General features: G+C 33.2%; 10 protein-coding genes, 2 long non-coding RNA genes and 1 pseudogene across 18 annotated transcripts; 5 read left to right on the plus strand and 8 right to left on the minus strand.

The window, feature by feature from the left end:
* Window positions 1-7,739: 7,739 nt before the first annotated feature.
* LOC112722939 (uncharacterized) lies at window positions 7,740-12,718 on the minus strand. 5 transcript variants are annotated; one of them, XR_011867931.1, is made up of 7 exons: window positions 12,402-12,718; window positions 12,243-12,325; window positions 11,665-11,763; window positions 11,002-11,410; window positions 9,651-9,822; window positions 8,419-8,609; window positions 7,740-8,059 (listed from the first exon to the last, which is right to left on the minus strand). It is a non-coding gene; the product is annotated as an uncharacterized lncRNA (long non-coding RNA). The 5 variants fall into 5 exon arrangements; XR_011867930.1 differs by having other exon boundaries at window positions 10,261-11,410; XR_011867928.1 differs by lacking the exon at window positions 11,002-11,410 and adding an exon at window positions 8,988-9,101 and having other exon boundaries at window positions 12,402-12,678.
* A 6,059-nt stretch (window positions 12,719-18,777) lies between these two features.
* Window positions 18,778-20,514, minus strand: LOC112722941 (cytochrome P450 77A1). The gene has a single exon (XM_025774135.3). The coding sequence runs from the start codon at window positions 20,455-20,457 to the stop codon at window positions 18,925-18,927; it is 1,533 nt and encodes a 510-aa protein (XP_025629920.1). The 5' UTR covers window positions 20,458-20,514; the 3' UTR covers window positions 18,778-18,924.
* A 9,362-nt stretch (window positions 20,515-29,876) lies between these two features.
* On the minus strand, window positions 29,877-35,375 carry LOC112722942 (beta-glucosidase 46). 2 transcript variants are annotated; one of them, XM_025774136.3, is made up of 12 exons: window positions 34,839-35,375; window positions 34,451-34,517; window positions 34,316-34,380; window positions 33,463-33,538; window positions 33,303-33,377; window positions 32,190-32,277; window positions 31,835-32,093; window positions 31,582-31,697; window positions 31,232-31,487; window positions 30,790-30,892; window positions 30,588-30,696; window positions 29,877-30,386 (listed from the first exon to the last, which is right to left on the minus strand). In XM_025774136.3, exons 1-12 carry the CDS (start codon window positions 34,974-34,976, stop codon window positions 30,170-30,172), a joined length of 1,569 nt encoding a protein of 522 aa, XP_025629921.1. In that variant the 5' UTR covers window positions 34,977-35,375; the 3' UTR covers window positions 29,877-30,169. The 2 variants fall into 2 exon arrangements, with proteins under 2 accessions (XP_025629921.1, XP_025629922.1); XM_025774137.3 differs by lacking the exon at window positions 34,451-34,517 and having other exon boundaries at window positions 34,839-35,142.
* A 7,294-nt stretch (window positions 35,376-42,669) lies between these two features.
* LOC112722947 (beta-glucosidase 46) lies at window positions 42,670-46,962 on the minus strand. 2 transcript variants are annotated; one of them, XM_025774142.3, is made up of 12 exons: window positions 46,500-46,940; window positions 46,344-46,410; window positions 46,200-46,258; window positions 44,764-44,839; window positions 44,569-44,643; window positions 44,363-44,450; window positions 44,019-44,271; window positions 43,817-43,932; window positions 43,490-43,745; window positions 43,287-43,389; window positions 43,089-43,197; window positions 42,670-42,997 (listed from the first exon to the last, which is right to left on the minus strand). In XM_025774142.3, the coding sequence occupies exons 1-12, from the start codon at window positions 46,680-46,682 to the stop codon at window positions 42,721-42,723; spliced, it is 1,662 nt and encodes a 553-aa protein (XP_025629927.1). In that variant the 5' UTR covers window positions 46,683-46,940; the 3' UTR covers window positions 42,670-42,720. The 2 variants fall into 2 exon arrangements, with proteins under 2 accessions (XP_025629927.1, XP_025629928.1); XM_025774143.3 differs by lacking the exons at window positions 42,670-42,997; window positions 43,089-43,197; window positions 43,287-43,389 and having other exon boundaries at window positions 43,673-43,932; window positions 46,500-46,962.
* Window positions 46,963-47,681: 719 nt separating this feature from the next.
* LOC112722950 (glucose-6-phosphate/phosphate translocator 1, chloroplastic) lies at window positions 47,682-50,276 on the minus strand. The gene is made up of 5 exons (XM_025774144.3): window positions 49,338-50,276; window positions 49,034-49,259; window positions 48,708-48,930; window positions 48,390-48,603; window positions 47,682-48,115 (listed from the first exon to the last, which is right to left on the minus strand). The coding sequence occupies exons 1-5, from the start codon at window positions 49,830-49,832 to the stop codon at window positions 48,104-48,106; spliced, it is 1,170 nt and encodes a 389-aa protein (XP_025629929.1). The 5' UTR covers window positions 49,833-50,276; the 3' UTR covers window positions 47,682-48,103.
* A 1,102-nt stretch (window positions 50,277-51,378) lies between these two features.
* On the plus strand, window positions 51,379-53,848 carry LOC112722945 (uncharacterized). Its single transcript, XM_025774139.3, has 2 exons — window positions 51,379-53,363; window positions 53,479-53,848. The coding sequence occupies exons 1-2, from the start codon at window positions 51,419-51,421 to the stop codon at window positions 53,814-53,816; spliced, it is 2,283 nt and encodes a 760-aa protein (XP_025629924.2). The 5' UTR covers window positions 51,379-51,418; the 3' UTR covers window positions 53,817-53,848.
* Window positions 53,849-54,387: 539 nt separating this feature from the next.
* Window positions 54,388-55,996, plus strand: LOC112721985 (protein-tyrosine-phosphatase MKP1-like). Its single transcript, XM_072206171.1, has 2 exons — window positions 54,388-55,614; window positions 55,679-55,996. The coding sequence occupies exons 1-2, from the start codon at window positions 54,388-54,390 to the stop codon at window positions 55,994-55,996; spliced, it is 1,545 nt and encodes a 514-aa protein (XP_072062272.1).
* A 13,404-nt stretch (window positions 55,997-69,400) lies between these two features.
* Window positions 69,401-71,834, plus strand: LOC112722951 (1-phosphatidylinositol-3-phosphate 5-kinase FAB1B). The gene is made up of 4 exons (XM_025774145.3): window positions 69,401-69,658; window positions 69,882-70,619; window positions 70,699-70,902; window positions 71,193-71,834. The coding sequence occupies exons 1-3, from the start codon at window positions 69,474-69,476 to the stop codon at window positions 70,826-70,828; spliced, it is 1,053 nt and encodes a 350-aa protein (XP_025629930.1). The 5' UTR covers window positions 69,401-69,473; the 3' UTR covers window positions 70,829-70,902; window positions 71,193-71,834.
* Window positions 70,987-72,841, minus strand: LOC140176418 (uncharacterized). Its single transcript, XR_011867932.1, has 2 exons — window positions 71,865-72,841; window positions 70,987-71,716 (listed from the first exon to the last, which is right to left on the minus strand). It is a non-coding gene; the product is annotated as an uncharacterized lncRNA (long non-coding RNA).
* A 144-nt stretch (window positions 72,842-72,985) lies between these two features.
* On the minus strand, window positions 72,986-74,506 carry LOC112722949 (glucose-6-phosphate/phosphate translocator 1, chloroplastic-like; annotated as a pseudogene).
* Window positions 74,507-74,987: 481 nt separating this feature from the next.
* LOC112722944 (uncharacterized) lies at window positions 74,988-78,573 on the plus strand. Its single transcript, XM_025774138.3, has 3 exons — window positions 74,988-75,903; window positions 76,005-77,993; window positions 78,109-78,573. Exons 1-3 carry the CDS (start codon window positions 74,988-74,990, stop codon window positions 78,444-78,446), a joined length of 3,243 nt encoding a protein of 1,080 aa, XP_025629923.1. The 3' UTR covers window positions 78,447-78,573.
* Window positions 78,574-121,926: 43,353 nt separating this feature from the next.
* On the plus strand, window positions 121,927-122,706 carry LOC140176238 (putative receptor-like protein kinase At3g47110). The gene has a single exon (XM_072206172.1). The coding sequence runs from the start codon at window positions 121,927-121,929 to the stop codon at window positions 122,704-122,706; it is 780 nt and encodes a 259-aa protein (XP_072062273.1).
* A 19,245-nt stretch (window positions 122,707-141,951) lies between these two features.
* LOC140176239 (uncharacterized) lies at window positions 141,952-142,650 on the minus strand. The gene has a single exon (XM_072206174.1). The coding sequence runs from the start codon at window positions 142,648-142,650 to the stop codon at window positions 141,952-141,954; it is 699 nt and encodes a 232-aa protein (XP_072062275.1).
* Between the last annotated feature and the right edge of the window lie 1,529 nt (window positions 142,651-144,179).

Raw genomic sequence — 144,179 nt, forward strand, 5'->3', positions numbered from 1 at the left:
AATTTTATATCCAATGAGGATTTGTCCAAGATCTCAGTAATGTCCATCTAACAGGCCCATAAGAGAATGTCGTTGATCGGATTAACACAAGAAAAAAGAAATAGTTTGAATTATGTTGTAATATTATTAAATTTAAACGAGTACTACATGTTGTGAAACAGGGAAATCTCTCCTTTTAATGAACTATGAAGTGTAAAGAAGAATCAGGAATCAATTTTCCTGTACCTTTGGAGGAATGACTTGTAGATGGGATTTGCCTTCTTCTGATATAGCCAAGTTGTCAAATATTACATGCAAGTTCACTAATTTCTTATTAGCATCCCATAAAAGCATCATCAGTTCAACACAATAAGCTATATTGGAATTTGTCTATAGTGGGAAAAGTTAAATTTGGTCCTTAAAGGACCAATATTGAAAATACTAAATTAGGAGTTCAAATGAATTTGTGTAATTTTGCTTTAAATATTGGCTCATTAAGAATTACAAAGCCAACTGAATAATTAGGCATAATTCAATGTACTGTTCAATTTTAAATTTTTTGAAGGCCGTCAATATATACCAACCTTTTTGACAAAAAAAAGATGTCTGACCCAAAAAAAAAGAAAAAAAAAAGGTGGTACTGGTGATGATAAATATAAAAAAAAAAATTGATGATGATAAACAAGAAGCTTCGATCGCTGTTAAACTATGTTCTAAAACTGAACTTAGTTCCTTATTTAAATTGTTACGTTTGTCATTTCTATCTAGTACTTGTGTTTGGTTTTATGGAACAAGAGGGAAGTGAGAAAGTTTGGAACTTTTTGGTAAGGGAAGTGATAAAATTGTGAAAGAATAAGAAAAGAAAAGAATGCGAAATTTTATTGATTATTGATTGATTGAATTGTACTGAAGTGTATTGTAAACTATGAGGGTAAAACTAAATATATATAGAGCATTGTCCTATGAAAGATAAAAGCAAATAAAGATAAGATAGAGATAAAGATAAAGATAACTATAAGATAAGATAAAGACTAAATTATAATTTAATTTGTGTATTTTGTTGGGCTGAATTTGTGGGCCACAAGACTTCTTTATTGTTGTCATGGGCTAATATAGAAGTGTAGTTTAATATGCCCCCGCAAGCTGGTGGATGGAAGATGTCAATAATCCACAGCTTGGATAAGTTCCAATGAAATTGTTGAGGAAGACGCCTCTGACGTAGTGACGCGGAGGAAGATGCGTGCGGCGGAGCTTGAGCTGCCGACGGCAAAAATATAAAAGGAGATGTTGTACTTGAGCAGCGAATCTTCAAAAATGCACGCAGCGGAGCTTGAGCTGCCGGCGGCAAAAATATAAAAGGAGATGCTGTACTTGAGCAGCGATCTTCAAAAAATGCGCGCAGCGGAGCTTGAGCTGCCGGCGGCATAAATATAAAAGGAGATGCTGTACTTGAGCAGCAATCTTCAAAAAATGCGTACGTATGACGCAATAACTTCAAATGGCGCATAGAGCGCGATAAAAAAAAGAGGGCGCGTGGAGCGCAATAAGAGTGCAGATGAAACTGCTAAAACATATGCAGATTAAACTGCTGAAACAAATGCAGATATGACTGCTGAAACAGAATGCAGACGAAATTGTTGGAAGAAAGGAGGCGCAGACGAAATTGCTGATAAAGAACCGGGGTAACCAAAGCTGGGGTAGGATTTTCACTTGGATGCCTTTAACAAAGATTGGTTGGATCTTGAACTGAATTGGAAGATTGATTATTCATTGTGAGAGGAGGTTGAAAAAGATGTAGGGTGATTTCTCACCGAAAGATGATAGCTTATGTATCCTCTTTAAGGAGGATACCAAGGCTCTGATACCATGATAAAATTGTGAAAGAATAAGAAAAGAAAAGAATGCGAAATTTTATTGATTATTGATTGATTGAATTGTACTGAAGTGTATTGTAAACTATGAGGGTAAAACTAAATATATATAGAGCATTGTCCTATGAAAGATAAAAGCAAATAAAGATAAGATAGAGATAAAGATAAAGATAACTATAAGATAAGATAAAGACTAAATTATAATTTAATTTGTGTATTTTGTTGGGCTGAATTTGTGGGCCACAAGACTTCTTTATTGTTGTCATGGGCTAATATAGAAGTGTAGTTTAATAGGAAGAGCTTGAAAACAAAGGGGTGATGAGGGTGTTTGTGAAGGATAATACTCATGATGATATTAAGATTTTTCTGGAGTTGATAAAATGTTAGAAGTTACTAAAATTGCAAGAGTTCAATTATAAAAATGCCATTGATGATGTTGATGACGATGGTACATTGGTACTGCTTCCATAGTTGTTTCTCCCTCTTTCATTTTTTTCTGTTTTTTTGTTATCGGTTAACGCAAAAATACTTATAAAAGACATAAAATAGAGATCATTCAGAAAAAAAAAAATTACAGAACAATCCCATAATTAATGAAACATTTTAAAATTATTCTGGTTTTTAAAGGATTAGAAAATATTTTCACTTAGAACTATTCAAGTTAATGACAGTTGATTCTACAACATCAAAAAATTTTTAATAAGCTTCTTTAACTTCTCAAACTTCTTTTTTTGTTATCTACAATATTTTTTAACCGACAGATCAAGAATTAATTCGTTATAAATTCAAACTTCATTTAAGAATTTATTATTAACTAATAAATTGCTATATATATAAGACAAAATTTAAATTTTTAATATTTTTTTAAGTGAACGAGTGAGTTTACACTCAACTAATCTAAATTATTTTTTTGTCAAGCTCCCTATAATCTTAAACCAAACAGGTCGAAGCATTTCTTGGGCTAGACAGAGATAACAAACAAAATTGGACCCAAACTATTCAAATATCCCTCTTCCTGGTGGACTTTAGTTGACGTGGTAAATTATAATGTTTCTTAGTATATTGTATTCAGGTTTGAAAAAGTTTAGGGACAGCAATTTTATTAAATTCTGGCCAACATGTAATCATCAAAGAAGAGTAAGCTATTGGATGAAATCTCACATTAATCTCACACCATTAAAAACTTCATTAATAGCTATTTGATGGCTATAAATCCCAAATATTGCTGGCCCCTAGCATTCCTCGGTGATAAAAGCGTCAAGTAATGGATGAGGACTCATAAATATTGTGTATGAGAGTGTATACTGCGTATGAGTTTATAATACTTGAGATTAAAAATTGTCGAATTTATTTAAAAAAAAATCTCTCCTCTTATTTTTTTTTTTTTTTTACTAAAGATAGGAGACTCAAACCTGCAACCTCTTAATTGAGTATAGAGAGACTATGCCACTTGAGCTATTACTCATTGGCATCTCTCCTCTTATTGTTTCTCGTATAATCATTTAATATTATATGGATATTATTAACAGGGGCGGAACCACATAATAGTAAAGGGGAACAATGATTCTTTTTAATTTTAATTTTTTATATATAAATTATATGTAAATTTCAGTTTAATTCTTTTTAAAATTTTATTTTAATTTTATTTTATTATATAAATATTTTTAGCTCCCTCTAAAAAAAATAAACAAAATCTATCATATACCGAGTATGTGAATACTAGCTGCATTATTGAAATTAAAATAATGATTTACTTTCAATTTAATATATTTTTTAAGAATAAAATATACATTTTATTTTTAATGTTTGTAATTTTTTTTAAAAATATCTGGTTCATAATGTTTAATTTTATTTACTTTTGTCTTTAATATTTTCAATTTGTATCAAAACTACTCCTAATTATTTTTAATTTTGTTCCTACCATTTTGATATAATTAATGTGCGTCCAGAAATAATTTTAATACAAATGCAAAATATTAAAAATAAAATTAAATATTAAAAATATTTTTTAAAAAATCACAAATATTAATGACATAAAGTATATATATATTTTACCATTCTTTTATATTGTTATGGAAACATAGTAGATGTTTAATTTTTTAAAAATAAAAACTTTTAGGCATCTCGGAGAAAAATGTATTTCTAGAATCAATTTCGCTAAATAACTAACAAAGCTACAGTCAATTGCAGTCAACTAACAAATATTTTTGGGAGGAAACATCAATTTAAATTATCATGAGAAACATCAAACATCCAAAACCTAATGAAAAAAATTCAAAATCTAAAAAAAAATCTAAAACTAAATAATAACAAACATAAAAAATCATTGTAAAATTATTTTAAAAATTCTTAATAAGAAGAACATTCAAGACGTAACAAAAAGAAACATCCAAAACCTAGTAAAAACGAGATATCCAAAAAAATTTTTTAATTTTTTTAGAGATAATGTTAATTTATTATTATCACAAGAAATATCCAAATCCTAATGAAAAACCATCCAAAATCTTTAAAAAAAATCCAAAACTAAATAATAACAAACATCTAAAATCATTGTAACCATTTTAAAAATTTTAAAATAAAAAAAACATACGAAATATAACAAAAAGAAACATCCAATACTTAATAAAAACGATATATCCAAAATCATTTTAAAAATTTAAAAACCTAACAAAACAAAACATCCAAAAAAATTGGAAAAAGAGCATCTAAAAACTAAGCAAAAAAATCTAAAACTATTACAAAAATAATCCAAAACCCAAAAAAAAAAATATCAAAAACATAAAAAGAATCCGAAACTTAGAATAAAAAGCATCCAAAACTTATAAAAAGGATCGTCCAAAACCAAGAAGAGCAATTCAGCTAAAGCATGGCGTCCTTCTTCTTAGCTGGTCGTTCCATCGCGACCCTTGGTGGGCCGGCCAACAACAGCAAACGTGTGGCGGTCTCCTCGAAGACGCGATGTGCGACCTCCTCGGAGACGCGATGTGCGACCTCCTTGGCGTGATGTGCATCGCGACCCTCGGCGGGAAAATAGCAATAGACGTGTGACGGTCTCCTCGGTGTTGTGATGTACGACCTCTTTGGCAGATGTATGACCTTCTTCCGCTTTTGACTGAGTGCGGCATTGTGCCTTTGCGGTGGATGATCGATCTGCGATGGTCAGCGGCTTCGTGGTGGATTATCTGTGGCAGTCAATGGTATGGAAGACGGCTATGTTGGATCGCACAATGGTTAGTCTCGGTCACTGATCGGTGACGGCGTCGCAGTGGTGTGTCCGCGTCCTTCTTCCGCTTCCAAACAAGTGTGCGTTGAACTCGGGAGGCTGAGTTGTGGCGGCCGGTGGCGGAAGGTTGGTCGGTGCTACGTGCAGTGGCGCGGATGGTGCGTCGTCCTTAGCAGTTGCGGCTATAGAAAGAGTAAGAGTGATAAGGCTTTGTGCAGTAATTTTTTTAACCGTGAACGAGAGAAAAAGTGAAATTAGCTATAGGGGTGTTCATGGATCGGATCGTATCCGCAGATCCGCGGTAAATATCCGCATCCGATCCGAAAATTGCGGATACGATCCGATCCGCACTCTTTGCGGATCGGATCGCGGATATCTGCTCTACATCCGCGTATCCGATCCGCATATCCGCAGATCCGCACTATAATAATTAATAAATAAATAAATATATATGTTTGGTATTATATTTACTTGTTTGTATGTTTTAGTTAGTAATTATTATTCATATATTGTATTATTTTATTTTTGTTATTTAGAGAGAGTTTGATTAAAAATATTTTAGGAATAAATAAATTTAAAAGTATGAAAAAATATTTTTATCGAATCCTTTTACATAGAAATATGATTAAAAAGAGAAGGTTTAATTATGCGGATATATCCGATATCCGATCTGATCCGATCCGCAAATGTGTGGATCGGATCGGATCCGGCACTAAAAAGTGCGGATATCATATCCAATCCGATCCGATGAAAATTGTGCGGATCGGATCGAATTTCCGGCCATATCCGATCCAATCCGATCCGCGGACACCCCTAATTAGCTAGGATAATTTTATACATGTAATATTTATAATTATATATTTATTATATTTAATATTATTTGATTATTATAATAATAATTAAAAAGTTTAATTATTCTGTTTTTTATAATTTTATTAAATTTACAATTAGGTTTTTATTTTTTTTCTTTTCAATTGGATTTCTATATTGTTTTTAATTTTGTAATTAGGTTCTTTCATCTTAAAAACATTAAAATTAACGGAATATTACTTCTAAAAAATATATGATCAAATATCTAATTAGATTTTTAATTGTGGGTACTTTTAATTTATAGAAAAATATTCTGTTAACTCTAATATTTTTTACATTGACAATAACCTAATTACAAAACTAAAAGCAGTTTAAGGACTTAGTTAATAAAAAAAATAAAAACCTAATTACAAATTTAATAAAATTATAAGAATTAACAGAATAATTAAACCATTAAAAAATATCAAATAAAATAACTTTAAAATTATTTTGTATTGTATTTCAGACAAATTGTTTTTTATGTTTTATCTTGTGACGTTTTATGAAAAATCACATGCAATCATGCCTTTGCAACTCCTTTCCAAGTTTGATTTAATTTCTTTTTTCCTTTATTAGTTATTGCAGCATACAAATACTACTACTCTAGTCTTTACAATTATTTGGTCTCCAAGGTAACAAGTTGGAGAATGATTAACAGTCTCCTGTCTCCTAGCTATGCTCGTGTCCTTTATTTTTCGTGACATAAGCTTGAGACCATTTTGAATAACATTTGCTTATATGATATAATATATTATTGCTTCATAATATTATACGTGACCAAGTGGATAAAAAATAATAATAAAAAAACTAATACGAAAATTAATTAGTTAATATTTTAATCTAATTATTAATTATATTAATAACTTAAATTGTTTAAATTTAACTAGAATTAATATTTTAACTTTAATAGAATTAGTGTAATTAACTTATTATAATGGATCATATAACTTTTAAAAGTATTAATAAACAAATCTCTCTCTTCTAAATCTTTTTTTCATTGAACACATGAAAAAGAGTAGCCATGATGATAGATATTCAATTAATTACAATGGCTAATATAAAAAGATTGAATCCAAAATTAGGGTTGAAACATAAATCTCAGTAATAAAAAAGAAATAAAAAATAATTAATTTTTTCATGACTTACATTATAATATTTTGTGTAGACCTTGCTCTTTTAAGAATGAAATAGATTGTCTGTGAAAATAAATAAACAAAAAATGCAAAGAAATAAAAAACTGACGATGGAATACCTTTTAATTTTTATATTAAGAAAGTATCGAACATATAGAAACATTAGAAGGTTTAGCGTGTAAAAGTCAGATGTATATTAGGGTGAGCAATAATAGTCCATAACAATAATAAAAATGAAAAATTCAATCTAAGCAAAATGATAATCATTCACTACAAAAAATTATTGGAATAGCGACTGGTTTTGGTAATCGCTAAAACTTTGATCGCTAATTAAAAAATAGCGACCAACTTTAGTTGTTAACCATTAGCGACCGATTTTTGAATCTTCACCAAAGAGTATCGGTCCCTAAATGGTGACCAAATTTTCTGTCGCTAAATCGGTCGCTGAGTAAGTTGGTCGCTAAATGGCGACTAACTTTTCGGTCGCTAAAACGGTCGCCATGAAATCGGTCGCCAATGCCTCATTTGAAAATCTAAAATCGGTCGCTAATTCCTAAACTAAACATCTAAATCAGTCACTAAATCGGTCGTTGTTCCTAATTTTATAATTATAGATTTTTACTAATTTCACATTTACCACTATTAAAACTTAATTTTCATAAACAATTATATTTCCACAAAATATAAAAAGAATCGACCATAGATTAATTTTTCAAATAAATACTAAAGCATTCACAATGTCTACATAGAAATATAGAATTTAAAATATTAAATTTTTCAAAATACATCAGATTTATGATCCACAATCTAGACTAAAATATGGTAAAAATAATTCATGAACAACATAATCATGCTCTATTCAATATCTACTTAGACCAAGCAATTGTCTCTATCTCAACTTGTACACTCTGGTATAACTAACTCGAGCCTCTTTCAAGAGCACCACGACAAAAATTGGTATATTTTTTTACTTTCCTCCCTCATTCTGTCTAATGAATCAACAGCTGCAAGAATGAATGAAATATTCAGAATAAAGTTGATATAGTTCGGCTGTAAATTAACAACAAATTCAGCACACATGAAAAATTTTAGCTAGCATGAAAATCTCTCAGCAAAGGAAATAATTTCTTCTACCCCTTTTATAAATTCACTAGTTAAACCCAGGAGAAGAAGAATAAATACTTTTCAGTTCTATGGATACCAATCTACGCTCTCTGTATATCATCTTTCTATATCATCTTTCTAAAACTCACTTAACCAAGCATAAGACAATATTCAAATGCAAATGGATTCATAAGTATACAAAGAACTATTATTAATAAACAATAAGAAAAAAAATGCAATAGGGAAAATAAGATTTTACCTCTTGAGTCCAAGTTATAATGTGACCCTTCTTAGATAATTTTCTTGCAAATCTTTTATCTTACCATGGCCACTGCAATACTTTGCCAATTATTGCACTCTTTATCTTCTTCTTTATGTCATGTATCTTCTGTATGTGGTAGAGTTTTATGCAGAGCACCTCAGTCTCGGTTCATCTTTCAGTTTCAGCATCTTCACTTGACAAAAAAATATTCTAGATTGAGAATTCTGGTGTCATAGCTTGCCTCAGAGTTAATAGGTTTTTCTTTTTCTGCTGCTCTTCTTTTTTATTTGATTTTTCTTAACAGGACACTTTGCCAAGACTACTTTATTTTTTAAAATAATATATTTGTGGCTTTTCATATTTCATTCATGCTTCTTGTTTGCTTCCATTGGTGGTTGATGTTAATTCTCTCTTGTTTTTTATAATATTGATAAGCATATTGAATGCGAGAGTTTTACAATTTAGTGAATTCATACTTTCCATACTAATATATAGTGATTGGACTTAAATCAAAAGTGTGCTAAGAAACACTAATCCTATGACTAAATGTATTCAATTATATTTACCTTTGACCTTAATTTTTCTTTTTTAATTTCATACAATACATAAGTGGCCTATGAGGTTGCCAATGCTGCACCTCAATTGGGCTGAAGCCTGGGTGAAGCCCATTTCACTAGGAACTGCTCCAATAAAAAATAGGTAAAATAATAAAAGACAAAAGGAGAAAATAAAATTAAGTGCAAGCCACTCTCTTGATGAACATTTACCTATTAGGTTAAACAATATAACAATATATATTAACATAATAGTAAAACTAATATTCTAAAATATTATTAAAATAATGAAAAGTATATTAAATATTTGAAAACAATATAAAAATAAATTGAAAGTCAATAGACAGCCAATGGTTTAACCAATAAATAGATAATAAAAGGTTAAAAAATTTTCCCAAAAAGTGGTACAGCTTGGTAATATTTTTAAGTGACTAAGTTTCATAGAGATGCTAGACAAAAAAAATTAGGCTATTAATTCCAGTGAAATGACTAACAAACATTAGCATGTTACATACTTTCTGTGGAGAAAATTTGTTCATCTTGTCATGCATCAACAAGAAATTACACAAGGTGATATATTGACATAGAAAAATTTGTCATATACGACAGGGTGAGTTTTGGATAACGACCATAGCGTAGTTCATGTTCTCTAACTATAATTACATAAATGCAAACCTGAAAAATGAAGGCGGATCCTATGATGCGCATTCCCCATTTCAATATTACAAACTTAGCGACCCGAGCATGCTTAGTACCATCTTGTTTCGGAAAAATAAAATTTTCTAACAATTCTATCACCTAAAGTAGCTCCAACCAAGATGATGCTCAGTATTACAACAATAGGAACCTGTAAAACCATTATGAGAAATATGTTATGACAAAGAATGTAACATATCACAGATTGACTGTTATTACTGGAATCAAAATGCATTGTTTTATTGATTAGTTAGAATTATAGTAAGGATATTCAAGAGACTTCTCAACTCTCCCAACATTCCCAATTACTCAAATGACTAGATACTCTTCCCTCTACCCTATCTTATCTATTTATACTAATCAAGTAATGAGTAACACTTACTAATGAAAACTAATTCGTATGCTAATGGATCCCTAAAATAGACAAGTCATGCCAAGTCATATAGGATGAGGGAAGAATTCATAATAGTTGTGATAACCAGTAAAGATGGTCCAACATTCAGCAGGCATTATGCAGCATGGAGGATCGACCTTTATTAACCCACATTGCTGCTGATCCATAATGTGAATGCAGTGCCATTAGGCTTACCTTGTGATTCAACTGAGGAAAGAAGGCGGCAATAGTAGAATGAAAAAGTTGGTTGAAGAGTATAGCTAAGATCAAGGAGGAGGAAAGAGTTGGAGATCTGGGAAAAAGGAAGAGGAGGTCAAAGAAGGAAAGTGATGTTGTGGCTTCCATGTAGTATGTACAAGAAAAATACCATTGGTGACTCAATAATTTGACATAGTTTTACTAACTGTAGGAATCAAAATGGTGACATTTAAATAATAAGAGATTAGCAGCTAAACAAAATAGAGAGGAACCAAAATTATACCATAGTTGATACTTCTAGAAGGGCACTAGACCCCTGACGAAGCAAAGAAACATCTAAGATTCTGAAATTAAAGCTTTCCAAAAGGACAGAATTAAAAATCAGAAGAGTTCTGATAAAAAGTTGCACTAGAACCATAAAATTATAAGCATGCCTTCAAGGTTTCTCCTAGCAAAACCACAAACAAGAGAGAGCAGAGCAAAGAAGCAACAGGCCCAAGGAGCAAGAGAGTAGAATAATATTACAACTATTACAACTAGGATTTATCTCTAATTGTTCAATTTGTTCCCAAGGAGTTTAAATTCAAGTCACAATGCTTCAACTCATCTATTACAGGTAGCAATCTCTGTTATTAAAAAATGGGATGCAAGACACAAAATCACTAAATACCAAATACATAAATTACTAAATTAAAACAGAGCTGATGTGTGAGGAGAGAATAGAAAACAGAGAAAAACCTTTAAGATTCTGCTATGTGCAGAGAGATCTCAATCTTCTATTCTTGCCACTAACTAAACTAACTTCTAGATAAATATAGAGCTAACTAACAAAGAGATATATTACAAATGTAAGCTTCATAATAACTCGGTTTTGCAGAAGAAAAAAGAACTAGAAAAACTATCGTAAGCCATTTTTGCAGGCTCGTGTGTTCTTCTAGTGAGAAAATCTAATTAGCAGATTTCTGTGGTTGGAGAAGATTTTAAAATAGATATGGTGAAAAAGCCCTAATAGAATGGATCAGAATTTCGATTAGGGAATAGAGTCGACAAGCCAAATCTTCTTGCAGGTTTCTTCCATTGAAGCTTTTGTCTATCCAATAAGATAGTGTTCAGAAATATATCCATATGTTTAAATAACAGTTCCAGCCTTCATCAACAAAAAGATTAAAGTAAGAAATGATCATTGATATAATTTCATTTTATTTCATAGACATTGTATATTCATGCATTCTCATAAAATTATATATTTCTAAGGTAAAATGAATAGAGCCTCAAGGGAAGGTATAAAAGATTTTGTCACTGTTAATAATACATACTAAATCTTTTTTTTTTCCTTTTGAAATAGTAACATGACTTTGTGAAAGATAGAAATAATGAAACAAATTTTTCCAAGACACTAACCTCTCCAGCACCCAAAAGTAAGAAGGTATGGTCAGCTAAGGTTCCCTTAACTAATTTTGAGGAAGCAAGCAATCTTGCTAATACTACAAATGCTGTACCCTGAAAATAAATCAAAGAAGATTAGTCATTAGTAACCTCAACTTAGAATAAGCAATTGCATTAACATTTACTACTTGAATATCATCATTGAAAACAAGACGAGATAAACTGTATTTTGCAAGCAGATCGAATGCATTATGATTTGCAAAGTCTTCAAACTGAAGAAGAACGAGGAAAATTAGGAAAACATTTGAAAAGAATAAAGAGATTGGAGTGTTGAATCTGATATACTAACGGTCATTGAACTTTTCGACCGAAGATTCACGAATTGGAATGCAAACCATACAATGCTTGATTTAATTCTAAGATCTAAAACGTTTTTCAGAGCCCAATGTCTTAAATAATAGATTTAAACCCTAAATTACGAATTCAGTGAGAAAAAATTTATCCAATCGTAAAAACATAGGGTTGATGTTTAGACATTAGAGTAGCGAAATTGAAACCCCAAAACACTGATGACAAGAATAAAAATCAAATACCTTGTTAGAAGCACTTTTTGTCCATCTTTGCCTTTTCCTTCTCAGCTTGCTACTTCTGTTTCTCCGACCTCTCTCTCTCGTTTCTGCACACACAAAAAATCATTGGAATCGGACTTCGAAGAAGGAGAAGGAGAAAATGAAAGGGAAGGGGATAGATACCTTGACATAGACGTTCTCTTTGGCCTGATCCTCTTCGCTGAGAACCCTATCTTTGTCGCTGTAGAAGCGAGAGAAAGCACCGTGAGATGTTGAGTCCAGAAGACAACGACGACGGCGCTGAAGCTGAAGAAGACGACGATGACGGCTGCGAGTCTACAAGACAATGGCGACGGCATCGAGATTGGAAAAGACGACGACTGTTTGAGGGGGAGAAGTGTAGCTCAGTAACTGTTTGAGAAGGTGATAATGGTGATTGTGAGGGTGAGATAGGGTTAGTGAGGGTAGAGTAATTCAGTAAATATTTTAAATTAGCGACCGATTTAGCAACTGATTAGTTATAACGTTATTATACCGCGGTCACTAAATCGGTCACTATCTTAATTATTAGCAACCAATTTAGCGATCACCAACTTAGCGACCGAGTTAGCGACTAATCTTTTTCAGCTTATTTTTTATTAGTTGCAAAATCGGTTGCTAAATTAAAAAATAGCGACCGATTTTGTGACCAACAATCCTAATCGTTACTTCCTCATTTCAAACTTTCAGTTGCTAATTCGGTCGCTAAGTTAAAAAATAGCGACCGCTTTTAGCGACTAACTTTATGTTACTTCTATAAAAATCTTATCGGTCATTAAATTGGTCACTATTAGTGACCAATTTCTTTGGTCACTAAAATTGGTTATTGATTGTAATTTAGCGACTAATTTGGTGACTAACATTTTTCTGGTTCTTCAAATTCTATATCAATCGCTATTAACAACCAATTTTTCGGTCACTAAAATTGGTCGCTACTCTAAAACAATCTTCTTGTGATTATATTAAAAGAGAGAAAAAAACACTATGAATTTTCTTCTTTTTTTTTTGGTTGAACTAAAAAAAAATTGGAGAAAAAGATCGTTTGTTAAATATTAATAAAAAATTAATAAATCATAAAAAATAAATCACATATTATTTTAGAGAAAATTTTAGTAAAATTCATTATATATATATATTTAAAAATAGTTAAAATTTATCTTATTTAATATTTATTAATTATTATAATAATTAATAAATATTAAATAAAATAAATTTTTTCTGTTTTATTTTTTTGTTTTTCTATATATATATATAGGTGGCTAAGTATGGCCAAAAGATTGATTAACCTTTCAATAGATGACACATGACAAAGAATTTACTCACCATACATTTAAAGAAAATGTTGAGTGTAGTAAGTGCCATAAATTACTGATGGCAAAAAGAAAAATGCAATGCGAAAAATTATTTTTGTCTCTTGAGCCTTATAATAATTAAACCAAAAAAACTCTTGCTATTTTTAATTTAAAAAAGAAATAATGATAATAAAAGAGAGAGATAGTTAAAAAAAAAAAACATATAAGATGATGAATTACTTTTTTTAAAATATATTATATTTGTGAAATATACTAATTTAATTACACATTTTCATTCATTTGAAAATAGTTTTATCTATCCATAATAAATTTAAATGTTACTAAGATTTATTTTTTATATTATTATATTATAATTATTTGAAAATAAAAAATTAGAATATATTAAAAAATTATACCTTCGTAGCTTTTTGTTATCAATTATTTTAATTTTTTTCTTTTTGTTTTGTTTTATAATTTCGTCCACTTTCAATTTTTTTTTCCATTGCTCTTGAAAAATTATTTTAAAAACAAAAACATTAATATCTTAAATGTATAATATATATTCGATTTGTTACTTTATCTAGTCAGTTTAATATTTTTTTTAAAGTATTACCTAAAACTAAAAAAGTAAATACTTACATGTAGTTATTTTCTTATAAAATTAATAGTTGAAAGCCATTACATAATAATTTATTCAAAATTTTAAATATATCAAATTTGGAAAAATTAATACTTACATGTAATTAATAGTTATTTTAGATGATTTGATATATTTAAAATTTTGAATAAATTATTATGTAATGACTTTCAACTATTAATTTTATAGGAAAATAACTACATGTAAGTATTTATTTTTTTAGTTTTAGGTAATACTTTAAAAAAAAATTAAACTGATTAGATAAAAGAAACAAATCGAATATATATTACATATTTAAGATATTAATGTTTTTGTTTTTAAAATAATTTTTCAAGAGCAATAACTACATTGGAAAAAAAATTGAAAATGGACGAAATTATAAAACAAAACAAAAAGAAAAAAATTAAAATAATTGATAACAAAAAGCTACGAAGGTATAATTTTTTAATATATTCTAATCTTTTTATTTTCAAATAATTATAATATAATAATATAAAAAAATCTTAGTGACATTTAAATTTATTATGGATAGATAAAACTATTTTTAAATGAATGAAAATGTGTAATTAAATTAGTATATTTTACAAATATAATATATTTAAAAAAAAGTAATTCATCATCTTATATGTTTTTTTTTTTTTGTGAACTATCTCTCTCTTTTATTATCATCATTTCTTTTTTAAATTAAAAGTAGCAAGAGTTTTTTTTTTTTTGGTTTAATTATTATAAGGCCCAAAAGACAAAAACAGTTTTTTGTATTGTATTTCCTTTTTTACCATCAATAATTTATGGCATTTATTACATTCAACATTCCCTTTAAATGTATGATGAGTAAACTCTTTGCTATATGTCATCTATTGAAAGGCTAGTCAACCTTTTGACCATGCTTAGCCACCTATTGTTAGGCCACCAGAGACTTCACCATATATATATATATATATATATATATTGGTTGTGGCATTGTCCCTTTTATATGTTCTATACTTAAAAGTTTGTGGACTTTACACCACCACCGTACACGGGATAGCTAGGGCAGTGGCCAGTGAGGCATACAGCACGTTGAATAGTCTTGTTTTCTTCTTTTGTTTTATCTCTTCTTTTTTATATATTTAATAGTGAAAACTGGTAAGGACTAAACACTAAGGGCGTAGTAACAATAAATTCACAACTTAATTCACACAACTACTTCCTGTCACTTGCTTTATCATCTTTAACCCCACAGCAGGGTATCTATATGTGATTATATGTATACGTATACCATTATTGGATCTATGGTCGCTTTCTTTATTATTTAATTTTTACTAGCTAGGGGGATAATATACATGAGAGGATAATCACTCGGTTAGTTAGTGTTAATTAATTAGGTACAAGTAAGTCTAAATTCTTTGTTTAGAGTTTAGACTTATTTTGTGAGTTTTTTCATATAATGGTATTTTGTGTAAAAATAAGTATATAACTATAACGCCGTTCATTTATGATGTACCTAGATAATTATTACTAGAGGCATCGATTGATGGGAAAATGTATAACATATAGCTCAGAAAGATATCCATATCTTTGCACATAAGTGCAGTGTACATGAACGAGATCAAGTTGCAGTTCATGAGGTGAATGTGATAATATAAAAAAAAATGGCCAAAATTATTGTTTATCTATATACTATATATACAGATTTTTGTGTGACAGATATATGCTAGCTATTAAAGTATAATATTTTTAAACATTGTTTTCTAAGGAAATTGAACACATCCCCTAGATATTGATTGATAATTTTAAAGCTAGCTAGCAGTAGTCGTTAAAGCTAGCTAGCAGCAGGCAAGTCTTCATAATTTCTCACATGCAACTATCCAACTACCTTTCTGACTATTTTAAATAACTAATACGTATTTTGATAATGTACTGTCTGCTATCTAAAACTCATTATATTTTGCAAGTTCTTAGTATTTTTTCTCATCTTTAATTTCCTTACCTACATACACTGGATTTGTTCGAGTACTCTAACGTACATGTGTACTAATATTTTGTAATATGTATACTCGTCACTTTAAAAGTAAATGGTTTCAAACTATTTATAATTATATTGGCCAAATATAATATTGGTTATGCATTTAATTAATTTAATTGTAAACACCTATTTACGTATGCTTATTTTAATTTAGACGAGATGTTAAAACATCTTTTTTATTTAGATACAATTTTGCCATAAAGCACATTATGTATAAACATCATGCGTTACATATACACAGCTTGAAGAAGGGTCACTTCAAGAGGTGCCTGTAAATAATTATATCATAATGCTTGTTATATTTTTCATTCCAAATACGAACAAGTTTTTATTCGCAATCAATTTTATTCAAATATATATTTATATGTACACCTAAAAATGTCAAATATGTGAAACCCTAAACAACTTGAAAAAAATGCCCTAGCCCCTTAGCTTGTGTACCAAATTCCGCGTAAGGACGATGCTATACAAATTTAATATTTTCTAGAAGGGAACACCAAATTGGGGTTTATATGTCTAGTTAAGAGAGTCTAATAATGCTAATTCTAAAACTTTTTGTGAGTATTAATTTTGAAATTCTCAGTAAAAATTCAGCATCTTTCCATAGATGGTAAAGTTATATTATAACAAAATTCATAGCAAATTCTTGCAAAAAAATCGCAGATAATAAGTTGTTTTTAGTAGTATAAGATAGTGTTTCAAGAGCTTAATATATTTTCAAACAAAAGACATGAGAGACCAATGTTATTCTGCTCAAGCTCATCTAAAAATCGAATTATTTGTAAACTAAAGACTTGCCTACAAACAAGTTCTCTCATAAAGAATGACCCACCCCTATATAATATAAGGTGGAATTAAAATTAAGGGTTTTTATTTTTAACGTATTATTATTATTATTAATGCATTCGATTTATTAAAGATGTTATTTTTAAAAAAATTTATGTTTTTGATGAGTATTTTGATGTCTTATTTATAGTATTATTACAAAGTGTAACAAGATCTTAAAATAATTAACCTATATATGCATGTAGATTCTAATGAATGTTGTCCAACAATAAAATTGATTCGATTACCCATTATATATGGTTATGTGTCATTATTTCAATATTAAGTAATCATATATTATTATGTGTTATCTAGTAGGTCCACAAATGCATTTGGAAATTTTATGGTCCTTGTATGGTTTGATTAAATGCCCACAACAATAGAATGGCATGACATGCTCAAGTATGGAGGTTGCACCATGCACAAATAGAAATATATATATTAAAGAGTCATTAAGTTTATTTATTAATTTAATAATATATTTTTATGGATCCCGCTAGGGAAACAATGAACTATTTGTACAATGTGTACAATGGCTTATTGAGTTGCAAAATAAACATCCCCATATTATCTAGAATAACCATCCGAGTACTAGGATAATAAACATCTTTCCAAAAGATTAAACTAATTTTGGGTTCACCAAGGATCAAACTCTTGACCTTTCGAATCTACCATTCTAACACCATATCATGATACCACTCATCCCAAAAACTTCAGCTGATGGGAAAAAGTAACATTAATGGCTATATCTCTAATACTCCATAAACCTCCATTGTACACATTGTACAAGTATTCCATTGGCTCCTCGTACTTTTTTTATTTGTATTTACACATTAAACATTAATAATTAATTAATAATAAAAAATAAATTTTAATAATTTTCTAATATTTCTCCATAAAAGAAACACACTTGTAAAGGGTAAAATGAGTCGCATCTAGCATGGCTACTGTGAGTTAAATGTCATTCTCACCTTTATCTTGTCCCAAATTAATCTGTATGTAAAGATAGATATGAAATGCATTTTAAAATCATATTGATTAGCATTACAAAAGTTCATATTGCTATATATATATATATAAAATGTCACAAGAGTTAAAAACGTGTATGGATTTGACTCTTTTTTTTTTAAGAAAATAAATAGTATTTTCTCTGATCTTCCGAGAAAGACAGAGTAATTTTGTGGTTAAACATCATTGACTCATTGCTTACAAGAATCCATTTTTTGCTTACAAGAATTCATTTTTTTCAAGAATTGAACGACTAAGAACTTAATGTACTCTATAATATTTTCATGAACGTAGCACCGAATGAATTATATATATATATTTATATATAATAATTCTACATTATATTGTAATATAGATATCTCTATGAATAATGGAATTGATTTAAACTTTTAAAATATCACAAAAAATGAATCTATATACTATTAGATGATGCTTTCTTTTTAATTTGCTCAATTTTATTCTTAATTAGCTACATATCTAATTTTATACATGTAAAATTTCAATCAAAATCATACAGATACACAAAAAATAATAGATAATACATACAAAAATATGTATTTGACAATATTTCATAAATTTTTTATCATATTATTATAAACAAATTTAATTATTTTAATAGTTGAATATTTAGTTTAAAAAATATATAAATAAATACATATAAATATAGATAAATATATAGCAAATAGTTAATTTGGTTATTGACTTTTAACATAATATTTTTTTATCATTTTTATATATTTTTGTGAATATAAAAAATAAACTTTTATTTTATTTAACTTTGTATGAATTATTATTAATATCGAATATAAAAAACATACAAAAAAGGTAAACATAATATAGTAATATAATATTTTTCTATAGATAAATGACTTAATAAAATTATTTAAAAGTTTAATTTAGTTAAATAGCTCTAGGGAGAATCATAGGCCTCAGAGGATTTTTCATGACAATAGTAAAAGCAAAGGTCTCAGTCGGGTCGGGTGGTATATTCGGGGCGGGCACCCACTTAAAAGCATGAACCATTCGAGCAAGCAGCATGTAAATGTGAAGTACTCCAAGAGTCCAAGCGGGGCATATCCTCCTCCCAACTCCAAACGGCATCATCTTCACCCCTTTGGTTCCCGTTATGTCCACATCAACCCCATCCCCGCTCAAGAACCTCTCGGGTCGGAACTCACCCGGATCCGACCACATATTCGGATCCTCCGTCAACCACGCCGTGTAAAATTCTACGCTTGCATCCTTCGGCACCGTGTACCCTCCCAGTTTAGTCTCCTCCGTCGCAGCGTGGGACAACACGAAGTGGCTTGGAGGGTGACGCCGGAAGGTCTCCTTTACCAATGCGCAGAGGTACGGCATCTTCTCTACGTCGCTCTCCATAACGATGCCGTTTTTTCCCACGCAGTCCACAATCTCGCCGTACAGCCTCTCCTGAATCCTCTGGTCTGTCACCAAGTGGAACATGGCCCATTCCACAGCCGTGGCGCTTGTGTCTGTACCCGCGCTGATGATCTCCGAGACTAGCGTGACGAGCTCTTCATCCCCCAGCCTCCCCCGTCCTGGAACCTCCAAAGTGAACAGCGAGTCCACGTAGGCAGCACCAACAGGACTCGCCATCTCAGAACCACCATCCTTCCCACCGCTATTCACGTAATTTCTCCTACTCCTTATCAACGGAACCAACAGCTCCACCTGCTTCTCCCGAAGCTTTTTCGCCTCTCTCACTTGACGGCGGAACAAGGGAGTGAGAAGGGGTAAGAAGTCTGGAAGCTTGGGAAGGGTAATAAGCATAACGTCCTTCAAGATGCTCTCGATGCTTCTGATTCTGTCCTCTGTGATCTTGGCGCCGAAACAGAGGCATATGAGGATGCTGCAAATGGTGAGCCTGCAGTTGCTCATCATTTCAATGAAGCCCTTTTCACGTGCCTCTCGTTGGATCCTGCTCATGTGGGCCTCCATGGCCCATTTCCGGATCCAGCTGCACTGCTTTATCCTCAACGGGGTGATCATCTCCGTCACGAAATTGCGCCGGAGAGAACGCCACACAGGACCGTACTCCGCCGAGTTGATGGCGCATTTCCCCATGCTAAAGATGAGTCGAATTGGGGAGTCCTTCGGCCTGCTGGCGAATAAGGGGCCCCTCTGGACGAGTGCCTCGTGGATGAGTTCGGAGCTGGTGACAATAATCATGGTGCGCTGTCCCATCTGCATGGTGAAGATTGGACCATATTTTTCACGTAAATCGCGGACCACATAGATAAAGTGTCGCCGCTGGAGGATCACTTGAAAGAGGTTTCCCACTATTGGCCACCCTGGTGGTCCGGGAGGCAGATTCTTTACTCCGCCGCCTGTGGTGGAGCAGTAGCACCACCACCAACGGAGGAAAAACAATGTGAGGAAGAGAAGAATAACATCTATTAATGTGAGCTCCATATGTATGTGTGAAGAATGAAGAATTAAAGGAATGGATATATAACATGAGAGATTGGTGATGAGAGTGAATGAGTTAGGTCTAGCAATTAATTACACTAAGTACGGAGTGCAACTTCATCAGAGATGAGCCATTACAAATATTCAAACCATCATGAATGAATCAACTCCCTTCCTTCTTTTTACATTTGTTATTTTTTTTATTATTATTTTTTTTTAAGTTAAAGAAACTCAACACAATAAAGTATAACAAAAGAAAAAAACAACTACTAACAATTTAAAGTAATGGAAAATGTCACATAGTCATCCTTGACCATTACTGATTTTTTACCGTGCAAAATTATTTACTGATCATATTTCAATGAATCTTATTAATTAATACTATCAAATCACAATTGATATAATATTCCACATGAATTTTTAACTATAGTTCAGATAAATATAAAAATATTATATCAATCATATTTTTATATTTCTATACTTAATTATAGATACAGTACTTTTCGAGTACTTTTTATATATTTATTATTAGAATATAATATTATGTATTTTAATTTAAAAAATATATTTATTTTTAATTAAAATTATAAATTATGTTTTATAGTATAAAAAAATTTAATATAATTTTATATTTTATATATATATGACAAAAAAATAAACAAGTTAAAGCAACTTATTTTCTATCATTTTAGGTTGCATTGTTATTATTATTTTGTGCATTGTATAAATAAGAGTATGTTTGAATTAAAGAAAATGACATATATGTAACTAATTAGATATAGAGGTGAATTTTTATTTTCCAGTTGTCTATTTTTTCTTTGTAAAATAGCAAATAACAGCATATCTCATCTATAATATTTTAATTTTTACAAGTGGAGAATTTTTTTAAGTGTACATCAAGACACAAGACACAAATTTCTATAAAAAAAATAATATAAAATAAATACAGCTATTCAAAACTAATAATATCTATATATATATTACAGTCAAATTTTTATTTAAATAAAATATTTATTACACATTTAAACAAGGACAAAAAAAATATTAATTTGTGCTTTTAATAGTCTCATTTTTGGCACTTGGAAAAACAAGATTTATAGAATGAATAATTGTTTGTGTCTTATCTTTTATAATCTCAAACATCTAAAAATTATATAATTTCTTTTATTTTATCCAGAAATATAATAAACTATTGTCAATAATTATGATGGTGAAAATATATACACCTAAATGTACATGCTATTAAATTTTTTAATCCTAATTTAAATCTATAAATAATACTTTTTTATTTAAATAAAATAAAGCTTATCATAGTCACACCTATCTATGTATAATGTTATACGTTAGTAAAATTAGATGAGTACCTTTTAGTATTAGTATTATAAATATAAACATAAACATACATATATACTTGGAAAGAAAGTAAAAATCATATATATCAAATTCAATCTAACATCAACACAAATAATTATTGAAAATAAGATATCGACAAAATACAACAAATAATATTTTGAATATTTTCACTCTATAAAGAGAAATATAAAGTATATTGATATGAATTACGAAGAATTCAACTTCAATTATTTATTCATGCTTTTACAGAAAGAGAACCTCCCAATTTAGGCTGAGAACTATTTTTTTTAAAACAAAAAACAAATCTTAAGTGTATATTCAATTTAGAGTAAAGTATAGTTTTTGTCTCAACGTTTGGAAATGCTATTTGTGTCTTTACTGTTTAAATTGTCTTATTTATATTCTAATGTTTATAAAAATGATTCAATGTCATTTTGTCTCAATTATACTAACGGATTAGATTGTATTTTTTAATTATTCTCACTTGAATGTATTATTAAGTCTCATTTGGATGTGTTCCATTTCAATATTGTACCCACTATTTGTATTCAGGTTCAATTATATCCCTACAAAAAAGTGAATTATGTAAATGTTGCAGGAAAGAGATTTTCAGAATTCCAATTAAAGCTCATAATATGTAATTGACGGAAGGATAACATTGAATCACTTTTACAAACGTTAGGATACAAATAAAACGATTTAAATGTTAGAGACACAAATATAACTTATCCAAACGTTGATGACAACAACTATACTTTACTCTTCAATTTATAAATAAATTTCATGTATAAAAATATACATAAAATTCATCAATAAATATTTTTACCCTATTTTAATTTACTAAACTTATTGTAAGTAATTTTTTTTCTTTGAGGAAGGGCCAAAGTTAAAAAAATAAAGGGGGCAACATAGAAAATTAAAAAGAAAAAGTTTAGGGACCAGAAATTTTATTAAATTTTAGCCAGCATATAACCACCAAAGAAAAATGAGCTATTGAATGAAATCTCACACTAATCTAACACTATTAAAATCATCATTAATAGCTATTTAATGATTATAAATCACAAAAATTGTTGTCCGCTAGCACTCCTCAGTTAAAAATACTATGAACTTATGGTGAAAAGTGCATTTTTTTGGGAGATCATCGCCCTCCTTTTCTTTATCGTATCCAAGTCCACTTGTCAGTCAATTCAGTTAATTTATCTTAATTTCTAGTGATATTAGAATTTCATCGAATTACATAATTTATATTGCATGGTTTATCCTAGCTAATAGCAATAAATAAAAAACTCTGTTCCATAACACTGATATGTCTGTCCCTGCATTTCCTTGAACCAACGGGTGTCCAAGTAAATTTATAGTAGCAACAATCATTAACAAATTAAATTCGATGATTTGTCGTTGGATTAGTGGTAGTCACACTTACGAACAATGATGTTACTGCAGCACCACATTTCTCTAGCTGTTGCTCTTGATTCTTTTGCAGTTTTTAATAATCATTATTTTTCTTAGTCATAATAATATCTCGCTTAACAAAATTTTGATAAGAATTGAACCCTGGAAACACGAAAGAAATGATAATAGCTAAGCAGCAATTATCAATAGAACAGATTAGTTGATGGAAGTTAATTGAACTTTTTTTATGTGAAAAGGAGTCACTGGGAGAGTGCGTCCTTAACGAAATCTACATTGATTTGTGGTTGGATTAATGGTTTTCAATATTTCCATTTTATTTATGATTTCTTTTCTGTTTGATCAATGGATTGATATTGCTCACACTATATTTCCATCAAAGCACAGATTAGATAAAAAGTTCTTCAATAAATGAGCACGAAACTGAAGTTACGCTACTTACTGGTACTTTTAAATATTAAAATGTAAATCAATTTGAATTTGTCAAAGGAAATAACTCATTCGTCCGCTTATCTAAATTTTAGATATTGAGTTTGGACTTATGTATCTACTATCTAGTAGTTCATTAGTCTTTGACTTACTAAATTAGAGATATCATTAAAAAAATCAGGACTGCTATACATACAAGTTTTTTTGGCTTACAAATTATAGAAGTTGCTTCAAGTCCAAGAAAAAAACATGCACACTACTCTTTTAAAATCAAGCGTCTAACGCACGCGCCTTAATCACCCTTCTACGACACGTTCACTCTTTCCCTTCTTTCTCAATCAAAATGCAAACCGTCAAGATTCAAGGGACATTCGAAACAAACTACGATTCTGCAGAAACGTTTCAACTTCTCGCGAAGAGTAGAAGAAATCAAGAAGAAAAGATACAAATTTCCATAAAAAATCACCAGAAAAAATGAAAAAACATTATTCAAGGTACTGTTTTACTGTTCTTCTAAGTTTTTCTTTTAGATTGTCTCTGCTATGTGCCTCATCTATAACCAGCAAAACATTAAAAGATTTCAAGAAGAAATATTTGGGTGTATTTCTTAAATCTTTTGGGTGTATTTCTGTAGCCGTTTGGGTATATTTCTGTAATTCTTTCTGTAACCGGGTATATTTTTGTAATCTTTTGGGTGTATTTCTGTAATCGTTTGGGTGTATTTATGTAATTGTTTGGGTGTATTTCTGAAGTTCCATTATCTTCAAAACGATTTCAAAGCTTGATTTCAGAAATCATGAAAATCGAAAAAAAAATAAAGCAAAGAGAGAACGCACGAAGGATATCCAACAAATTTGGCAAGAAACTCGAAAAAAGAAACGAAATCTTTTAAAAAATAGAAGTTATATATTTGCGCATTAATTGATTTAATTGATTTAAAAGTCTGTTAATGAGGTTTCGTTCTCTTCAAACTTGTAAAACTTGTAAACGTAAAACACTTGTATATAGAGATTTTCTCTAAAAAAATATAACACTTTAGTTTTTTATTCTTTAATATTTGATTTTGATCGATTTTCTTTTATCAAAAATGTTTGAAAGTTTAATTTAGAAATCATAAGTAGTCATAATTTGTTTCTTTTCGTTTTTGTTTATTCATTAGTTATTACTAGAATAAATATATATTAAACATAATAAATATATAATTATAGATATTACATATATAAAGTCACCAAAAAGGATATTACATATATAAAATTATAAATATTAAATTAAATAAAATAATTTTAAATTATTATTTCCTAAACGTTATTATTTTTTATCGTTAATTGATTCTTATATTGAGTTTAAACACTTGTCTCTAAAAAATAGTATATAAGAGAGAACGATAATAACGAGTTTTGGATAATCCTATATACATAATATATGTTTCTGAACATGCTATTACTAGTTAGAAACCATTTAGATAAAGATGCTTAAAACATCTTTTTTTAAAGATGTTTTTAATAATTAAAATTTAACATATATAATCAATTGAATCATGTTATTTTTGCAAAATTAGGCTAAACAAATTGATTTAACCAAAAAAAAGGTTAATCAAATTTTGAATTGGTCTAAATTAATATTATTTTTTTATAAAAAATGACTACAATACCCTTATTATAGAAAATGATTAAAATACTCTTATTATATATATATATATATATATATATATATATATATATATATATATATATATTAATTTTAAAAATTCTAAATCCTAACCCTACGATAGAAAAATAAAGGACTAAAATTTAGGATTCTCAAAATTAATATATATAATAGAAGTATTTTAGTCATTTTCTATAATAGGGTATTATAGTCATTTTTTATAAAAATAATATTAATTTAGACCAGTTCAAAATTTGATTCACCATTTTTTTGTCAGATCAATTTGTCTAGCCTAATTTTGACAAAAATAACACGATTTAATCGATTATATATGTTAAATTTTGATTATTAAAAAACATCTTTTATAAAAAGACGTTTTCAGCGTCTTTATCTAAGTAGCTCCCTTACTAATTAGTACGTTACTAATAAACAGAGAGATTTATCAATTAGCTCAGTTGGTGTTTAATCAAGTTTAAAGTTTTTTCTAAGTTTTTTTTACCATCTATATGCATGCGAACAAGATTTAGGTTTAATTATTCTGCTACTCTCTATAATTTTATCAAATTTACAATATATATATATATTAAATCTCTATACTAGGTCTTTTTTCATAAAAAATATTAAAATTAATAAAAATTTTTTTTTAAAAAATATATAATCAAAGATTTAATTAAAATCTTGTACCTTAGTACACTGAACACCAACCCAATCTCAATGAAGACGGAAAGCGCATGTGAACATAGAAATTGTCTGTCTTCTAATTATCACTTCGAAGCAATATCACATAAACAAAGACGATATCATCAGAAAAAGGACCTCTGAAGGAGGCGGAGGAAATGAAAGCCTCACAGCCGGCCACGACCTAGCTAACTCTGGCGATGCGAATTCAGAGATTGTGAGCTATCAAATCGTCTTCAATCTATCTGGAATCACTCACTCACTGATGCCACCTCAAAACCTATATTCTCAGAAGGGTTTTAATTATGGATATTTTTAATTTGTAAAAAAATATCCTGTTAATTCTAATATTTTTTACATTAACAAGAACTAAATTACAAAATAAAAAATAATGTAAAAACTCAACAAAATAAAAGTATAGAACTCTAATTATAAATTTGATGAAATTCCAGAAACTAACAAATAATTAAACCAAAAATTTAATACAGTTGTGCACGGCTATTACATCAAGAGCACGAAGGACTAAGAGTCAATTTACATTGACTTTTAAAAAAAAATTATTTATTTTTTAGTTATAATTTAAAAAAAATATTATGAGATTATTAGAATTTATTATTTTTGACCATCACTTAACCATCAACTCAATTTCTTTAGTTTAGTTTCTTTGATTTAGTATATAATCCAATAACTTACTTTATCTCATACTTTTAAATATTAATGGTTAACTGATGACAAAAAATAATAAATGTTGATGATCTTCTAATATTCTTCTTTTTTTAATAGACAAAAGCTATTTCAATTTTCAAATTAAAATAATTTTTTAAAAAAAATTCAAATATTAAAAACGTTTTTTATTTTTATTTTTTAAAAATAAAATATTATTAGTTTTAAAAGAAACAAATAACTCTTTTTTTAATAAAGATATTTTTTAAAATATGTATTTAAATAAATTTAAATTGAATAAAAATATTTAAATTTTAATAATAATGTCATGCAATTTTAAATTTTTTATTATATATAAATTTGGTACTGATTTTTGGAAGATAAAAACTTATAAAAAAAAAAGAAAAAATCTAATGAATTAAATTAGGCTTTACTCAGTACTAACAAATCAAGACCTTCTGAGACCTATGACTATGAGAGTATGAATAGATAGAGGATCCACTATAGTTGAAGAGGATCTTAAAAAGAGTAGATTACACTGAAAAAAAAAAAAGGGAAGCATTAAGAGTAGATGTGTACAATAAATAAAACATTGAATCATGACATGTCGATATCATTCATTGGCGTGCGATAAAACTAACCAGTATTATTGTGTTGGATGGTTGTATGGCAGGGTCGTATATCTTATACAAAATAGAGAGTACTATCTTATTGGCAGCTGTGTTTGTTTTTCTTTTACTGCATATATATAATAATAATAATAATATAACAAAAATAGTGGAAATACAAAAATAGGTTTATTTGTTATGAATTTATGATGTTCTAGAAAGAAGTAGGTTGTATCATTTAATTAAGAAAAATGCTAAGTAGTTCCATTTTTTATGATCAGAACTCTGAAGCCTAAGTGGGTTAACTGGACTCATAAATATATTTGTTAAGCTAAGTCAACCATATAACAAGTTCACATTTTGCATTTTGCTCTATTTATTTTTATGAAGTATCGTTATTTGTTTTCTTGTTATATATGTTTAATATTTAAATTTATAATAATATATATAAAAAAAAAAGTTATTACGTGTATACTAAAATTATTTATCAAAATCAGTCATCAGTATAAAATATATGTTAAAATATAAATATATATTAAAAATAAATTAAATTACACATGTATTTATTTATAAATATATTATTGGCTAATTTTAGTAGCTAATTTTAATGTATAAATAGTATTTTTGATAAAGAAATTTATAATTTATGGCAACTAACGACTGACAAAAGTGAGACCCTAGTATTTGAAATCAGGGATAGCACTCACTCCTCACTGGCTACTCATTTAAAAATGTTACTAAGTCCAACTTCCCATGGTGAATTACAGCAATAAATAGCATTAGATTATGGTCTGACCAATCTAGCAATGCCTCATCACGACTGTCAGCCAATGTCTACACGGTTTCAGACCGTGCAATAAATGATTCCCTCATTGAGCTACCCCCATCCACTGACTCTAACTTCAACATATTTTTACTCCCAAAAGGCCAAAACAGTGGAAAAGAATAAGAGTGCTTTACCAAAATATAAAAATGTTTAAGACTAAAAAGGGTAAAGAGTGCCCACAGATTGGGATTTTAAGGCTTTGTTTTGTTTTTTATTTTTAATTTTAATGTGAGAAAAGAAGTGAAAATAAAAAATATATAAATATGTTACATATACACAAAAAATAGTATTTTTATTATTTTTTATAAATCTTGAAAATAAAAAAATAAAAAATAAAAATAAAATGAAAATACCTAGCAGACTATATGAATTTCTTGGCTAAGAAGCCAAGCAAAAAACTATTAAACCCATTATATCAACTATAAATTTATGGTGGAAATTCAAATCGGTCGATTCCACATAAAGTTAATAGTTGAGAGTGTTAGATAAAAATTTAGTCAAATCAGTCAAATTATCTAATGGTTCTCAGTTATCAATTTCACGTGAAGTCAACTGCACTTGAATTTCCACCTAAATTTATACCCACGTAATTTGTGCATGACATATATATTTAAAGAAACAGAATTCATTCATACCCATTATATCAAGATTTAATTATTCTGTTGTTTCTTATAGTTTTACGAAATTTTTAATTGGATTCCTTTTATAGTTGTCAAACTTTTATTTTAGTTTCCATTTTTCTAAATTTTTTCTTGTTAAAATAAATGTTATATTATTGTTACACGGGAACTAAATTATATATTTACCCATAAATGTTAAACTTGAGTTTAGCTTTCAAAATGGTTTCTAAAACATTTCGTATGATTGTATGAATTAATCTGGTTCCTAAAAAATTCATTGTCACAATTTATTAACGTGAGTCGATCAATGGTCGTTTCGTTTTCTTCTTATTAACGACAAGCTTACCTTCACACTGCAATTTTAGAGAGACGTGAAAGCGAAAGTCTATGAAATCACTTCGGTAACTGTATAATCAGCATTGAAAACCATTTTATATTGAATGGTTTGGTATTTTGATGATTCCTATTTTATTAAAAGTAACTTCTGTACTTATTATCGCTTTTATTGTAGATATTAATAATATTTGTGAACTTATTTCTGGATCTCTACTTTATGAAACAATATTATTTCAGGTGCCTTTATTATTTCTACTTTAGTAAAAAATTAACAAAATAATTAACTTAACACAGATATCTTTTCGATAACAAATTAAGTCATAATTTTTTATAGGCTAATCCCTAAGATTTATTCTGTCAAAAAAGGGAAAAAAAATAAAAAAAGAAATATAAGAAGAGGATCACTTGGGTTGAGTGCATGTCATCATAATTCAATGAAAATATTTAATAATAAAAAAAATTAATTAAAAATAATTAAAATAAACTTATTTAATATTTATTAATTATCATTAAAATTAATAAATATTAAATAAAATAAATTTTAGCTTTTTGTTTTTCTCCTCCATAACATTACCGATAATTCATAATCAATCCAGCCATATCATAAGGACCCATGTCATAAGAAATATCATAAATAGATCATTATTATTAGATTTAGAATACACTACTAGTACTATGGACCCATTTGCCCTAGGTCCACCGAACTATCTAAGCATAGAGCGAATGAATAACATGTTTCTGAACACGTGCCGCCCATTAGTGGTAAGGGAGTTGAATATAGCATGAATATGATCATAATTCAATTTTTATTTTATTATTTTACTACACAAAAGATAATAATTAACCATATAGATAAATGTTTAAATTTGATTTGATTCAAGATTTTAAATTCATTAACCATCACCACATACATATTTTACGATTGGTTGAATTAGATATCCAAGTGATGCTTATATAATCTTTGTTCTCTATCAGATAAAATAAACTGTAACAATAATTAAATAAGTGCTGACTTATAAAATTCTAGTACGATTAAACCTTTGGCCTTATGTTGATTTACCTCAAGATCTAAGGCATGTATGTGGTGGTGTTCTCACTTGAATAAACCCTGACAAGAACAAGATGGCTGGCCTTATTACTTTTCACAACTCAAAAGCCTTGCTTGTGTTATTATTGTACTTCCATTCCAACTGATGCATTTCAATGAATTGCTTATACCAAGTTGTTGATAATCTTGGAGTCCTCCTCAAGGAATTATGATCCACATGATGAAGTCCATATCTTATTGTATATCCATATATCCACTCAAAGTTGTCTAGCAACGACCACGCAAAGTATCCCCTCACATCTGCTCCTTTCCTAAAGCACACAGTTCGTTAGAAACTTACTTGTAGTTATTTTTATTTAAAATTAATAGTTAAAAATTATTAAATATTAATTTAGTCAAACATGTCAAATTATTTATTTTTCTGTGTACTTGCTTTGAACTTATCATAACATGCAATATTGCAATGTGACTACACAAAAATGGAATCCTTGTCTTCTTATTTTTATTCTTACCTTATTGTTTCTAACATGGCCTCAAAATGATTCCTCATGCACCTTATTCTATTATAATCGTTAAGTTGTTCCTCCATGGTGGAATTTGAATCTTCTTGTACGGGATACCCTATGAAATGTTTGGATTGTATATCTATATCAGATCGAAATGTTCGGAAACTCTACTAATTAACTTTGAACGGTGTTGGTGCTTAATGCTTACCATTTTCAGTGATGAACATTGGAATATTGTTGTATCTGTTTCTGACATATGTAATGGCCTTCTCCATGCCTTCCGGGTAAATATTGAGCCAACTAAATGGTGTCTGCATGAGATTATATTAGAAGCTTTGGAATTGATAAACCCATAAGGGGCCTGTGATTTACCAAAATGCTTTTAAATTTTAAGAAATTTTCAATGCAAAATTTCTGAAAATGTGAAAACATTCCATAAATCATATTACTAGAATTTAATTTTGATGAATTGTGAGTATAAAACAGGTTTACACGTGTCTTCAATTACGTTACACATCAGCAAAAATAACTACTTTTTATATTGATTGCGTGTCCAAAAGAATAAATATAATTGAACGACTCATAGTTAGTGCATCAAAATTAAACTCAAAATTGCAACTTTGAGGGTACTTAATAACACCACTACTTACAGGTTCTCCAATTGAGACACCATTTTTGTCTCCACTTTTTTGGTATGAACCTTCTGTTCTGGAGGTGCCTACTCCCGGTTTACACTTGGAATATATACAATCTTTGATATAGTGGGCTGTGTAGTAATTGAGGCCAACGAAATCCAATCCTTTCTTGAGTTTCTCCATTTCCTTGCTCGAAAACTTGGGTAACACGCTTCCAAGAACATCCTCCATTTCTGTTGGGTACTTTCCAAATATCACTGGGTCCAGGAACCTAAATTATAATTTATGATAAAGAAGGTACAAATATGAGATTTCTATATATCCTTACTTAAAAAAAATTCTGTGATAGGAGAATTGTGTTATACCAATTGAAGGAGAATGATCTTGCTCTTTCGGTGGCCAATTTGTCTGCTGTGGAATTGCTGATTGGTTCATACCATTCATGTTGAAGGACTATGCCAATCATTCCTTTTTGCTCACTCTGAGATTTTCAATAATCAAAAGACAGTTAAAATGTGAAGAAGTTTTTGTTATCTGTTAGAGTAATGATAAGTATTTCTTGTCTTTCAAGAAATGCTACTAAGGCTGTTATTGTAAGAACTGTGTCAAATTTATTACTTGATATTTGCTTCTGTAGATACCAACAGCAGCAGCATGTGAAAGGATAATGTTATGTGCTGCTATGAATGGTTCCCTTTCTGAGTCCCCTCCTTTGCATGGTAACATTGCCAATGAGCCAGAGCAACGGGACGGCGGATATATGCCGGAACGGTAACCAAGTGGGGCTAGGTAGTTTGGCTCATTGAAGGTGACCCAATACTTGACTCTGTCACCAAAGCTTCTAAAACATAGGTCTGCATAGAATGCAAAATCTTCTCTGCATTCTCATCAGATATTAAAATATGGTTAATGTTGAAGTTAAGAAATGAAACATGTCTAGGCAAATTGGAAGATTGATTGATGTGTTGCTTACTTTGATTGAGGACTTAGCCAGCCTCCATATCTGTCCTCCAGCTCTTGAGGACTATCATAGTGAGATAGTACTACAAAGGGTTGGATCCCTGTTTTTTGAGAAAAGAAAATGCATGTCTAATTACACAAACTATATTAGATTGAAATAGAGACAGTAATGTAATTTCTTTATCAAGAGAGTATAAAGAACTAACTTTTAAATAACTAATCTTTTTTTATTATAATTTTATTTTTTAACATCCTTTTTCGAGAATTTAAGGTTTAGAATTAGAATTTAAAAATAAATTTTTTTAATATTTAAATTGTATTATAGTATTATAGAAATTATTTAACACGCCTTCCACATATTGACCAAGATGTTGCCATGTGTTCAACACGTGTCTCCCGGCACGTGTTCAACACGCTTCTCATATATTGTAACATGCACTCGCGTGTTCATGTTGATTTTCCACCTACAAAATCTATCCACCTATAATTACACCAAATAATTTCATTTTTATCAAAAATACTAATATTTTTTTCGTATAAAAAGAAAATCAGCCTATTGGTTATTATTAGGAAAAGGAATTCTTTGAGTGAAGAGTTAGGTGGAGAACTAAATTTTTAATGGAATATACACTGTACATGATATTTTTATTCTTAATTTATAAAATATAATTCATTTGTATATTAATTGTTAGTTCATATTATAACTATATTTATAATTTATAAATTTTTTTAATAAAAAAATTATAATCTTAATTAGTTTTGATTATTGCTTTTTTTGTTTAATGTAAGTAAATAGTTAAAAGTCTAATAAATTAAGAATAATTTATTTAAAAAAATATTTTGACAAACTAACCCAACGAATTTTATTGGCTTTTTTTAAGCACTTACTTTTTTTAACTAATAGATTTTTCAAAAAAGAGTCCAACCGAACCTAAAACAAACTGAACCACAAATTTCCGTCAAATAGCCCGACCCACTTTCATTCCTTAATTGTCATGATGTTTTTATTTTTTTTAAATATTTATAAAACAAACAATATTATTTTTTATTCAATTTAACTCTTCACCGTATCATTAAAATGTAACAATTTCTCAAGTAAGAGTCAAAACACTGAGAATTAAATTACCTTTCAGAAGCAGAGCATCAATTAGTGTGTTATAGAAGTTGATACCAGCTCTATTGACCTTTCCAAACCTTCCCTCTGTTCACAGGAGTCTATGTTAGTAGAGCTGTGTGGGAAAATTTGTTGAGATTCAGATTTTGGTAGTGTAGGAGAGGATAAATACTTGGTAGAATTCTTGACCAAGATAAAGAAAGCTTGTAGCTGTTCACTTTCAAAGCCTCCATTAAATCTATATCCTCCTATTAATCCACATTCAAATTATGGAAATTAATAGCCTTTTCCTCCTCACATTCATAGATATATTTAATATTTTAATATATATTTTATAGAAAAAATCATACAAATAAAATAATTTCAACTTAAAATTATCTAGATGTTTTAAATCAGGATTGGTTACACACTGTCATGAATATTTTTAAATAAATCGAATCAAATTGATTCAATCTATACTATTTATATATAAATCGATCATCTATATGTTGTACCAATAATAAATATACTAATAATAAATCAAATCAACTTAATTCAGTTTACTATATATATTTTATACATTCTATACATTACATGTAAATAAACCGAGTCAATTTAATTCGATTTATATAAAATATTCATTTGTGTAATTTTAAAATTTACTCAATTTTATTAGTGTAAATTATCCTATTCTATACATATAACTAATTTGACGATGAATTTTTAGGACGGTTAATCCTGATGGTTAAGATGATGCAATAGGGCATACCGGTTATGCTGTTGTGTGGGACCTGGAGATGAAGAGTTGCAGGAAAGAAAGAACACAAACGTGATAAAGGTTGTTTTAATTAGTGTACGTGGATGTCATGCATCAGCTAAGCAAGCTGAGAATTTAACTATTAATTAACATTCACACGCGGAGCGCATGGGTTTCGTTGTAGGATATTTTAATATTTTAAATTAGCTAAAAATATAAAAAATATTACATAAGTAGGTATCTATATTGATGTTGATATTAACATATGATATTGGTGATAGAAGCTTACCAGATAGCGATGGTAATGATCAACGGCAATATCACCATTACTTCCATCGATTATTACATATCTACCTGCAAGTAGAAACTGATCTCATTCAACAAAAGATATGCAGAGATAAACCAGTCTAATTTGATGATAAACCTGGTCCGTGAGTGAAGTTATCCCAATTACTCTGTCCTTTGCCATCGCTCATGTAAGCACCTTCGTACTGGCAAAGTTTAATAAAAAACACATGACCATTTACGTCTCTCCCCGTTAGCTTAAATTTTTTAGAAAAGTGACTTTATGATATAGTTTCAGAGCTTTAACAACTAAAAAGAAAAATAAATTTAACATAAGACATAAAAAAATTATATAAAAATTTATGAATCTTTTTTTATCAATTTGAATTTTTAGCAGTAGTTTTATTTCGTACTGAAATATTAGTTACAATTTGTATTCTAATTATTAGAAGATCCATAATTAGTTTTTGTAAGTAACAATTAATAACAAGGTATATATATGGAGCTTAAAGGAAATCAAATCAAACCTGGTAAGAAGAAGATCCTATCCCGAAGAGGAAGTTGCTGGGTAGACTGAAGCCATTTGAGAAACATGGCAGAAAAGGAAGCAAATGCAACAGGATGCCACAGTAGAGGATAGTTTTCTTCAATGTAGACAACCCCATTGCATGCTATTATATTGTGTTTGTAAAATGCCAATCATCGATAATATACACCACAGTAGGCTATATAAACTATAAAGCAAGAACGAGTTAGTTTTGTTTCTTTATTATATTTTTCGAGCCACGAGGTTCTTTTCCTAAATTTCAATTCTCTTTTTGTTTTTTAAATAAGGATTATATATCCAATAATCTCTTTACATTTAACATCTCATATTTTGAATCTTAACATAAGGCTGCTAAATCGTTCTAATTTCCTAATTTTCTTTTTCATTTTTATTTATTTTATGCACTATCTCCAAAAGAAGAAGTAAAAAAACAATAAATTTTGTTGAAAATATCTATTTTTTCACTATGATAGACTTTAATGCTACGGTGCTGAAATGATTCTTTTTTTTCAGCACCTGCTGAAATGAGTTCAACACAATATATAAGGTAGTATTTGGTGGAGAGATAGAAATAGAAAGACAGAAACGGAGAGACAGAGACTAAAAGACAGATATTAAAATAAATCTTAGTATTTTGTTTGGTGTAAAGTGAGAGACAGAAATTGAAACAAGAATGGAATTCTAATTTAATTTGTATAAAAGGGTAAAATTAGAATTAATTAATTGAAATAAATGTATTTTAGGTATAAAATGTTATTAAAATTTCAGTCTCCATTTCTAAAAATTTTAGTCCGATCTCCACTTTTTCGAAGTACTGAAATACTGAAATTTTGGGAATAGAGATAGAAATTTTAGTATCAATCTCTCAACTAACAAATATGATACTAAGTCTCAGTCTTTATCTCAGTACTTCAAAACAAACGTTACTTAAAAAACGCGTATTGGTTTTGATATGACAGGAGAAATATCAACTGAGCCGAAGCATCAGTCGGCAAAATATTTGTCGAAGTATACGAAGGTAATTATGCCAAGTAATGTATTAATTTGGGGGTTTAATCCTTTATAAGAATTGGATTAATCTTTTGGTTGCCGTTGGACTTTTTTGTTAGTAAATACATTGGATTGATAATGTAAAGAATTGATCCAATAATAATAATAATAATAATAATAATAATAATAATAATAATAATAATAATAGATCAAAACCAACACGCATCTCTTATATATTGTATCCAACTCATTAAAAAAATCATTTCAGCACCGTAGCATTACTCTTTAATTTTATGGTCTTTTATGTACACTTTTCATAATATAATATGAAAGTATATTGTCTTTATTGGAGAGTTCTCTCCTCCTCCGATCCTTCTCTTTTTCTCTATCATTTTAGTTCTTTCACTCATTCTATTTTTTTTATATATTATTGTTAATAATTAATTACAAATCTAATAATTAAAAGGACAATGTACTTAAATAAATAAAATGAGAGAAACCTTTACCTATATATAACATTTGAAAAGTCTTTACGTGAGTGTGTTGTTTTGATTACTATGTAAACTGTGGGAGCTAGCCACGGTTTCCCATTTCTTCATAAACCGTGGAAAGTTTCAACGGATTTCAGTTGAAAAAGGTTAAGCATAAACTGTGACTGCTCACCACAGATTATAAGAGAAAATAGCTAGCCATAAACCGTGCTTGGTCACCACGGTTTATGAAGAAAGAGCTCTGAACATAAACCCCTCCTGGCTACCATGGTTTACGTTGAGTGAACTCCGTGGATAGTCCTCACGGATATCATTTGTGCCAAACCAAAATTGTTGTAGCTTGGTGTTTGAGAGAGTTTGAGGGAGAAGTTTAAAGGTTTAGGGTTTCATTTGGGTGGTGGAGCCATGGAGGATGAAGCTCGTATGTACCGGCTAAATGGCATTGCGCACGTGACTGGATACATCGACCAAGAGGTTAGTTGTTGTTGTTATTATTATTATTATTATTGTTATTATTATTATTATTAATTTTATCTTTATTAGTATTGGGAGCTGTTAGTATTATTATTATTATTATTATTATCGTTATTGCTAGTACAATTATTCCTGTTGGTATTGTTATTATTCGTATTGTTTCATTATTGTTATTACTATCGTTAGAGAAAATAGAACAGCAATGTGGGTATCTAATAAATTTTTTAAATTATGTTTGATGTTATTAGTATTAGTCGTATATTGAGGATTTTCTTACCCACATTTTACAGCCTACTAGGGTTATTAGCAGTGTAAGGAGACAACAGAATATGCCTTTACACGACCGGATTATACCATATCTGGAGACCGCCGGGTTGTATCACCTTGCTAGGCTAAACAGTCAGTGGTTCTGGGTTGATGAGCCTCTACTTAGCGCATTTGTTGAGAGGTGGCGTCCTAAAATGCACACCTTTCACATGCCGTTTGGGGAGTGCACCATCACTTTGCAAGACGTGGCATATCAAATGGGTTTGCCCATAGATGGGGAGGCCATTAGTGGGTGCCTGACTGACTTTAAGAATCTAATGGAGAACGGAAGACCAGCATGGGTGTGGTTTCGGGAGTTGTTTGGGGAGTTACCGCCGCATAATAAAGTCAAGCAGATGACGGTGTGCTACACATGGTTCCATGAGAGGTTCCGGGTTCTCCCAGCAGACGCGAGTGAAGAGACGGTGCGTGTATACGCGCGTGCTTATATTCTGATGTTATTGTCATCTCAGCTGTTTGCGGACAAGAACGCAAACCGGGTTCACCTTCGCTGGTTGTCTTATTTGGCATCGCTGGACGATTTAGGTAGATATAGCTAGGGCTCGGCTGCACTAGCCTGGTTGTATAGATGTCTTTGTCGTGGGACAAACAGAAATGTGGTTAACTTGGCCGGGCCACTACAGCTTCTACAGTCTTAGATTTTATGGAGGTTTTTCAGTTTGAGACCTAGTGGTTTTGATGTGTTTGGGTTTTCACTTGCATCCAGGTACGGTTTATTATGTTCGGTCCATAACTTGTTCAATTTCATGTGTTCTTGTTTGTTATGAAATGCTTTCAATGAAAATTGTAAGCGGGCTACTATCTACCGAAAAACGATGCAGTGGATCAAAGAGTCGTGTCTGCACGCCTTTCTTTGGATAGATTGCGTGTCCACGATGTGAGTCGTTTAGTTATTGCTCTTACAAATACTGGTTCATGTTTAACGTTATGGTCTTACCTAACTATAACTTATTCGATCCAGTTTGCGTGGGAGCCTTATTCTTCTCCCAAGGTTGCTGCTGTTGTTCATCCGGAGATACTATTTGATGAGCACCGTAGGCTATGGACGGCGGTCACTAGCCTGATATATTTTGCTGCGATTGAGTGGCATCAGGTGGATAGGGTGGTATCGTAGTTCGGCGGTGTTCAGCATCTCCCTCAGTTTCTCCATCTAACCCATGGTTCGCCTTAGGAGGGACCCCAGCATCAGCATTCAGCGCCCTTCCGCCGCAGACATCCGCACCAGAGGCGCATCAGTGACCGAGGAGGGTGAGGCGTCCTCCTTTGTGTGGCACCAGAGGTCACCTACTTGGTCAGTTCGACGATTATGACAGTGACACCATCGAGGATTCTGATTAGTTATGTGATCTTTTTACATATGGTGGGAACTATGTTTGATTATGTTCGTAGCTTAATTTTTATGGTTTCATATTTCAGACAACGGTTGTATGTTATTTGATATGTATGTGATAATTATATAAGTATGTGATAATTATATATGTTTTAGGATCTACGGCTACGAACTAGATTGTCAGAATTGTTACGCGCATTCATATGCATACCAAAGTGTTTCAATTAAACATCTAAAATAATAAGAGATAAACAGATGAACTTAATACACAAAACAAATTCACGACATTAGCTGACTCAAACAACCTTACATTACTCAAATAAAGACTTGCTAATACAACTTAGACAACAACAATGACACCATCAACGTCATAACAACAAGACCTAACATAACTCAAGTTAAGCGATCCTAGAACAACTTAGACAACAACAAGACCATAAAGGTCATAACATCTAACCATCCCCTGCAGCAGTATGCCTTCGCTGGTCACAGTTCCTGCGCGTATGACCAAGCTGACGGCAGAGCCCATAGCGCTTCGGGTGGTTTTCAACAGACTGATCCATGCTTCCGCGGATCCTGGTTGCCTTCAGACGTCCTTCCCTGGCACGCCTCATGTTAGGATCATGAATGACTGTTGGTCCAGCATATGGGGGCATAGGCCTTCTGGGGCAGGCGGAACAAAATCTTGCTGGTACACGTTGAACACTTCAGTCATGCGATACACCTCGTGAACATATGACGCCCAATTCAGGCGCGAGTGGGCGCAACATGCAATGGCGTGACAACATGGATAATGGAGCGCCTGAAAGTGGCCACAATCGCATGTGTGATCCTTAAGGAAAACTCAATAGCTACCTAGCGAGAAGTTCCCGGTCGGTGTGGTCTCAGCCACCGTGTACTCCGATTGGTGCCTGTCGTATAATGTGACGGTGAAGCACCTGGAGTCTCTTATGTTCCGCTCAATAGCCTTCACTAACGCCTGACAAAAATCATGCCCAGATTCCAGTTGTGCCTCCGCCGTCTGTCCGCGGACCACAAATAGCTCAGCAAGCCTCCCATACGTGGACTTAACCAACGAGGTGATCGGGAGGTTGCGAGTTTCCTTTAACACGGAATTCACACATTCACTAATGTTGGTTGTCATGTGCCCAAACTGTCTACTGCTATCCTCATGTTGGGTCCACTTGTCATACTCCATCCGGTTGGCCTAGTCACACATGGCCGGGTTCTCAGTCCGCATGATGTTAAACCAGTAATAAAATTCTGCTTCAGTTTTTGCATAAGCAGCATTCACCAGCATCCTCCTTGCATCTTTACCTTTGAAGCTAAGGCTGAAATTTGCAGCCACATGACGAATACAGTACGCTCGAAAAGCACGTGGAGGCAGCCAACCATTTTCGGTGGCCTCAAGCGCAGCCTTGATGCCATTATGCCTATCAGAGACAACAAGGATACCCTTCTGCGGCGTCACATGCGATCGTAGGTTGGACAAGAAGAAGGACCATGACTCTGCATTTTCTCCCTCCACAAGGGCGAAGGCTATCGGGAGGATGTTTGAGTTCCCATCCTGCACTTCGCCAACAGTAACATGCCTCCATACTTGCCATACAAGTGGGTACCGTCAATACTCACGAGGGGCTTGCAATGCCGGAAAGCCTCGATGCAGGGTCGAAATGTCCAAAAAAGACGATGAAAGTACACCGTTGACTCATCGACATGATCCCCAAGTCGAACAGGAGACATCTTCAACACAGTGACTGTCCCGGCCATAGTCGACTGTACCCCTAGCATCCAACGTGGCAACTCGGCATACGACTCTTCCCAATCTCCATTTATTTGTGCTACTGCCTTCTGTTTTGCCATCTAAACCTTCCTGTAACTAAGCCTGAACCCGTAATCGGCTTCTGTTGCTTGTTGCAAGACCTTGATCGTAACCGCAGCATCCACCCTAACCAACAGAAAAATTCTCGCACAGATAACGTGGTAATCAAGCTGACGGTGATCACTAGAAATAGAGGTGGCCAAACAAGTGTGCGGACCGTTGTACCTCCTAACCTCCCAAGTGCCCTTTCGTGCACGAAGCGATATGCGAATCAACCAAGTACAACCCTTGCCGAACTCCTTGCATCTTCCATGATACTTCAGATGATCCGATTCCACGACTCTGTACTCAACACCTCGACGGATGCTATAGTCCTTCACACTCAGAACAACCTCATCTTTATTCTGGAATGATTGTCCAATCTGAAATTCTGTAGAAGAACCGCCAATTATAGCACCTCCGTCCGCCTGTTGATCCAGAGCCTCCAAGTTTAGAGTGGAGAAGTGTCGAGGGTACTGCTGTGTGCCAGAACTTGAAGGCCCGTGCTGTCATGTGGATTGGCACCTGTGTCATCATCACTGTCTCCAATGATATCTACAGGTTCCCCTCAGAGTCATCGTCCCGCATTGCATTCTCTACTCTATCAGGTTCCCTGAAGGCTTGAACATCATGTATCATGCTACCACCGGCATCCACCTCAAATGCCTGCTGCCAGACCCCAGGATTCTCCAACGGTACAGAACCCACTGCCTCGGTTCGATCTAAATCAGCCGTGAAGGAAGGGGATGCGACCTGCGGAATAGATGGTCCTGCCACAGGCATCAAACTAGACGCACCGCCTGCGGCAGTCGAGCTATGAACTGGAGCTGATGTCCCAGAACTCTCGACACCAACCTCCAACTTCGCATACAGCTCGTGTATTCTGATCTCTGGAAAACTCCTAACACAATGAAACAGAACCCGAATATCTTCATCAGCCGCTAGCACAAACGTATCATACTTAACATCGATCGAGACAACTGAGATAGGAATCTTGTAGAATAGCTTCTTCACCCACTTGCTACCACATACCCTAAGCTTCTGCAAGATGCTGTTCTTTACATCTGATAAAGTGTTGGATGAACTGATGAATACACTCAACGGTTCTCTGTCAGTGAACTTCACACCATATTTTTTGCTTCTTTTAATTTTTTCAGAGCAATGCACTAAAACAAGAAAGCTCTCTTCCTCACTTGCCATTGTGTGACAATGATGTCTTCAGCAACTTCAAGCTCGCTCATATATATATATATATATATATATAGAAAACCTTCTCCTCATAAATCGTGGCTGCCTAGAGGAGTTTTTGCTCATATTGTTTCGTTCCCAATCTATATATAACTTATATTTTATATTATTAATTTGACAAACCAAAATATCTCATGAGATATTCTTTTATTACAATTAAAATAAATTTTTTCTAAAATTAAGAAACTTCCTCTCTTTCTTCTTCTTTATCTTTCTCTTTTCTTTTTCATTCTTTATTTCTTTCTACCTTTATATGTGCTACAGAAAAATAAAATTAATAAAATAATATAAATCAAATAAATTTATAAAGTTATAAAAAATACATTAAATTTATAATTAAATATAATTAAAAATAATCACACAATATTATTTACATAAAAATATATTATTATTAATATTAATATTAATATTATTATATTATATATTTTTTTAGTTTTTATTTAATTTTAAATTTTTATCGTTTATCTTTTTAAATGATATTTTTATTTCTCTTTTTTAAATATTTATTAAATATAATTTATAAAAAATACTAATATTATGATTAATAATTAGAATCAAGATTCAATTGTTTTAAAAAAAATTAATTTTGAGTTAATTTTATAACTATCAATATAAAATTTTTTATTCTAATATCTAATTATATTTTTATATTTATAAAGAGAAAAAATATTATTTTTAAATAACAAGTATAAAAATTAATTATTTTTATTTATGCAATAGATTTAAGACCTAATTAAATGTAAAAGTATATACATTAAATTCTTTCATAATGAATGTTAAAATTAATTATTAGTAAAAAATAAACTCTTTTACATAAAAATAATAACTAAAAGGTTTATTATTTAATTTTTTTATCTACAAAGATTCTGTTCTTCTTTAGTCGATCGAGACTTTTTGTCTCCCTGCGACCTTTTTATATTATAATAATGATAAAAATAACATCATTTTAAAATATTCATATTCCTATAACATTATTACGGACAAAAACACTATTTATCTTTTAATTCCATCCAAACTATTGATTACTAATATTTAACGGAGTTTATGCCTGAAGAGATGATAGTGCGAGAAGGCCTTGGACACAGGAGCATTTTCCATCAATGAGACAAATAAATTAATCCAAGTGTAAAGTGTTTTCATTCTAGGCACTGGCCTTACGGTTCAAGCTTGGTCTAATAAGCTTTATATTTGACTGGAATTCTTTATCTTTGTGATCATCATCATATGATCCAGGCACAATGCTCTGGGTTTTATGATTTGCAATGAAATTCTTGTACCAAGTTGCAGATGATCTTGGAGTCCTTTTCAGTGTCTCGTAATCAACATGGTATAGTCCAAATCTCACTGACTGTCCATATTTCCATTCGAAGTTGTCTAGCAAAGACCATGCAAAGTAACCTCTTACATCTGCTCCTTCCCTGCTCACATAGTCACATGATACACCAACAAATTCAACAGAGACACACATTTCAATTTGAATTTTAATACATTATGTTGTATAGTCTATACCTTATTGCTGCAGCTAGATTTTCTAAGTGACCTGACATGTAGTTTATTCTGGTAATATCGCTTTTATAATCTTCCTCCAGGGGATTTGAATCATAGGAATAGCCATAGCCTATAAAGCATTGGCTAGTTAGAAATGAGAAAATAATGCTTGGAGATTTAATGGAAGGGCTTGCCTAATGAGGTTAATTTTGATGTTACCATTTTCTGTAATGAACATTGGAGTGTTGTTGTATCTGTCTTTAAGATAGATAAGAGTGTTCTTCATGCCTTGTGGGTAAACAACCAGCCACTCAAATGGAGTCTGCATTAGCAATAGAAGCCTCATAAGTTAGAACCACCTTGTCCTTGGTCAATAATGGTCATGCAAGTTTTTAGATGAGATTGAGGTTTGAGGTGCTTACAAGCTCTCCAAGTGGGACACCATTTCTCTCTGCTGTTCGCTGAAATAAACCTTCTGTTCTGGAGGTTCCGGGGTGTTCTTGGCATGCTGGCGATGAGCAGTCTCGGACATAGTAACTTGAGTAATGATTGATGCCAATGAAATCCACTCCTCTCTTGAGTTTTTCTTTGTCAATGCTTGAAAATTTTGGTAAGATGGGTCCTAGAATCTTTTCCATCTCTCTTGGGTACTTCCCCAATATAACTGGGTCTAAAATCCTGCATTATATATTTATAATGTAGTTTAGTTTAGTCTATATATACATTCTAGCAACTTAAGGAAATTCTACCAATTTGTGGTGAATGCTTGAGCTCTTTTCGTTGCTAATTGATCTGCTGTGGAATTACTGAAAGGCTCAAACCAGTCAATATGCAAGACAATGCCAATTTCCCCCCCTTGCTTACTCTGGATTAGACATTGATAAAACAAAGAAAGTAATGTAAGAATTTATTTAAGAAACTATTCTTGTTCTGAATGTGGGATCAAATTACCTGGTATTTTGTTCTGTAAATATCAACAGCAGCAGCATGTGACAGTATGATATTATGGGCTGCAAGAAAAGGTTCCTTCTCTGAATCTCCATCAGTGCAATTCCCAAAAGGAGCAGAGCAACGACATGGTGGGTATATTCCACTACGGTAACTGAATGGGATCTCAAGATTTGGTTCATTGAAAGTTATCCAGTACTTCACTCTATCTCCAAATGATTTAAAACATATGTCCGCAAATATCTGAAAATCTTCCCTGGCATTATTGTCTCAAACATAAGCATGGCGTTTGTGTTAAGTATTAACAACTAATTAATGAGTCTTATGCAAAGGAATTAGTTGGTTACTGTGACTGGGAACTTAGCCAACTGCCATATCTGTCCTCAAGCTCTTGAGGGAAGTCAAAGTGAGACAATGTTACAAAGGGTTGGATACCTGCGAGTCAACAAATAATTTAGTCAAATATATTAAATTATCTAACAATTTGTAACTATTATTTTGGCAAACAATACTGCATGAGAATAATCACGTTATCACGGAATTGAAATAAAACCTTTGAGTAGCAATGCATCTATAAGTCTGTTGTAGTAGTTGATACCCGCCAAGTTGATTTTTCCAAATCTACCTTCTGCTCATCACAGTCATTGAAAAATCCGTTTCTCAATTATAACGCACTATAAGTAATTAAAATAATTTATTAACGCGCTATAAGTTTATTATTATTTTTTCCCTCAAGTTAAAAGCATACTTGGTAGAATTCTTGCCCATGAAATTGAAAACCGGTAACTATTGACTCCGATAGCTTCCATTAGATCTATATCTTCCTGTTTCCATCGCAAATTCCACATACTCAATACAAGTATAATCAATTGCTTGATTTTTATTTTATTTTTGGCATCCGAAAGTATGTTATTATATACACTTGATAGTACATAGTTATTAAATTTTAATCAAACGCTAATTTAATAAACTGGTCATGTAACTAAAACTTTCTTTTCAGAGACTAAGACTAAATTAGTGCTAAATTATGATAATCAAGGGAAACAGTGCACATGCTTTTGGTGGATAAAAGTAGGTGCCTACCTTTTTCAATTATGCTACGGCTACCCAATTTCAACGTTTAAGAAATATATTAAATTATTAATCATGCAATGTTTAAAACAAGAAATGATTACCTACCCCCTATATTTTTTTAATGAGTAATGCTATATGATCTGTTGTTCTCAATATTTGTTATCTACTTAATAAAATTAATTTATTTTTTATCGGCATTTAGTCGGCAATAATTTATGTATATATTTATAGAATTTTATACATAAAAAATATATATAATTTATATTTATATTTACTAAAATTTATATACATATATTAATACAGTTTGTACTTACATATTTTAAAATTTACACAAACAAATTAATAAATTTTTTAAATATAATTTAATATTTATATTAATTAAATAATAACAAAAAAAATACTAAAAATTGCTCTTTCCAAAAATTTTTGTTTTTTTTTATCCTAACACCCTATACAGAAATCGTTAAATAATCTAAAAGATAGGAATCTCCTAACTTTACAACTCAGAAAGCATATATATTGTTTATGTAGAAATATAAATACAAACTAATTAATTTTTATTTTTGTGAGCACATGGAAGATAAAAGAAAATGAAAAAGTATTTTTCTTAAAAATAACCGGAAAATATTGTTACTTCTTTAGCAAATAATGAGAACTAACAACTAATTGTGCAATACACTAATTCTTTTAATATTTTTATTAGTTTTTGTATACATCTACTTAAATACTTATACACACATAAATTAGTATAATTTATACTCACATTATATACATAAATTGAAAGAAAAAAAAATATATACTCATAAATTATTATTTTTTAAAGAATTTCTTTAAATATTGACTTTGACACACTCTCTCTCTATATAAATTTTACGGTATTTATAAATTGGTTATTGGTGTCTAATTTTTATTTAATTTATTTTTTAACAAATTTTAAATTTTTAAAAATTATTTATCTTTATACTTTATAAATAAAACATTAATTTTTAACCCTTTTTAACAATTTATATGCCGACTTTTAAGCACTATAATAATCACCATATTTGACAGTAAATAAAGATAAGATTTATTAAGAAAAACAATTATAGAAGTAAAGTTTAAAAGATTTACCAGATAGCGATGGTACTGATCAACTGCAACATCACCATTGCTTCCATCAACAATATTACCTGCAATAATCATATTCATATTGACCCCCATAATCCCCTCAACCACGATGATTAAATTAGAGAGTGTTGTTGGATTATTATTGACCGGGTTTGTGAGAGAAGACATCCCAGTTGCTGATTCCTTTGCCATCACTCAAGTAAGCACCTTCGTACTACCAACAATACTCACAATTAATAATTTAATATACACACACTGAAAAAAAAATTTCTTAAAGAGGTATAGATTCGGTAAATTAAAAACCTGGTAGGAAGAGGAAGCAGTGCCAAAGAGAAAGTTGCTTGGAAAAGATGGAGACGGATCTAAGTGTTTTGAGATTGCTTCTATGGGAGTGGAGCCACATAATAGTGATAATGTGAAGAATAAGAAGAGGGGTATCTGTATCTTCACAGACACAGCTCTCTCAATTGTAGAAAACACCACCATTATTGGATCCTCCACCTTAGTTTCTTCTGCAGCTTTTATTATTAGCTTGCAAGCTTAATGGCTTGAATGATAAACTAATTAAGTTGACGATTGTTAATTATATTTATGCAAATAATTGAGGTGCTGTTAGTTGAAAAATGCTCACCGCTCACAATCTGAAAGTGACGGAAGAGCGAACTAGTTCATATATAACGTACACGATAAAAATGCCGAATCGTTTTGTATTTACACGTTAATTTCCTACAATGGTAACTCTACTATTTCTTTTTTTAGCAAGTAATTCTCGTATTATCTTGTTTCAATGATTTTGCAAACTTTTGTTCATTTTTTCTCTTTGGTAGAGAAATTATTTTTAGATTTTAGAGTTACAGGATTAATTATATAATCAATAAACAAATAGTTGTTGTACTGAAAAAAGAGGGGGAAAAAATGCCACGTAGTATTTGGATAAGGATCAGAAAAGTTAATTATTTTTTTTGGTGACTAGAAAAGTTAATTATTTGATGGAGAGAAAGGGACCCTATAGAATTCTGCTAAATGCGAGAATGTATATATGATCCTAAAATGTTGTAGTGGTAACGATGAGTGGACACTATTTGCGTGGGAATTATAGTTATGATGTGAATTAAACTAATACTAATACTAATACTAATACTAATATTGATATCATATTTCCCTTGATGAGTTGGCACTATTCAACCCCAATGACATCATGGAAAAAAATTACTATACTAAAAAATCAATCATTAATATATTTATGTATAAATATATATAATTTAATTTATTTTTAATATATATTTATATTTTAATATATATTTTATATTAATAATTAATTTTGGTAACTGATTTTAATATACACATAATACAATTGTAATTGGAGTTAGGGTACCCTAAATCATGAGGCTGGGGACTAATCAGATAATCACAGCCTCATATTGGTTAGGGTATCTACGACAAGGTGACAAGTCCCCCCATACCCTATAATTATGACAAGCAACATTTTGTGTTTGGGAGGTACTATATTCCTGCCAGCAAATTTCATGAATGATTGAATATATACACAGCAAGCAAACTTTCTATACAGGCACAACTGCAATAATTAGCTTATTAGACCTACTCACAAATAGTTAGTGAGATCTAATCCAACAAATCCTCTTCTTTTTTGGTAAGTGTAACTAATTTTGGGCTATAGAAATCCTCATTAGTGTACTCACATTCCAGAGTTCGTTCTTAGTCCTTATTGAATCAAAGTAAATTCTTCTCAACCTTAGATTACACGAAAGAAACGAAAATTTCGTCTACAATGACAAAGATCAAAACATGATTAGTAACATCAACTGTTCTCACTATCACTGACAGGCTCATAGTTCTCGCTCCATCCTTGAATAAGCATTCACTTAACTTAGCTTCTGAATTAGGCCTCACTGTTTTGCCTGTTCAAAGAAATAACATAAAAGCTCTCAGTTGTTGTGTTACATTTACAAATTAATAGTGTGACCCTAGTTGATCACTCATTAGACATTAAACCATTCCATTTTATCCATTTTACTTGGCCGGCATAGATAAAATTGACAGTGACTATATATGGTTTTCCTGTGTTGTGCAATATGAAAACTTTCTCAATCATGGGTTTGATTTCAGTGTGTCTCTGAATATTCAAGTAGTACATACAAAGACAAACTAAAAATAGAGGAAATAAGAATGCACCTGTGAATAAAAGAAGGTGCCAAGAATTGCAATGGCAGCACCAAGTGCATTGGAGGGATGAATTGGCGTGTGGAAGATAAGAATGGAAGAGACAATTACTGAAATTCTCTTCATTGTGTTCCCTATGCTAAATGTCAAGGGAGATATTTGATCAAGAGACATGTAAGAGACTTGATTATACAAGTGGTAGAACACACTCTGAGCAACTACCCACCTGAAAAAAATTACAGCCCAAATGTCCTCAAGTATTTTTGACAAAGAAAATTGAACAGTTTAATGTTTGATAGTAATAAGAAAAGAGGATTGATTAGTGATTACCAAACAAAATTTGGACCAATCTGAGAGAGGGCAGTTTGCCAGCCAACAGCCCACATCTTAGGACCCTCCACAAGAATGGCAAAAGGTGTGAGAATCAATAGAGACAATATGGAAAGGCAAGCATAATAGTTCATTCCACTAACAGACATGCCCTTCATTCCCTTCTTTGAGAATATGTTCCTAAACACAAATGCCAAGTTTGATATCATAGCCCCCATAAACCCTGCAAAACACAATCAACCAAAAAAGAGTTCTACTTCTACTTAGACTACTACTTGATCTTGATGAGAATTTAATCAACCTTGCTATACAGTAAATGGCCTTACCGATCATATTAAAATTGAGTTCGGTCACAGCAGCAAGAGCACAACCTCCAATAATTGGCACCAGTGATAAGTAAACCGGTATAGGGAACGATTCGCCGAGCAAGAACCTCGATACTAGGACGCTGAAAGCCGGTTCTCCACTCTTGATGATGTGAGTAAATGACACTGCAACTTTGGACATACTCACAGTAGCTGCAACATGCCCAATGGTGTGTGCTACTGCAACCTGCAGGCACAGACACAGAATTAGTATCAAAGCCATAGATGGTAAACAAAAAAGGGTGATACACTAATATTGGCTTACCGGGAACAAGGCCTTCCAGAAATCCATGTTAACTTTAGGGACATGAGCGAGCTTTGTGGCCCAGGAGATGAACATGATAAGAGAGCCTGCGGCGAGGGACAGAGTGGAAGTGAGCCAAGGGTAAGGAAAAGCATTGAGAACCTTCTTGTTGTATATGTTGAAGACAACGTTCAGTGCCCACCATGTAGCAAAATACAAACCAATCTTGAGCTTCTGAGCCGCCTCTGATGTCCCTGCTGCTTGTGGTTGTGACTTATCTGCCTCATAGGCATGACACTCTGCAACCTTCCTTCTAGGTTTAGTTGACAATGTGAGGTTCTGAGTGCATGGAATAATGTAAAGTGGTTTATGGGAAGAGAAAGAGGGTAGTGCAGTGCTTTGTTGAAGATTTTGAATAGAGGGTGGTAGCCTTGGAACAGGAACACGCTTTCTGCAGGAGAATGCAGCAGAGCCGGCGAGGGGTGAGGGTGCTGTGTACTTTAAGGATGATATCATGGTGGTTTCTGATGGTGTAAAACAAAGAAGATGATGAGTTTGTAGATGTTCATATAATCAACAAAGGGTATTTGTATTTGTATATTTGATGAAACCAATGTGATGTGGATTCTTGTGTCTTACGCATTGATTACTACGAGGAAGCCACATGAGCAACGGTTGACAAGTTTGTTAGCAAAGATACTTTGGAAGGTGACAAGATCGAAGAGGAAGAGATTTTAATGGAATATGGAGACGGATCTTCCTAGGAAACGGATTTAGAATAATCAAGTTTGATTTTATTCTAAATTAATCAAAACTCGTGGTGTCTTTTTAAGTGTAAGTTGGGCCAACGAATTAAAGTAGTCTTAGATCGTTAAGCACTGTTGTTAATCACGATTTTAATTCTCCTCGTAATTGACTGATGCTGCGAACCAGGTTCGGCTGCCACTTGGAGTACAAAGGAAGATGGACGAACAATTGAAAGGAATCTCTTCTCTCTCTCCACACACATATATATACAACGCAAAATGTTGCATTGAAGCAGAAGATAAGGTGCAATGAAAATGAAGTCCCTCTTATATCCGACCCTGTTGTCATTGCTGCGTTGGCACGTGGCGGTGGTATCAGCTGCAATGCTGAACATGGCTAGCGATGAATCGGCCTTGGTTGCCATGAGGGACCATTTTAACTCCTTGGATCCCAACAATGTGCTCGCAAGCAACTGGTCTAGTAGTACCTCAGTTTGCAACTGGATTGGCGTCACATGCGGCTCTTCCCACCGCAGAGTAACTGCCTTGAATCTCGCTTACATGGCTCTTGATGCCACCATCCCTCCGCATCTTGGAAACCTGTCATTCCTTTCTCTCTTGCTTCTTCCCAACAATAGCTTCCATGGTACTCTACCTGCTGATCTAGCTGGATTACGCAGACTGACGATCATCAACTTCAGATTCAACAAATTCACAGGAAGCATCCCGTCCTGGTTTGAATTTCTACCCAAACTAGAATACCTGTTACTGAGAGGGAACAGTTTCTCTGGCACAGTCCCACATTTTCTGTTCAACATGACTTCCCTGCAATCGCTTGAACTTTCTGAAAACAAGTTTTGGGGTCCCTTACCTTCCAACATTTTCTTGTCTCATTCTTTGCAATATGTGTATCTTACTCACAACCAAATTTCAGGAGCTATCCCTTCAGCTATCATCAACAGTTCGTTACTGCAGTTTATTGTCCTCGACTACAACAACCTATCCGGACAACTGCCGGAGCTCATCTTCCACCATCTTCCACACTTGAAAGGGCTTTACGTGTATAGTAATGCCTTATCCGGCGAACTTCCACGCAGTTTGTTTGATTGCAAGCAACTGCAATTTTTATCCTTATCCTACAACACCTTCGGTGGAAACATACCATCTGCCATGGGGAATTTAACAAGCCTCAAAGAGATCTATCTTGGCCATAACAATTTTAGAGGTATCGTATGTTATGCCAATATGACTCTCCGAATTGAGTTTGATTAACTTTATCATTATTTATGCAATTTAACATATGTTGTGGCAGGTGCAATACCAAATGAGATTGGTAATCTACGTAGTTTAGAGATTATGAATCTTCCTTTCGCCAATGTGAGTGGCTACATTCCGCCATCAATATTTAATATTTCTACCCTACAAGAAATTGATGTTACTAGAAATCATTTATCAGGCAGCCTCCCAGCAAGCCTAGGCTCCATGCTTCCAAAACTTGTTAGGCTGTACATGGGGATTAATTATCTCAGTGGAAGAATCCCAAGCTCCTTGTACAATGCCACTATGCTTAATACCATAGATTTGGCTTACAATTCATTTTCTGGATACATTCCAGACATTTTTGGCAGCTTAAGAAGTCTCCAGCTGCTCAATCTTGGTGCAAATAATTTCACAAGTGATTCATCCGATTCAGAGCTAAGCATTATAAATTCTTTGACAAATTGTAGATTTCTCAAAAACTTGATATTTTCTGAAAATCCATTGGATTCTATTCTTCCAATATCGGTAGGAAACCTTTCTACTTCTCTGGTTGACTTGAATCTTAAGAGTTGTTCAATGAGAGGCACCATTCCAGCAAGTATTGGCAACTTGAGCAGCTTGATAAACCTTGACCTTGGTGATAATAATTTTGTTGGAACCTTTCCTACTAGCATAGGGAAATTAATAAAGATACAAGGCCTCTTTTTAGATGACAACCAATTGGAAGGATTTGTTCCGAATCAATTGTGTCAACTAACGAGCTTGTATTCATTTACCGTTAAAAGCAACAAGTTATCTGGCCCTATACCTTCTTGCTTAAGCAATCTTTCCTCATTAAGATGGCTTCGGCTTTCTTCAAATAAATTCAACTCAATACCTTCCACCTTGTGGGGGCTGTCCGATTTATTGCTTTTAGACTTATCTTCCAATAATTTAAGTGGATATCTCCCATTAGATAGTGGAAATCTAAAAGCCATAAGTTGGATTTATTTATCAGGAAATCAATTTTCAGGTAGCATCCCAAGAAGCCTCAGCAATCTTATGAATTTGGTTCTTCTTACCTTAGCAAGAAACAAATTTGAAGGGCCCATCCCAGAATCATTTGGTCGTATGGTAAGTTTGGAACAACTTGACTTATCAGAAAATAACTTGTCTGGTGTCATTCCTAAAACATTGGAGGCACTTGTGTATCTGAAATATTTCAATGTTTCTCACAATAAGTTAAAAGGAAAAATCCCGGATGGGGGACCTTTTGCAAACTTCTCAGCTCAGTCGTTCATGGGGAATAAAGGATTATGTGGTGCTCCACGTTTCCATTTTTCGGAATGTAAAATTGAAAAATCCCGAAAATGGAATGCACATATTGTGTTGACATATATTTTATCTGCAGCAATAGTTGCCACCCTTCTTGTGGCATTCCTTTGCATCCTAAAATTCCGGAAGCACAAGGTGGTCAACAATTCAGAGGTGGATCAATCGGGAGCAAGATGGAGAAGAATATCATACTATGAAATTCAGCAAGCAACAGATAGGTTCAATGATGGCAACTTGCTTGGTGTAGGGAGTTTTGGAAGAGTGTATAAAGGAGAACTCTCAGATGGGACGAACGTTGCAGTGAAAGTGTTTAATCTGGGACTAGAAGGAGCATTCAGGAGTTTCGATGCTGAATGTGAGATATTGCGCAGTGTCCGCCATCGAAACTTAACCAAAATCATTAGCAGCTGCAGCAACATGGACTTCAAGGCATTGATCCTAAGCTACATGCCTAATGGGAGTTTAGAGAGGTGGCTACACTCGGAACACCATGGCTTAAGTATGATCCAGAGGCTAAACATAATGATAGATGTTGCAGAAGCAGTGGATTACCTGCATAATGGTGGTTCTGTACCAATTATACACTGTGATTTGAAACCCAGCAACATATTACTAGATGAAGACATGGTTGCCCACGTGACTGATTTTGGCATTGCAAAATTGCTGAGTGGGGATGACTCCATCACTCAAACCATGAATCTAGCCACAATAGGCTATATGGCCCCTGGTGAGTTTCTTATTTAATCTTATGCTTTATGTAATAAACCTTGATAGCAATCAGCTATGAATCTAATAAAATTTGTTTTGTTTTCCACTTTGTTGTTTTTCTTCTTATTCTGCAGAATATGGACTTGAGGGAAGAGTGTCTAGGCAAGGTGATGTGTATAGCTATGGAATTTTACTTATGGAGACCTTCACACAGAAAAAACCCACTGATGAAATGTTTGTGGGAGAGTTTAGCATCAAAGAGTGGGTGAAAATGTCATGCCCTGATTCACTACTTGATATCATTGATGCAAAATTATTGGTGGAAGAAGGAGAAACAGATACTAAACAGGACTGCTTGTTGTCTATAATGACTTTAGCTCTGAATTGCTCAGCTGAGTCTCCGGGTGAAAGGACAAGAATGAAAGACGCTATGAATGCTCTTAAAAAGATTAAAAGATTACTCTTGAACTAAAATATATGCTTAAGTGTTCGGCTCAATTTACATATTTAGAATCATTTTTAGAAGTTCTCGTAACCCCTTTTGGTTAAGATGTAACTTCTCATTTTAACCAAATTACTTCAATTATATGCATTGCGAATTGGGATCGTGTTTCACCCGCACATACCGTAGTTATTTTTTCAAGAAAAAAAAGGAAGGCCTAGGCTAGAGATTTATTTCATATATATATATATATATATATTTGTTTTAAGTAAAGATAAAAAATGATTTTTCTTTTTATTTTTTGAGTAAAGGACAAATAGGTCCCTGACTTTTTTTTTCGCGGACATTTTCATCTTCAAGGATTGGAAAATACATTCATGTCCCTGACTCTTCCAAAACGCGGACAAATTGACCCCTCCGTTAAACTGACTCCGTTAGACTCAACGGAAAACGTTGACATGGCTCCCGTTGCATGTAGCTTTTCAAAACAGGACATATTAGTTCTCTCACACCAAAACGTGTAGCTTTTCAAAACAGGACATATTAGTCCTCCCAACTCAAAACGACGTCATTTCACCCAAACCCCCAATCTTTCACATTTATGAGCCATAATCCTTCCACAGATCAGCCACCTCCAACTCCAACCACCTCATGTGCCCCTGACTCCCTCTTCCACCACCACCTACGCTGCCCCTCCTCTCCTTGCCCTATTTTCCTCCCTCTCTACCTCTGTCATTTTCTTCTTCCTTCGTCCTTTTTCCCTTCCATTCTTCTTCCTCGGCCCCTGCTTCCATCACCGCCGCACAGCCGCGCTTCCGTCAGCCACCATCAACGCCGGCGACCTCCTCCTTCCTCTCGCACTAGCACCGCTTCCAGCAATAACCCATCCGGTGAGGCGGATCCAAATTCTTGCGGCGGAGACACTGTCACCGGCCAGAATCGCAAGTTCTGTCCGCCGTCACTTACGCCGCGATTGCAACAGAGTTCCAAGTCCCGGTCGAGCCTGCCGCCCCTCCAGCCGCTTTTGATAGCCCGGCGGAGCCTCGATGAGTGGCCGCAAGCGAGATCAGATGACATTGGGGAGTGGTTGCCCCCACAGCCGCCGTTGACCCTCGGTGGCGGCATGAGAGGTAATCCTGGTGAAAGATTGAATCTTGATCTCTCCTCAATTCAGATGAACAATAATAGGAATTGCAATAATGGCAGTAATAGTAGTGGTAATAATAATAGTTGTAACAATAATGGTGTTAGTAGACTCTTGAAGAGGGATAGAATTGTATTTTTTGATAAGGAGTGTTCAAAGGTTGCTGAACATGTTTACCTTGGTGGTGATGCTGTTGCTAAGAATAGGGATATATTGAAACAGAATGGGATCACTCATATCTTGAACTGTGTTGGTTTTGTGTGCTCCGAATATTTTAAGGCTGATTTTGTGTATAGAACATTGTGGCTTCAGGATAGTCCTTCAGAGGATATTACTAGTATCTTATATGATGTGTTTGATTACTTTGAGGATGTTAGGAAACAAGGTGGTAGGGTGTTTGTGCACTGTTGTCAAGGTGTGTCTAGGTCTACTTCGTTGGTGATTGCATACCTCATGTGGAGGGAAGAACAGAGCTTTGATGATGCTTTTCAGTTGGTGAAGGCTGTAAGGGGTATTGTCGATCTAAATATGGGGTTTGTTTGCCAGTTGTTGCAGTGCCAGAAGAGGGTGCATGCAGTTCCTCTTAGTCCTACCTCTTTGCTTAGGATGTATAGGATGACTCCACACTCGCCTTATGATCCTTTGCATCTCATCCCCAAAATGTTAACGGATCCTTCGTCTTCCGTATTGGACTCCAGGGGAGCTTTTTTTGTACATATTCCCACTGCAATATTTGTTTGGTGATTAGAGGAAAGTGGGCTGCTATGATGTTGATTATGAAGTTTTCCAAAAAGCTATTGTTGGAGGTTTTGTGCCACCATTTCCATCATCAGAGGATGAACATGAAACCCATCTTCCTGCAAGAGAGAGTAGTTGGAGTGCCTTAAGGCGTAAAGTTTCCTCTTCTCATATGAAGGAGATTGTCACAGCCCATAAGTCATCCCTCCCAAGGGTTTATTCCGATTCCATGTTGTGTATTCATTCAACAAAAACTTCATCTCCATCCTCATCATCTATATCATCATCTTCGCCCTCGTATCATCATCTAATGGGAGTAAGGGAGTGAGAAAGGGAAGAAGACGCGAAAAGAGAGGAAGGAGGAAGTCGCCGGCATTGATGGTGGCTGACAGAGGCGCCGCTATGCGGCAGTGATGGAGGCAGGGGCCAAGGAAGAAGAATGGAAGGGAAAAAGAACGAAGGAAGAAGAAAAGGCAGAGAAATTCGAAACAGGATTGGGGGAGGTTACAAAAATGGCATCGTTTTTGTCTCCAAAAACTTATATGTCCGGTTACGAAATGCTCCAGGCCTCCGTTACGGCCACCTCAGCGCCACCTCTGCCAGCTCATCCTTTTCCGTTCAGTGCAAACGGCTGAATTCAATGGAAGGACATAAATGTCCACGTTTTTCAGGAGTCAGGAACTTGAATGTATTTTCCATTTCTTGAGGACGAAAATGTCCGCAAAAAAAAAAGGTCAGGGACGAAAATGTCCTTTATTCTTATTTTTATTTTGGAGTGCCGTACACAATTTGCTAAAATATAGTGGCTTTTGTTTAAATTTCCTTGGTATAGGAGCCATTATGCTAAAAGAGAAACTGTAGAAGATATCAAATGAATTATCAGCTCCAAGCACAATCAAATGGCAAAAAAAAATAGAAAATATATGACTAAAATTTTTTTCATTTTTATCACATTTTGTTTCGGCACATACTTTTTTTTTTAATTTTTTTTGAGTAGTTGAGACTTAATGGTTAATAAATAAATATTTTTTAGTTTAATTGATAATATTTTTATAAATAGAATAATTTTTGTATTATATAAAAATAACAACTTTAATATATATTTTTTATTTTTTTAATTCTATTTTTATTTTTTTGTTATGGTATCAAAACACTTAGAACTTTGTTAATATCCATTAATAGTGAAAACTCTTTTTTGAAGTAAAAGAGCTCAACACAATAAAATGAAGCAATAAAATAGAAAAAAATTTAACAGCAAGTATAACAATTTAACACATGGTCATTCCCGGCATTACATCAACAACCGTTAGGATCAATTCTAATCCACTCTTTGTAATTCATAAGCGACCTATTGATAATTTCCGTTATTCCTACTTCTTAACTTCTAAAAATTTTGTTATTCTTTTTCATCCATATATGCCAAAACCCAATAACAAAGCTCTCGCAATAGATGACAACACTTTAAATCCTTCTCAAAATCCAAACCGTCCTTACTATATACATCCAAGCCAGAGTCCTACATCAATTCTTATTTTTTCAGTATGGCTTTTGACAGGTTCAATTTCAGCTTCTCCTGCAAATGATCCCCTCTCTTCATCTTGGGAAAGATGCAATAACCTAATACTTTTTTGGTTCTTTCACTCAATATCTCCCTCAATCACACAAAGTGTTATCTATCTTACCTCTCCTTCATCTGTTTGGCAAGATCTCCACAATCGTTTTTCTCAAGTAATACCACAGGAGTTGGTTATCATTCCCATGAGCATTAACGGATTAAGTAAGCAATAGTCAATTAATTATTCTAGTCAGACAATCAAAATTTAGTTTTTAGAAAGCTTTAACATAAACAGTAAAATAGGCAAAAGTAAACAGTGAATACTAAAAAGATGATATGATTAAAAGAGTTAAGATTTTAGAGATGTCGAGACTTAACCAATATTTTTCACTTTCCACATTGATCATGCAAAGATACATCTATGGCAAATCATTAATAATCAAACATCAATCTCTTGATAATTTGATTTCTCTTTAACCTAATTAATCGTTAATTTCTTAGTCAATTATTTAAGAAAGCATAAAGTATCGTTTTTGTCTCCAACGTTTGGGGTAAGTCCTAAACTTGTAAATCGTCCTATTTAAATCCCAATGTTTTAAAATTGGCTCAATGTTGTCCTACCGTTAGAGATCCGTTAACAGAATTGACGGCCGGATAAAATTGAGACGATTTTGAAACGTTAGGGACTTAAATAGGACGAAAACGTTGGGGACAAAAATGATTCATAGAAATAAATTTTAATTTTATCTTTCAATAATATTAATTTTTTACGGTACATAATTATTCAATTATTTTTTAATCACGTCTAAGTAAATTACAGTTAATCACATTACTTTCATTCTAAATAAATTTATTTTTTTTAATAATTTTACTCTTCAAAATTTTTACTCATCATGAAATATTTGTAGAATGACTAGTACATAAACTTGCAAAAAAGAAAAAAAAATGATACACATACAATAAAGTATAAAGTATACCTTTTGTCTCTAATGTATCGAAATTCTTTACCGTTTAATTTAGTTAAAATTTATTTCTAATTTTATTCTTCAATAATATCAAATTTTTGCGGTAGCTAATTATTCAATTATTATTTTATTTTATTTTTAATCACAGTATTTTTTCTAAGTGAATTTATTTTTTATTAAGAGCAAAATAAAAAAATAAACAACAATGCTAGGGAACCAAGAGGGTATCAGCCAAATGCCTCTGGGTGAATCTAAAACCTCTACATGGATGGTGCTTATGCTAGGCATTAGAATGTTTCTTTTCTTTGTAAATTAGATGGTTCTGAATCTATTTTTTGAATTACAAATAAGTCAACATATATTGATGTTTCTTCTGCTAAGTATCAGAATATTTCTTTTTCATACTAAATGGATGTTCTTTTATATATTTTTTGAATGTTTTTGTATGGCAAATGTGAATATCTTTATTTTTTTTAAAATTTCATAGTTTTTTTTAAATCCTTTAAATATAAAATATAACTCAATATTTCTTTTGTTAAGCATTAGGATGTTTTTTTTTTCATATTAAATAAATATTTTTTTTATATTTCTGTAATTGTTCAAGAACAACTCGTGTTCCACCACTCCTTCCTTATCCTTGAAGCTGAACCAAGTGCAAGGTAAAGACCGATTGGATGCGATGAAATCGCGATTTGACCGATTCGAAGACTTGTGCCTATAAAAACCTTCATCTCCTTCGTTCTTTCCTTTCCAAAGTTTGATGAAAGCTTCTTCTTTGAATTCGAATCTGAACCCGAGTTTTTTGACTTGGAACGAACAATGGCCGTTCCTGATTGTGATTATGCTTCTTTCAAGGTGAAGGACCTTCCAGATCTGATTCTGTTTTGTCGATCAGGTGAAATCTACACACTATTTCTCAGTGTGTGCCAGAAAGCCTCCTTAGTTGATGGTATCATAGTGAATACCTTCAATGATTTGGAACCAGAGGCCATGAGAGCTTTACACAAGGGTTCTCATCCTTCTTGTTCTATTTTTCCGGTTGGACCCATCGTTGCTCAACCCAACCAAAATCAAGATGAGAAGATTCATGAATGTGTTGCATGGTTGAACCATCAGCCATCGAAATCTATGTTATATATATGTTTCGAGAGTGGTAGAACACTCTCTCAGGAGCAAGTGAATGAGATAGCATTTGGATTGGAATTGAGTGGACAAAAATTCTTGTGGATATTTTTAGAGGTAGGTAGGTTAATGTGGAAGAAAAGAGTAAGGTTTTTATAAGCTTTGATTAGGTTTACTTAATGAGTTTGAAATTTTTTAAATTTTGAATTTAAAATTTTAAAATTAATTATTAATAATTATAATTAATTGAGTTGTTCACTTTTTGGCTGATTAGACACTTGGTTCCTATACTTTTTCAAAAATAAATTAAATAATTATTTGATGTAAATAAATTAGAATTATTATAGAAAAAATTAAAATTTATTAAAAATTAAAATTATTGAAATTATTAAAAAAAAAGATTTTTTTAACTTTTTAATAAATTTTAAGAGTAAACTACCATTTGTACCTACAAAAGTTGAAAACGCTGACATATCTACCCATAGAAAAAAGAAATTACCATTTGTACCCATAAAACATGAGTTTCGCACAACAAAAATATCCAAACACTAAAAAATTATCTAAAAACCCCAAAATACCCTTATCATTACCACTGCTACCATCATCTCCCATCTCTCTCTTCGCATCACATGAACACTCTCCGATCTAACCTCCATTTCTCTGCCACAAACCACCTCTGCCACAAACCACCTCATTGCCACTCCTTTATCACCATAACCTTCACCTTTGGAGGAATCAAAATCAACCCAGAGAGAAATTTGAAATGGATGACGATGGGTGAGAGTCAAAATTGGATCTTGGTTTCAGCTGAATCTGAAGCTGTTTGAGGGAACAAAACATTGAAAAGGGTGTCATGGAGAAAGCTAATAGAAATAGGGCGAAAAAGAACACAGATCCAAGGTGAGAAGAGAGTGAGGAGAGAGGATCAAATCTGAACAATCAAATACAGAAGTCTCATGTATTTGGATTTCCTTTTTCTGGGAGAAAAGAAAAATGGTAAAAGAGATAGAAAGAGAGAGAGAGAGCTCACCGCGATTTTGGTTCGCAAAGGGGACCGCGGTGGCGGCGGCTGGCGCGGTGGCCCGTCAGGGGCACTGGTTCGGTGATGAGGAGAAGGTAGCCCCGGTAGGTGAGGGTGGTCGGCGGTGAAAAGAGGAGAAGGGGGCACTGTGGCTCTAGGGTTGCTAGCGGCGGCGAAGCAGGGGCGGGGTGGGTGCGAAGGTCCTCTGGTCGGCAAGACCGAGACAGGAAAGTAGAGAAGGAGGGGTGGTCACTGACAAGGGTCTCTGACGCGGTAGGCTCTGGTTTGAAGCCGATGGTGATGGTGGCAAGGAGAAGCTGGTGCGGTGCTCCTGGGATGGCGGAGGTCCGCGATGTTGCTAGCGGAGAAGGGTGAACGATGATGAGGAGGGTGAGACGGTGGTTTGTGGTTGATGCTGGGATTGGGTGGCTGTGAACATTGAGAGAGAGAGGAGGGAGGATGAGGAGGGTGAGACGGTGGTTTGTGGTTGATGCTGGGATTGGGTGGCTGTGAACATTGAGAGAGAGAGGAGGGAGATGATAGTGTGGAGAGAAGGGTAATTTAGGGATTTTAGATAATTTTTTAGGGTTTGGATAATTTTGCCTGTAAAAATAATTTTTTATGGGTACAAATGGTAATTTCTTTTTTTTATGGGTAGATATATCAGCGTTTTCAACTTTCGTGGGTACAAATGGTAGTTTACTCAAAATTTAATCTTTTCTTCAATAATTTAATCTGTATATAAACTATTTCAATTACCCGTGTATTATTATTAATTCAATCAATTATTTCAACTAATTAATTCAATCAATTATTTCTTAATTTATTTTTTTGAATTCAATAAATCAAATAAAATCGATTATACTAATTGATTTGATTAATTCTTAAAAATATTTTTATTTTATTTATTTAAATACATGAGTTATAACTAATTAGTTATTTAATTTTATTAGGATAAATATCAAGTTCTATTCCTAATATAAAATATACAAAATTTTATTCCTTCCATTTTTGTTTTACCACTATAAAAGATCATATATGCTAGAAAAAAAATATCATTTGTTTACCAATTCCTCCTTCATTGGGTAGTTTTTACAACAATTCTTTTTCTTCCTATGAGGCGTCGTCGCAAGAAGGCAACTATGTGGACACAAACCACCACACACTCTCCAACTCCCGTGCTCATCATTCAAAGCAATATATGATATGTTATCCATGAGACATTTATAAACCATGGTGTTATCATGTATGCATAAATAAAAAAATTTCGTATTTAAACTTAAATCATTTATCTGTTTGTGTGGTATATTGTGGTGTAAAATTACTTTTAATTTGTGTTGTACAATGATATTATGGTCTAATTTAAGTTTTTACTTTAGAACTGTGTTATGATTTTATTTCATCATTTTCTCTTAGATATCAAGTTGACGTATTTTTATTTATTATTATTGAAATGGATGTAATATGAAATTCATAAAAAAAAAAAAACTCACACTGAATTTATTTTATTGTAGTCTTCTATCTCTTCTATTTCATTTTGTTTTCTTCTTATTCATTTTATTTTTTTTAAATATCATATAATTTATTATAATTTATACTAATTAATTAATTATAATTCATTATATCAATTAGTTTGATTTATTAATTTATAAATATGCATGATAAAATAGATCATTTGTTACTTATAACGTTAATTCTTCTAAAATCTAAATATGAATAATTATATTTTTACTTTTTGTTATGAACAAAATATTATTAATAATTAACCACTCATACTTTTTAATCAAAGTATTTGGATAATTTTTATATTTACTAATATTAATTGTTGATTATTTTTCGTAAATAAATTGTATTATAATTTTATGTTAGTTCATAATTGATTAACGATTGATGTTCATGAAGCTATGTTACTCTAAATTTTATATTTTAGAAATATTTTATTTAAATGTAATTTTTTAAAATAAAAAATATATAATTTTTAATAATATCATATTTTTACTTTTTTTTTTAATTATTCTAAATGAATATTTTATCGAATACTAATTAAAGTCATCCTTCCATTTGCTTTTACTAATCTATTATCTAACTATTATATAAAATTAAAATCGTATTAATAAATTTAATATTAAAGTTAATTTGGCTTTTTATTTAGAGCGTTTTTCGATTTTTTTAGTCTAATCAACCAAAACTATTCAATTATAAATAGTCACTTCTATCTTATTTTAAATTATTGACTAATTAAAACTACTAAAATTTAATAATAATATTTTGTTTTATATTTTTATATTTAGTCCAATCCATCTAAACTATATAATAATCACTTCAATTTTTATATTTTTATAATGTAATACTACATATAGTAATAGTAAAATAACATAGTAAATTGTCATATTTTAATATTAAATATAAAATTAATACGTAAAAAAATCTACTTAATATACTAAAATTGGATTTTTTTCTTAGAATGAAAGTGAGGTGTCAATTTCTTATGAATTTATTTTTTCTCCAAAATGAAAGTATTATTCTCTCTTCTAAATTTATTTCATAAAAATATCTTTATTATAATTATATTACAATTAATATTTAATGAATAATGTATAATTATATTAATTTAGAAAAATATCTTTATTATAATTATATAAAATCAATATTTAATACATTATCAACTAATGAAAGTGAGATATCAATACATTATTAAACTAATTATCAATCATCAATATTTTTAATTATTCTAATTGTATTAATTGATATAGTTATAATTCTCATTCATGTGCAATAATTTTATTAGTAGATAGTTGATACACACATTAATGATGACTCATTTAATTTGATATCAATTAGTAGATAATAATAATAATAATAATAATAGAAAAGGTATATATGTACATGCATTGTATTTTAAAAAAGTAAAACATATTTTAAAAAAGATTGAAGTATCAATAATAAATTGTGATTGATATCAATATTAATAATTAATTTTTATAATTATTTCTATCTACTAAAAATTACATATAGTATTTTTTATGTGGTATAAAAAAGTTGTGATTCATAACATTTTTGTGAAATTTTATTTCATGGACACAAAATCAATTATTTAACAAATTGAATTTTAATTAATATGTTTTATTTTCTACTCCTATTTTTATTCATTAATTATTTTATTTTTTATATTTACAGTAAATATTGAACGTAAAAAAAATATTGATTGTTATATATTTTATTTATTTAGAATCATAATTAAATTTGATATAATTGTACAAGTATCTACAATTAATAATAACAAGATACTATATTTTAAGTTGTATAATATAATAAAAAAGAACGTAGCAATTTATATCTGCTTTCTATATAGCAATAATATTATATATATTTATATATCTCCTCTTTTAGCTCTTTTCTAAAAATATTGGCATATAATTAATGTAGATAACATATATATTGAGTAAGTATTTCCATTGAATTAATCATAAAGGTTAATAAAATATAATGGCATAATTTTCATCTAATTGTAGCAAGTATCTCTATTAAAAATATTGACTAATTATTACCGTGTATAATTAATGTGTGTGTATATATATATATATAGTAATAGTGAATTTTTACAATTATTTATCATTTAGAGAATTCATAATTCAGACATTGTTCTTTTTTTATTTTTTATTTTTCATACCTAATGGCTGCTAGCTACGATTCTATCAATAGTATTATCTATGGTAGATTATGTGATGAAAAAGTTTGGAAAATAAAGGCAAGAATTATAAGGTTATGGAAAGTCTCATCCAAATTTGACAAGAGCAAGACGGCTTACATAGAAATGGTTCTAATGGATGTTAAAGTTAGTCGATTATTTTTCATGATTCTTTCAAGTGATGTTAGGTTCAATTTATAAATATTTTTTGTTTGTATTTTAAATTTATTTGATAAGTAAACCATTGCAATCAAAGACAGTGCCATTTAATAGTTTTATAAGTGCTAATAGTTTTTATATTTAATTTGTTTTACAGTGTGATAAAATTCATTCTTCAATCAAGAATTATTTGGCAAAGATCTTTGAGAATGAACTTATTGAGGGGAAGGTCTATGTCTTCTCAGATTTTGTAATTGAGGAATCAAGCGAAATTTATATTCCGACTGCACACGTATGTAGAATAATTTTTAAGAAGGAGTCACGTATAATAAATACGATCGATGATCGTAGAATTCCTGACAATCATTTCAATTTTCTTGCTCATGCTGATATATTGAAGTAAACAAATGAACAATCCAACTTATTTGGTACGTAGTTAATTTGTATTAATCTACACAAAACTTTTTTTTATTTTATTTTTTGCAAAAAAAATCATATAATAGCATCATTTTATCGATAACATAAATTTTAATAGTTTATTTATGCAAATATTTAAAATTGTATTGCGACTTTTTTAAAGGTATATCCTTTTATTAATATATTGTTAGTTTTATCGTTTAATATAAAATAAATTGATAATTTTTTTTAATTTATAAGTAATTTATTATGTTATTCATTTATTTGTCCTTAATTTGATGCTTTTAATTTTTTTTAATTAGATGTTATTGGACTCTTGACTGAAAAAAAAGAGCTTATATCATGATCAAAAATAGGAAGAAGTGACCATTACATTGTGGTTGATCTTCATGATTTAGAGTATGTAAAATTTTAATATTTCACAATAAAATTTTGTTTTGTAACAATTATCTATACATATGAAAAATATTTTATCTTTTTTATTATATATTACTACTTATTTCTTTTAATTCTTGCTTTTATTTAGAAATAAGAAAAAATAAGGTGCATACTGTGAGATCAATTTACAATCTAATTATTCAATTATCTACGTGATCACCAAACAATCAAATACGTACTTATTCTCCCATTTGCAAAATTTAACAAAGACATTGATAAGCATATTGGTTTATTTTTTATTTAACATATTTATTTATGTTATATTTGTAATCATATTATATCTATTTTTATGAATATATCTTTTTAGAAAATACTCTTAGTATTAGCATATGGTGTATTAAATAAATATTAGTGGTTTTAAATTATGCAAATGTTTAAAATTGTATTGTGACTTTTTTAAAGGTATATCATTTTATTAATATATCGTTAGTTTTATCGTTTAATATAAAATAAATTGGTAAAAAAATTTTAATTTATAAGTAATTTATTATGTTATTTATTTATTTGTCCTTAATTTAATACTTTTAATTCATTTTTTTTCAATTAGATGTTATTAGACTCTTGACTGAAAAAAAAGAGCTTATATCATGATCAAAAATAAGAAGTGACCATTATATTGTGGTTGATCTTCATGATTTGGAGTATGTGAAATTTTAATATTTCACAATAAGATTTTATTTTGTAACAATTATCTATACATATACAAAATATTTTATCTTTTTCATTATATATTATTACTTATTTCACTTAATTCTTGCTTTTATTTAGAAATGAAAAAAAATAAGGTGCACACTGTGAAATCAATTTACAACTCAATTATTCAATTATCTATGTGATCACCAAACAACCGAATACATATTTATTCTCCAATTTGTAAAATTTAATAAAGGCATTAGTAAGCATATTAGTTTAACTTTTTATTTAACATATTTGTTTATGTTATATTTGTAATCATATTATATCTATTTTTACGAATATATCTTTTTAGAAAATACTCTTAGTATTAGCATATGATGTATTAAATAAATATTAGTAGTTTTAAATTATTTATTATTTATTAGAGAACTTTGTGCATTAGAATTCTCTAATAATTTGTTGTTCATTTTAAGCTCATTTTGATATGTTCTTACTTCACGGTAAAACAACATATAAAAATTTGTTAGTGAAAAGTATTACTAAGTTATTTATGGTCACATTAAGTATACATGTCTGATTTACTGAAAAAGGTAAATTATTAAAACTGATTAATAACTATTTTAGAATTGATATACTTAACACTAAATTAAGAAAAAATGAACAATACATAACATATTACTTTTTTATTAGTTAAATTATTATAATTCAAATTAATTTTAATAAAACAATTTAAAATTATAATTTCAATCTTATCACGTGCATGATACGGGTTATTACACTTGTAAATTATATAATAACCCAATTTACAAGTGTAATATGTTTAATTATTGAGGAAGAAAAATATTTTACACGGGTAATTATTAGAATTATTTATGAAAATGAGCTTTATTACATATAATATGTAATATGTAAGTCGATCTTACCTACATGAACCCAGTTTTAGAAAGGTATATTAATTTATTAAAATTAATATACCTACATGAATGAAGGTATATAATTATCTCAAAGACAATTCTTCAAGACGACTTACATATTATTTTTTATAAAGAACTTATTTTACACGGGTAATTATTAGAATTATTTATATATATGTATATATATTAAAAAAACTATCGTAATATATATATATATATATATATATATATATATATTATTTAACAAAATTAATATATATGTATATATAAATAAAAAAATTATTATAATTTCTGAAAATTATACATAACTCTTTTTTTCTCAAATAAATTTATTCTAGTGTTAAATTAAAATTAAATGCACATGATAATTAGAGTAATAAAATTTATTTTAGAAAAATATCTTTAATTAATATAAAATAATATGTTTTGGATTATTTTAGAAAGGTATATAATGTTTTGGTTAATAAACTTTTATAAAAGCTATTAGCATTTACAAAGATATTAAAAAGATATTGGTTGATTTTGTGCTTCTGTATTAGTTTATATGTCTTCTCAAATTTTTTGATTGAAGAATCAAGTGGAATTTTTCTACATTAGGATTCTCTATTAATTTGTTCTTCATTTTGAGCTGATTTTGATATGTTCTTACTTCAAAACAAAACAACATATAAAACTTTGTTGGTGAATTTAAGTATTACTAGATTATTTATAATCATATTGAGTATATATGTCTGATTTATTGAAAAATATAGATTAAATATCTATTCTATAGTTAATACAATTAACACTACATTAAGAAAAGAAAAACAATGCATACAAGTTATTTTTTTTATTAATTAAATTATTATAATTAAAATTAATTTTAACACAACAGCTTAAAATTATAATTTCAATCTCATCACGTGCATGGCACGGGTTATTACACTTGTATAAAATATAACTGAATATTTATTTTGTTAAGCATTAGGATGTTTTTTTCATATTAAATAAATATTTTTTTTATATTTCTGTAATTGTTCAAGAACAACTCGTGTTCCACCACTCATTCCTTATTCTTGAAGCTGAACCAAGTGCAAGGAAAAGACCGATTGGATGCGATAAAATCGCGATTTGACCGATTCGAAGACTTGTGCCTATAAAAACCTTCCTCTCCTTCGTTCTTTCCTTTCCAAAGTTTGATGAAAGCTTCTTCTCCGAATTCGAATCCGAACCCGAGTTTTTTGACTTGGAACGAACAATGGCCGTTCCTGGTTGTGATTATGCTTCTTTCAAGGTGAATGACCTTCCAGATCTGATTCTGTTTTGTCGATCAGGTGAAATCTACACACTATTTCTCAGTGTGTGCCAGAAAGCCTCCTTGGTTGATGGTATCATAGTGAATACCTTCAATGATTTAGAACCAGAGGCCATGAGAGCTTTACACAAGGGTTCTCATCCTTCTCGTTCTATTTTTTCGGTTGGACCCATCGTTGCTCAACCCAACCAAAACCAAGATGAGAAGATTCATGAATGTGTTGCATGGTTGAACCATCAGCCATCAAAATCTATGTTGTATATATGTTTCGGGAGTGGTGGAACACTCTCTCAGGAGCAAGTGAATGAGATAGCATTTGGATTGGAATTGAGTGGACAAAATTTTTTGTGGACATTTTTAGAGGTAGGTAGGTTAATGTGGAAGAAAAGAGTAAGGTTTTTATAAGTTTTGATTACATTTACTTAATGAGTTTGAAATTTTTAAAATTTTGAATTTAAAATTTTAAAATTAATTATTAATAATTATAATTAATTGAGTTGTTCACTTTTTGGCTGATTAGACACTTGGGCTGCGTTTGTTTCTAAGAATAGAATAGGACAAGACACTGATGGACAGAGACACAAAATTTTGTGTTCTTGTATTCTGTTTGGTGATAAACTAGAACAAATTATGAAAATTTAATTTATTCTCATTTTTTTTCATTCAAAAAATTTGAGATGAAAAATATAACAATAAAAAATTAACAAGAATAATGAAAGAAAAAATAAAAAACAAGTTGTGTCTCTTGTTAGTGTCTCTGTGTCCTTCCTGTCAGGATGGACACAAAATATACTAATTCAGTGTCTCTGGACACATTGTTTCTGTCCATGTCTCCTCTGCCAAACACGATTTTGTGTCTCAGTGTCCCTGTCTCAGTGTTCTGTCTCTATAAACAAATGCAGCCTTGGTTCCTATACTTTTCTAAAAATAAATTAAATAATTATTTGATGTAAATAAATTAGAATTATTATAGAAAAAATTAAAATTTATTAAAAATTAAAATTATTGAAATTATTGAAAAAAAGATTTTTTTAACTTTTTAATAAATTTTAATCTTTTCTTCAATAATTTTGATTTTTTTACGACAAATAATTATTTAATTAATTTTTTAATTTTGTTCTTAACAAAAAATAAATTTACTTAAAAAAATAATGTGATTAAAAATAAAATAAAAGAATAATTGAATAACTATGCATTGTAAAAAATTGATATTATTAAAGAATAAAATTAAAATTTATTTCTATGTATGGTTTTTATCCTTAACGTTTTCGTCCTATTTAAATCCCTAATGTTTTAAAATCGTCTCAATTTTGTCCTCTCGTCAATTCTATTAACGACAACAATGAGCCAATTTTAAAACGTTAGAAACTTAAAAAAGACGATTTAAACGTTAGGGACAATTTTAGAACTTATCCAAACGTTGGGGACAAAAACATACTTTACTCTTTAAAATAAGAATTTTCTCGAGTTGATTGATGTTACCTATCAAATTTAATTTCAAAACTTAAGAACTTTGAGAATAAGTTTTCAAACTTAATTGAAGTAAAACATGTGTCACTGCTGACAGTACTAAGTACTAACATTACTCTTTCCTCCATGCCTTATTCAGCCGGGCCTTATCAACAAATGCAACAGGGTCCGTGTCTGAACTTGCATCAGTCTCCTATGAGTGGAAACAACACTGATAGGGAAGGTTTATCACCTCCATTAGGGGGGAGGAATGATCTTGCAGGAGACATAGGGGATCCATTACAAAAGCAATTCGAATTCCCTATGAACAGGTATTTTCTGTTTCTTGTGTTCATCAAAAGCATTGATATATTTGTTTAGTTAGGCGTGTTCCATGTAGTGTTATATTTTATATATATAGTATTTAGCCAATCATATTCTTCATGTGTCTATGACAAATTAAAAAATAGTGTGTAATAACTATGTGTTTATAGCTAATTAGGACTGCTGCTTTTTGTAATAGATTATATTGTGGCTTGTATGCGGTTTTTTCAGGAGTGATGATGAGGATGAGTATGGTGTATATCAGTTAGACTCCGAGATGAGACATTATCCTCAGGTGAATATCTACTATGGACAGGCTGAGTTCGAAGGAATAAGCAACACTGATGGCTCGCAGAAAGTGCATCCTGATGCAGATAACGGTAATGCAAATCTCACTTCAGAGAACGGATTCGACACACAGGGTTTAGAAAGAAACACAGCAGTTGGGAAGAGTGAGGATGAACCTTATATATATGAAAATGAAGCACCTTCCTCACTATATGTTTCAGAAGATGTTGATGCTGAACCTGTTGATTTTGAAAATAATGGACTTCTCTGGCTCCCTCCTGTACCAGAAGATGCAGAAGACGAGCGAGAAACTTTTTTTATTGATGAAGATGATGAAGATAATGACGGGAATGGGAATGCCATTGATGACTGGGGATATCTGCGCAATTCAAACAGTTTTGGAAGTGGAGAGCATCGCCACAAGGATAGGACAAGTGAGGAGCAGAAGAAGGTCATGAAGAATGCAGTAGATGGACATTTTAGGGCATTGGTGGCTCAGCTGTTACAGGTCGAAAACCTACCTGTTGAAGACAATGATGAAAACGTTTGGATGGAAATAATCACATCTCTCTCGTGGGAAGCTGCTACTTTATTGAAGCCAGATACTAGCAAAAGTGGAGGGATGGACCCAGCTGGTAATGTGAAAGTCAAGTGCATTGCTTGTGGCAGCCGCATTGAAAGGTAAATGCTATAATTTATCTGATTTTCTGCACGTGATTTCTATGTTGTCATACTTATCAGGTTTTCTTTTCTACAATAGGGTTGTTAAAGGAGTTGTTTGTAAGAAGAATGTGGCTCATCGTCGCATGACATCAAAAGTTGATAAACCTTGCTTGTTGATCCTTGGAGGGGCTCTTGAGTACAGGCACTCAAAATGTGCCTTCAATTGATCATCTTTCATCACCAAAGTTGGGTTACTGTGAAGCTTTTCATGTTGAAAATCTGAGCAGTGCTGCTGCTCAAGGTAGTAAAAAACCAATGAAAACATTTATGTTTTTTGACCGCTGCCCAAAGCCATTGGGTTGCACAGTTCTAATCTAATCTAATCTTATTTTATAGAAATTTTATTGTTATTATTTTATTATTATAAAAAAAATGTTCTGGAGACTTTAACTTGTAAATTACAAATCATGTAAAATGTGTGTGCACTAGCAACCACAAGGCATGTGTCTTTCTTAAGGAAAAAATATAACTTAATTGTCATTACTACCAACTACACATTAATATTTTTCTAATTTTGACATCGTTGAACAGATTTTACTTAAAGGTGCTGATGAGGAAGAATTGAAGGAGGTAAAGCATGTGGTTCAGTATGCAGTTTTTGCAGCTTACCATCTGGCTTTGGAGACATCTTTTCTTGCTGATGAAGGAATCTCTTCCCATAAATTCCGCTTAACAGTCTGCCTCTTCCTAATACAACATCAACCATTCAGAGGTCAATCTCAACAGTTCCTGATTTCGTTGCTCCTAGCAGTGAAAAGTCTCAGGGGCTTGAATCCAACACTGGACCATGGAGAACTAAGAGTGTCAGCGGTACTGAATCCTATTTGTCTAATGATGATCCTTGTGAATCTTTGCAATCTGCATCATGTATCAGCCATGCAACTGCCTTTATTCTTCCATTGTTGCTTCTGGAAATGCAATTCCAGGTTCATACAATGAGAAAATTCTTCCTAGCAAATACACAAATGACTCCACACAACCCCTGGAGGAGGAAACTCCTGAAGTGAACAACTCTTTGGGAATCATGAATGATCCTACTGTAAATGGTTATGGACCTGCAGAGAAATTAGATCATGGCATCAATAGATTTTGTAATATCCATTTCATTGTATTTCAGTGGCTGCATTGTCAATAATAAGAACTCTTTAATAATAAGAACTTGAGTTTTCTTAAGTTTCTGATATATAAGAGTTCTCAAATTACCTGTTTTGGAACAAAACACAGACATTTGGTCGTTTGTGGTGGGATGAAATTGTGCCAACTGTTGTGATGCCAACTGTTATGACTGGAGCCGAGCCTCATAATCAGGTATTATTCTTGCATTATGCGACTTCCATTAATTGCAAAAAGACTTGATGGGATTTTTGCTTTTTGGGAAATAAGAGCTTGCATTGCAATCCTTGGAGGTATTCTTGGGTTCTTTACAAGATCTTTCCAAACTTGAAAGCTTAGTTTTTTGTAATTAAGACATTTGCACAATGTTGAACTATCCTCAAATGCTGTCATTGGGTGAGACTGCAAATTCATTAGTTCCACAAAAAAAAAAAAATGGAACTAGAAATTACTCAAACTTAAAAAAACGAAAGGATATTTAATTTTAGGATGTTTTGTATTCTTTGATAGTCATTGAGGTAATACTATAGAGAACTAGAGATAGAGACATATTTTTATAGTACTTTAAAGAAATAATTGTTCTATATGATTGAATATACACACAGCAAGCAAACTTTTTATACAGGCACAACTGCAATAATTAGCTTATTAGACCTACTCACAAATAGTTAGTGAGATCTAATCCAACAAATCCTCTTCTTTTTTGGTAAGTGTAACTAATTTTGGGCTATAGAAATCCTCATTAGTGTACTCACATTCCAGAGTTCGTTCTTAGTCCTTATTGAATCAAAGTAAATTCTTCTCAGCCTTAGATTACACGAAAGAAACGAAAATTTCGTCTACAATGACAAAGATCAAAACATGATTAGTAACATCAACTGTTCTCACTATCACTGACAGGCTCATAGTTCTAGCTCCATCCCTGAATAAGCATTCACTTAACTTAGCTTCTGAATTAGGCCTCACTGTTTTGCCTGTTCAAAGAAATAACATAAAAGCTCTCAGTTGTTGTGTTACATTTACAAATTAATAGTGTGACCCTAGTTGATCACTCATTAGACATTAAACCGTTCCATTTTATCCATTTTACTCCATAGATTAATTGACTATATATGGTTTTCCTGTGTTGTGTGCAATATGAAAAATTTCTCAATCATGGGTTTGATTTCAGTGTGTCTCTGAATATTCAAGTAGTACATAGCAAAGACAAACTAAAAATAGAGGAAATAAGAATGCACCTGTGAATAAAGGAAGGTGCCAAGAATTGCAATCGCAGCAGCAACTGCATTGGTGGGATGAATTGGCGTGTGGAAGAGAAAATTACTGAAATTCTCTTCATTGTGTTCCCTATGCTAAATGTCAAGGGAGATATTTGATCAAGAGACATGCAAGAGACTTGATTACACAAGTGGTAGAACACACTCTGAGCAACTACCCACCTGAAAAAAGTTACAGCCGAAATGTCCTAGTATTTTTGACAAAGAAAATTGATCAGTTTAATGTTTGATAGTAATAAGAAAAGAGGATTGATTAGTGATTACCAAACAAAATTTGGACCAATCTGAGAGAGGGCAGTTTGCCAGCCAACAGCCCACATCTTAGGACCCTCCACAAGAATGGCAAAAGGTATGAGAATCAATAGAGACAATATGGAAAGGCAAGCACAATAGTTCAATCCACTAACAGACATGCCCTTCATTCCCTTCTTTGAGAATATGTTCCTAAACACAAATGCCAAGTTTGATATCATAGCCCCCACAAACCCTGCAAAACACAATCAACCAAAAAAGAGTTCTACTTCTACTTAGACTACTACTTGATCTTGATGAGAATTTAATCAACCTTGCTATACAGTAAATGGCCTTACCGATCATATTATAATTGAGTTCGGTCACAGCAGCAAGAGCACAACCTCCAATAATTGGCACCAGTGATAAGTAAACCGGTATAGGGAACGATTTGCCGAGCAAGAACCTCGATACTAGGACGCTGAAAGCCGGTTCTCCACTCTTGATGTGATGAGTAAATGACACTGCAACTTTAGACATACTCACAGTAGCTGCAACATGTCCAATGGTGTGTGCTACTGCAACCTGCAGACACAGACACAGAATTAGTAACAAAGCCATAGAAGGGAAACAAAAAGTGGATTATAAACTAAAATTTTCTTACAGGGAACAAGGCCTTCCAGAAATCCATGTTAACTTTAGGGACATGAGCGAGCCTTGTGGCCCAGGAGATGAACATGATAAGAGAGCCGGCGGCGAGGGACAGAGAGTGGAAGTGAGCCAGGGGTATGGAAAAGCATTGAGAACCTTCTTGTTGTATATGTTGAAGACGACGTTGAGTGCCCACCATGTAGCGAAATACAAACCAATCTTGAGCTTCTGAGCTGCCTCTGATGTCTCTGCTGCTTGTGGCTGTGACTTATCTGCCTCATAGGCATGACACCCTGCAACCTTCCTTCTAGGTTTAGTTGACAATGTGAGGTTCTGAGTGCATGGAATAATGTAAAGTGGTTTATGGGAAGAGAAAGAGGGTAGTGCAGTGCTTTGTTGAAGATTTTGAATAGAGGGTGGTAGCCTTGGAACAGGAACACGCTTTCTGCAGGAGAATGCAGCAGAGCCGGCGAGGGGTGAGGGTGCTGTGTACTTTAAGGATGATATCATGGTGGTTTCTGATGGTGTAAAACAAAGAAGATGATGAGTTTGTAGATGTTCATATAATCAACAAAGGGTATTTGTATTTGTATATTTGATGAAACCAATGTGATGTGGATTCTTGTGTCTTACGCATTGATTACTGCGCGGAAGCCACATGAGCAACGGTTGACAAGTTTGTTAGCAAAGATACTTTGGAAGGTGACAAGATCGAAGAGGAAGAGATTTTAATGGAATATGGAGACGAATCTTCCTAGGAAACGGATTTAGAATAATCAAGTTTGATTTTATTCTAAATTAATCAAAACTCGTGGTGTCTTTTTAAGTGTAAGTTGGGCCAACGACTTAAAGTAGTCTTAGATCGTTAAGCACTGTTGCTAATCACGATTTTAATTCTCCTGGTAATTGGCTGATGCTGCGAACTCAGGTTCAGCTGCCACTTGGAGTACAAAGGAAGATCGACGAACAATGGAAAGGAATCTCTTCTCTCTCTCTCTCCACACACATATATATACAACGCAAAATGTTGCATTGAAGCAGAAGATAAGGTGCAATGAAAATGAAGTCCCTCTTATATCCGACCCTGTTGTCATTGCTGCATTGGCACGTGGCGGTGGTATCAGCTGCAAGGCTGAACATGGCTAGCGATGAATCGGCCTTGGTTGCCATGAGGGACCATTTTAACTCCTTGGATCCCAACAATGTGCTCGCAAGCAACTGGTCTAGCAGTACCTCTGTTTGCAACTGGATTGGCGTCACCTGCGGCTCTTCCCACCGCAGAGTAACTGCCTTGAATCTCTCATACATGGCTCTTGATGCCACCATCCCTCCGCATCTTGGAAACCTGTCATTCCTTTCTCACCTGCATCTTCCCAACAATAGCTTCCATGGTACTCTACCTGCTGATCTAGCTGGATTACGTAGACTGAGGATCATCAACCTCAGATTCAACAAATTCACAGGAAGCATCCCGTCCTGGTTTGAGTCTCTACCCAAACTAAAATACCTGTTACTGAGAGGGAACAGTTTCTCTGGCACAGTCCCACACTTTCTGTTCAACATGACTTCCCTGCAATATCTTGTACTTTCTGATAACCAGTTTTGGGGTCCCTTACCTTCCAACATTTTCTTGTCTCATTCTTTGCAATATGTGTTTCTTTCTCACAACCAAATTTCAGGAGCTATCCCTTCAGCTATCATCAACAGTTCGTTACTGCAGGTTATTGAACTCAACTACAACAACCTATCCGGACAACTGCCGGAGCGCATCTTCCACCATCTTCCAAACTTGAAAGGGCTTTACGTGACTAATAATTCCTTATCCGGTGAACTTCCACGCAGTTTGTTCGATTGCAAGCAACTGCAATCTTTATCCTTATCCTACAACACCTTCGGTGGAAACATACCATCTGCCATCGAGAATTTGACAAACCTCAAAGAGATCTATCTTGGCTATAACAATTTCAGAGGTATCGTATGTTATCCCAATATGACTCTGCGAATTGAGTTTGATTAACGTTATCATTGTTTATACAATTTAACGTATCACATTGTTCGAATGTTGTGGCAGGTGCAATACCATATGAGATTGGTAATCTACGTAGTTTAGAGATTCTGAGTCTTCCTTTCGCCAATGTGAGTGGCTACATTCCGCCATCAATCTATAATATTTCTACCCTACGGGTAATTAGTGTTACTGGAAATCGTTTATCAGGCAGCCTGCCAGCAAGCCTAGGCTCCATGCTTCCAAAACTTGTTGGGCTGTACATGGGTAGTAATTATCTCAGTGGAAGAATCCCAGGCTCCTTGTGCAATGCCACTATGCTTAATACCATAGATTTGGCTTTCAATTCATTTTCTGGATACATTCCAGACATTTTTGGCAGCTTAAGAAGTCTCCAGCTGCTCAATCTTGGTAAAAATAATTTGACAAGTGATTCATCCGATTCAGAGCTAAGCATTATAAATTCTTTGACAAATTGTAGATTTCTCAAAGAGTTGACATTTTCTGGAAATCCATTGGATTCCATTCTTCCAATATCGGTAGGAAACCTTTCTACTTCTCTGGTTGACTTGAATCTTAGGGGTTGTTCAATGAGAGGCACCATTCCAGCAAGTATTGGCAACTTGAGCAGCTTGATAAAACTTGACCTTGGTACTAATAATTTTGTTGGAACCTTTCCTACTAGCATAGGGAAATTAATAAAGCTACAAGGCTTCTATTTACATGACAACCAACTGGAAGGATTTGTTCCGAATCAATTGTGTCAATTAACGAGCTTGGATTCATTTGCCGTTAAAAGCAACAAGTTCTCTGGCCCTATACCTTCTTGCTTAAGCAATCTTACCTCATTGAGATGGCTTTGGCTTTCTTCAAATGAATTCAACTCAATACCTTCCACCTTGTGGGAGCTGTCCAATTTATTGCTTTTAGACTTATCTTCCAATAATTTAAGTGGATATCTCCCATTAGAGAGTGGAAATCTAAAAGCCATAAGTTGGATGTATTTATCAGGAAATCAATTTTCAGGTAGCATCCCAAGAAGCCTCAGCAATCTTATGAATTTGGCTCTTCTTACCTTAGCAAGAAACAAATTTGAAGGGCCCATCCCAGAATCATTTGGTCGTATGGTAAGTTTGGAACAACTTGATTTATCAGAAAATAACTTGTCTGGTGTCATTCCCAAAACATTGGAGGCACTTGTGTATCTGAAATATTTCAATGTTTCTCACAATAAGTTAAAAGGAAAAATCCCTGATGGGGGACCTTTTGCAAACTTCTCAGCTCAGTCGTTCATGGGGAATAAAGGATTATGTGGTGCTCCACGTTTCCATTTTTCGGAATGTAAAATTGAAAAATCCCGAAAATGGAATGCACATATTGTGTTGACATATATTTTACCTGCGGCAATAGTTGCCACCCTTCTTGTGGCATTCCTTTGCATCCTAAAATTCCGGAAGCACAAGGTGGTCAACAATTCAGAGATGAATCAATCGGGAGCAAGATGGAGAAGAATATCATACTATGAAATTCAGCAAGCAACAGATAGGTTCAATGATGGCAACTTGCTTGGTGTAGGGAGTTTTGGAAGAGTGTATAAAGGAGTACTCTCAGATGGGACAAATGTTGCAGTGAAAGTGTTTAATCTGGGACTAGAAGGAGCATTCAGGAGTTTCGATGCTGAATGTGAGATATTGCGCAGTGTCCGCCATCGAAACTTAACCAAAATCATTAGCAGCTGCAGCAACATGGACTTCAAGGCATTGATCCTAAGCTACATGCCTAATGGGAGTTTAGAGAGGTGGCTACACTCGGAATACCATGGCTTGAGTATGATCCAGAGGCTAAACATAATGATAGATGTTGCAGAAGCAATGAATTACCTGCATAATGGTGGTTCTGTACCAATTATACACTGTGATTTGAAACCCAGCAACATATTACTAGATGAAGACATGGTTGCCCACGTGACTGATTTTGGCATTGCAAAATTGCTGAGTGGGGATGACTCCATCACTCAAACCATGAATCTAGCCACAATAGGCTATATGGCCCCTGGTGAGTTTCTTATTTAATCTTATGCTTTATGTAATAAACCTTGATAGCAATCAGCTATGAATCTAATAAAATTTGTTTTGTTTTCCACTTTGTTGTTTTTCTTCTTATTTTGCAGAATATGGACTTGAGGGAAGAGTGTCTAGGCAAGGTGATGTGTATAGCTATGGAATTTTACTTATGGAGACCTTCACACAGAAAAAACCCACTGACGAAATGTTTGTGGGAGAGTTTAGCATCAAAGAGTGGGTGAAAATGTCATGCCCTGATTCACTACTTGATATCATTGATGCAAAATTATTGGTGGAAGAAGGAGAAACAGTTACTAAACAGGACTGCTTGTTGTCTATAATGACTTTAGCTCTGAATTACTCAGCTGAGTCTCCGGGTAAAAGGACAAGAATGAAAGACGCTATGAATGCTCTTAAGAAGATTAAAAGATTACTCTTGAACTAAAATATATGCTTAAGTGTTAGGCTCAATTTACATATTTAGAATTATTTTTAGAAGTTCTAGTAACCCCTTTTGATTAAGATGTAACTTTTCATTTTAACAAAATTACTTCAATTATGTGCATTGCGAATTGGGATCGTGTTTCACCCGTACATACTGTAGTTATTTTTTCAAGAAAAAAAAGGAAGGCCTAGGCTAGAGATTTATTTCATATATATATTTGTTTTAAGTAAAGATAAAAAATGATTTTTTTATTTTATTTTGGAGTGCCATACACGATTTGCTAAAATATGGTGACTTTTTGTTAAATTTTTTTGGTATAGGAGCCATTATGCTAAAAGAGAAACCGTAGAAGGTATTAAATGAATTATCAGGCAAAGCACAATCAAATGACAAAAAAAATTTCAAAATATATGACCAAAATTTTTTTCATTTTTATCACATTTTGTTTTAGCACATACTTTTTTTTTTTTTTTTGAGTAGTTGAGACTTAATAGTTAATAAATAAATATTTTTTAGTTTAATTGATAATATTTTTATAAATAGAATAATTTTTGTATTATATAAAAATAACAATTTCTAATATCATTGCAAAGACGATTCCTGTGGAGTAAGGAAGACGGTGGGAATGGTATTGCTCTGGTAAGATGGGAAGTGGTGCAAGCTCCTAAGAAGTTAGGTGGTTTGGGTGTTGGGGATGCTCTGATTCAGAACACTGCTTTGTTATTTAAGTGGTGGTAGCGTTTTGCTAAGGAGGAGTGCCCACTGTGGAAGAAGGTAGTGTGTTCGTGCCATAATCTGAACTCAAATACACTGCTCTCAACTCAAATATTACCCACTAGAGGGGCCCGTGAAAGGATATATGCCAAGTAAATGTCACGAACGAACAACTTAGGGATAAGTTGCTCACTGGCTTGTCAATGGAGGTAGGTGATGGGCAGATGACTCGGTTCTGGGAGGATGTGTGGCTCCTTGGTGGGGCTCTTAAAGATCAATTTCCGAGGCTCTTCTCTGTTTCAAACCAAGAGGGTTCTGTTATTGGGGCTTGTGGTTTTTGGGATGAGTTAGAGTGGATTTGGAATTTCTAATGGAGGCGTGAGCTTTTCCAATGGGAATTAGAACTTCTGAACCAATTGCATGAGGTTTTGAAACATGTGAGACTTGTACAAAGTAGAGAGGATAGAGTGGTGTGGAAATATGATGGCCAATGTGTTTTTTCAACTAAATCGTTTGTGCAGGTATGGCAGGAGGAAACGCTACTAGAGGAGATAACCAGTTTCAGCTTTACTAGGAGTATTTGGAAAGGTTTGGTTCCACCAAGAGTGGAGCTATTTGCTTGGTTTGTGCTGATAGACCAAGTGAATACAAAGGAGAGGCTAAGCCGTTTTGGTATCATGACTCAGGAAGATAATATGTGTGTGTTATGTAATAATGATGTGGAAAATGTATATCACTTGTTTCTAGGCTGTACTTTTGCGTGGCAGGTGTGGAATGCTTGGATATTAGCTTTTGGCCGACATTGGTCTTTTCCGGGTTCGATGAAAGAGCACTTTTTAAGCTGGACAGAGGAACCGCGGAGTAAGGCGAATCAAAGGCAGCGGTTGAGGTGTTTCTGTGCGATCCTTTGGAACATCTAGTTGAAAAGAAATAGGAGGATCTTCCAGAATACTAGCAAAGGCGTTGAAGAAATTATAAACATGACCTTCCATAGCGCTAATGAATGAAGTTATGTGGATCTTTTTTGTTGTTGATGGCTTTGCCGGAGATGATTGGTGATCGGTTCGAGTGGCTGTTGCACCGTTTAGTCTTTAGTTTTATTATTTATGTTCCTGGTTGCTCCACCTTGTTGTGTTGAGCTTTGCTTTCAAAAAAAAAAATAAAAATAACAATTTCAATATATATTTTTTATTTTTTTGAATCCTATTTCTATTTTTTTGTTATGGTATCAAAACACTCAGAACTTTGTTAATACCCATTAATAGTGAAATTTTTTTTTGAAGTAAAAGAACTCAAACACAATAAAGTAGAGCAACAGAATAAAAAAAATTTAATAGCAAGTATAACAATTTAACACATGGTCATTTTCAGCATTACATCAACAACCGTTAGGATCAATTCTAATCTATTCTTTGTAACTCATAAACGACCTATTGATAACTTCCGTTATTCCTGCTTCTTAACTTCTAAAAATTTTGTTATTCCTTTTCATCCATATATGCCAAAACCAAGAAAGTTCTCGTAATGGATGACAACACTTTAAATCCTTCTCAAAATCCAAACCGTCCTTATTATATACATCCAAGTCAGAGTCCTACTTCAATTCTTATTTTTTCAGTATGGCTTTTGACAGGTTCAATTTCCGCTCCTCCTGCAAAGTATCCCCTCTCTTCAAAGATGCAAATAACTTAGTACTTTTTTGACTCTTTCACTCAATATCTCCCTCAATCACACGAAGTGTTATCTATCTTACCTCTGTTTTGTCTATTTGGCAAGATCTCCACAATAATTTTTCTCAAGTAATACCACGAGAGTTGGTTATCATTCCCATAAGAATTAACGGATTAAGTAAGCAATAGTCAATTAATTATTCTAGTCAGACAATCAAAATTTAGTTTTTAGAAAGTTTTAACATAAACAGTAAAATAAGCAAAAGTAAACAATAAATACTGAAAAGATGATATGATTAAAAGAGTTAAGATTTTAGAGATGTCGAGACTTAACCAATATTTTTCACCTTCCACCTTGATCATGCAAAGATACATCTATGGAAAATCATTAATAATCAAACATCAATCTCTTGATAATTTGATTTTTCTTTAACCTAATTAATCGCTAATTTCTTAGTCAATTATTTAAGAAAGCGTAAAGTATCGTTTTTGTCCCCAACATTTGGAGTAAGTCTTAAAGTTGTAAACCGTCCTATTTAAATCCCAATGTTTTAAAATTGGCTCAATGTTGTCCTACCGTTAGAGATCCGTTAACAGAATTGACGGCAGAATAAATTGAGACGATTTTGAAACGTTAGGGACTTAAATAGGACGAAAACGTTGGGGACAAAAATGATACATAGAAATAAATTTTAATTTTATCCTTCAATAATATTAATCTTTTACGGTACATAATTATTCAATTACTTTTTAATCACATCTAAGTAAATTACACTTAATCATATTACTTTCATTCTAAATAAATTTATTTTTATAATTTTACTCTTAAAGATTTTTACTCATCATGAAATATTTGTAGAATGACTAGTACATAAACTTGCGAAAAAAAAATGATACACATATAATAAAGTATAAATTGTACCTTTTGTCTATAATGTATCGAAATTCTTTAATGTTTAATTTAGTTAAACTTTATTTTTAATTTTATTTTCAATAATATCAAATTTTTACGGTAGCTAATTATTCAATTATTTTTTTTATTTTATTTTTAATCACATTATTTTTTTCTAAGTAAATTTATTTTTTATTAAGAACAAAATTAAAAAATAAATTAAGTAATTATTTGACGTAAAAAATTAAAATTATTAAAGAAAAGATTAAAATTTATTAAAAATTAAAATTATTGGAATTATTGAAAAAAAGATTTTTTTAAAATTTTTAATAAATTTTAATCTTTTCTTCAATAATTTTGACTTTTTCACAACAAATAATTATTTAATTTATTTTTTAATTTTGTTCTTAACAAAAAATAAATTTACTTAGAAAAAAATAATGTGATTAAGAATAAAATAAAAAAATAATTAAATAATTATGTACCGTAAAAAATTGATATTATTAAAGAATAAAATTAAAATTTATTTTTATGTATCGTTTTTATCCCCAACGTTTTCGTCCTATTTAAATCCCTAATGTTTCAAAATCGTCTCAATTTTGTCCCGCCGTCAATTCTGTTAACGACAACAATGAGCCAATTTTAAAACGTTAGAAGACGATTTAAACATTAGAGCAACTCCAATGAGTGAATTTTGAGGCCCTATTTTCTGATAAAAGCAAAAAAGCACCGTTGGAGGGAAGAATGGTTAAGTTCGTACACGGGTCTCAAGATGAGGAAGTCCCTCTAAACAGGGACTCAAATCAACTAATAATAACTTGACACTTGGGAAGTTATTATAAAAAAATTAATAATATAAAATCTGAAATAATTAAATAATTTATAGTAAATAATAACTAAGTTAGTAATAATTATAATAAATAATCATATTAAATAATTATATTTTTATTTAATTAATAATTTATATTAATTATTTATATCATAATTAATATTAAATATTATTTATATTATTATATTAAATTATAATTACTTAAATTTACTTACATTAAAAAATAAATTTAATTTTTACACTTTACAAAATAATTTTTAGTTGAGTTGGTTATTTTTATTTTTAAAATTTAAAATACTAACGATATTATTAAATTAGCAGTTGTAAACACAACTATAAATTAGTGTAATCCCGAATTATATATTATGTATTATTGTTATATATGAATTTATTTAATATTAATATCTTTTAATAGTGAATTATTTTTAAATTTATAAATTTAAATAATATTATTGAAAAAAATCAATTACATTAATTTTAAGTATTTTAATTAATTAATTAAGTAGGACCACAACAGGGACTAAAGAAGAAAGAGATGCATTGAGTTTCTATTTACTGTTTATGATGCAAAAACTGATGTGGAGTTACTTTTTATGACAGGTGGGCCATAAATAGGAACTGAGACGAGTTCCCTACTAGAAATGGTCTTAGGGACAATTTTAGGACTTACCCAAAGGACAAAAACGATACTTTACTCTTTAAGTTGAAGCCCATTCACTTATTTATATGTTACAGAATTCATAAGAATTTTCTGTAGTTTGATTCGATGTTACCTATCAAATTTAGTTTCAAAACTTAAGAACTTTGAGAATAAGTTTTCAAACTTAATTCAAGTAAAACCTGTGTCACTGCTGACAGTACTAACATTACTCTTTCCTCCATGCCTTATTCAGCCGGGCCTTATCAACAAATGCAACAGGGTCCGTGTCTGAACTTGCATCAGGCTCCTATGAGTGGAAACAACACTGATAGGGAAGGTTTATCACCTCCATTAGGGGGAGGAATGATCTTGCAGGAGACATAGGGGATCCATTACAAAAGCAATTCGAATTCCCTATGAACAGGTATTTTCTGTTTCTTGTGTTCATCAAAAGCATTGATATATTTGTTTAGTTAGGCGTGTTCCATGTAGTGTTATATTTTATATAAATAGTATTTAGCCAATCATATTCTTCATGTGTCTATGACAAATTAAAAAATAGTGTGTAATAACTATGTGTTTATAGCTAATTAGGACTGCTGCTTTTTCTAATAGATTATATTGTGGCTTGTATGCGCTTTTTTCAGGAGTGATGATGAGGATGAGTATGGTGTATATCAGTTGGACTCTGAGATGAGACATTATCCTCAGGTGAATATCCTCGCTTGTTGATCCTTGGAGGGGCTCTTGAGTACCAGCGTGTTGCTAATCTGTTGTCTAGTGTAGATACCTTATACAGCAGGTTTTAATTGCGATCCATTTATTTATTTATTTATTAACTTGCTCATGTTGTGGTGCAAATGCTATTATCACGAGTTCATGTTAATGGATTTACATTCTTTGTATAGGAAATGGACCATCTGAATCTTTGCAATCTGCATCATGTATCAGCCATACAACTGCCTTTTATTCTTCCATTGTCGCTTCTGGAAATGCAATTCCAGGTTCATACAATGAGAAAATTCTTCCTAGCAAATACACAAATGACTCCACACAACCCCTGGAGGAGGAAACTTCTGAAGTGAACAACTCTTTGGGAATCATGAATGATCCTACTGTAAATGGTTATGGACCTGCAGAGAAATTAGATCATGGCATCAATAGATTTTGTAATATCCATTTCATTGTATTTCAGTGGCTGCATTGTCAATAATAAGAACTCTTTAATAATAAAAACTTGAGTGTTCTTAAGTTTCTGATATATAAGAGTTCTCAAATTACCTGTTTTGGAACAAAACACAGACATTTGGTTGTTCGTGGTGGGATGAAATTGTGCCAACTGTTATGACTGGAGCCGAGCCTCATAATCAGGTATTATTCTTGCATTATGCGCCTTCCATTAATTGCAAAAAGACTTGATGGGATTTTTGCTTTTTGCGAAATGGAAAAGTCTAGGGGCCAGCAATTTTATTGAATTTTGGCCAGCATGTAACCAGCAGAGAAAGGTGAGTCATTAGATGAAATCTCACACCAATCTCATACCATTAAATCATCATTGATGGCTATTTGATGGCTACCAATAACAAAAGTTGCTGGTACCCTAGCATTGCTCTTTGGAAATAAGAGCTTGCATTGCAATCCTTGGAGGTATTCTTGGGTTCTTTACAAGATCTTTCCAAACTTGAAAGCTTAGTTTTTTGTAATTAAGACATTTGCACAATGTTGAACTATCCTCAAATGCTGTCATTGGGTGAGACTGCAAATTCATTAGTTCCACAAAAAAAAAAAAAGAACTAGAAATTACTCAAACTTACAAAAAAGAAAGGATATTTAATTTTAGGATGTTTTGTATTCTTTGATAGTCATTGAGGTAATACTATAGAGAACTAGAGATAGAGACATATTTTTATAGTACTTTAAAGAAATAATTGTTTTATATGTTTTTTGGCTGAATTTCTCATAATGAAAAAATTCTATTTATTAAGAAATGATACATAAAAGTGATCAGATATATAATTTTTTGACAATGTTATAATAAAAAAAATTAGTCTTACATTATATATTTTGGCTGAATTTCACATAATGAAAAGTTCTATTTATTAAGAAATGATACATAGAAGTGATCAGATATATAGTTTTTGAGTTATTGAAATGTGGAAGTGCTGCTGAAGTAAGTTCATTACACTGAGTGTTTAAAATTAGCTCTGTTTCATGTTTTAATATTCTACTAATGCTTGCTCAGTTTTGTTCTTACTGTCTAGCATTTGAGGATGCTATGTCTGATATTGCAAAGAAAGATGCGGTTTGAAGGATTTATTGCACATTAAATATCTATAATTGTTGTCTTACATAGATATTGAGGTAGATAAAAGAACTTACTTAATATGAGGTTTAATCACTGCATTATTAGTTTCTAAATATTTACACGTTTCCAATGATATCATTTATGGGTAAGTCAGTTAAAGTGCTATGGTCATGACTCATGAGGTTTGTAGTTAACTTCTATGTTATATGTTTTAGTATTGGTATTGATCTGCTTTAATTTTATTTCCTAGCATGTGACAGCAACTGCAGGAATGAATTTGAGGATTATTTTTTTCAGCGAGAGCTTTTCATGGGAATATATGAAAGGAGTTTTTGAAAGGCCTTTTTCCTATCAGAAGAAAGTATTCCAATTGCTCTTACTGGTAATGGCATTCTTGCAATTTGGTACACACCAATCAAGGTATAAATGCAATTTCAGTATGATGCTCATGTTGTTATGCTTCATGGTGTTGCAAAAATCCTCCATCAGAATGAATTTGAATAAGACATTGCAAAAATCCTGGTGTAGTTCTTTATTTACTCGAAAAATTCGGTCTAAATCATTATATGTTTTCTGTTAACATTTTCAATGTATTATGTAAAATACTTTATTTACAATTAGAGAAAGTTAATCATGTGTTTCGTTAAATAATTTATAGACAAGTTGTTGCCAATATCTCTTATTATACTAACTTTACATGCTGCAAATAAAGTATTTATCATGTATTTTCAAAATAGAATTTTTCATCTATTAACCAAGTTTGAATTTGAATAATGTAAATGAGGTTTTTAAAGAAAAATCAATTGGATGTAATTCTATATGTAAAAGTAAATTACACATATATAATAGCCTTTTTTTTATATAAGTGAAAGTATAGGTTTTAAAAAAAATTATTTGGGCTATTATTAATAGAAGACAAAAAATAGTATTTTATTTTATACAATAAATTTTTATACACAAATAATTTCTCAAAATAAAAATAATACTGTATGTGCTAATTAATTTTAATATTGGATCAATATTTGGTTCACACTACACTAGTTTTGTTTAGAGATATGCATATAGATTGTTCAGACTAGAGAGAGGGTTATTGATTTGGGTTGATGATGATAGATTAGCATGATCATCTCTTCAGTTCAAACCCCGACAAAAGAAACGCAAAGAACGAAAAGAGCTATGTAAATTTGTGTTTGTTTTTGCAAAAGGACACAGAAATATAAACAGTAAATATTTAAAAAGTATTTAAAAGTAAAGATATAGACATTAAAGATTATTTTTGAAATAATTTTTTTTATTTTTATATTTATTCTTTTATGAAAGATAATAATAAACACAAAATTTAAAAAGGTGGTTACAAATTTTTTTATGAGATATTTTTTGTCTATAGATATTTTTTGTTATTTCATTGTTACTCCTCATTTTTTTTAATTGAAACTTCTTCTATATTCTCAGGAAGGTAGTTCTTTTTCTTTTTCTCTTTTTTACACATACTCTCTTTCTTTTTTTTGCAGAATTTTTTATTGTTTGATAATTTCTTTTTTTTTATTGTTCATTTTCTTCTTTATGACATGCTGTATGTTTACTCAATCTAAACTTAATTCACTCTTCTACTTAAGTTATTTTACTTATTCTTAATTTTCTTATTTCAATACTATTTTTATTTTGTTGATTTATAGATTAATTCTTTTTGTAATTTTTTGTACTCCTACGTACTCTTATTTTTTATTAAATTAATTTATACTGATACAAAAAATTTAGAATTATATGACTATTTTAGTCATTTCATATAATATTTTAATTTTATCTTTATATATCCAAACATAATATAAAAAATTACATTGGTATCTTTACATTATATTCAAACATAATATATAAAAAAATAACTTTTAATATATCTATTCTATTATCTCTATCTCACAAAAATAAATACAGTCCCAATATAATTTGGGTTTTGGCCTGTTAATCCTACTAAAATAAACACATAAACTTAATTTAGTTTGATTTTTTTTTTCCACGTGGCGGGGTGGTTACTGCTTTGCATCTTGGCGTGCCTGTGTAAAAGATTATAAAAAGATGGCAGTTTTGTTTTTTGACTTACAATGTTCGTAATAGTATTGAAATAATTTTTTTGTGATCAAGAAGTGCGTTAAATTTTAAGAATTCTTGCAAAGTCAAGCAGATCCAAATGCAGAACTGGTAAAGCTCTCATCCCCAAAGAGCACTTCCGCCTCGGTAAGGTGGTTCGATCCACCATATTTGACGGCATCATGCAGGTACTCTTTCCGTTCCTCTTTGTTTTTATCTCTTTTCATTCCTTGTGTTTTTCATAATTACAGCCTAAATATTTTTACCCTAAAAGTTTAGTTGAAAACAAAACTTAAATTTCTAAATCATTATCATAGTCTAAGAGTACTTAAGAGTACACAAAAATATACAAATAATAAATATAGCTTCTTTAATATCGCTGACAACAACGACAATTATTATTATTGTACAAATAATGGTTGCTAGATCATCCACCAAGGCTAAATATCGGTCTCTTGCCAATACCACTTGTTGTTATGGATTTTAAATCTTTTGCAGTTTTTCCGTGTCAATTGCATTAAGCGATCAGTTTTATTTGTGATAATCAGAATGTCCTCCACATTCTAGTCAATTCTATTTTTTATAAATGCACCAAACATTTAGAAATCAATTGTCACTAAAGTTCAAGCTAAAATTATGAAATTACTTCCAGTTACTTTATCAGGACAATTGGGAGATATCCTTACTAAACCACTTTTAACTCAAGGTGTTCAATTCTGTTTATCATCCTTCAACTTACGGAGGCTTATTAAATGAACTATCAGTCCAAACACAACCAAATAATAAAGAGACCCAAAATAGATGACTAAACATTCTATTCATTCTTATCATATTTTATTTCAGTACATACTTTATTTTTTATTTTTTTGAGTAGTTGAGAGTTTATAGTTAACAGATGAATGTTTATGAAATTAATTGGTAATATTTTTATAAATAAAGTAATTTTTTATTATGTAAAAACAATAATTTTAATATATATTTTTTATTTTTTTAATATTATCTCTATTTTTTTCGGTGAAGACATTATGAAAAAAAAAACATTAATAAGAAAAAAATTACTAAGAGTGATTTCATTTACATCAATCTTGTTAGAAACAAGAGACTAAACTGGAGAAATGATGGTATATTATTGAGTGTATTCAAGTTGTCTATTCAAGTTGTCTCGAATGATACAATATAGAAGGGTATTTATAAGGACTAAGAATCGTAATAATAAAGACGTAATATTCTATAATAAATATTCAGATATACTAAATAATTCTAATTGATCCTAATTGATCCTAATTATATTCTAACATCCTCCCTCAAACTCAAGTGACAATTTGAGTTTGAAACTTATTTAAAATAACGAAATAAAGAGAAAAAAATTGCATAAACTGATAAAACGGGTGCAGACAGAATTGCCAGAAAGAAGCGCAGACGGAACTGCCGCTTGTATGAAGGAAGCGCAGACGGAACTGCCACTAGTATGAAGGAAGCGCTAGTCTGAAGGAAGCGCAGACGGAACTGCCGCTTGTCTGAAGGAAGTGCAGACGAAACTGTCGCTATCTGAAGAAAGTGCAGACGGAACTGCCAGAAAGAAACGCAAACGGAATTGCCACAAGAAAACACAGAAGAAATACAGACGAAACTGCCATGAGAAAACGCAGACGGAACTGCCACGGGAGAACACAGACGGAACTGCTACAAGAGAACGCAAACGGAACTGCCACGAGAGAATGCAGATGGAACTGTCACGAGAAAACGCAGATGAAACTGTCATGAGAGAACGAAAACTATACGATTTCTTCATGAGAATAGGTAAGCAGCGGATGACAATGGTTGATGGTTTCAGTGGCTAAGAGAGGGTTGAATCTTAGCCCCCTTTTTTATGTTGCTGACACTTGCTGAATACAGAGGAGGCTTTTCTGTTTTAGCTCGTCTCTGGACACGAGACTTTTTATTTTGTCTCGTCACTTGGCATGAGAAAATTTTAGTTTTTGCTCCTGTGCAGTAGAAATCAGAAATGGAGTTGGAGAGAAGAAAGATTACACCAAGATATATCCTGGTTCAGCTGCTAAGTGCAGTGCAGCCTACATCCAGTCTCCATCACAAACATGATGGAATTTCACTATAATCAATCTGATTACAACTTGTAAAGTGCTAACCCAACTTACAAGGGGATTCCCACAGAATCATGAAACACAACATAGATGAACAAAAGAACTCTAAGACATCTATGGCTTTTTCTTTTAATTTTGCACTCTCTGCCTTTTTCCACTCTATGGCTTTTTCATTACAAACCTCACTGTTTGCCTTTTTTCCATGAGACTCAAGACATGACAAAATTAAACAGAAAAATATAAAACAGAATACATTGAAGGAGAAGAGAAAACTGTTAGCTCAGGTAGCTCTGAGAACTCTGTGCCTTGCACTCTCAATTTTTCTCCTTGCTCCAAACAGTGGCTGTCCACCCTTATTATAGAAGAGGGGAGCCTCCACTTATTGAAGCCAAAACCGAACCAACTTCTTCCTCCTTCAACAAAACCGGTTCGGCCACATAGAGAGAGAAGAGATAACCATGCATTAACCAACATGCAATTACCTCTAGTCCTTTCTTGGTCATCACCATTCATCAATCCGAGCTCTCCATCCTTGGCTTGCTCTCCAAGATGGAATTCTGGCCTTTGATGCTTCATGATGATGATGACTTCATCTGCTTCAATCTCTGCCTTCAACCATCACTTCGCCACTCTAGCTACTCCCTGTGGTGGTTGAGCAGAATCAAAGACAAGCCATGCTTCAAGAATCTCCCTTGCTGGCCGAGATCTTCTTCTTCCTTTTTGAGCATGCAAAGCTCAAGATAATCTCACCAAATCTGACCACATTTGGTAAGTATCTTAGCCACAGCTCATTTTTATTTTAGTATGTTTTCTTGCCATCATTAGCTTGATGGTCTTGATACATGCAGCTTCTTCCTTCTGTTGGTTGAAGAACATTTCTTCCATTATTTCCTGGACAAGGACCGAAAAAAGAAGAAGAAAGAGATGAGAGAGAATGTGAAGTTAAAGTAAAAGCAATTAAATGAAAGTGAACCAAGTTGATAGATTGCTTTTTACTTCCCTTGCTTTGAGTAGCGTATAGCATTAATCATAATGATTCCCATCAAATCAAAGTCAAGTTCTCTCTCATGTTTCCAATGCTAACATATTAAAATTTGAAATCCATTCTTTAACAAAGAGATGGAATCCGTTGGAGAGCATGAAACCATTTAGTTTTCATTTAACCTTGGTTTCGGACCAGGCTTGGAAACTTTCATCAAAAATAATGTTGGGCTTGGTAGCATTAGAATTTAATCTGGCCCAAATAGTTAACATTTGCTTTCTTGATGAATTTGATTTCGGATCAAGCATAGGAAGCATTCATCAAAATTAAATATGGGCTTGGCTATAAAAACATTGAGCTTGGCCCATCAATAAAAACTCAGCCACTAAATATAACACATGCAGCAAGGCTGATTTTTAATTTGGGCCAGCAACATCTTTATTTTCCGCCCCAATATAAAAACCTGCAACAAAAATTATTTAATCAAATCAAATTATTAATTTTTGCAGTTAATTATTTTTAATAATGTTTAGCCATCATAAATATTAATTAAGAGTTTTCCAAACTCATCAATCTCCCCCTTGATGACAAACATTATTAAAATTGAAATGGAAAAAATTTAGAGATTGAGTAAAGAATACTCCCTTTGATTTGAATTTCTCCCCCTTTCTAAATGTCACATTGCTCCCCCTTGATGTATGCTTATTTTACCATGGGAAGCACTAAACTGTAACATTTTAAATCAAGCTTCAAGTAACAATGTTATTTAGCATGTTTTATGATGCTAAATGCTTGATTTATGAGCAGTTTTAATTGATAATCAAAACTCATTTGATATCATAAACTGATTTACTGCTCAACCTTTTTCATACAAACAAAAATTTATCCAAATATTTTCCAAACATTTCTTGTTAGTATATCAGAGCAAAACAAAATGATGTGAAAAATATTTGAAGTACACATGATCAAAACAAGGCAGTTTTTAATACAATGCACAATTTAAAGGAACTGCCAAAAATAAGTTTTCAATCCAACAAATTTATCAATGATGAATCAACAGCCAAGCATCAAAATCAAACATCATCATAAACCAAATATAGTGAATGCAATAACGCATGCATTCTTTGAACAAGGGTGATCATAAATTTTCAATTTTGAAAATTTCAACCCCTGTTCCCCTGTTTTTCCAGCCCCTGTTTCGTTCCAATTTCAATTTTGGAACTTAAATTTCCTCCCCCTTTGTCATCATGGGGGCACCTGCACAAAACAGAATCAAACATAGCAAAATATTCAAAGCAAAGTAGCAAGAGTATATCACAATATCCTAGAGAGTATTCTAGAGCAGTGAGTATCAAGTCATGCTCATACAAAAAACAGATTGAGCCTAGTGGAGCCAATATCAAACAGAGTAAAGAAACAGTCACTAATCATCAGAAAAATTAAGTTGTTCTTCAGCATCTCCGACACTATCATCTCCTAAATCTTCTTTAAAATGTTCCATCATCAGATTGACCCTGTCTTTGCAATTTTTCCAAGCTTTCTCATTATCAAAGGCTTGCTTACGGGTTTCTTTGGCTGACCGATACATCAAATCTGCCATGTTCGAAAATTCTCCCAAAATCTATTTGATGGACTTGATTGTTTTGGAAGATTCTGGTCTGCCTTCATGGTCACTATCCGATGCAGCAGTTTGTCGCCCTTTGGTTTCCTTAGTTGCTCCTGCTCCTCTAATTGAAGACACCTTGTTTTCTACAGCCTCATTCAACAAATCAACTTTAAAGTACTCAAATATTCTAGTTAGAAACATACCATAAGGCAGGTTAGCCTTTCTGGTGCTTCTAACAGAATCCCACATGTGTCTAATCATAATATAACCGAAGGATATAGGAGTAGAGGTAACCAAAGCAAATAAGATGAGACAGTCAGAAAATGTTACTCGATTGTGTGAGCCGCTTTGGGGAGTCAGAATATGTGTGATGATGCGGTGAAGCAGAGAATTGACCGGTCCTAGAGCTTTATGTGTTGGTATGGTGCCATGCAATCCAGAAAGGTTCTCGCAAATGTGCTTGAGAACAGTCTTGTATGGAACGCCAACTTGTGTGTCCCATTTTTCCACCATGTATGCTCGTGGTCCTTCATCCTTGAAGCCCAGGGCCGCTCCAATAGTCTCAGCATCAAGGGCTATTTGAACCCTTTTGACATAGGAATGAAGGGTGCCGTCAATGAGCCGCATATTGGCATAAAACTCTCGAACAAGACCAGGGTAGACTGGTTTCTGAATGAGAAGCAAAGGTTTCCAGTTGAGTAGTTCAAACAGAGGAGAGACGTTGATGCCCTTGTTGGTGAGATTTTCAAGGCTAACAAGATAAGTTGTGCACAAATGACGCTTCTCCATAACCTCCTTATGAAACTCAAAAGAGGTGCAAGAGTTAAATCTGCTTGGATCAAAGTGGGAGTGAGTCTTGCCATATTTGTCTCTAAATTCCATGGATTCCAAGTTTGGAGGTTCAGTAGTGTCATTGAGTGCAAACCCCTGATTCTTCTGGGAGCTCTTTCCAGGAGTAGTCCGCTTCGGTGATGAGGGTGGAGGTGATGGAATAGGAGAAGTATAAGATTCTTGCTCTTCTTCCTCTTGGGGGTCCTTGTTCTTCTTGTTTCTTCCTCTTCCGGAACTCTTTTGGGCCACTACCTTTCTTCTCATGGTTTCGGTTTGTTTGGTTGGAGGTGAGGGAGAGGATGAGGAAGTAGAATGTATGTGGATATGAGTGTGCGTTTGGGGTGTTGATGGTTTTTGAGAAAGAAGAATTCTTTCACTCTTTCTTGGCACGGTTTTCTTTTTCATGGTAATGGGGAATGGAATATGAAAGGGTGGTGGTGATAACCGAATTGAGAGAGGGAGAGAGACAAGGTGGGTGAACGCATTTAATGGGGTTTGGAAAGAGAATATGGAGAGTAATGACCATTAGTGGACGGTTAATGACCATAATGGGTGGTTATTATCCAAAAAAAATGATTTTCCTTTTAACTTTTGAAATCCAAAACTGAAAAGTTGTTGCCTTAAATCAAGGGATTAGATGGATATAGGGATTTGATTTGACAATAACCACTTCCAAGGAGATTTGATGACACAAGAGGAAGATTCTTATTTGTAGAAATATAACTACCATAACTGTTAAGGTAGGGTCAACGAATTTTGGTGGGGCCCATAAAATTTTGAATTCTGCGCTACCTCCCCCTTGACCACAACTCTTCCATCATGCCATGATTTTTATCTCGTCCAAACCTTTTCTCAAGGTACAGAATCTGTCTTCACAGAGAGGTTTTGTAAAAATATCAGCAATTTGGTCTTCAGATTTTACAAATTGAATATCAATAGTACCCTTTTGCACATGTTCTCTAATGAAATGATATTTAATTTCAATGTGCTTTGTTCTTGAGTGCAAAACAGGATTTTTTGAAATATTTATGGCACTCATATTATCACAAAATAGGGGTATACTATTGATTTTTAATTTGTAGTCTTCCAATTGTATTTTTAACCAAATTAATTGAGTGCAACATGCAGATGCGGAAATGTATTCTGCTTCAGCTGTGGATAAAGCCACTGTGGCTTGTTTCTTGCTTGACCACATATTGAGTGAGCTTCCAAGGAAGCAACACATGCCGGACGTGCTTCTTCTATCCACTCTATCTCCCGCATAATCTGCATCACAAAACCCTACTACACAAAATTCATCAGATTTAGGATACCACAAGCCATAATCACAAGTTCCCTTAATGTATCTAATAATGCGTTTAACAGCCGTAAGATGGGATTCTTTTGGGTGAGATTGAAATCTTGAACATACACCCACACTTTGAACAATATCCGGTCTAGAGGAGGTAAGGTACATGAGTGAACCTATCATTCCTCTATACTTTGTTTCATCCACATCTTGACCATCATCATCCTTTTCAAGTTTTGTGTTGGGATGCATTGGTGTACCCATTGCTTTGGAGTTTTCTAGGCCAAACTTTTTAATAAGTTCTTTTGCATATTTTCCTTGGTAAATAAAAGTACCACTAGGAGTTTGTTTAATTTGGAGGCCAAGAAAGAAAGTAAGCTCTCCCATTAAACTCATTTCAAACTCACTAGTCATGAGTTTTCCAAACTCTTCACACAAGGAAATGTTGGCCGAACCAAATATAATATCATCAACATAAACTTGAACAAGAAGTATATCATCATTAGATGCTTTAATAAATAAAGTAGTGTCGGTGGTACCCCTTTGAAATTTATTTTCCAACAAGAAGACACTAAGCCTTTCATACCAAGCTCTTGGAGCTTGTCTAAGACCATAAAGAGCCTTAGTTAATTTGAAAACATGATTTGGAAACTCTTTATGTTCAAAACCGGGGGGTTGAGCCACATACACTCCTCTATCAATAAAACCATTAAGAAAAGCACATTTAACATCCATTTGAAACATTTTGAAACCTCTATGGGCGGCATAGGCAAGAAGCAAACGAATTGCTTCCATTCTAGCTACCGGAGCAAAAGACTCATCAAAATCTATACCCTCTTCTTGATCGTAACCTTGGGCCACTAATCTAGCCTTGTTACGAACAACTTGTCCATCATCACCAAGTTTATTTTTAAAGACCCACTTAGTACCCGTTACCTTCATACCATCCGAATAGGGTACTAATGTCCAAACCTCATTCTTGTCAAGTTGAGCTGGCTCCTCTTGCATGGCCTTGACCCATGATGGATCTTCAAGAGCTTGTTTGACATTGTTGGGCTCCATTTGTGACAAGAAAGCAAAGTTGCTAGGTTCGGTTTGCCTTTTGGTGGAGGATCTTGTTGTTACGCCATGAGAAGGATCACCGATGATGAAATCATGAGGATAACCTCTCATAGACTTCCATTCTCTAGGCTTTCGGACAGGTGTAGAACTTTGATGAACTTCTGGTGGTCTCACTGTTTCAGTTGCTCGTGCCTGTTCAGGAGACAAAATGGAAGTGTCTCCTCCAATCTGACGAGACCGAATAGGGCTGACAGATTCTTCATTCTGGACAGATTTAGGAATTTCTTTGCTTGTTCCATCTTCACAATCTGAATCAATATCCTTCACAATACTGGGAATTAAGTTAGAATCACAAAAAGTAACATGTATGGATTCCTCTATTGTCCTATGCTCCTTGATATAAACTCTATAGGCCTTGCTTGTTGTGGAATATCCAACAAACATTCCTTCATATGATTTTGGATCAAATTTTCCAAGGTTTTCCTTATTGTTAAGTACAAAACATTTGCATCCAAAAACATGAAAATACTTAAGATTTGGAGGGGTTCCTTTCCATAGCTCATATGGTGTTTTCTTTAACCCTTTTCTAATGATTGTTCTATTCAAAATATAACATGCTGTGTTCACAGCTTCAGCCCATAAGAATTTAGGAATTTCACTCTCACATAACATAGCCCTAGTCATTTCTTGAAGGCTTCTATTCCTTCTTTCAACCACCCCATTTTGTTGGGGGGTTCTAGGACATGAAAAATTATGAGAAATCCCTAAGTCATCACAGAATTTTTCAAAATTTTGATTTTTAAATTCTCTTCCATGATCACTTCTTAAATGGGCAATTTTCAAATCCTTTTCATTTTGAATTTTCTTACAAAGGGTGGAAAAAGCATGAAAAGCATCATTCTTATGAGCAAGGAAAAGTACCCAACCAAATCTAGAGTAATCATCTACCACCACAAGACCATAATGTTTACCTCCTAAACTTTGAGTTCTAGTAGGACCAAAAAGATTAATATGTAACATTTCCAATGGTCTTTTGGTTGAGATTCCATCTTTTGATTTAAAAGAGGATTTTACTTGTTTGCCTAATTGACAAGCGTCACAAGTGAGATCCTTGTCAAACTTGATGTTTGGGATTCCTCTAACCAAATTTCTTTTGACTAGCTTAGAAATTTGATACATGCTCGCATGTCCCAACTTTCTATGCCAAAGCCATTTTTCAGATTCAAAAGATGTGAAGCATGTTACATTTTGTTCCTTTAAATCCTCAAGAGTTAATCCATACACATTGTTGCATCTTTTAGCTTCAAGAAGAACATTCCCAGTTTTTTCACACACAACTAAACAAATAGATTTCTTAAAGATAACTTCAAAACCCAAATCACAAAGTTGACTAACACTAAGCAAATTATGTTTCAAGCCATGTACAAGGAGAACATCATTTATACAAGAAGAAAAGTTTTTACCAACTTTCCCAACAGCCACAATTTTTCCTTTTGCATCATCACCGAAAGTGACAAGTCCTCCATCATAGTCATCAAGCTTTATGAAGAAGGTTGCCTTTCCGGTCATATGCCTAGAGCATCCGCTGTCCATATACCACACATTTTCCTTCCTTTTGGATGCTAGGCACACCTACAAAACAATGCTTAGGTAACCTTAGGTATCCAAATCTTTTTGGATCCTTTTACATTAAACCATCTTCTATGTCCTAAGCCATTGTAATCAAAAACAATTTTATAAACTTTGTCACCAACCATTCTTTCACCGAAAAAGCATTGAATGGGAAAGTGTCCATTCCGATTGCATAGTCTACAAAACCTTGGAGTTGCCTTTTTGTTAAAGTAGGCGGGATCTTGAAATCTTGTGTCATTAGAAGATGAAGCAATATTTTCAAAATGTGAATTTTCAGATTTATGAAACCCCAACCCAGCCTTATCATAAAGAGGTTTTTGACTAGCCAAGATGTGATTTAAACTTTCAGAACTTTGTGTAAATTTGGCCAAGTCTTCCTCAAGTCTTTTAACCTTTTTAAGCAACTCTTCATTTTGTTTAAAACAGTCCACATATGCAAGAACACAATGGTTACTTTCACAGCTCCTAACTTGGGCTCTTAACTGCTTATTTTCTTCAACAAGATCACAAGCAGTTTCGGCCTCTCTCACTTTTTCTTTTAGAAAACTGTTTTCGGCCTTAAGAATGGTAATTTGCTGTTCAAGTTCTTGATTTTCCAGCAGAAAACATCTTATTTTTTCAGAAAGGTGGTCTATCATAAGATGGAGATCTTCAGTGTTAGGGTTATGAAAGACTACCTGATCTATGTGGTCTGCCATGAGACATGTTTGTGACTTGGTCTCGGTTTCTTCATCATCATCATCAGAGTCATTCTCCAAGTCTTCCCATGTGGCCATCAGTCCTTTCTTCTTTCCTCTTTTCGGCTTTTCCTCCTTTTTCAGCTTGGGACAATCAGATTTGAAATGCCCCATTTCCTTGCAATTATAGCAAGTTACCTTGCTAAGGTCTTTCTTTATTCTCCTTGTGCTGCTGCCTTTGCTTCTGAGCTTAGCCATTTTCCTGAATTTTTTTGCAAATAAAACAAACTCATTTTCAGAAGAGTTATCACTAGATTCATCATCCCGAGGGTTAGTCACAGAAGAAAATGCAATTCCTTTCTTTTTGTATCCTTTTTCAAATAGGTATTTTCAAAAGCAAGAAGATTTCCTCTCAAATCATCAAGTGTCATGGAGTCTAGGCTACTGCTCTCAGAAATAATTAAAGCTTTAGTTTCCCACTCTTTTGTGAGACATCTCAACACTCTTCTTACTAGCACAGAATCAGAATGTGTAATTCCCAAAGCATCTAAGCCAACAATGATAGCATTGAACCGTTCGAACAGTTCATCAATGGACTCTCCTTCCTTCATTGCAAACATTTCATATTCTCTATTTAGCATATCTGTCCGAGTCTTCTTGACAATGGTGGTTCCTTCATGGGTGATTTGCAATTTGTCCCAGATTTCCTTTGCCGTTGTGCATCTTGATACCCGTCGGTACTCCTCGAAGCTGATAGCACAATTGAGCAGATTTATTGCCTTGGCATTTAACTCCACCTTCTTCCTATCTTCCTCGGTCCATCTTGCTTCTGGTTTGAGAGAAACAACTCCTTCTGCACTTGTGATAGTTGGAAATCGAGGCCCTTCGAGAATAATCTTCCAAAGTCTGTAATCCACTGCTTGTACGAATATCTTCATCCTCTCCTTCCAATAGGTATAATTTTTCCCATTGAAAAGAGGGGGTCTGTTGCTTGATTGACCTTCAGTTAGATTATAAGACACCACATTTGCGCCACTATTTTCTACCATGAGGATCTTTACTCCAAGCTGCAAAGCTTGATCTCTTTGAGACCAAGCTCTGATACCAATTGATGGTTTCAGTGGCTAAGAGAAGGGGGGTTGAATCTTAGCCCCCTTTTTTATGTTGCTGACACTTGCTGAATACAGAGGAGGCTTTTCTGTTTTAGTTCGTCTCTGGACACGAGACTTTTTGTTTTTGCTCGTCACTTGCCACGAGACTTTTTGTTTTGTCTCGTCACTTGGCACGAGACAATTTTAGTTTTTGCTCCTGTGCAGTAGAAATCAGAAATGGAGTTGGAGAGAAGAAAGATTACACCAAGATATATCCTGGTTCAGCTGCTAAGTGCAGTGCAGCCTACATCCAGTCTCCATCACAAACATGATGGAATTTCACTATAATCAATCTGATTACAACTTGTAAAGTGCTAACCCAACTTACAAGGGAATTCCCACAGAATCATGAAACACAACATAGATGAACAAAGGAACTCTAAGACATCTATGGCTTTTTCTTTTAATTTTGCACTCTCTGCTTTTTTCCGCTCTATGGCTTTTTCATTACAAACCTCACTGTTTGCCTTTTTTCCATGAGACTCAAGACATGACAAAATTAAACAGAAAAATATAAAACAGAATACATTGAAGGAGAAGAGAAAACTGTTAGCTCAGGTAGCTCTGAGAACTCTGTGCCTTGCACTCTCAATTTTTCTCCTTGCTCCAAACAGTGGCTGTCCACCCTTATTATAGAAGAGGGGAGCCTCCACTTATTGAAGCCAAAACCGAACCAACTTCTTCCTCCTTCAACAAAACCGGTTCGGCCACATAGAGAGAGAAGAGATAACCATGCATTAACCAACATGCAATTACCTCTAGTCCTTTCTTGATCATCACCCTTCATCAATCCGAGCTCTCCATCCTTGGCTTGCTCTCCAAGATGGAATTCTAGCCCTTGATGCTTCATGATGATGATGACTTCATCTGCTTCAATCTCTGCCTTCAACCATCACTTCGCCACTCTAGCTGCTCCCTGTGGTGGTTGAGCAGAATCAAAGACAAGCCATGCTTCAAGAATCTCCCTTGCTGGCCGAGATCTTCTTCTTCCTTTTTGAGCATGCAAAGCTCAAGATAACCTCACCAAATCTGACCACATTTGGTAAGTATCTTAGCCACAGCTCATTTTTATTTTAGTATGTTTTCTTGCCATCATTAGCTTGATGGTCTTGATGCATGCAGCTTCTTCCTTCTGTTGGTTGAAGAACATTTCTTCCATTATTTCCTGGACAAGGACCGAAAAAAGAAGAAGAAAGAGATGAGAGAGAATGTGAAGTTAAAGTAAAAGCAATTAAATGAAAGTGAACCAAGTTGATAGATTGCTTTTTACTTCCCTTGCTTTGAGTAGCGTATAGCATTAATCATAATGATTCCCATCAAATCAAAGTCAAGTTCTCTCTCATGTTTCCAATGCTAACATATTAAAATTTGAAATCCATTCTTTAACAAAGAGATGGAATCCGTTGGAGAGCATGAAACCATTTAGTTTTCATTTAACCTTGGTTTCGGACCAGGCTTGGAAACTTTCATAAAAAATAATGTTGGGCTTGGTAGCATTAGAATTTAATCTGGCCCAAATAGTTAACATTTGCTTTCTTGATGAATTTGATTTCGGATCAAGCATAGGAAGCATTCATCAAAATTAAATATGGGCTTGGCTATAAAAACATTGAGCTTGGCCCATCAATAAAAACTCAGCCACTAAATATAACACATGCAGCAAGGCTGATTTTTAATTTGGGCCAGCAACATCTTTATTTTCTGCCCCAATATAAAAACCTGCAACAAAAATTATTTAATCAAATCAAATTATTAATTTTTGCAGTTAATTATTTTTAATAATGTTTAGCCATCATAAATATTAATTAAGAGTTTTCCAAACTCATCAATGGTGTTTAATCATTCGACTCGAAAAAACACAAGACAGAGAAAATAGGCTACTCGGTGAGGTGAAAAAACATCAAATGAGTGACAAAAGGGAAAGAAGAATGGCATAAAAAAATGCAAAAACTACGGTGATTTCACCGCAAAAAAAATAACCTATCATTTTCAAGGAGGATACCATGGTTCTGATACCATGTTAGAAATAAGAGACTAGACTGGAGAAAGGATTTGTGTATTATTGAGTGTAATCAAGTTGTCTCGAATGATACAATATAGAAGGGTATTTATAAGGACTAAGAAAATCGTAATAATAAAGACGTAATATTCTATAATAAATATTCAGATATACTAAATAATTCTAATTGATCCTAATTGATCCTAATTATATTTTAACAAATCTTATTCGTTGGCAGTTATTACTAAAATTTAACTTTTGTAAATTAAAAAAATGTTTGGAATGATTTCATAATTAGAAATTATTTTAATTTAAAATCAGAGCGTTTTTCCAATTTAGGATTTTTAGTGTTATGAAAATTGGAATCGCTAGAGACGATTTTTTTTTTAAAATATATATTTTAGTTTTAAAATTTTGGAATTCAATGGAAGCAACCGTTCAAACAAAAAATTTTAAGTTTATAGGATTGAATTGCTTTTTCATTTATCCCTTCTCTTTTTTTCGTCCAATTTTTATTTTTTATTTTTTTACTAAAAGAAAAGTGGATATATTACAATGTTTATTGAGATCTGATTATAACTGAGATGAGCTCCTCCTTTTATAGAGGTCTCTAGATAACAATGATATCTTGCGGAATCTAAACAAACCTATCATACAATGCCAGTTGGAGGGTAAGGATAAGCCTTATCTCTTTCTGGTCTTTCTTACACATGTGACAGAGGTCACTTTCTTTTAATGCACTCAATAATTATACATAGTGGGGTTACTGCTCTAATAAAGGGACGGTTTGAAATAGTCTTCTGGAAGGGTCCCATCACCATCTGAGAAGGATGATGTGTCATCAGAGGCCAAATTGATAGTTCTAAGATCCATATACGGGTCTTGTAGATAAGTAAATAGGTCTTCAATGTTTCCTTCATTTGGATCTTGAGCATCTTGTAGATACGGGTCATATGGATCTGAGTTTGGTCCTTCAGAGTCATTGGGTATTCCTGCATCAATTCTGGTTGGGCTTGGTGGTAAGGCATATCCTGCATCAATTCTGGTTGGGCTTGGTGGTAAGGCATATACTCTTCCATTTAGATCTTCAGAATTCAGATCTTCTTTAGAATTTCTGTTTGGAATATGGGTAGACGTGCTGGGCTGGTCTCTTGGAGCATAAAAGGAGTATTGTCTAAATTGATTAATTATTCTTGAAGTTATGAATCTGGACTGGAACTCCTAGAGAGTTATTGGCGGAACATCTGTTTGAAACGGGAGTTCTTCAACTACATCTCTCTCTCCATATAGTCCAGGTTGCCAAAGTTGACAAAGGCATTTGGCCAGGGCATTTAGGACTATCTTTTCATCTGTGGGCCATATGGTAGAGTATCCAACAATATCGACCCTGTTCATGGTGTGTGAATCTCCCCCAGTAAAATAATTCCTTTGTAAGGTGACAAAACAACCGAATTTCCGTTTTGCCTTAGAGGATTTATCCCATAGTTGGTGCCGGTCGAGCATCTTATATAACATTCCTCTCTATGCATCAAGTGGGGGCATACATAGAGAATAACCGGACTAGATGAGATTGAACTTGAGTGCGATTACACAGGATATGATATACAGAAAAGAGTGGCACTATGATAGCACATGTATACATGGAAGACAGAGCCCAGATATACCACATCATTTCCTCTGGTATAGGTCCTTGGATTATTGGTATAGTGCAAAATGGGGGTATCTATATTGAAGTACCTTGGATTTGGATGGATTTGGGTTATGATAAGGAGCTGATGTAGCCAGTAAAACAATGTTTGTTTGGCTAGACAATCTATTTGGAACTCTGTCTAGGGTCTTACTTTGAGTGGAAAAGGACCAATCTTTCTTCCGTATAGACTTCTGTGAAGTGGACAATCAGGGAATGGAATGGTGTACGAAGGATTGTATGTGCTCATGGTGCAAATGTAATGGATTGGTTTGGGGAGTGGTTCTTTGGTTGGTCTGGATAGGAAATCAGCAAGTGTGTTTTGGTGTCCTTTTATGTGTCTTACTTCGAATTTATAGCGAGAGAACCAATCTTTCCATCGCAAGAGCTGAGAGTCTGGCAAGATCTTTTTCTTGATTTCCAGCATTGATGGGAAAGAGGTGTTATCCATTTCCACAGTGAAATGATAAGAACTGAGGTAGAAATTGAATTTTTCTATTCCTCTTTTGATAGCAAAAATCTCTTTGTAAGTGGCATGGTAATGTTTTTCAGATTCTTTGAACTGTCCACTAGCATGCGCACAGTAGTGTCTTGTCCCTTCAATTTCTTCAAGTAGCACAGCTCCCCAGAATTCATCACTAGCATCTGTTTGTAATATTCTTTTTCCCGTATTGGGAATCTTTAAAGGAGGGAGATATTGTGCTATTTTCTTCAAGGTCTTGACAGTTGTGGTTTGCTCAAGTCCCCATGGTAGGGCTTTTTTTTTCAGGAGTTTTGACAGCTGGCTAGTGTGTCTGGCCACATCTGGGATAAAGTCCCTGATGTAGTTAACAATTCTCAAGAATTGTTGGACTTATTTGACCGTCATGTTCTCATCAGGGAAATGGATTAATTCTTTGGCAATATGATTTCCTGGTTGAAAGAATCCATCTTCGAAGACCATCCCAAGGAATTCAATCTTTTTCTTGGCAATAGAGCTCTTTTTTATGATAGCATGATTCCCTAATCCTTGATAATTTGAGTGAATTGGGCCAGGAGTGCCTTGTGGGCTTCATTGTCCTTTGAGAACAGTAATATATCATCAATATAAATAAGTGTGGAGTGTAATATAGGCTCAAAGATTTTGGTCATATTGCCTTTTGGAAAAGAGATGTGGCTACTTTGAGTCCAAATGGCATTACTGTCCATTGATATTGGGCTTCAGGGATACAGAATGCTATTTTGTATCTATCCTTAGGATGGAGCCCAATTTACCAAAAACCAGCCTTTAGATCAAACTTGCTGAATATTTTCGCTCCACTTAATCTCTGTGTAATAACTGAGATTCTTGGTAGAGGAAACTTGTCATCTTGTAAGAAGACATTAAGTGGCTTATAATCAATAACAAGCCTCTTCTTTCCTCTATTCTACTCGGCCCTTTTTTCAACATAGAATGCTTGGCACGCCCAGTTAGAATTGGTTGGTTCAATGAGTCCTTGAACAAGAATAGCTGCACATTCAGCTCTTGCCAACTTAAGATCTTCAGGGTTCATCCCTGAATGCGTGGCCTTTGTTGGGTTAATGTCCTCATTCTTTTTGAAAGGGAGTCGAACATAAAATTCTGGATTCTTCCACAAAGGAGCAGGGTGGTTGAATTGATCATGACTGTCACAACAGGCACTAAAAAGTAGCTGCTGGATCTCCTTATATTCTTCTGGAGCTTCTTGGATTTCAAGGATACTTTGTATCCCTGTAAAAGGCAAAAACTGCCCTTTGTAACTTAGGCCAGTGGGTTTGATATACAATCCATGGGTTCGGAAGAATGCATCAAAGCCGAACAGAACATCTTTGTCTGGGAGATAGCTTCCCAGTACCCTGAGCCAAGTAGTCTGGCCTGAAAATATTTTCAAACCAATGGGTTTTTTGGAAATAAGATTGATGGTGAAGATCTCACTGTTAGCTGCTGTGAACCTTTTAGAAAAAGGTGCCCACATTTCTTTTGGTAAGACATGTGGTCTTAGGACAGTGGCACAAGATCAAGTATCCATTAGTGCAACAGCCTTTGTTGGTTTGTCATAGACGGACGTCTTGACTTTTAAATCGAAATGAGGGCGAGGAGTACCATCAATCTATTTCAGTCCTAAGGATCCAAGGTATCCAAGTTCTTCTTCTGGGAAGCTTGATCTTTTAGGAATTCTTGTGATAATAGAGGCAATGGAGGATATAGAAAAGATTGACCTTTTTGGTGGGAGGTCTCCTTCTGAATCAGAGTCTTGAAAAACATATTCGGTTTCTCCATCTTTGCTTTCTTGTTCTTCAAGTACTGATTCAAGATCTTCTTCATCTTCGATGGAAGCTATATCCATTAAAGACTAAAGCATTTTTATCTCCTTTTTTGTCTTATGAGGATATGTTTTAGCAAAGTGTCCTTATTTTCCACAGATGAAGCATTTGTTTGACTTAGTATGGGGTTTCCTCCTTTTGAAATAACGGTATTTTCGCCTCCTTCTTCCCCTTATAAATGCCTTCTGGTGGAATGTTCTAGCTGGCAGTTGCCAATGTGTCTTCTTCTTTGGCTTACATTCACACATGCTTAACTCTTTGTACTTGATCTTCAAATAGGATTTGTTGCATGCTCCTTTGAGTTTGCTTGAATTTTTGTTGAGCTGTTTGAACATTTGTTGTTGTTCACACAATTTATCTAGAGCAGCTAGAGCCAACTGATAGATTTTTTCAATGGTAGTGGTAGCCACTTCTTTACGAAGAGTCATCATCATGTGCTGTAATTCTGGCTGAAGTTCATCTGGCAAGGATGCCATGAAGACTTGTTTAAGCGGCGGGTTATTATTTCCTCCAAGAGGATAATATTTAGCAGCCATTTTCTTGTAATGTCTCTCCAAGTCCTTTCTGTTGAGTGAACATCACTTCATTTCAAAGTATTCTTGAGAATTTCTTTTCTGGATGATTGTAATGTCTCCCAAGAATTCTTGATGGATTATCCCTAGAAACTGTGAAGAGGTACCATTGATGAGCTGGAGTCTTTCATATTCTGAAAGGTTATTCACCCATTCTTGGAGATTGCCAGTCATCTGATTTATAAAATCTGCAAGGACTTGTCTACTTGAAAGGTTTGGATTGGCCATGGTGGTTTCAATCCAAGCACTAAATTCATTCAACCTTTTTCTGTATCTTGCTGGTGGAATATCATCAAAGGTGAACCATTTGTTAGAAGTTTTGACTTCAAAGGACTCTGTGTGAGTATGACTAGCTGAAACTGTTGGTTCATCTCTTTTAGAGGTTATTTCTTTCTCTTCTTCTTCTACTGGGTTGACTATGGCTATTGCTAAAAGGTCTGCTTCATAGTCTTCTTCGGACCATTCATCTGTTTCTTCACTGGTCTCAGTAGTATCCTCAGATACTTCAGTGGTTTCTTCACTGTGTGATTGGTTATCCAAAGTAAGAGTATTAATTGATCGTCCTGGAGTAGGAGACCCTTCTTTGATGCCCTTATCTTTTGTAGGGACATTAAAAGAGGTTTCTTCTCTGAAAAAATTTTCTGGTTTCCAAGGAGGATGAGGCCTGGGTTGAATAGACGGCTGAGATTGAGATGAATAACGTCGCCCTTGGGGAGAGATGGATTTTTTGGTGTTTGCTTGTCTGGCTAAATGGTAGGTGGATTTGAAAATAGAATCATAATCTGGGGTTTCTGGTGGTGAATATGTTAAGGGAAATAAAATAGGCGAATACGAGGGATATGGTTTAGGATACATGGATAATGGGTCTATAGCCAGTACTTGAGGTACAGCTGCTTTGATTTTGTCCATCTCAATTTTTCGAAGTTGGGCCTTGACTTGATCCAGCTCTCTATTTTTCTTGTGGAATTCTGGGCCAAAGTACTTATTGTCAATATAAGTCTTGAGTTCTTGATCAAGTTGAAAAGCTTGAGCGGAGAGCCAATTTTTGAGTTCAGCAACCTGTTCTGCCACGGAACTTAGTTGTGCTAAAAGACCTTCAGTTTTTTCTACGAGAGCATCAAGGGTGTGATCTATTCGGAGTAAGACTTTATTTTGGCTGAATGCGTTGTCTGTGTGCCAATTAAGTACTTTCTCTTGAGGATTTGTTGCTTGATGCCCATGTGGAGTAATTCCTTGAGGAATTACGTAAGGTCTTCTAGTAATTTTCTTTTCATCAGTCTGGGTCACTAAAGGTGGGAATTCTTCCTCATAAAATCTGAGAGTGGCAATGCATGGGATCATATTGACTGGCTGATAAAGATAATCCATAGAGTCTTTTCGGGACAGTCTTGTCTTCCTGAGCATTGGTTTCTTTCTGAGCATTGGAGCTGCTTCAGCATCATCAGGAGGCTCAGGTCTTTTAAAGGAGCAAGGGGCTTGTAGTAACTTCTTCTTCTTTTTCTTGTTCCTCTGTCTTCTAGCATAATCTTTATCATCAGTGTCACTCCATTGATTAGCACAGTCACAGTCAGGATCACACATAGAGGGATCAACATCCTAAATGAAGTGGCCATTTATATGAGAAACATAAACAGGTTTTCCGTTCTCATAAAAGTGCACAGGTGGATCATGTTGATCGTGAGTTGTTTGCACCTGGACAGGAGAGATCATATTAATTCTTCTGAAGGATGGTCCTTGCAGTGAGGTTTGTTTGGTCATTCCAGGTCTCTAAAAAATAGTAGTCACCGTTTCATCACTATTATGAGTAATAGTTAGAGGTGTCGTAGTATGAACATCAACCTGTTCCTTTAGGAAAGCTTTCTCATAATCAGTAATCCATTCCAATGAAATGATAGAAGAAAGTTCATCAGTAGTGATCATTCTTGGAATGTTTACGATTGCTGGTCCTCTTGCATTGTCTGTAAACATGAATAATGCTTCTCCTGTAGTATTTGGAAGATTGAGATCAAGAGCATAGTCTTGAACTCTGTAGAGGACTTGGTGGTGCAAGATGGCTTGTTCAGCATTAGAGTCTTGAATTACTCCAACTAGCTGTATTTGGATCTTTAGCCTTTGACATATTGTTGGATCTGAAAGTCTTATAGTGAAATTATGGGCTATAGTGAGAATGACACTTTCATTGGAGAGTGTAGTTACTAATGCTCCTATCAAGGCGTGTTGGTATTCTTTGAAAGTGGTATCTAAAAGAGCAACTTTGGCTATCACCGGAAGGGATCTTCTTCCATGGAGAGTAAGAATAAGCCTAACTTCCCTTAGATGCAAATGAGTGTAGCCCTGGTTTTGGTAGTTTTGAATGAGTTCTTGTGGGATTTTTAGGGTTATGTATCGTTCAACAATAGTGACTTTTAGACCACACTGTTGTAGATGGGAGGATTGGATGACTTCTTTAGAAGGAGGAGAAGGATTTCTGTGGATGAGATGGCGAATGGAGGTGAGGGTTGATTTTTTTAGAGGATCCAAATTCGGAAAAATATATGCTGATATTTTTACTTTAAGAGTGTATTATAAATGTTTTTAACATAACGAATACGATTTGAAACACTATTATAATGAGAAAAAAAAGTTAAAAATAATATATTGATTTTGTCAATATATATAATCTTGAAGGTTCCTAATATAGTCAATTTAAATAACTACTCTAATTTTAAATTAGAGATAATTTAATTAATTTTTTTAGTTTATAAAATTAAACTAAAAATTTTTAGTATTTAAACTAAATTATTAAATTTTTTTAATAACTAAAATTTTAAATTTTAAATAAAATAATTAATAAAAATAAATTATAAATTATTACTAAAATTTAATTATTATTAATAAAATAATTTTTTAAAAATAAAATTTTAAGTAAAGATAATAAATTATAAATAACTCATTATTTAATTTTCAAAAGATTAGGAGTAGTATATGCATGGATGGATGGGTCCGTTTGGGAAGCTTTAAAAGTAACCTTTGAGTTTTTGACTTATGAAAAATAGTTGTTCATCACCTGGTGATCTCGGGTGCTCGACGGGTCGGGTGATTGCGAGGGGATGAGCGTGCGAGACCCTGGAGTAGCGCAGAGCGGGTTCTTGGTCTCTAACTGGAGACTGGTGGAGTTGGTGGTGTGACGAACGAGAGAGGGGGGTGGCCACCTGCAAGGACACTCCGACGATCAAGTCAGTGTCCGTAAGAAATAATAGCCAGATTAGGAAAGGTGATGTGTACCTTGGGGGAGTGCTGTCCTCTCTCCTTATATACTGTGCTGGGCGGGCCCGACGATGACCTAGCCCACTGGCCAGGACGCATATGAACTGTCCCTGTCCACGTGGGGGGGAGCAGGTCGTTCTGGACTCTGGGTCGGGGCTTCGGGTGTTGCCCCGAGGAAGCCAACCCGACCGATTTGCTGGGTGTGGTGTGCCGGGTTGTGCAGGTGGTGAAGTTAGACGTCGACCGGGTCGAATTTTAGGAACCGGCTTGTTGGGTTTCCCTTGAGGGGTAGTTTGGGCCTGGGTCAGGGGTGGTATTGGAAATGGAGATAGCTTACAATGAAATAATAAAGCAACAACAATAAAGTTTCTGGGCAGCTTCATTGTTGGTTCCCAACAACTCCAACGGCAATACCCATGGCGGCAGAGACTCTGGCAATTGCGAAACCAGAAGCAGGGGCAGAACAGAACAGCATAGAGTAAAAGCAGCAGTAGCTTCTTCTAATAATAGCTCCTTCTCTGACGAGCTTCAATGGTGGCAGAACAGTGACCCTAATGGCGGCACAGGACTCACCAACGACCCTGGCAGCGGCAGAGATCCTTTCTTCCTCTTCTATGTGTGTGTTCTGCGATGATGACGGCTTGGTATTAGCGGCAGTGTCAACCCAGCAGCAGCGACAGCATGGCGGCTCGGCGCTGATAGAAGCACGGCGGTGACGCAGCAGAGGCTCCCTCCTCCACTAATTCTCGCGGGGTTCACAGCGGCGATTCATAGCCCCAGCGATGGTGACTATGACGCGATGAGCAGTTTCTTCCTCTCAGTATCTGGCTCCCTTCGTGCTTGACGGCGTTCGGTGGCAATGAAGGCATGGCGGCGACGCTGTGCAGTGGCGGCGCGACGGCGGGCTGAACGTGGTTGGGTGTGGCACAACTAGTTGTGTGTCTTCTTCCTCCTTTTCTTGCGGATCTCTCTCTCTGTTGCAGCTCCCTCATCCCCGGCGCCCTCTTCCTCTCAGATCTCCTTCTCCCTTGCCAACAGCGGCGGCGGCGGTGGCAGTGACACCCACCGCACCGCCTTCCTCTCTTTCCCCCCTTCTCCCTTTCCTGTGTCTCCCTTCCCATCTCTTCCCTTTATTTCTTCTTTCTTTTTCTGGTTTACTAAAGCTGTTAGGTTGTTTTGGGGAAGGGGTATGGCGGCTAGGGTTAGGAAAATTAGGGTTAGGGTTGTGTTTTGGGGATTTAGGGTTTTAATTTGGGAATTAGGATTTTGTGATAAAATTTGGGGATTGTGAGTTAATCTTTTTTTTTGGTGACTTGATTGTGAGTTAATCTGAAATCTAATTAAATCTCTAAAATTACTCTAAAATATTATTTATTGTATCAAAATACTAATTGATTTGAAATTAAATACTCTAATTGAAATTATAAGGTAATATAATTAATTTTTTTTATTTATAAAAATATTAGTATTAAATTCCGAAATCTCAATTACTTAAACCAAGCCATATAAAATTCTTATTATTTTATATTTGCTAAACTTTATTATTTAAATATAGAAAATAATTCGATAATTATAAAATCAGATAAAACCTTAAATTACTTTAAACTCAATTAATCAAAATTTGCTTTAATTATCTTTAATAAAATAATTTCTGAGGTTAAGGTACGTAATAAATAAATAAATCAAAATTAGCTCTTAATAAGATTTTTCTGAAATTTCTGGGTCTTAAATCCTACCCACCTTATAAAAAATTTTCATCCTCGAAAATTAACTTGGTACATAGAATTACTAGAATAGTTTTGACTACTTTACTTTGCATACTTTAGAAAAGCACGGGTCTTGGCAGATATATGTATATAATTTTCCAAATACAAGAAATTCCGTAAAACTTAGGTGTAAGAAAAAAGTGTGGTCTAGAGCAAAAATTACAAGATGGTCCAAAATATAGATATCATATGGGGCTACTATTTTATCAAAACTTTAAATGCAAGAAGGTGCAAGTGTTCTAGTTAGGTGTTCGCAAAAACAAAGCGGTATCTAGATGGCAAAAGTTTGAAAATAGGCTGATGTAAACAAATAGGATAACGTCTGCGCATAGACCTCGTATCAACTTTAGAATTGCAACTGCCCAACTCCATCAGTCACTTCACAACCCTATAACCCGTCACAAGCCTAACATCCGCAAACCCTTACAAGGAACAAACTACCACACTCCTCATAATGTTGCACACTTACCAATCCACCTTTCACGTTCACGAACAGCATTTTTAAAGTTTTGTTTGCTACCCCCTAAAAGTCATACGTGATTCTAAGGCAATCCTCGAGTTTATTCAAAAGGATACAAGACCTTGGAAAAGGACAAACGACAAGGACGAAATCCACTAGGGCTTGAAAGGATTGTTGAAATCACAAGTAATCAGGGATGTATAAGAATGAAGAGTGTCAAAAAGAAAATTAGTTTGGCAATCTCGAAAATGATTCCCGAATCAACAAAACCCGATAGGAATAACAAAAGGAAAAGTAGTGCAGTAGTTTGAAACAAAATTAAGCCAAGGAATATGAGGTTTACAGAAAAAGAATGTCTAAGACTAAAGACAAAGCTCATAAGACTCGAGTAGAATTAAGAATGCTTTTGAATGAATTGCTTATAAAGAATGAAAAACATTTCAAAAACTATTTCACGTTTTCAAAGAAAAAGTGCTCATCAAACACTTTGTAAAAGAAATAACAAAGGTATATTTGTGGCATTACGTTAATACAATTCCATGTTGAAATAGATTATGTAGAGTTTTAAAACAAAATGAACACCGATTTGGCTAAGAACAAAAATATTTTCTCAAATATTTGAGAAAAATAATTAGGTGCACCACTTAACCAAAAGTAGGCATAAAACTTGGAAGGAAATCAAATTGCCTCTTGTCAAAATAATTTACAAGTTAAAGACAAAATAGGTGAGGTTTGAAAAGGGAAAGTCAGTTGGGTTAAGGCCAAAACAACTTTTCGAAAATTCTAAAAGACATTTAGATATTCAATCAAATAAAGATATACAGTAAAATCGTGGCAAGGTTGTAAGAAAATCAAATGTTTTTTCAAAAATTCTCAAGTTTTATATTCAATCAAGCGTGTATAAAAATTATAGCAAATATGGAAGAAGAAGAAGTTAAACTTTATTTAGAAAAAAACTCTGAGGTAAAAATTCTTGTAAACACACTTTCAGCAAAAGCAGGGTTCCGTGTACGCGAACACCCTTCCGCGTACGCGAGTACGCGAAACAGAAAAGCTGGTCCGTGTCGCGTGCCAACTGCCGCGTATGCGAGCGCGTGAAAAATTCATCTTCGCGTACGTGCGCTAGGGCCGTGTACGCATGATGAGGTGTTTAGAGCTTCACTTAAAGAGGTGTATGCTAAGTCAAAATAACCTTATCAAAATTTAATAAATGGTTTTCAATTACAATCAAGCAAGAAAATTTAATTTGAAACTTCTTCAAAGAGGATTCAAAACTTCTTTAAAAATAGTTCAAAACAAAACTCCGAAAGTATACTTGAAATCACCACCTCACAAAAATATTCAAGAGATTAAGATGCACTTAAAAGGAAATTAACCCACACGAGAAAGGATTTTTAAATCAAGGGATTTCAAACTAAAATTCACTAGGCTTGGAATATCAAACAAGTTTTCAATTGATCCAAAGGAATACAAAACGCGCTAGGAAAGACAACTCAATCAATAGGAAATTCTTAAGAAAGAACCTTTGACTAAAGAAAGACAAATAAGAGGACAAACGGTGCATTTGATGGAAACAAATTCAAGTTGACTCAGATGAGTATGAGATTCACAAGAAAAGGAAAACTAAGACTAATGGTGACATTCACAAAAGTAAAAGAGTAATTAAAAACAGAATCAAATATGACATTCACAGAAATGAAAAGATTAAGGGAATTGGTCCATTCATAAGAAGAAAGACATGAGTCCAACATTTTCAAAAGAACGACAATTGCATAAACAATGCAGTATGCTAAACCAAATTCAAATTAAAAATAAATTAGGTAAAGTTTATTAAACAAAAACCAACTGGAAAGAGACAAAAACCTTTCTTTGAAGAATATCTAAATACATACTCAAGTAAAGATATTCGTAAAAACTGTAATGTAGTTGTTAGAAAATCAAGTTGTATTTCTAAAATAAGTATATTTTCATAAATCAGTAAAAGAACTAGTGAGGTATTGGGAGTAAATAGTTTTTAAACAATATAAAGAATTTTCAAAGTTTCATATAGGGAAGGTTATATCGAATCAAAAACAATTTTATAAAGGCTTCAAGAATAATGGTTGTAAATATAGTCAAGTAGGAAAAAAATTAAATCACATCTTTAAAAGAACTCGGAATAGGAGCTTAAAGGAATATACTGCATCAAAACAAGTTCAAAGTTGCACCAAATAATACATGGATCAAGAAAAGAGTTTAAACAAAGAAGGGCAAACACACCAGGGACGTTAAGCAGATATATGCGGTTAGAATTGAACGAGAAAGCATATGAACAGAAGAATAGGGTTGGGGAAACATCAATTTACTTCCCAAAAGAAATAGCAACTGAGGATTCCATGGTAAACTTATGAGAGAACAAGTCACATAACATCAGTAGAAACAAGACACTTAACCGAGTGACTTCGAGAAATAGTTTCTAACGTTCCCAAAACTCACAATTTGCATTATGTATAACTCGTATATTATCTATGATAACCCATTAGTACTTCCATATACATAATCCACTAATTTTAAGCCGGCCAAACTTAATACCAGGAATTATGCAATGCAAGACTAATGGCATTAATCAATAGACCGTTATGTGCATAAAACTCTAATTCTCGTTATCTGAATGAGATCTATTACATGACAGATGCTTAGAGTATGCAATAAAGCATAGTCAGTCCATTCCTAAGGCTCTAATAAGGATGAACTGCTCTGATACCATAATTGTAACACCCTCACTGTCAGAATGTCACGCTTCTGGCTGCGCCACTCTGATAGCAAGAATATTACGACGACTCTCATATATATAATAATAATTTATGAGCCTTTAACTCAAAACCGTATCGTTCTTTACGAAAAATTGAAAAAAAAATACTTTCAAATAAAAGAAAACACGCATATACATATACAAAACTTCTTACTCAAGTGACTTGTACATATTATTTACACACAAATTATACAACTCTTATCCTTCTTACAAGAATATAATATTAATGGCGAGGGAAGAGTAAATAAACAATAACTAAACTATACATCCATATCGCATATGCTAACTCAAAGATTCTTCATAAGCTTCTTCGTCCGTTTTCTAAAAAAAAGAAGCCTGTAGGGGGGTGAGAACATCGTCTTCGAAAGGGTTCTCAGTAGAGGGTTTAAGAATTGTTATAAGAAGATACGTATAAAGAGAAGAATTGGTTTCAAGGCAGTGATTATCGTTCGTCCTATGGATCTTTTAAAAATTCAACGGCTAATCATCCAAAACTTTTCAAAGAAACAGTATTTATTTTTTTTTCAGAAAATCCAAAACCTTTCTTTTCTTGTAAGAGAATCTTAATCGGTTTCCTAGACTGTATGAACGACCAACCTGTTCCAAGCATAGGTTCATTAAGTCTATACTGAACCAGCTTGATTTTTCATACTTTACTAGTAACTCAATCAGAAACCAATCACAGCTTTCAACCTATCACATAATCAATCTACACAATCATCATCTCATCACCAATAATCTCAAAAGTACCACATCAGAACAAACACAGGCAAAACAGACAAGGAAAGCACAAGTATAGATAGCAGTTGCAGCAAATAGTTCGGGTAGCAGTTAATAACAGTTTAACAATTAGGCAAACCAAATTAAGTTCAAACCCAAACAAAGCATACAAATGCAAATGATGCATGCCTGTCCTATGGCTGATGAGTCTCATTTGTCGGTTATCAAGTCAACCCGACAAGTCCGGTTTGCTAAACCCTTGGACTGTCCCCCGACGCGCATCCCCATGAGTCTATGCATAGCTTTTTCTCATATATATATCAAATCGCTCAATGGGGGTATCATTCTCGGGAATTTATAAGGGCCCGGTCACCCTTACGTCGTAGGATCAACAGTGTATCGAGTCTCAACCTGGAACACGTGGTGGCAAGCCACGGTACTTTACCCAGGGAAACTCGTATCTCAGATAATTCAAATTCATAAGTCACATAAATAATTTAATTATAATTTATAAGTATCCACATCATTCTCAATCGCATCTCATTCATCATCATACATCAATCATACTCAATCGTTATCCTTCATTATCACACCTCCCATTCCGTTCATCAATAGTTACAATTCAATACATAATTCATTCTTTTCTAAATGAATCAAACTTAAAACATACTCATTTTCTTAATAACTCAAAATCAAACCATATAACCTTTGAATCCAAATCTTTTTAAATAATTATCTAAACAAAATCTCTAATTTTTATAAAATTTCGGTAGCATCTCCTCTAAAACTCAGACTCTGCCACCCTTTTTGGGTCCCATCCAGATATCCCTCAAACTCCTTTATATAATCTCTAATACCAAACCAATTACAATATCTCAAACCATGTTCAATTTTCCAAAAATCATTTTTGATAAAATTAACAACCCAAATCCAATGTATCAAATCCTTTTTAATAACTTAAACTCATTTCCATTATCAAAACATTTACAATTCTCAAGAAAATCAATTCGGCAACCACCAATTTATCAAAATCAATCCATAACCTAAATTATTCAATCTTCTCAAACGATCAATCAATCAACCACACAAATAATTATAATCGACCAAAACAATTCAAACCTTTCCATAAGACTTACGAAATCACAAAAATATATATTTCGCATTAATATCGATTTATAACAATTCTCATAAATTAAAATGAGTTTAAGGAAAGCGCCCCTACCTCGATGTCGCAATCGTATTATTTAACGTAACAATTTCCTCTATCCCTAATTCGTTGCAGCAGTAGCCATTCCAACACAACCGGAATGGCAGCGGCATCACCCACAACTCTAGTAGTAGCAACAGCAACTTTGGAAGGAAATTTAATAGAAGTTGAAGCAAATGCAAGGGCAAAATAGAACAGATCATCAAAGGAGCAATAATCAGAATATTGGTTGTAGAACAAAACCAATCTTACCAAAAGAAATACGGGAATGGAGCAGCAGCTCTGGTACTCAGAAGAACACAAATCAGGGACCAGGGCATACATTCTAGTGGCAGCATTAACCAGGGTAATAGTGATGTCGATTCCAATGATACTCCAGTAACAGCGACATTAGTAATCCTCACATCAGTAACCAAGGTTGCAACAAAATAGAGAGTTGAAATTCAATGGAATCGGAAATGGAAATGAATTCAATGGAATTGGAAATAGAGATAGCTTACAATGAAATAATAAAGCAGCAACAATAAGGTTTTCGGGCAGCTCCATCGTTGGTTCCCAACAACCCCAACGGCAATACCCATGGCGGCAGAGACTCTGACAATTGCGAAACCAGAAGCAGGGGCAGAACAGAACAGTATAGAGCAAAAGCAGCAGTAGCTTCTTCTGACAATAGCTGCTTCTCCAACGAGCTTCAATGGTGGTAGAACAATGACCCTGATGGCGGCACAGGACTCACCAACGACCCCTGGCAGCGGTAGAGATCCTTTCTTCCTCTTCTATGTCTGTGTTCTGCAATGATGACGGCTTGGGCAGTAGCGGCAGTGTCAACCCAGCAACAGCGACAGCATGGTGGTTCGGCACCGATAGAAGCACGGCGGTGATACAGCAAAGGCTCCCTCCTCCACTGGCTCTCGCGCGGTTCACAGCAGCGATTCATAGCCCCAGCGACGGTGATTATGACGCGATGAGCAGCTTCTTCCTCGCGGTGTCTGACACCCTTTGTGCTTGACAGCGTTCGGTGGCAATGAAGGCACGGCGGCGACGCTGTGCAGTGGCGGCACGACGGCGGGCTAAACGTGGTTGGGTGTGGCACAACTAGCTGTGCGTCTTCTTCCTCCTCTTCTTGCGGATCTCTCTCTCTCTGTTGCAACTCTCTCATCCCCGGCGCCCTCTTCCTCTCAGATCTTCTTCCCCCCTTCTCCCTTTCCTGCTTCTCCCTTCCCCTCTCTTACCTTTCTTTCTTCTTTCTTTGTCTGGTTTACTAAAGCTGTTAGGTTGTTTTTCGAGAAGGAGTATGACGGCTAGGGTTAGGGAAATTAGGGTTAGGGTTCTGTTTTGGGGATTTAGGGCTTTAATTTGGGAATTAGGATTTTGTGATAAAATTTGGGGATTGTGGGTTAATTTGAAATCTAATTAAATCTCTGAAATTACTCTAAAATATTATTTATTGTATCAAAATACTAATTGATTTGAAATCAAATACTCTAATTGAAATTATAAGGTAATATAATTAATTTTTTTTTATAAAAATATTAGTATTAAATTCTGAAATCTCAATTACTTAAACCAATCCATATAAAATTCTTATTATTTTATATTTGTTAAACTTTATTATTTAAATATAGAAAATAATTCAATAATTATAAAAACAGATAAAATCTTAAATTACTTTAAACTCAATTAATCAAAATTTGCTTTAATTATCTTTAATAAAATAATTTCTGAGGTTAAGGTACGTAATAAATAAATAAATCAAAATTAGCTCTTAGTAAGATTTTTTCTGATATTTTTGGGTCTTACACTTGAGGGCTTGCTTCAGCTTCACTTCATGCATCATCATCTAATATAGCACTGGGTATAGAGTTAGTATCACAAAAAGATACATATATGGACTCCTCAATAGTTCTATGTTCTTTAAGGTAAACTCTATATGCTTTGCTAGTGGTTGAGTACCTTACAAACATTCCTTCAAATGATTTTGGATCAAATTTATCAAGATTTTTTTTGTTGTTAAGTATAAAACATTTGCATCCAAAAATATGAAAATATTTGACATTAAGGGGAGTTCCTTTCCAAAGTTCATATGGGGTTTTCTTCAAGCCTTTTCTAATGATTGTTCTATTTAGGATATAACAAGCTGTATTTACAGCTTCAACCCACAAAAATTTTGGAACATCATTTTCACAAAGCATTGCCCTTGTCATCTCTTGAAGGCTTCTATTCCTTCTTTTAACAACCCCATTTTGTTGAGGGGTTCTAGGGCATGAAAAGTTATGTGCTATTCCAAAATCATCACAAAAGTTTTCAAAATCTTTATTTTCAAATTCTTTTCCATGGTCACTTCTAATGTGGGCAATTTTTAAATCCTTCTCGTTTTGAATCTTTTTACAAAGTGAAGAAAAGGCATGAAAAGCATCATTTTTATGAGCCAAGAAAAGAACCCAGCCATATCTTGAATAGTCATCAACCACTACCAAACCATAGTGTTTACCTCCCAAATTTTGAGTTCTAATGGGACCAAAAAGATCAATATGCAACATTTCTAATGACCTTTTAGTAGAAAATCCATCTTTTGATTTAAAAGAAGATTTTACTTATTTGTCTAATTGACAAGGTTCACAAGTAATATCTTTGTCAAATTTAATGTTTGGAATTCCTCTAACCAAATTCTTCTTAACAAGTTTAGAAATTTGGTACATGCTTGCATGTCCTAATTTCTTGTGCCAAAGCTATTTTTTAGATTCAATAGAAGTAAAACATGTTAGATTTTGATCTTTTAAATTCTCTAGAGTAAGTCCATATACATTGTTGCATCTTTTTACCTCAAACAAAATATCACCCGATTTTTCACAAACAACTAAGCAATCCAATCTTCTAAAAGTAACTAAATATCCAAGATCACAAAGTTGGCTAATGCTTAGAAGATTATGCTTCAAACCATCAACAAGCAAGACATCATTTATAAAAGAAGAAAAGTTCTTACCCACTTTACCTATAGTCACAATTTTTCCCTTTTCATTGTCACCGAAAGTAACAAATTCACCATCATATTCATCAAGCTTGATGAAGAATGTTGACTTTCCAGTCATATGCCTAGAGCATCTACTATCCATATACCACATGTTGTCTTTTCTCTTGGATGCTAGGCAAACCTACAAAAAAGTTTAAGTGACCTTAGGTATCCAAATATTTTTGGATCCTTTTATGTCAAACCATCTTATTTGTCCCAAGCCATTATAGTTACCAACAATTTTATAAATTTTATCTCCAACCATTCTTTCACTTATGAAATATTGAATCGAAAAGTGACCATCCCAATTGCATAATCTACAAAACGTTTTAGGTTGTTGTTTTTTCAGGTTGGTTGGGTTTTGAAATCTAATATCATCTGAAGTGGAATCCATATTAGCAAATGGGAAATTTTCAAAAACAGTTTTTAAATTTTTATGAAAACCCAACCCAACTTTTTCATAAAGAGGTTTTTGATTAGTCAAAAGATTATTTAAATTTTCTGAACTTGAAACAAATTTAGCCAGATCTTCTTTCAATCTTTTCACCTCTTTATGCAACCTTTCATTTTTCTCAAAATAATTTAGATTTGCAATTACAGAATGATAGAATTCACAGCTCTTAATTTTAGCCTTTAACTGGTTATTTTCTTCAACAAGATCAACAGCAGTTTTGGCTTCCCTTAATTTATCTTTGAGAAAACTATTTTCTACTTTTAGAATAGTAACTTGAGATTCAAGATCATAGTTTTTATTTAAGAAGCATCTGATTTTTTCATTGAGATAATCTATCATAAGATGAAGGTCTTCCTTAGAGGGTTCATTAAAAGTTACCTCATCAATGTGGTCGGCCATGAGACAAGTTTGAGATTTAGTCTCCGATTCATCTTCATCTTCAGAGTCATTTTCCAAGTCTTCCCAGGATGCCATGAGTCCCTTCTTCTTTTCCCTTTTTGCCTTGTCCTCCTTTTTCAGCTTTGGACAGTCAAACCTGTAATGCTCAGCTTCTCTGCAGTTGTGGCAAATGACCTTGCTTAAATAATCCCTCTTAGGTTTCCTTGAAGTGCCTCCTTTGTTTCGTTCCTTCTGTTTCATCATTCTCTTAAATTTCTTAGCAAACAAAACAAAGTTATCGTTGGATAAATCATCGCTGGATTCATCATCCAGAGATTCAGTGACAAATTTGAGAGCAACTCATTTCTTTTTAGTATCTTTTTTCAAATAAGTATTTTCAAAAGCAAGTAAGTTTCTTCTCAGATCATCATAGGTCATTTCATCAATGCCACTACTCTCAGCTATTACTATAGCCTTGGTTTCCCACTCTTTAGTGAGAGATCTCAAGATTTTCCTCACAAGCATAGATTCTGAATGTCTGATTCCCATAGCATCCAAGCCAGTGATGATAATGTTGAATTTTTCAAATATTTCATCAATTGTTTTTTCTTCCTTCATTGAGAACATTTCGTATTCTCTGTTTAGCATGTCTATTCTGGATCTTTTGACTTGGATTGTGCCTTCATGAGTAACTTGGAGCTTGTCCCAGATTTCCTTTGCTGTTGTGCATCTTGATACTCGTCGGTATTCCTCGAAGCTAACAGCACAGTTGAGCAAGTTGACAGCTTTAGCGTTGAGCTCTATTTTCTTTTTGTCATCTTCATTCCAATCGGCCTCAGCTTTGGGAACAACCACACCATCAGCTCCTGTTGTGGTTGGAAATTGTGTACCTTCCAGGATTATCTTCCAAAGCCTGTAATCTATAAACTGAACAAAAATTTTCATTCTTTCTTTCCAGTAGTTGTAGTTCTTCCCATTGAAGAATGGGAGTCTGTTGCTTGATTGCCCTTCTGTCAGAGTAAAGGCCACTAGATTTGAACCACTGCTGTCTGCCATCAGAATCTTTCCTCCAAGCTGCAAAGTTTGATCTTTTTGAGACCAAGCCCTGATACCAATTGATGGTAATCAGTGGCTAAGAGAAGGGGGATTGAATCGTAACCACTTTTTGCTGAATATTAATTTTTTTCTTTTAAAGAAACTTCAGGAGATAATTCTATTTTTGTCTCGTGCCGAGTTGAGAGACACTTTTGTTTTGTCTCGTGCCGAGTTGAGAGACACTTTTGTTTTTGTGTCCTGATAACCAGAAACTGAGAAAGGAGTAGGGAAGAAGAAATAACACTAGATATATCCTGGTCCAGCTACTAAGTGCAATGCAGCCTACATCCAGTCTCCATCACAATAATGATGGAATTTCACTATATTTTTACAACATTACAAACACCAATTTTTCCTAGGAACTACCCATTCCTATTTGGGACAAATCCAGAATCTACACCCAATCTGAATTTGACTAGGACTCAAAATCTAGCTTTCAACTGCAAAGTGCTAACCCAACTTGCAAGGGAATTCCCACAGGATCATGAAACACAATAGAAAGATGTAGAAAGAAACTCTGAGACATCTATGGCTTTTTCTCTAATTTTGATCACTGTCTTTTTTCTCTCACTGGCTTTTTCTTACCATGTTTTCCTTTTTCACCATGAGACTCAGACAGAGAAAACTAAGAAAAAGAAACTAAATGAACATCATTGAAGGAGAAGAACTCAGGAAGCTTCAGGGTAGCTATGAGAACTCTGTGCTTTTCACTTACTCTCCTTGATCTCAACCCTTGACCGTTCACCTTTAATATAGAAGGGGAGGCTTCCAAGGTTGAAACCCTAACCTAACAACTTCTTCTCCTACTAAAGAGTAGCAGCGGCTTCATCAGAAGGGGTTGAGAAAACCGAGGCTGATGCATGCAAGCTTACCTCATCACTCTCACCCTTTTTCATCAAGTTTCTTCAATCTGGACCTTTGATCTTTACTTTTGCCCCAAGACTGAATTCAGACCCTTGATGAGCTTCTGACCTTGGACAGCTTCAAGCTTTCTATTTTTTGCTTCTATCTACTTGAGACTCAGAGGCTATCTTCTTTTTTAAAGAACAAAAATGGAAATGAACTTTTATCAAGCTTGATCTTCTTCCTGATAGAGGCAGATTGCTTCTTTTCTTGGCAACAAAAATCTTTCCTTCTGTAGTAATGATCCTCCTTAGCCTTTCTTCTTAATAGCATTTTTCTTCTGATATCTTCTTCTATCTTCTTCTTCTATCTTCTTCTTTCTATATTTCAATGTTTTTCACAATAAGTTAAAAGGAAAAATCCCTGATAGGGGACCTTTTGCAAACTTCTCAGCTCAGTCGTTCATGGGGAATAAAGGATTATGTGGTGCTCCATGTTTCCATTTTTCGGAATGTAAAATTGAAAAATCCCGAAAATGGAATGCACATATTGTGTTGACATATATTTTATCTGCAGCAATAGTTGCCACCCTTCTTGTGGCATTCCTTTGCATCCTAAAATTCCGGAAGCACAAGGTGGTCAACAATTCAGAGGTGGATCAATCGGGAGCAAGATGGAGAAGAATATCATACTATGAAATTCAGCAAGCAACAGATAGGTTCAATGATGGCAACTTGCTTGGTGTAGGGAGTTTTGGAAGAGTGTATAAAGGAGTACTCTCATATGGGACGAACGTTGCAGTGAAAGTGTTTAATCTGGGACTAGAAGGAGCATTCAGGAGTTTCGATGCTGAATGTGAGATATTGCGCAGTGTCCGCCATCGAAACTTAACCAAAATCATTAGCAGCTGCAGCAACATGGACTTCAAGGCATTGATCCTAAGCTACATGCCTAATGGGAGTTTAGAGAGGTGGCTTCACTCGGAACACCATGGCTTGAGTATGATCCAGAGGCTAAACATAATGATAGATGTTGCAGAAGCAATGGATTACCTGCATAATGGTGGTTCTGTACCAATTATACACTGTGATTTGAAACCCAGCAACATATTACTAGATGAAGACATGGTTGCCCACGTGACTGATTTTGGCATTGCAAAATTGCTGAGTGGGGATGACTCCATCACTCAAACCATGAACCTAGCCACAATAGGCTATATGGCCCCTGGTGAGTTTCTTATTTAATGTTATGGATACCTAACTTAATTAGTTAGCAATTAATTAGTTAGCAGTTAGTTAGGCTCTTAGCTCACTTGTATATATATATATATATATATATATATATATATATACCTTACTTGTAATTACTCACTTAGTCAATGAAATCATTCTTTTCTCTCCATTCCCTTTCACATTCAATATGGTATCAGATGTAATTCTTCTTCACACTTCCGCATTATTCTCTCCATTCATTCTTTGATTTTCTCGGGAAAATTTCTCGATTTTCCATTCTTCTTTCTCGCTCTTTTTCGTTTCATCAAGAACATTCTTCCTAAGTCGATACCTCCTCTTTTTCCCTATTCTTCTACTCATCAATCAGAATGTCTGCGATTTCTGTATCCACAGTTCCTCACGGAGATTCCAATACTTATCGAGCTCCGGCACCGGCACCGCCCTCGCCGATTCCTGATGCGTATCTGCTCCAGTCCGGTGATCACCCAGGGCTCGTGCTTGTTTCACAACCCCTACAAGAAGAAAACTACGCTTCTTGGTGTAGATCGATGAGACTTGCGTTGAGTGGAAAACTCAAAATCTGCTTCATCGATGGCTCCCTTTCGAAGCCAGATCCAGTTCTTGACCCTGCACTCGCTGAATCGTGGCAGTGCACGAACGACATCATCACTACGTGGTTTTCGAATGCGATCTCCAAGGATATTGCGGCAAGCGTCATCTATGCTGGATCCGCGGCTTTACTTTGGCAAGATTTGGAGACTCGCTTCTCTCAGAGCAACGCACCTCGCATCTTTGAGCTGAAGAGGTCACTCATGTCTCTGACTCAAGGTTCTCTCTCGGTCTCACAGTATTTTACAAAGTTGAAGATACTTTGGGAAGAACTCAACACCTTCAAGCCATTAGTATCTTGTTCCTGTGGTGGCGTTAAGCCGATTCAAGCCTTTCTTGATCAAGAATATGTGATGTTGTTCCTTATGGTTCTCAATGAGAATTTGGCAAGTTCGAAGCCAGATCCTGTTGTCAGATCCACTGCCTCCGATTGGAAAAGTCTTTTCTCTTGTGTTGCAAGAGGAGAAGCAGAGAGCACTCACCTCTCCAAGCCAACATATGGCCTTTGCTGTTAAACAGTCTCCACGACCTACCTCTCCTTCTGGCCCCAAGGTGAAAGGGAGGAAAGATCGTCCACTCTGTGCTCATTGTGGGTTGTTGGGACATACTGAAGATAAATGTTATTGTCTCCATGGATATCCTCCTGGATATTCCCAAAACAAGCCTGTGAATGCCAAATCCCAAGTGCACCATGTTGCCAAGGTCGCTCATGATCAAGAAAGCCAAGATCCATCTCCAACATCCAGCTTTTCACCTACAGCGGCTCAGTACAACCAATTGATGACTCTCTTGCAAACTCAGCAAGCTCTTCAAGACATTGAACCTGAAATTTGTGCAGGTGAAGTGTTTTCCTCATGTTATTCGAATCAAATGGCAGAGGTTAGTTCTTGGATAGTTGATTCCGGAGCCACCACTCACATCACTAATTCTTTTAAATTTTTGGAAAATGCTAAACCTCTTACAAATCATTTTGTTGCTTTGCCTGACCATACCAAAATTCGTGCCTTAGCTATTGGTAATGTTATTCTTAATTCTTCTTTGATCCTTTACAATGTCATATTCATTCCCTCTTTCCGAGTTAATTTGATTTCTGTTAGTTCTTTGTTGAAATTGTCTAACTGCACAGTTCTCTTTTCTGACTTAGCCTTCATCATACAGGACAGGACCTCCAAGAAGGTGATTGGCAGAGGTGATGAAACTGATGACCTGTTTCTGCTACAATCACCCTTCACAGTTCATACTAGGAGTTCTGTTCAAAGCTGTCGATCAGTAACCAATGTTGATAGTACTATTTGGCATGCTCGTTTAGGTCACACTTCAGAAAAAGTCTTTAACAAATTGAGTCCTCTTTTGTCCAATAAAACTCTCAAATACAATCATTCTACTTGTGAAGTATGTCCCTTAGCTAAACTCAAGCATTTGTCTTTTTAATCCAATAATCATTTTTGTAAGAATTCCTTTGATTTGGTTCACTGTGATATTTGGGGCCCTTATAGAGCTCCAACTTATAATAACATGAGATATTTTCTTACTATTGTGGATGATTATTCTAGATTCACTTGGACATTTTTACTAAAATACAAATCTGATGCTTTTCACACTCTCATCAATTTCTTTAATATGATTGAAACTCAGTTTAATACTAGGGTAAAGCAGGTGAGATCAGACAATGCTAGTGAATTACTGCTCCTTGATTACCTGAATTCCAAGGGCATGCTTCATCAATTCTCCTGTGTGGAGCGGCCAGAACAAAATGCCGTTGTTGAAAGAAAGCACCAGCATCTACTCAATGTAGCCAGAGCATTGTTCTTTCAGTCCAAGGCCCCAATTGCCTTTTGGGGAGATTGTGTCTTGACTGCCACTTTCTCATCAATCGCTTACCAAGTCCAGCACTTCAACACTGCTCTCCATATGAAAGACTCTTCCTTAAGCAACCTGACTATCAGTCTTTGAGAGTCTTCGGCTGCTTGGCTCATGCGTCCTCTCTTCTATCTCAGAGACACAAGTTCTCCCCGAGAGCAGTGTGTGCAATCTTCATTGGCTATCCTTCTGGTTACAAGGGATACAAGTTGTATGACCCAGTGAACAAGAAGATTTTCATCTCCAGAGATGTATCCTTTATCGAAACTAAATTTCCCTTTCGACAATTAACCGATACTTCCAGGCCCATGGTGGACAATTTCCCTGACATAGTTATCTCAGCATCCATCACTGATGCAGTCCCTCTAGCAGCACTTACCAGCCCTCCTTCTGCCCAACCACCATCTCAACCATTTGTGGATATGCTAGTCACTGAACCTACCTTACAACATCAGTCTAATATTCCAAATTCATCAATTAACTTGAGAAAATCATCCAGACAACACAGACCACCACCTTACCTCAAGGATTATCAGTGCAATATTGTCTCTCATGGGACCCTAGATCAGTTTCAACACATCTCACACCATCACTCCCATTTTATAGCTAATGTTGCTGCAATTCCTGAGCCCTCCTTCTTCCATCAAGCTGTGAAATACCCTGAGTGGAGGCAGGCTATGGATGAGGAGCTCCAAGCCATGGAGGCCACTAATACTTGGGCTTTAGTTCCTCTTCCACCAGGAAAACACACCATTGGATGTCGTTGGGTGTACAAAATCAAATGTAAGGTAGATGGCTCAGTAGAGCGCTATAAGGCCCGTTTGGTTGCAAAGGGCTATACGCAGCAGGCAAACATTGACTTTAAGGATACCTTCTCTCTCGTGGCCAAACTCACCACTGTCAGGGTTCTCCTTTCTTTGGCAGCCATCAACAATTGGTTTTTATTGCAACTAGATGTGAACAACGCCTTCTTGAACGGTGATTTGTTCGAAGAAGTTTATATGGACCTGCCTCTTGGTTACAAGTCCGAGAGCTCTGGACTCGTATGCAAGTTGAACAAGTCCATCTATGGTTTGAGACAAGCCTCAAGACAATGGTTCTATAAATTCACTTCAGCGCTGCTCACTCACAAGTTCAAATAGTCTAAGCATGATTACTCACTCTTCTCTTATGGTAGTGGTGACAAGATTGTTTAGTTGCTGGTTTATGTAGATGACATCATACTAGCCAGTCCTTCCAAGGATATGATGCATAAGGTGCAAAAACTGTTAGAGGCCTCCTTCAAATTGAAGATTCTGGGTGATTTGAAGTATTTCTTGGGTTTGGAACTAGCAAGGTCCAGCGATGGAATTGTCCTCAGCCAAAGAAAGTACGCCTTAAGCATCTTGGAGGACACTAATTTTACAGATTCCAAGTCTGTTTCTCTGCCTATGGAGGCTAACCTCAGGCTGAACGACTCCAATGGTGATTTACTTGCAGACTCCTCCATCTACCGGAGACTAATAGGGAGGTTAATGTACCTCACCATATCCCGTCCGGACATTACCTATGCGGTGTCTACCCTTAGTCAATTCTCGTCTAAGCCTAGAACTACTCACATGAATGCACTTCACCATCTCTTGCGATACTTGAAAGGAACCGTGGGTCAAGGGTTATTATTTTCTGCAAAATTAGAAAAGAGGTTAATGGCTTATGCGGATGCAGATTGGGCGGGATGTCCCGACACTACGAGAAGCGTTTTAGGTTACTGTGTGTTCATTGGGGACTCTCTGATTTCCTGGAGATAAAAGAAACAACAAACGGTTTCCCGATCATCTGCTGAATCTAAATACAGAGCTATGGCAGCTGTGGCTGTTGAATTGACTTGGCTGACAAGACTCCTATCTGATTTTCAAATCAAGGCACCATCTTCCATGCTGTTTTGTGACTCTATGTCAGCCATCCACATTGCATAAAATCTCACATTCCACGAGAGGACCAAGCATATTGAGGTAGACTGCCATTTTGTTCGAGAGAAAGTTGTGGCAGGATTCATCAAACTGATCCATGTTCGAACTCAGCATCAGCTTGCCGATGTCTTCACGAAGCCGGTAACTCCAACCCAGTTCCACAATCTCATCTCCAAGTTTGGCGTGATCAACATATACCTGCCAATTTGAGGGGAGATGTTATAGATACCTAACTTAATTAGTTAGCAATTAATTAGTTAGCAGTTAATTAGTTAGCAGTTAGTTAGGCTCTTAGCTCACTTGTATGTATATATATATATATATATATATATATATATACCAATATATAAAGGCAATACCAGAGTTTGGTGTCCAATTTTGGTAGACATCATTTGCCCTCAAATAATTTATTTTACAAACTAAAATTATGGACAAAATAGTAAAAATACATTTTTGTTTTTAATTAAAAATCATTAACCCACAAAAAAGTCAAATAACTACCCACTAAAATGAAAACAGTTTTGTTACTTCTATTAACTTCCCACTAAAATGAAAACAGTTCTATTACTTCTATAAATATAACAACACATCTTCTATTGCCTCCATCCACTGCAGTTTGGATTTTACTTTTTTATATTTTTTTTGCTGTTTGGTTCTTTGGTTCTTTGGTTCTTCTCCTGCCTTCAACACTCTCGCCTCCATCCTCTTCCATTACATTCATCCACTGCAGTTACAAATTTTATTCAGTTACTACTTTTACGCATAACATTCACTTATATCTCTTCTTCTCTTTAGTTTACTTTATCTAATCTATATTTTCAGTCATTTCTCTGCTTTTTTAATTTATTCTCAACTTTTGACGTATGAAAACAGTACTGTATCTCCTTTTATTTTTATCAATTTATTAGATTGATATATAACATTTAAATGTGGCAAGATAATAACTATGTTATACATTTTTTATTGTTTTAATCTTTATGATTATTTTCTTCTCTTTATTTTTCTATCTCATGAGCCATGTAAGTTTTAATTTATTATTTTTCATATATATTATACGTCTAACAACAATATATAGAATCAATACAGAGAATTGACTATGACTTTGGTGTCTAATTTTTTGGACTATATTAATCCTACAATAAACTATTTTGAAAACTAAATTATAAGGACAAAATAGACATAAAATTTGTTTTAAAAAATCCAATAACTTCCTACTAAAATGACAATTTTAAAAAATGTAAGACAGTCTGCAAATTGCTAATAAATAAAAAGAAAATGAACTGGTATGAATATCAATATCTTCACATTCTTCGTCATCTTCATGCTTTGTTTAATTTTATGTTAGTTTTAGTTTATATCGTTTGTTCTATCAATATCTTCATGCTTTGTTTAATTATATGTTAGTTTTAGTTTATATAGTTTGTTCTATCAATGTCTTCGCATTCTTTATCATGTTCATATTTTGTTTAATTTTATATTAATTTTAATTTATATCCTTTTGTTTTGAGTATGTTATCCTTTCAGTAGTTTAGTTTTTACTTTTTTGTATTTTTCTTGCTGTTCTATTATTCTCCTTTCTTCAACACTCTCGCCTTCGTCTTGTTCCATTGCCTTCATTAACTACAGTTGTTAATTTCATTCAGTTTTATAGTTGTTACTACTTTCACATATAACATCCACTTATATCTTTTTTTCTCTTTAGTTTACTTATTTAATCTATATTTTCAATCATTCATCTACCTTTTTAATTTATTCTCAACTTTTGACGTATGAAAATACTACTATGTCTTTTTTTTTATCAATTTAATGTAGAAAGAAATATTTTTTTTTGTCTTATCAATTTGATGCAGAAAGAAAACAGTTTCTTTTTATTTGATATGTGTTTTATGTTTTTTATATGTCCTTACCTATCACTAATTGAATGAAAGAGTTCTATAAATATTTTGTTAACTTATTTTTTTTAAATTACTTTGTAATAATTTTTTTTAAATTTTTTAAAATATTAATTATGTAGAGTATTATGTTCAAAATTTGAATACATATTTACTTTAAAAATAAATTAAATTATTAATTTTGTCTACCACAATATTATTTATTTTGCATATTGGCTAAGTTATATGATTGGCATATATATATATAGGACGCAAGAAAATTCGCACCCATCAAAGATTCGTTAAAAACATTAATATGTTAATTTCCTAAACTATCTAAGCTATTAATTATGTAGAGTACTGGATTTGATATTTAATTATATAGAATACTATGGTTGACATTTATTAATTTCCTAAATTGTATTGCAAAAAAATTAGTTAATTTTATATTATTTGTTTGTCACATAATTAACATATAACAGATAAAAAAAAGCCTACACCTATCAGGAGAATGAAAAATTCTCACACATATTTTGTTTACTTCTTTTTTTTTATTTGTAATCTATTTTACATTGGATAATATTATTTTTATTAATTATTAGTTCGACATATAAGTGATATAACACAACAAATGTAGCAATATACAAACTTTGTTAATTGATTTTTTAAATGATCTGGTGACCTAAGATAAGAATTTTGTTAATTAATTTTGTTAATCTCTTTTTTATTTTTAATCTATTTTATATTAGATAATATTATTTTTTATTAATTATTAGATTTACATATAACATTTAAATGTGGCAAAATAAAAACTATGTTATACATTTTTTATTGTTTCAACCTTTTTATTGTTTCAACCTTTATATATATATATATATATATATATATATATATATATATATATATATATATTCTATTTTTTAAACCATTTTATTTTAATAGATTTTTTAATTAATTAATTTTATTGTATTTTTCTTTTACTTTAAAAACTTTAGGGGTCTAATGATCGTCCGTTTAAACAATTTCAATTATACAATCAAAAAGTAGTTCAAGAGAATAGGTTTGAATTTTGATAATTTATTAAGTCTAATTTTTATACAAAAGGTTAAAAATATTCTGAATTTAAAAAACTATTTAATAATAAAATTGAGTTTGTTCAAAATTGTAGATAGAGAAAAAAAAGTTAAAATTTTTTAACTAATTACAAAAATTCACCACCATCAAAGTCATTAAATTTGAGTATATTAAGTGAGGATTAATAAGAAGCAAACCAGAACAATAAATCTAAAAGTTTTCAAAACTATTTTATGAACAAACAAAATAATAAAAAGATTCGCATTAGATTATGAAAGTTAATCTCATCCTTATAATACAATGGCATTATTTCAAAACATGTAAAATAAAATAGAAAGTGCACTTAAATTAATGTGCACAATAAAATAAATATAAAACTTAGATAGTAGCAGTCAAATATGAATAGCAATGGTTGCCTTTTGTCCCAACGTACTATATTAAATTGCGACTTAAATTTATAATTATTAGTTTAAAAACTTACAATTATGTATTTTTTTTATTATTTTAGTTAAAAGTAATATATGTTGATATTGTTTTTTAGGATTATTGACATCAAATTTTGATAATTTGAAAAAAAAATTAAATGCTTTATATCTTACTTCTTTTAACAAAACTTCAACAACTCATAAAAGTTAACAGAACAGATAGTTATAAATCAAAGTGATAGACAAGATTGAAAGTTGCGATAATAATATTTGGTGATAATTAATTATGGTCGGGTGAAGAGAAGGTGGAAGGAGAAGAAAAAAATGAGAAAGGAGAATAAGGTAATATAATAATGACGATGAGACCATGAAAACAGTATGTGTATAAAGAATAATAATAAGAAAAAAAAAAGTGTTTGATATAATAAAGTGATATAATAAAATATAAATTAATAATTTTGAAAAAATAACAAAATTAAAGATAATTTAAAAAGAAAATTAAAATATTTTTTATCAATTAGAATTATGCATGAAGATAAATAATAGTGTTTTAAATACAAATTTTTATCTCGACTTCAAATTAAATACTATTAAAAATAAATAACTAAACTTAATAACATTTATAAATAGTTAATTTGTAAATAATGTTTTTAAATTTTTATTTTGATTTTGTTACCTATAATAACAACATACTAAATTTGTTTAATATCTTATTTAATTTAAAATTATAAATTTTATACGTTCTAAAAGTTAATTTGATAATTTGGATAAAAATTTTAAATGCTTTATGTCTTACTTCTTTTAGCAAAATTTCAACAACTCATAAAAGTTAATATAATAGATGGTTATAAATCAAAGTGATAGACAAGATTAAAAATTGCGATAATAATACTTGGTAATAATTAATTACGGTCGGGTGAAGAGAAGGTGGAAGAAGAAGGAATAAATGAGAAAGGAAAACAAGGAAATATAATAATGGCAATCAGATAATGATAAGTATGTGTTTAGAGAAAGATAGTAAGAGAAAGAATAATGTTTAATATAGTAAGGGGATATAATAAAAATATAAATTAAAAATTTTAAAAATAATAAGATTAAAAAAATTTAAAAATTAAATATAAAATTTAAAAAAATAAAATATTTTTTAACAATTGGAATTATGCACGAAGATAAAGAGTCTTTTGAATATAAATTTTTATGTCGGTCTCAAATTAAATACTATTAAAAATAAATAATTAAACTACTTAATAACGTTTATAAATATTAAATTTGTAAATAATATTTTTAAATTTATATTTTGATTTTGTTACACATAATTTTTAATTGAATAATATTGAAGTGTTTAAATAATTATTTTTATGGTCAATAAATTGACAGTTTTTCAAAACTCGAAAAGTTATTGATAAGGAGATGTATGATGAATTATGAATGATTTTTTCTAAATACATAATTTTTATACTCTCCTATTTTTTTATTAATTATTCTTACAGTTTGATATTTAAAAAAAAAAAGCACTCATATTTCTTCTATCTTTCACTATTTATAAAAAAATGAAGGCTCTTTATATTCAGATTCATATTTTGACCTACCACTTAAAATATATGAAGACAAATATGAATATTCATGACATTTAAGTAAAAATTATTTTTTGTAAATAACTAACATATATTTTGGTTTATGTATACTCTTTTTGAATTAGGATAATGTTATTATCATTTTTTAAACTATATTTTTTCTGATAATATATATACCTCTCTATTGCGAGCTTTTATAATTTAATATTTTAAAAAAAATTTATAATAATTTTAATTTTAATAAAATATGATATAAATAAGGTCACGTCAATATTAAAATAAAAAATACTTATCTAATAAATTTAAAGAGGGAATAATATATTAACAAAAAAATAAAATTAATTTTTTAAAAATAATAGAAAAGCAGCTGAACAGGCACGATAGTGCCTGTTGAGCCGCTAGTATATATAATGGGAAAACCCACTTTTGGTGTCCAATTTTTTTTTCCATTTTTATCCTTTTTAATAACTTACTTCCAGTTACAGCATTCTACTACTTCATTTCCATTTACGTTCACATCAATATAACTTCTCCCGTTAATTTCTCTCACATCACGTTACTGCATCCGTTACAGAATTCTACTACTTAATTCCCACTACTGCATGCATCAGTTCATTTCTCTCACATCAGTCAGTTACTGCATCAATTGTATTATTCTCAATTTTTTCTCTTAATCTCTCTCACTTCACTGGTTACTCCATATCTCTCTATAATAGAAAAAATTTCCTTCATTTCTCTTCCATCTTTTTCTGCATTCTTCTCATTTCGCCTAAATATAATGTAAAATTTACTGTAATTTATTTTTTGTCATTAAATAAAAGTGTAGAACTGTATTTATATGCTTATCTATAACAATATATAATAGGAAAACTCACTTTTGGTGTCCAATTTTTTTTTTTCATTTTTATCATTTTTAATAACTTACTTCCAGTTATAACTTCTCCCGTTAATTTCTCTCACATCACGTTACTGCATCAGTTACAGAATTCTACTACTTAATTCCCACTACTGCATGCATCAGTTCATTTCTCTCACATCAGTCAGTTACTGCATCAATTGTATTATTCTCAATTTTTTCTCTTAATCTCTCTCACTTCACTGGTTACTCCATATCTCTCTATAATAGAAAAAATTTCCTTCATTTCTCCTCCATCTTTTTCTGCATTCTTCTCATTTCGCCTAAATATAATGTAAAACTTACTGTAATTTATTTTTCGTCATTAAATAAAAGTGTAGAATTGTATTTATATGTTTATTTGATTAATTATAGTTGACAACATATCAATGGAAGATTCACGTGAAAGTGGTCGACGAACTTGGCAAGACTATACCAGACAACAAAGACAAAATATGAGTGAAGAATAGATGCAGCAACACCTTGCCAGAAGGCGTGCCAATTACCGAGAGAGTATTACGAGGAAAACAAATCGATACATCAAGTAGACCAACTAACATGGCAACACCATTACAAGATATCACAAATATACCCCCTCAACAATACTCTATATCAGGTACTCTAAGTTATACTTCTCATTAATAAATTTATGTTGTTAGTTTATCATTTAATATGAATTATTTTTTACGATATATCTATGTTACTGGACTCTTAGTACGTACTAATTATGTATAATTTATTTCTTGAGTGTACCCTTAAATTATCAAATTACATTATCTATAACAATATATAATGCCAAAACATGGAGGTTTGGTGTCCAATTTTCTATTTCCTATTTTAACCCTACTATATAATTCAAAAATATTATACAGTTACTTATTTCAGTAACAGTTAGAAAAATTCACATGTAACTTCTATTCAATTCTTTACTCCCACAATCTCTTTTTTTTTATTTTGTTCTGACTCTCCTTTATCTTATGAACTCTTCTCTGTACGGTACAATTATTTAAGTGAGTTTTTTTGACATCTTAAACTAGGTAAAGACGATGTCAAAAAATTTATTTTCGTGGCCATATATGAAATAAAAAAATAATTAGAAGCCAACAAGTGTTTAACGATAAATAGTTTTTTTGTATAGATCTTATTATATTCGGAGGTATTCATTTAAATTATGTTTTGTTTAATTTAATATTGGTCTTTGTTTGTATAGTGTTGTTTTAAGTATATCTGTGAGTACTGTACTCTGATGGTCTGTACAGTAGTTTAACCTCATTCTAATTATTCTATTAAATTTTTTTTTGTAATCATAAAAAATATATCTTTTTTATTTTTTTATAATTTTATCTATTTTACTGGTTCTTTTTTTACCTCCTAATAAACTTTGTTATATTTCTCTTGCTGCCATTATTTTTTTACCTTCAACGCTATCGATTTTATCACATCTATCGTTACAAATTTTATTTAATTTTAATGCAGTTACTACGTTCACGTATAACTTCTACTTATATTTTTTTCCTCTTTAATTTACTTATCCAATTAATATTTTCATGGTTCTTTTACTTTTTTTTTAATTTATTCCCAATATTTCACGTACAAAAGATAGTGTTCTATCTTTTTCTCTTACCAAGGAAGAACTAATTTTTTCATATTATATGTATTTTTTTTAAATATGTCTGTACCTATCAATGATGAATTGAAAAAGTCTAATATTTTGTTAAATTTATTTTTTTCTTTTTAAAATTACTTCATATGTGATAATATTATTTTTTTAATTTTAAAATTATTAATTATACAGAGTATTATATTTAAAATTTGAATACATGAATATTTATTTTTAAATTAAACCAAAATAAATGAATTATATTACAAAAATATAATTTATTTTGACTTCTATAATATCATTTGTTTGGCATATGGCACTGGTTATTTGATTAACATATAAAAGATGTAACATATAAATAGTGATAATTAATTACGGTGGATTGAAGAGAAGGTGGAAGAAGAAAAAAACGAGAAAGAACAAAGTAATATAATAACAGCGATTAGACAATGATAGGTATGTGTATAGAGAATAATAATAAGAGAAAGAATAGTGTTTGATATAGTAAGGGGATATAATAAAAATTATAAATTAATAATTTAGAAAAATAATGAAATTAAAAATATTTAAAAAATTAAATATAAAATTAAAAAAGAAAAATAAAATATTTAAAAAATTAAAAATTAAATATAAAATTAAATGCTTTATATCTTATTTTTTTAGCGAAACTTCAACAACTAATAAAAGTTAACGGAATAGATGGTTATAAATCAAAGTGATAGACAAGATTAAAATTTGCAATAATAATACTTGGTGATAATTAATTACTGACGGTCGGGTGAAGAGAAGATGGAAGGAAAAAAAAAAACGAGAAAGGAGAACAAGGTAATATAATAATAATAACGGCAATGAGACAATGACATACAGGTATGTGTATAGAATATAATAGTAAGAGAAAGAATAGTGTTTGATATAGTAAGGGATATAATAAAAATATAAATTAATAATTTTGAAAAAATAATAAAATTAAAGATATTTAAAAAAATTAAATATAAAATTAAAAAAAATATTTTTAACAATTGAAATTATGCATGAAAATAGAGAGTGCTTTGAATATAAATTTTTATCTCAGCTTCAAATTAAATACGAATTAAAAATAAATAATTAAACTTAATAACGTTTATAAATAGTTAATTTGTAAATAATGTTTCTAAATTTTTTTTTGATTTTATTACACATCATTTTTAATTGAATAATCTTAAAGGGTTTATATATTTATTTTTATGGTCAATAAATCTGACAGTTTTCTAAAACTAAAGAAGTTATTGATAAGAAGATGTATGATGAATTACGAAAGATTTTTTTCAGATACACAATTTTTATAATCTCCTATTTTATTTATTAATTATTCTTATATTTTGATATTTAAAACAAAAAAAATAAGCATTCTCATTTATTCTATTTTTTCACTATTTATAAAAAAATAAAAAACTCTTCGTATTTAGATTTATATTTTGGCCTGACACTTAAAAAAGATGAAGACAAATATGAATATCCATGATATTTAAGTAAAAATTATCTTTTGTAAATAACTAATATGTATTTTGATTTATATATACTTTTTTGAATTAAAATAATGTTATTATCATTATTTTTTGAATGATATTTTAGTTTATAATAATTTTAATTTTAATAAAATATAATATAAATAAAGTCACATCAACATTAAAATAAAAAAATATTTATCTAATAAATTTAAAAAATGAATAATATATTAACTAAAAAATAAAATTAATTTCTTAAAAACAATAGAAAAGCGGCTAAAATATGCCTGATGAGCCGCTAGTATATATATATATATATGTGTGTACCTTGTAATTACTCACTTAGATAATGAAATCATTTTTTTCTCTCCATTCCCTTTCACATTCAATATTTAATCTTATGCTTTATGTAATAAACCTTGATAGCAATCAGCTATGAATCTAATAAAATTTGTTTTGTTTTCCACTTTGTTATTTTTCTTCTTATTCTGCAGAATATGGACTTGAGGGAAGAGTGTCTAGGCAAGGTGATGTGTATTGCTATGGAATTTTACTTATGGAGACCTTCACACAGAAAAAACCCACTGATAAAATGTTTGTGGGAGAGTTTAGCATCAAAGAGTGGGTGAAAATGCCGTGCCCTGATTCACTACTTGATATCATTGATGCAAAATTATTGGTGGAAGGAGGAGAAACAGATACTAAACGGGACTGCTTGTTGTCTATAATGACTTTAGCTCTGAATTGCTCAGCTGAGTCTCCGGGTGAAAGGACAAGAATGAAAGACGCTATGAATGCTCTTAAAAAGATTAAAAGATTACTCTTGAACTAAAATATATGCTTAAGTGTTAGGCTCAATTTACATATTTAGAATCATTTTTAGAAGTTCTCGTAACCCCTTTTGATTAAGATGTAACTTCTCATTTTAACCAAATTACTTCAATTATATGCTTTGCGAATTGGGATCGTGTTTCACCCGCACATACCGTAGTTATTTTTTCAAGAAAAAAAAAGGAAAGCCTTATATATATATATATATATATATATTTATTTTGGAGTGTCATACACGATTTGCTAAAATAGAGTAAAATCCCTCCCCGATCCCTAACCATTTACGAAATTGACCTGGCGCCCCCTCACCATTGGAAATTAACAACGCGGTCCTTAACCATTCTCTCCGTGTGACCAAAAGGACCCTCTTACCGATACTTCCGGTTATTTTTTACCTGAAAACCGACAAGAGGGTCCTTTTGGTCACACGAGAGAATGGATAAGGATCGTGTTGTTATTTTCTAATGGTAAAGGGGCGCCAGGTCCTTTTCTAGATGGTTAGGGACTAAATATTTTAATAGTAGGATTACACGTAGAGACTAAATATTCTTTTTAGATTTTTAGAAGTAATATTTGTTTCATTCAAATGTTCGTGATATGACGAATTAATTTTAATTTAATTTTATGTATTTTTATTTTGTTTATTTAGTTACTAATTATGTCAGAGAATTTAGAGTTTTCTTTATTTAACCTAAAGTTGAGTGAGTTTCTTCGATTTAATTTCCAAACGAACAAATTAGATTGAGGTATTTCTTTCTTGTTGCATCAAGAAATCGAATAAAAGATCAACTGATTCTCTTTGTATTCAATTACTTGATGCAATAAGAAAGAAATACCTCAATATAATTTGTTCACTGATTTGGAAATTAAATCGAAGAAACTCATTCAACTTTAGGTTAAATAAAGAAAACTCTAAATCCTCTTACATAAAATTCAAATTAGTAACTAAATAAACAAAATTAAAATATGTAAAATTAAATTAAAATTAATTAGTCATATCACGAACATTTGGATGAAACAAATATCACTTCTAAAAATCTAAAAAGAATATTTAGTCTCTACATGTAACCCTACTATTAAAATTATGGTTGATGAATTTAATTTCACTAATAAGAAAAGCAGTTTAATTTTTCTAGAAAAAGGTGTATGGAATAATAATCTTAAACTAACTTTTTTTTTTAAGTTCAACAATATAGAACATACATGTCGTTCTTAAAACCCTAAATCCAAGACATAATAATGCTTAATCAACCCAAATAATTATCACTTTTGTGTTAAGTCTCGTTGTTAATGATTTCGTGCTATCTATTAAGTTTGACGTTGTTTGTTCTCCGTTCACATGTAAAATATGACAGAATGCATTAGATGCAAAACTTAAAACAATGTTTTTTTTAATTTATTTTCCAATTTTAAGTAAAATCCCTCTCCGGTCCCCCACTATTAGAAAATAACAACACGGTCCTTATCCATTCTCTCTGTGTGACCGAAAGGACCCTCTTAACCGGAAGTACCGGTAAGAGGGTCTTTTTGGTCACACAGAGAGAATGGTTAAGGACCGCGTTGTTAATTTTCAATGGTGAGGGGACGCCAGATCAATTTCGTAAATGGTTAGAGACCGAAAAAGGGTTTTACTCGCTAAAATATGGTGGCTTTTGTTTAAATTTCCTTGGTATAAGAGCCATTATGCTAAAAGAGAAACTGTAGAAGGTATTAAATGAATTATCAACCCCAAGCACAATCAAATGGCAAAAAAAATCAGAAAATATATGACCAAAATTTTTTTCATTTTTATCACATTTTGTTTCGGCACATACTTTTTTTTATTTTTTTGAGTAGTTGAGACTTAATGGTTAGTAAATAAATATTTTTTAGTTTAATTAATAATATTTTTATAAATAGAATAATTTTGTATTATATAAAAATAACAACTTTAATATATATTTTTTATTTTTTTTAATCCTATTTTTATTTTTTTTGTTTTGGTATCAAAATACTTAGAACTTTGTTAATACCCATTAATAGTGAAAACTCTTTTTTGAAGTAAAAAAGCTCAACACAATAAAGTGAAACAATAAAATAGAAAAAAACTTAACAGCAAGTATAACAATTTAACACGTGATCATTTTCGGCATTACATCAACAACCGTTAGGATCAATTCTAATCCACTCTTTGTAATTCATAAGCGACTTATTGATAACTTCCGTTATTCCTGCTTCTTAACTTCTAAAAATTTTGTTATTCCTTTTCATCCATATATGCCAAAACCCAATAACAAAGCTCTCGCAATGGATGACAACACTTTAAATCCTTCTCAAAATCCAAACCGTCTTTACTATATACATCCAAGTCAGAATCCTACATCAATTCTTATTTTTCAGTATGGCTTTTGACAGGTTCAATTTCAGCTCCTCCTGCAAATGATCCCCTCTCTTCATCTTGGGAAAGATGCAATAACCTAGTACTTTTTTGGTTCTTTCACTCAATATCTCCCTCAATCACACAAAGTGTTATCTATCTTACCTCTGCTTCATTTGTTTGGCAAGATCTCCACAATCGTTTTTCTCAAGTAATACCACGGGAGTTGGTTATCATTCCCATGAGAATTAACAGATTAAGTAAGCAATAGTCAATTAATTATTCTAGTCAGACAATCAAAATTTGGTTTTTAGAAAGTTTTAACATAAACAGTAAAATAGGCAAAAGCAAACAGTGAATACTGAAAAGATGATATGATTACAAGAGTTAAGATTTTAGAGATGTCGATCCTTTTTTTTTAAAAGAAAGAGTTCAACACAATACTGTGGAGCAGTCAAACAGAAAAACAATCAAAATAAAAGAAATCTAGTAACATTAAAAGAAGCCCACTAGTCATCTCCAGCATTGCCATCAACAACTAAAGGGGTCTACACCTCTCCACTCATTGTGGCTCAACACAGTCATGTGGGTGATTTCTTCAACACCTTTGCTTGTATTCTGAAATATCCTTCTATTCCTCTCCAGCCAGATGTTCCAAACGATCGCACAGAAGCACCTCAATCGTTGCTCTCTATCCTCCCTCCTCCTTGGCCACTCTGTCCAACCCAGAAAATATTCCCTCATTGACCCTGGAATAGACCATTGTTGTCCAGTCATTGCTAACCAAGCACTCCACACCTGCCAGGCAAATTCACAGCATAGGAACAAGTGGTGCACGTGTTCCACACACATTGCATAGGACACAGATGTTGTCGTCCTGGTTAATGATCTCCAATCGGCTTAACCATTCTTTTGTATTCACCCTACCTAGCAGGACAAACCAAGCAAATAGTTCTACTCTAGGTGGAACTAACCCTTTCCAGATGGTCTTTGTAAAGCTGTAGCTTGTCACCTCCTCCGGGAGTATCGCCTCCTGCAAAACCTGAACAAATGAGTTAGTTGTGTAAACTCCCTATTTATCAAATTTCCATACTATTCTATCCTCTCTGTTCACTACTAGTTGCACAGGTCTCAATGTCTCATGTAATTGACCCACTAGTCCTAACTCTCATTGAAAGAGCTCTCTCCTCCATTGAAAGTTCCAGATCCAGTCTAACCCGTCCCAAAACCCACAATCCCCTATAAAAGATTCACATTGGTTTGAAACAGAGAAAAGTCTGGAAAACTGATCTTTTAGAGGCCCACAGAGCAACCAAATATCCTCCCAAAACCGCGTATGCCGTCCATTACCAATCTCCATAGATAAGCCCGTAACCATCTTATCCCTTATATTGTCATTCGTTATTTGTAGTTGGCAGATATCCTTCCACGATCCTCCTCTAGTAGGTAGCACTTGAGTTGACAGCATCTCACGAGGATTCAGGTTATAACAGGAACAAACCACCTTCTTCCACAACGGGCAATCCTCTTTAGCAAACCGCCACCACCACTTAAACAACATAGCTGTGTTATGAACCATAGCATCCCCAACACTCAACCCACCTAGTTTTTTCGGGGCCTGCACTACTTCCCATTTGACTAATGCCATTCCATTACTACCATCATCCTTGCTCCACAAGAACCTTCTTTGTAGTGAAATCAATTTCTCAGCAACACCTTTCGGCATCCTGAATAAACTCAAATAATACACAGGCAGACTATTTAAGACTGATTTAATCAGAACCAACCTTCTAGCCTTATTCAGAACTTTAGCTTTCCACAGACTGAGCTTCTCCTCGACTTTGTCTATTATAGGCTTCCAGGTCTTCACTAACCTCGGATTTGCACCCAAGGGAATACCCAGGTATTTAACTGGGAAGGACTCGCTCTTACACCCCAGCAACTGGCACATATTCTGGATCTACTGTTCTTCACAGTTTATCGGAATCAAGCTCGACTTGTCAAAATTAATATTGAGACCAGACATCAACTCAAAGCATCTCAAAAGCCGCTTGTAATTCTTGATAGTGTCCTCCTCTGGTGGGCAGAACAGAATCGTGTCATCAGCAAACTGAAGATGTGACAACGCTATACTATCTCTGCCAATCAACAAAGGTGATATACGCCCACTCCTGACTGCATCTCCCACCAACCGATGTAGAACATCCACAACCAGTACAAATAAGAACGGAGAGAGCGGGTCACCTTGTCTCAGACCTCTTTCCATCTTGAACGGCTTGGAAGGTGACCCATTTATCAGAACCGACATAGATGCTGTGGAGACACACTCCATAACCCATGATCTCCATCTCCGACCAAATCCCATCTTTTGAAAAACTATGTCCACAAAGCTCCACTTGACTCTATCATATGCCTTTTGGAAATCTAGCTTGATTAATGCCGCCACCTTTTTTCTCAGCTTAAGCCAGTTTACCGTTTCACATGCGATAAGTGCCCCATCATGTATTTTCCTGCCCCTAACAAATGCACTCTGTGTTTTCCCTACTAATACTGGCATCACTGGTCTCATCCTCCTGACCAAAACCTTGGAGATAACCTTGTAAACGCACCCTACCATGTTGATAGGTCGCAGATCTTTAATCTCCTTTGCCCCAATGAACTTGGGTGCTAACGCCACCCAAGTGATGTTAGAGTCTGCCAGCACTGCAGCCGTGAATTCAGGCCCAATCTCACCCCCAACACCTCTTGACAAAATTCATGTTGTACCCGTCGCACCCTGGTGCCTTCGAAGACTCACAATCCCACACAGCTTCTCTGATTTCCTCAGCCGTCGGCATCGCCTCCAAATTTTCAGACTCTTCCTGCTCTATCCTACTTACCAAACCATCTCTGAAGCTCAGCATAGGAGACTTATCCTGGCAATATAACTCCTTGTAGTATTCCTTAATAGCAATATTTATTCTAGCTTGGTTCTTGACCAGTCTACCATTGATTAGCAATGTATCAATCCTATTGTTCCTCTGTCTTGCTGAAGCTATGTTGTGAAAGTATCTTGTATTTTTGTCTATCTCCTTCGCTTGACGAGACCGGGACATCTGCTTCCAATGGACTTCTTTCCTGACATACCACTTCTCACAGCAAGTAACCAACGCCTTCCTTCTGGCCTCCATCGTTCCATCATACACCCCATTGCTTACGAAGTCATCAATCTTCTTGATTTCTTCCTCAAACATCGTAATCTTCTTGTCCATATCCCCAAATTTAGTCTTATGCCAATTTCCTAACGGGACCGTCAAAGCCTTCAACTTGTCAGTGAACTGCATCTCCTTCAGACCTCTCCATTCCTCCTTCACGAAACTAAGAAAGACTTCATGTGTAAACCATGAATCTAGGCTTCGGAACGGCCTTGGACCTTCTCTTTGCCTCATGTACTCTAAGATAATAGGACAGTGATCTGACAAACCCCTTAGTCCACCGCATATCCGAGTCTCAAGAAACTCTTCTAACCACTCCACGCTAACCAGAGCTCTATCTATATAACTACAAGAATGTCCCCGGAACCACGTGAACTTGCGATCTGTGAGCGGCAGATCCACAAGATGCATGTCTTGTATCCAACTCCTGTACCTTGCCTTTCTTCCACATGAACTATTTCATTAAAGTCTCCCATGTAGCAACTAGGGACTTGACATAACCCAGCTATGTAACTCAGCTCTTCCCACACCTCAATCTTCGAATCTCTATTATATGCACCATAGACCAAGAAAATAGCACAATTGTAATTATTCTTCAGCAGGACCCCTTCAACACATAGCCATCTCTCCCCCTTATAACAATTATTCCTTTTAAAAACTGACTTATCCCATATTAGCAAGAGTCCACCCGCTGCACCCTCAGAGCCTACAAAATTCCACTCAACACTATCTTGTCCCCAAATTCTTGCAACATCAAACCTTATGACAACTTGTTTTTTAGTCTCAATCAAGCCTAACATATCTAATCTATGTTTTTTCTTCAATTCCTTGACCATTCTTATCTTCCCATCACCCCGTAACCCCCTAACATTCCAAGAGCTAAAAATTATTTAAAATTTTTTTAACACACCTGTTTTTATTTTTGGGCCTGCACCGTCTCAGTTTTTCCTTCTGCTTCGCCAATTTTATTTTCCGTTCGATTTCTTCGTTCTGCGATTGGAGTATTGCCATAATGTCATCTTCTTCGTTGACCAGCATAATGCCCGACTCCTTTGCCAACTCCCAGGTCCTACGGTTTTCCAGCATCTGCTCATCCAGCTTCAAGGCCGGAGTGTCACTGTCCTCCGCCACGTTCCCACCTTCCTCAAACCCAATCTCATTCCCTTCAAGGCTTCCCTCATCCTGTCTGGAATTTCTCTTCAGATTGCTTTGGACCAGCACCTGACCTCCACCCATATTCCGTTCAGAACATGCACAGGTTGCTTCTGCCAAAATTGGTCCCGCGTTTACTGCTATGGAGCTGAGTCCAGCAATATTCGCTTCTCCCTCCGTATTTGCGCCGTTGATGACACCAAGCACGCTGGCCCCCTTCCGCATCAGTCCCTTCGGACCGTTATCCCCATGGCACAAACTCACTGCAAGGCACGCCGCCCCGCCATCAATCGCCGAGTCCGAACCGTTCCCAGCAGTCCCGACTTGTTCACCTGCCTCCCCGCCATCAATCGCAAGTCCAGACCCTTCCCCAGCAGTCCTGTCCTGGTCACCGTCGCCAGACCGCATGCACGCAGCCCCGCCAGCGCACAGTCCCCGACGTTTGTCCTCAAGCCATCGCCGTTCCCCCCGGTCAGCCTCAACGATAGCGTCGTTTTCATCCTGAAGGAGAATCCCATTGCTGTGACGGCTGCGAACCTGTTCAGCACTGCGCCTCAGTGAACCGCATCGAACCCGACCCGGCTGCTCCAGCACAAGCCCAGCATGTTGGA

This window comes from Arachis hypogaea, chromosome 11, assembly GCF_003086295.3.
Source record: "Arachis hypogaea cultivar Tifrunner chromosome 11, arahy.Tifrunner.gnm2.J5K5, whole genome shotgun sequence".
Classification (NCBI taxonomy): domain Eukaryota; kingdom Viridiplantae; phylum Streptophyta; class Magnoliopsida; order Fabales; family Fabaceae; genus Arachis; species Arachis hypogaea.

Coding starts and splice junctions, on each gene's coding strand:
- LOC112722941 (XM_025774135.3), bottom strand. CDS start 20,457: ATGGAGCTCACATTAATAGATGTTATTCTTCTCTTCCTCACATTGTTT.
- LOC112722942 (XM_025774136.3), bottom strand. CDS start 34,976: ATGGGGTTGTCTACATTGAAGAAAACTATCCTCTACTGTGGCATCCTG. Junction 33,539..34,315: donor ATCATTACCATCGCTATCTG/GTAAGCTTCTAT, acceptor GTGGATTAATAG/GAGGATATAGATTTAATGGA. Junction 30,387..30,587: donor GCCATGTTAGAAACAATAAG/GTAAGAATAAAA, acceptor TGTGTGCTTTAG/GAAAGGAGCAGATGTGAGGG.
- LOC112722947 (XM_025774142.3), bottom strand. CDS start 46,682: ATGGTGGTGTTTTCTACAATTGAGAGAGCTGTGTCTGTGAAGATACAG. Junction 46,411..46,499: donor CTGCTTCCTCTTCCTACCAG/GTTTTTAATTTA, acceptor TATTGTTGGTAG/TACGAAGGTGCTTACTTGAG. Junction 44,840..46,199: donor ATCAGTACCATCGCTATCTG/GTAAATCTTTTA, acceptor CGATGGAAACAG/GAAGATATAGATCTAATGGA.
- LOC112722950 (XM_025774144.3), bottom strand. CDS start 49,832: ATGATATCATCCTTAAAGTACACAGCACCCTCACCCCTCGCCGGCTCT. Junction 49,260..49,337: donor TCTGGAAGGCCTTGTTCCCG/GTAAGCCAATAT, acceptor CTGTGCCTGCAG/GTTGCAGTAGCACACACCAT. Junction 48,931..49,033: donor ACTCAATTTTAATATGATCG/GTAAGGCCATTT, acceptor TGTGTTTTGCAG/GGTTTATGGGGGCTATGATA.
- LOC112722945 (XM_025774139.3), top strand. CDS start 51,419: ATGAATCTTCCTTTCGCCAATGTGAGTGGCTACATTCCGCCATCAATA. Junction 53,364..53,478: donor AATAGGCTATATGGCCCCTG/GTGAGTTTCTTA, acceptor CTTATTCTGCAG/AATATGGACTTGAGGGAAGA.
- LOC112721985 (XM_072206171.1), top strand. CDS start 54,388: ATGAGCCATAATCCTTCCACAGATCAGCCACCTCCAACTCCAACCACC. Junction 55,615..55,678: donor TAACGGATCCTTCGTCTTCC/GTATTGGACTCC, acceptor TTTGGTGATTAG/AGGAAAGTGGGCTGCTATGA.
- LOC112722951 (XM_025774145.3), top strand. CDS start 69,474: ATGCCTTATTCAGCCGGGCCTTATCAACAAATGCAACAGGGTCCGTGT. Junction 69,659..69,881: donor TTCGAATTCCCTATGAACAG/GTATTTTCTGTT, acceptor CGGTTTTTTCAG/GAGTGATGATGAGGATGAGT. Junction 70,620..70,698: donor TGTGGCAGCCGCATTGAAAG/GTAAATGCTATA, acceptor TTTCTACAATAG/GGTTGTTAAAGGAGTTGTTT.
- LOC112722944 (XM_025774138.3), top strand. CDS start 74,988: ATGAAAATGAAGTCCCTCTTATATCCGACCCTGTTGTCATTGCTGCAT. Junction 75,904..76,004: donor TGGCTATAACAATTTCAGAG/GTATCGTATGTT, acceptor ATGTTGTGGCAG/GTGCAATACCATATGAGATT. Junction 77,994..78,108: donor AATAGGCTATATGGCCCCTG/GTGAGTTTCTTA, acceptor CTTATTTTGCAG/AATATGGACTTGAGGGAAGA.
- LOC140176238 (XM_072206172.1), top strand. CDS start 121,927: ATGGGGAATAAAGGATTATGTGGTGCTCCATGTTTCCATTTTTCGGAA.
- LOC140176239 (XM_072206174.1), bottom strand. CDS start 142,650: ATGAGGCAAAGAGAAGGTCCAAGGCCGTTCCGAAGCCTAGATTCATGG.